At 35.5% G+C, this 144,179-nt stretch overlaps 1 protein-coding gene across 7 annotated transcripts; it reads left to right on the top strand.

Moving 5' to 3' along the window:
* The first annotated feature begins 27,690 nt into the window (after positions 1-27,690).
* Positions 27,691-116,715, top strand: LOC101894590 (mucin-5AC). 7 transcript variants are annotated; one of them, XM_011293413.3, is made up of 9 exons: positions 27,691-27,810; positions 39,140-39,841; positions 66,438-66,474; positions 96,985-97,073; positions 104,886-105,094; positions 105,157-105,610; positions 105,676-106,424; positions 110,619-111,533; positions 115,045-116,715. In XM_011293413.3, the coding sequence occupies exons 2-9, from the start codon at positions 39,637-39,639 to the stop codon at positions 115,930-115,932; spliced, it is 3,546 nt and encodes a 1,181-aa protein (XP_011291715.1). In that variant the 5' UTR covers positions 27,691-27,810; positions 39,140-39,636; the 3' UTR covers positions 115,933-116,715. The 7 variants fall into 7 exon arrangements, with proteins under 7 accessions (XP_011291715.1, XP_019891655.1, XP_019891654.1 ...); XM_020036093.2 differs by lacking the exons at positions 27,691-27,810; positions 39,140-39,841; positions 66,438-66,474 and adding exons at positions 81,465-81,659; positions 82,267-82,402; XM_059118335.1 differs by lacking the exons at positions 27,691-27,810; positions 39,140-39,841; positions 66,438-66,474 and adding exons at positions 81,465-81,721; positions 82,267-82,402.
* Positions 116,716-144,179: the final 27,464 nt, after the last annotated feature.

Here is a 144,179-nt window from a genome sequence, read left to right as displayed (position 1 = left end):
AAAAAAAAAAAAAAAGAAAAAAAGAAAATTTTATTGATTTTGCAGTCGCTATACGGATCACAATTAAAAATCAATCGACACAGAATTTTGACAAACTCTAATTGTATTACTTTTAAGTTTTCAAACAATTATTTCAGACTAAGTTTTACACTTATGTGCTGATTTCATTAAAGAAAGTCCTAAAGTCGGGCGGATCCGATTTTATGATACCCTACACCACTTTGCTAATTTAGTTGAGCTCCACTTAATAATTAAAAGTTTTTATGGGAGAATTCAATCATACACGCTATGATTATAATTATAATTTAAAATTCAAAGGACTAAATATGCCGAAGCATTTGTATCTTTTAAATTCTGACTTGTATTGCCCATTTGGTGCGAAATTAATTTGAAATCGGATAAAAATATATATGGGAACTATATCCAAATCTGAACCGATCTCGATAAAATTTGGCAAAGATATTTCTGAGCTGTATTTGATATATTTCCCTGAATATCGTTGTTACGGAGTGCATATTACGGCTGTAGGTAACAAATACAACAAATCGGATGAACAATATATATGGGAACTATAACTATATCTGAACCGATCTTCACCAAATTTGGCATATTACCTTCTAGACTAAATTCGGTCGTATGTGCCAAATTCCATCCCATTTGGACAAATATTAGACGTTTGGTGCACAATCAAAGGTAAATCGGACGAAGTTATATATGGGAGCTATATCTAAATCTGAACCGGTCTCGATAAAATTTAGCAAAGGTATTTCTGAGCTGCATTTGATATATTTCCCCAAATATTGTTGTTACAGAGTGCATATTACGGCTGCGGAGGACAAAAATAACAAATCGGATGAACACTATATATATGGGAGCTATAGCTATATCTGAACCGATTTCGATCAAATTTGGCACACTTATTTTCAGGCCTAATTTGGTTGTATGTGTAGCTATATCTAAATTTTTACCGATTATCTCCAATTTCAATAGGGTTCGTCCTTGGGCCAAACAAATGTTGTCTGCAAAATTTCATCTCAATCGGATAATAAATGCGACCTGCATTTTGTTCACAAAAATACATGGACAGACGGACTGACATGCATAAATCAACTCAGAAAGTGATTCTATGCAGATCATCAAAAGGAACTATGGGTCCATCTCGTTTCCTTTTGCCTGTTACAAACAAATGCACAAAGACATAATACCCTGACCACTTTGTGGTGTAGGGTATAAAAAATAAATAAATATATAAATAAATAAATAAATAAATAAAAGTCAAAAACGTGAAAAATCCTCGCCCAATTTTAATATACGATATCTCAAAGAAAGTAAAAATCAAATCGACACCTACTAAATTTTCAAAATTTCATTAATGCTTTAACTATATTTAATTTGTTTTCCCCCCTCTGTTTTCGTACCATTTCTATTGAAACATTTCTTCAAATTTAACTCAATTTTTTTAATTTCACACCAAAAAATAACTAACTTCAAAACATGAAAAATCCCCGCCCAATTTCAAGTGGTGTCCCATGTATGTGTAATTTTCCTGTGAAAAGGACAATTTATTAAAAGTTGTTCGTTCTATTTTTGTTTTTGCAATCCCTTCTTGGTCCCACCAATTCTCAAATGAAACAAGCATGAATGTATGTTGATTTTCATTGCGAAAATATATTCGAAATATATGCAAATGAATTTTCACAACATGGTCCCGTTGATGCCTGATGATAGAAAAAAATTCCAAATTCCCAACTAAACGTGTATGGAGCACAGTAACGGAAAACTAGACATAAAACACATTTGTCAGTTTCATCAGAACATGGAGAAATTTTAACAATGTAAAAAATGAAAAATTAGAGTGCTCACCATCCAACCAACCAACTGAACAACCGAATTATATTTCAGCATAAAATATGCGATTGCATGATTTTTTTATTAAATCCAAAAACCAGGCTTGGAAATTTTTAACACACACATGCTAACCGCCTTTATTGGTGCAAAAATTTCGATGAAAGCAGGTTTTAAGATTCGTTATTTTTTAATGGGGGCGGTTTTTTGTTCCAGTGGAAGAGTTGAGCTATATTGCGTGCTTATTTGAAAAGTTAGTTAATTGTTGTGATCGTAAATAAAAATGGCCAGAAAAATGTTAAAGTGCATTTTGAAATTTCGCAACTGCCTGCATGTGTTTGTATCCCAATTCCCATCCATTAGATTGAACATCTGCGTCCCAAATGAATTCCATCAACGTTATGTTTTTATTTTCCACGAATTTACACGAGAAAATCATATGTGCGTTCCAAGGATATATTTATTTATTATACCCTACAACACTATGTGTTGGGGGTATTATAAGTTTGATTGGGCCAGAATTTATGTAACACCTCGAAATATTGGTTTCCCATATAGGAAAGTATATATGGATCTTCCTAGCTCGCCGAGCTGAGTCGATCTAGCTATGTATGTCCGTCCGTCCGTCTGTCCGTCTGTCCATGTTAATTTGTAATCACTCTACAGGTCGCAATTATGGCCCGATCTTCACGAAATTTAGAATGTAGGTGGGGTTAAGGTCAGAATAGAACCCTATTTCTTTTGGAGATGATCGCATAATATTTAGGGGTTGAAATGGACCAAAAACTGAAAAAATTCCTGATTTTGCAGTTGCTCTACAGGTCGCAATTATAGACCAATCGACGCGGAATTGCGCATGTAGCTAGAGTTTAGGGCGGGGAAGAAGCCTACCAATTTGGGTGGTCATCGGATAATATTTAGTGGGTAAAATAGACCATATCTTTTATGTTAAAAAAATCAAAAATTTTCATTAAACCGCGAATATTTTAAATCCCGGCGAAATCAAAAGCCATGACAAGGTTACCTCTGATCTTTACATTGATGTTAACATCCGTCAAATCGGATATATAGCAAAATATGTGCGATATATATGTCTATCAAAGAAGATATGCTTGAAAGATCTCTTATATGTCGAGAACGGCTGAACTGATTTCGACAGTTCTCATTAATTCAGAATGGCCTCTTCGCAGGAAAGAAAAAACGCCAAAAAAATCGCATAAAAATATCTCTCTAAAGATGAAAATATTGATTTTGTAATATTTTCTCATATTTTTTCAATTTTGTCATATTTTTGGCATATTTTCATTTTGAATTAAACATTTGGTAATATTTCTACAGCTAACAAAACTAAGTAGTTAGGATATCAGGATATCATATACAGATCGCATTTATGGCCCGATCCTTATGAAATTTTGCATGGGGATAAGATGAGGGTCAGAATAGAAGCCTACTCTTTTTGGAGATAACCGCCATATATTTAGGGGTTGAAATGGACAAAAAAACTGCAAAATTTTCAGCAAGTCGTAATTATCGCCCGATCCTCACGCGCATTTGAATGGAGGTTACCGGACATTGCAAAAGCCAAATAGTTTTGGATGGCCATCCAAAAATATTCAATGTGTGAAATAGTTTGCCAACTTTTGTAGACAAAATACGAAAATGTCCATTTCAGTGAGTTTTTGGTGAATTCACAAATACAGGAAAGACGCACTTCTGACTATTTCGTTAAGGCTGATTTCGTTGAAGAATACAGTCAAATGTCTGTATCTCACATAGATGCGTTTAAGTCAAAAACCAATAGTAAATGTTAAACTTTTGCCACTTCTGAGAGATTATAGGTCTTTGGGAAATATTGGTTCCAGATCTAGGAAGACCATTTACGTGCAATATCTACCAATAAATTGGAAATGAGCAAATTAGTTTAAGTTGCTATTATTCGAAAATTAGAGAACGAAACCTGATGGTTTTCTTTTATTATTTGTCACAATATCTTGTGGAATTCTTTCGAGTATCTCGCTTATACAAACTGTATCGTTTATTATAGTGTTGTAGGGTATTCAACGGTCGGCCCCGCTCGACTGTAGCCTTTGCTTACTTGTTTTTTTACTGTATTTTTAGGGAATGATTGATAAGAGTATATACGTCTTGCAGAAGTGCGTCCAAGAGATATTAGGGAGGGTGTTTTTTATGTATGTTGAATATAAACAGCAAAGTTTGGGATATTTTGTATTTTTGCATACCGATCGGAACAAGGAGACAAACGCGAGCCTGAAGCATTTCATAAATCCATAGAGCCCATCTATGGAATACCTCGATTTATTTTAGACGAATAAGTTCATTTTTTATAATTGGGACCCCGGAAATGATTTTGACGAGCTCAGAAATTTTACATGGAATCAAAGCTAAGCCAGAATACAAACCTATATTTTATGAAGATGATGGTAAAATGGGGTACCCCCGGAACCAGACGGAGAAAACATAAAGGGAATAATCGGGTTCCATGAGAGAACTGCCCTGGGCCCATAGGAATTCATCATTCATTGTATACATCGCCTTCCAAACATTCATATAAGGACTCCCTCCTCTATAAAGACATGCGGTAGTCAAGCTATGGAGAATCAATTGCAGCACGTTCATATGGATTCTCTTTCAAACAACCCATTTTCATGGGCTCTCTGGCATTCACTTCGCCCGAGCATTTATCTACCTTTCTCGTTGGCATGAACTCCCTCACATTCAGCTGGTCTATATGGCCTCATTGACCTCCTGCTCGTCTATATGGACTCAACGACCTCCTGCTCGTTTGTATGGACTCCCTGGTCATCAGCCCGATTATTTGACCTACTTGGCATCCAACTCGCATATTTCAATTCCCTGACCTCCATGTCGTATGGATTCACTTATCTTCAGCATGTCTAACTGGACCCCCTTGCCGCGACCTCGTCTACATTGACTTACAGGCCTCCAGCTCATCTATACGCACAGCCTGGCTATCAGCTCGTCTATAAGGACTCCTTAAAACGCAGCTCATTTCTGGAGACTTGTCAATTGAGACCAGTTGGCCCCCAGCTGATCTAATGAGACTAGGTGGTCTGGAGACTTTCCAATTGAGACCAATAGGCCTCCAGTTGAAACCCGCTGACCATCAGCTCATCTCTGCAGACTTGTCAATTGAGACCAGCTGGTCTCCAGCTGATCTATTGATACCAGCTGGCCTCCAGCTGAATGTGGCTGACCATCAGCTCATCTCTGGAGACTTGTCTATTGAGACCAGCTGGCCTCCTGCTAGTCTATTGAGACCAGCTGGCCTCCAGCTCGTCTATTGAGACCAGCTGGCCTCCAGCTCGTCTATTGAGACCAGCTGGCCTCCAGCTCGTCTATTGAGACCAGCTGGCCTCCAGCTCGTCTATTGAGACCAGCTGGCCTCCAGCTCGTCTATTGAGACCAGCTGGCCTCCAGCTCGTCTATTGAGACCAGCTGGCCTCCATCTCGTCTATTGAGACCAGCTGGCCTCCAGCTGACCTATTGAGACCAGCTGGCCTCCAGCTCGTCTATTGAGACCAGCTGGCCTCCAGCTCGTCTATTGAGACCAGCTGGCCTCCAGCTCGTCTATTGAGACCAGCTGGCCTCCAGCTCGTCTATTGAGACCAGCTGGCCTCCAGCTCGTCTATTGAGACCAGCTGGCCTCCAGCTGACCTATTGAGACCAGCTGGCCTCCAGCTCGTCTATTGAGACCAGCTGGCCCTCCAGCTTGTCTATAGAGACCAGCTGGCCCTCTAGCTTGTCTATAGAGACCAGCTGGCCCTCTAGCTTGTCTATAGAGACCAGCTGGCCTCCAGCTCGTCTATTGAGACCAGCTGGCCTCCAGCTCGTCTATTGAGACCAGCTGGCCTCCAGCTCGTCTATTGAGACCAGCTGGCCTCCAGCTCGTCTATTGAGACCAGCTGGCCTCCAGCTCGTCTATTGAGACCAGCTGGCCTCTAGCTCGTCTATTGAGACCAGCTGGCCTCCAGCTCGTCTATTGAGACCAGCTGGCCTCCAGCTCGTCTATTGAGACCAGCTGGCCTCCAGCTGACCTATTGAGACCAGCTGGCCTCCAGCTCGTCTATTGAGACCAGCTGGCCTCCAGCTCGTCTATTGAGACCAGCTGGCCTCCAGCTCGTCTATTGAGACCAGCTGGCCTCCAGCTGACCTATTGAGACCAGCTGGCCTCCAGCTCGTCTATTGAGACCAGCTGGCCTCCAGCTCGTCTATTGAGACCAGCTGGCCTCCAGCTCGTCTATTGAGACCAGCTGGCCTCCAGCTGACCTATTGAGACCAGCTGGCCTCCAGCTCGTCTATTGAGACCAGCTGGCCTAAAGCTCGTCTATTGAGACCAGCTGGCCTCCAGCTCGTCTATTGAGACCAGCTGGCCTCCAGCTGACCTATTGCGACCAGCTGGCCCTCTAGCTTGTCTATAGAGACCAGCTGGCCCTCCAGCTCGTCTATAGAGACCAGCTGGCGTCCAGCTCGTCTATTGAGACCAGCTGGCGTCCAGCTCGTCTATAGAGACCAGCTGGCGTCCAGCTCGTCTATTGAGACCAGCTGGCCTCCAGCTGACCTATTGAGACCAGCTGGCCTCCAGCTCGTCTATTGAGACCAGCTGGCCTCTAGCTGATCTATTGAGACCAGCTGGCCTCCAGCTAGTCTATTGAGACCAGCTGGAGACCAGCTGGCCTCCAGCTAGTCTATTGAGACCAGCTGGCCTCCTGCTAGTCTATTGAGACCAGCTGGCCTCCAGCTCGTCTATTGAGACCAGCTGGCCTCCAGCTCGTCTATTGAGACCAGCTGGCCTCCAGCTCGTCTATTGAGACCAGCTGGCCTCCAGCTCGTCTATTGAGACCAGCTGGCCTCCAGCTCGTCTATTGAGACCAGCTGGCCTCCAGCTCGTCTATTGAGACCAGCTGGCCTCCAGCTGACCTATTGAGACCAGCTGGCCTCCAGCTCGTCTATTGAGACCAGCTGGCCCTCCAGCTTGTCTATAGAGACCAGCTGGCCCTCTAGCTTGTCTATATAGACCAGCTGGCCCTCTAGCTTGTCTATAGAGACCAGCTGGCCCTCCAGCTCGTCTATAGAGACCAGCTGGCGTCCAGCTCGTCTATTGAGACCAGCTGGCGTCCAGCTCGTCTATAGAGACCAGCTGGCGTCCAGCTCGTCTATTGAGACCAGCTGGCGTCCAGCTCGTCTATTGAGACCAGCTGGCGTCCAGCTCGTCTATTGAGACCAGCTGGCGTCCAGCTCGTCTATTGGGACCAGCTGGCGTCCAGCTCGTCTATTGAGACCAGCTGGCGTCCACCTCGTCTATTGAGACCAGCTGGCGTCCAGCTCATCTATTGAGACCAGCTGGCGTCCAGCTCATCTATTGAGACGAGCTGGCCTCCACCTGGTCTATTGAGACGAGCTGGCCTCCAGCTGTTCTATTGAGACAAGCTGGCCTCCAGCTGGTCTATTGAGACGAGCTGGCCTCCAGCTGGTCTATTGAGGCGAGCTGGCCTCCAGCTGGTCTATTGAGACCAGCTGGCCTCCAGCTGGTCTATTGAGACCAGCTGGCCTCCAGCTGGTTTGTAAAGACTCCCCGGCCATCAGCACATTTGTAGAGACTCCCAGGACTCCAGCTTGTCTCAGCAACGGAATGAAAAAATAATATGCTTCCATTTTTTTGGTAAAATAATAAAAACCAAAGCGTTTTTTTTTTCCAGGATCCAGCTGTGACACCTCAATATACATCAATTATTTTCGGTGGAAAACTTTCACCCATTTAAATAAATGTCGGCATTGATTTTTCCAACGAAACCTTATCAATCATCATTGAACGAACAAAAAAGAAGCAAAAAATCGCAAGAGTATACATATTTACTTTAATATTTGCAATTTTACTCAAAAATCACAGCATCCTTAAAGTCCTTGCCCTTTAAAGAAATTCACTGCTTCTCAGGTGAGTTTGTACGAATATCTCTACAATCAGTGAAATTAAATAAATACCATGATTTTATGGTTGTATTTTTTGCACTTATCCTTTGGCTTCCGTTCACCATTAGATTCCAGAATTTTTTCCATAATCTTATAGTTCTGCAAATGTATTTTTAGGTTGGGGGAGAGATGAACATATTTGCGAAACTTTTACAACAGCTTAAGAAGATGCAGTTGTGAACATAGATTGCGGTAAGTTCAAACATGGGGATGTATGTGTTTGTACTAAGGCAAGGAAGTTCCTGCTGTTTCACCCTAGCTTGACTTCGGTTAAATGGAACAGAGAAGGTGTGGTAATTTCGCTGCATGCCCTGTAGTTTATATATATCTTAGTCTAAGATCTGTATAATCTATCAGTCAAAGGCGTTTGGTATCCTTTTGAAGGGGATTTTTTTACAGCGGAATTTCCCACAAAAATGGATATCTTATACAATACCAAATCTAGTAGCTGTGCGTTCTACAATGCACTTTTGTGTGTGTTTGTATGTGTGTGCATGTTGTTGTCGATTTTTTCTATCCCTTCCTTTATCCCCATAAACACTTATGCTCTTGGTTATGTGTAAAGAATACATTTGGGGTTCGCATTAACGGGGTTATTTTTACCCTCTACTCTGCTACGTCTTCTTTTCTCTCTCTCTAATGCACTCAGTTGAGAGGTTATTCTGTTGTTTGCTGAGCAGAGCACAGCACAACAAGTGGCAATTTGATATACCAATCAAAATCGGTTGAAATCCCTTGACTTTTTCGGTTAAAGTAGTTGCATTGATTACACACCGAGTTAAGTAAACGAATCTGCAGTAAATGTATTTATATGTGAGAGCATGTATGAAGCCAAATGTAATTGTAAGCAATTTTCTTGAGAGTGTTTTCTATCGAATGTTGAAGGGCAAGTGCAGAGAGATATTCAATATCAAATTTAATAGAATTGCAAAACAATTGTGTGTGAGAAATGTTATATGGTGAGGAAATCTATATTTGTTTAAAAATAGTGGTGGCATTTTTAATATCAAACGCATTCTCCATAAAAAGGAGAGCATAATTATTTAGCTATTCGGCTTGCACCAACTAAAAATAATTATTTCAGACTCCACAACGCAAATACACATATACATATGTTCGAACTTGTATTATTCGGTGTTCGTAACTGTATATTCTTAAGCTGTTGTAAAAGTTTAGCAAATATCTTCATCTCCCCCAAAAATACAACTGCAAAACTTCAAGATTATGGAAACTATTCCGGAATCTAATGGCCAACGGAAGCCAAAGATAAGTACAAAAAATGCAACCATAAAATCATGGTATTTATTTCATTTCACTGATTGCCCTGATATTCGTTCAAACTTATCTGTTTGAAGGGGTAAGGACTTTAATGGATGTTATGATTGTAAATAATAAAGTCAATAGGTTATCGAGAGAAAATTATGTTTTATTTATTTGTTCATTGATGATTGATACGTTTACGGCTGGAACCTGGAATAAATTGCTGTATCTTGTTTGGAATTGGTTTTTAATATTTTATCAAAAGATGGAGGACACTTTAACTTTAAATGGTATATTTTAAACTATTTGGACACATAACTAGCCTGTTTTAAGAATCATTTCAAATTTAACTGTTCCATTCAGACTTTACTTTTTTATACCTCGAACTAAGATTTTCCAAAGACCAGCATTTCCATTTTTTTTAAAATTGCAGGAACACTCAAATAGTTAATGGAAGTTTTGGTAGCAATATGTGAAGCCTTTATTGGCGTTTGGTACCAACATTTTTTTTTTTGAAAAATTCTAGTTCAGATTCCTTCCACTGGTACTATTACTGGCTATATACAAACTGAGGACCAATGAGTCTCAATTGAAGTCTCTATAGACCAGCTGGAGGCCAGCGAGTCTCTATAGACTGGCTGGAGGCCAGCGAGTATCTATAGACTGGCTGGAGGCCAGCGAATCTCTATAGACTGGCTGGAGGCCAGCGAGTCTCTATAGACTGGCTGGAGGCCAGTGAGACTCAATAGACTGGCTGGAGGCCAGTGAGACTCAATAGACTGGCTGGAGGCCAGCGAGACTCTATAGACGAGCTCCAGACCAGCGAGTCTCTATAGAGTAGCTGGTGGCCACTAGCCTCTACAGACCAGATGGGGGCCAGCAGGCTTATTTCAGGCCATTTGGGCTTTATAGACCCAATTTTAACATGGGTGGGGGGTATTGAATTTTTGATTTTGTAACACCTAGAAATATTGGTCCCCGATCTTCCTATCTTGTCGAGCTGATTTAGTCTAGCTTTATGTATCCGTCGATCTGTCCATTTTTATTTGTAATCTCGCTACGGGTCACAATTATGGCCGATCCTCAATAAATTTCGCATGGATTTAGGGTAAGGGTCAGAGTAGAAACCTAGTGTTGTTGGAGATTATCTCAAAATAATAAGGGGTTGAAATGGTTTAAAAAAAGAAAAATTTCCTGATTTCGCAGGTCAGAAATAAAGACCAACCGACGCGGTGATTCGCATGAGGTTAGAGTGTTAGACATGGCAGAAGCAACTGTTTGGATATCCATCTGATACTATTTAGGGGGTGAAATGGCAAAAAATGTCCCTTCGTCTATCTTAAGATACTAACGAATTTTTGGTTGGCGGTTGAGTGAGGATGGAATAAGCCTATTATTTTCGAAGATGTTCGCCAAAAATCTAGAGGTGGAAATGTACCGAAAAAAATTAAAATTTTACTAACAGGGCTATTAAATATGGCTTTTACTATGGGTTCTTTAATCGGTGTCGAAACATTGTCCATATGGGTCCAAGATTTATATATAACATTCGATATTTTTCGCGGGGTTCTGAATTTTGTATTGAATAAAAAGCTTTCCTTGTAGCAGGAAATTGTTCCCCTTTTTGGTATGGCCCCTTTTCCACGGTTCCACCAACCTTATTTTCTTTTAAAACTACCTGCATTGTTCAAGCCATAACACCAGTAATTGCTGATTAAAGCGGAACAAATCCAGATACTATTATTTAAAAATGAGGCCAGCCTGTCTCTATAGACCAGCTGGAGGCCAGCGAGTCTCTGTAGATATGCTGGAGGCCAGTGAGTCTCTATAGACCAGCTGGAGGCCAGCGAGTCTCTATAAACCAGCTGGAGGCCAGCGAGTCTCTATAGACCAGCTGGAGGCCAGCGAGTCTCTATAGACTGGCTGGAGGCCAGCGAGTCTCTATAGACTGGCTGGAGGCCAGCGAGTCTCTATAGACCAGCTGGAGGCCAGCGAGTCTCTATAGACCAGCTGGAGGCCAGCGAGTCTCTATAGACCAGCTGGAGGCCAGCGAGTCTCTATAAGCCAGGTGGAGGCCAGCGAGTCTCTATAGACCAGCTGGAGGCCAGCGAGTCTCTATAGACCAGCTGGAGGCCAGCGAGTCTCTATAAACCAGCTGGAGGCCAGCGAGTCTCTATAGACCAGCTGGAGGCCAGCGAGTCTCTATAGACTGGCTGGAGGCCAGCGAGTCTCTATAGACTGGCTGGAGGCCAGCGAGTCTCTATAGACCAGCTGGAGGCCAGCGAGTCTCTATAGACCAGCTGGAGGCCAGCGAGTCTCTATAGACCAGCTGGAGGCCAGCGAGTCTTTATAGACCAGCTGGAGGCCAGCGAGTCTCTATAGACCAGCTGGAGGCCAGCGAGTCTCTATAGACCAGCTGGAGGCCAGCGAGTCTATATAAACCAGCTGGGGGCCAGCGAGTCTCTATAAACCAGCTGGAGGCCAGCGAGTCTCTATAGACCAGCTGGAGGCCCGCGAGTCTCTATAGACTGGCTGGAGGCCAGCGAGTCTCTACAGACATGCAGGAGGACAGCGAGTCTCTATGGAATAGCTGGAGGCAAGCGAGTCCCTACAGACTGGAATGAGGCCAGCCTGTCTCTATAGATCAGCTGGAGGCCAGCGAGTCTATATAGATATGCTGGAGGCCAGTGAGTCTCTATAGAGAAACTGGAGGCCAGCGAGTCTCTATAAACCAGCTGGAGGCCAGCGAGTCTCTATAGACCAGCTGGAGGCCAGCGAGTCTCTATAAACCAACTGGAGGCCAGCGAGTCTCTATAGACCAGCTGGAGGCCAGCGAGTCTCTATAAACCAGGTGGAGGCCGGCGAGTCTCTATAGACCAGCAGGAGGCCAGCGAGTCTCTATAGACCAGCTGAAGGCCAGCGAGTCTCTATAGACCAGCTGGAGGCCAGCGAGTCTCTATAGACCAGATGGAGGCCAGCGAGTCTCTATAGACCAGCTGCAGGCCAGCGAGTTTCTATAGACCAGATGGAGGCCAGCGAGTCTCTATAGACCAGCTGCAGGCCAGCGAGTCTCTATAGACCAGATGGAGGCCAGCGAGTCTCTATAGACCAGCTGCAGGCCAGCGAGTCTCTATAGACCAGCTGGAGGCCAGCGAGTCTATATAAACCAGCTGGGGGCCAGCGAGTCTCTATAAACCAGCTGGAGGCCAGCGAGTCTCTATAGACTGGCTGGAGGCCAGCGAGTCTCTATAGACTGGCTGGAGGCCAGCGAGTCTCTATAGACTGGCTGGAGGCCAGCGAGTCTCTATTGACCAGCTGGAGGCCAGCGAGTCTCTATAAACCAGCTGAAGGCCAGCGAGTCTCTATAGACCAGCTGAAGGCCAGCGAGTCTCTATAGACCAGCTGGAGGCCAGCGAGTCTCTATAGACCAGATGGAGGCCAGCGAGTCTCTATAAACCAGCTGGAGGCCAGCGAGTCTCTATAGACCAGCTGGAGGCCAGCGAGTCTCTATAGACTGACTGGAGGCCAGCGAGTCTCTATAGACCAGCTGGAGGCCAGCGAGTCTATATAAACCAGCTGGGGGCCAGCGAGTCTCTATAGACCAGCTGGAGGCCAGCGAGTCTCTATAGACCAGCTGGAGGCCAGCGAGTCTCTATAGGCCAGATGGAGGCCAGCGAGTCTCTATGGACCAGCTGCAGGCCAGCGAGTCTCTATAGACCAGATGGAGGCCAGCGAGTCTATATAAACCAGCTGGGGGCCAGCGAGTCTCTATAAACCAGCTGGAGGCCAGCGAGTCTCTATAGACTTGCTGGAGGCCAGCGAGTCTCTATAGACTGGCTGGAGGTCAGTGAGACTCAATAGACTGGCTGGAGGCCAGCGAGTCTTTATAGACCAATTTTAACATGGGTGGGGGGTATTGAATTTTTGATTTTGTAACACCTAGAAATATTGGTCCCCGATCTTCCTATCTTGTCGAGCTGATTTAGTCTAGCTTTATGTATCCGTCGATCTGTCCATTTTTATTTGTAATCTCGCTACGGGTCACAATTATGGCCGATCCTCAATAAATTTCGCATGGATGGAGGACCAGATGGAGGCCAGCGAGTCTATATAAACCAGCTGGGGGCCAGCGAGTCTCTATAAACCAGCTGGAGGCCAGCGAGTCTCTATAGACTTGCTGGAGGCCAGCGAGTCTCTATAGACTGGCTGGAGGTCAGTGAGACTCAATAGACTGGCTGGAGGCCAGCGAGTCTTTATAGACCAATTTTAACATGGGTGGGGGGTATTGAATTTTTGATTTTGTAACACCTAGAAATATTGGTCCCCGATCTTCCTATCTTGTCGAGCTGATTTAGTCTAGCTTTATGTATCCGTCGATCTGTCCATTTTTATTTGTAATCTCGCTACGGGTCACAATTATGGCCGATCCTCAATAAATTTCGCATGGATTTAGGGTAAGGGTCAGAGTAGAAACCTAGTGTTGTTGGAGATTGTCTCAAAATAATAAGGGGTTGAAATGGTTTAAAAAAAGAAAAGTTTCCTGATTTCGCAGGTCAGAAATAAAGACCAACCGACGCGGTGATTCGCATGAGGTTAGAGTGTTAGACATGGCAGAAGCAACTGTTTGGATGACCATCTGATACTATTTAGGGGGTGAAATGGCAAAAAATGTCCCTTCGTCTATCTTAAGATACTAACGAATTTTTGGTTGGCGGTTGAGTGAGGATGGAATAAGCCTATTATTTTCGAAAATGTTCGCCAAAAATCTAGAGGTGGAAATGTGCCGAAAAAAATTAAAATTTTACTAACAGGGCTATTAAATATGGCTTTTACTATGGGTTCTTTAATCGGTGTCGAAACATTGTCCATATGGGTCCAAGATTTATATATAACATTCGATATTTTTCGCGGGGTTCTGAATTTTGTATTGAATAAAAAGCTTTCCTTGTAGCAGGAAATTGTTCCCCTTTTTGGTATGGCCCCTTTACCACGGTTCCACCAACCTTATTTTCTTTTAAAACTACCTGCATTGTTCAAGCCATAACACCAGTAATTGCTGATTAAAGCGGAACAAATCCAGATACTATTATTTAAAAATATCGTAAGAAGGGTACGCGTTAGACATATAGTTCCTATTTTTGATCTCTACAAAAAGCCTTTTTACACCTGTCCTCTACCGTCTGTATATGTATTTCTGTAAGCAAAGAAATTTTTGGCTCAAAGACGAACCTTACTGATATTGGTGAAAATCGGGAAATTTTTTTTCATGACCCATCCCTAGTATCTTCTTTCGATTTTCGTTCGAATTTTGTGTACATTCTGCCCAAATAGGCCGAATTCTTGTTGTCCATGTTAACATTTTTTCACTTTCGAAATCGACCAGAAGTGCTCCCGCTGGTAAAAAATAAGCAAAGCAATAATAATATTGTTCTATGAGACTTCTTTTCAAATATAAGTAAAATCCGAATTTTTCTTTTTTTTAAGCAGTATTGACCAAAATAAAATGTCTTGAATTAAAATCGTGTGCGTTCGTTTCCTTTTTAAAGTTTAAAACTCAAATCGCAGTCATAATATTATTAATAAATAATACCAAAGTATGACCTCTTATTACTTTTACGTGTAAACATAATAAGTTTCATATTATTTTTCACCAGTTGCTTATTTTCTTGGCAACAAAACTTTTTCGTAGCTGAAAAGAAAACAGAAATTGAAAAACGAAAAAAGAAATCACCACTTGTAGCTTTCTTCGGCAAGCACAACTACAATTTGTATTGGCGCTGAAGTCTCTGTTAAGTTGTGCAAGTAATACTGATTTATTTGTGTATTAACAACAAATTTCACCCCAGATTCTCACCTCCCTTCCCCCCAACACCACTCCGCATCTAACAAACTTTTTGGTTGTAATTTCTCTTTACAATTTTTGGTGTTTTTGTTTTTTTTTTTTTTTTGCTTTGCTCTTTTCACAACCATAAATTCATGGTTGAATGCCATGTTCGGTTGCAATTTTAACGTGTTATTAAAACAACCGAAAAATGTTCGAAACAAACTACAATTATCAACAGGTGCTGCATGATTGGATGGCGTGTTGTGAAGTCATTTCCTGACACTATTGAGTGGTTTACAATTTATGAGATTTTTGTATTTGTTTGGTGGTAACAGAATGCCAATGAATGTTAAAAACGGCAGGGAAGTGTGATTTGTCGTTGGAGGGGAAGTCTGGGGTTGGAGGGAATTTTCGTATAAATTATCAAGAATTTTTATGATTTCTAAAGATTTCAAAGGCAGCCTTGGGGTGTGATATATATAAGATATGCTTTTAATGATTGAATTAAAAAAGGAATTAAAAAATAAAATACTTATAAAGCGGTATACCGAATCTCTACACAACTTATTTCTCCAAGTGGCATACTTAATTAAAAAACCAGTAAGGAAAGCTCAAAAGTCGGGCGGGGCCGACTATATGATACCCTACACCACTATGCATATTTAGTAGAGCTCTCGTAAAAAGGTCTATACGGGGCATTTCAGAGCTCTATGGGATATTTGGTACAAAATCAAAATCTATCTAATTCTATCGTGCATTTTACGAACTATAGCTATCTCTGAACCGGGTTTCTCCAAACTTGACGTATTAGCTTCTAGACCGAATTCGGTCTTATGTACGAAAATTCATGCCATTTTGGGCACAATTACCACGAAATCGGATGAAGATATATACGGGAGCTATAGCTATATCTGAACCGATTTTTACTAAAATTGGTGTACTTGCTTCTAAGCTGGTTTCGGTCCGATTTGCCAAAATTGATGCTATTACGGCAATTTGGTGGTAAATCACCCGATATCGGATGAAGATATATATGAGAGCTATATCCAAATCTGAACCGATTTCGGTAAAATTTAAAACAGCTATTCCTGTGCTCCATCTAATACCTGGAACCAAATATCACTGTTGTGGAGTGAATATTACGAATGTAAGGGACTAAAACACTAAATCGGATGAAACATATATATGGTTGCTATATCTATATCTGAACCGATTTTCACTAAATTTGATATACTTGCTTCTAGGCTGAATTTGGTCCGATGTACTAAAATTCAGTCCATTTGGACTTATATCGGCCATTTGGTGCACAATTAACCCCAAATCGGATGAAGGTATATATGGGAGCTATATCCAAATGTGAACCGATTTCGTGGAGTGCATTATTATTGTGGAGTGCATATTACGAATGTGAGAGGCTTAAACACCAAATCGGATAAAACATATATATGGGAGCTATAGCTGTTTCTGAACCGATTTTCTCCAAATTTGTTGTATTTGATTTAAGGCTAATCTCGATCACATGTGCCAATATTCGGGTCATTTGGGCTGATATTGGCCATTTGGTGGCCAATTAACCCGAAATCGGATGAAGATATATATGGAAGCTATATCCAAATCTGAACCGATTTCGATAAAATTTAAAACAGCTATTTCTGTGCTCCATCTAATACCTGGTACCAAATATCACTGTTGTGGCGTGCATAGTAGGAATGTGAGGGACTTAAAGATCAAATCGGATGAAAGATATATATGGGAGCTATAGCTATATCTGAACCGATTTTCTCCAAATTTGATATACTTGCTTCTAGGCCGAACTCGGTTGGGTGCCAAAATTCAGGTAATTTGGACTGATAGTGGACATTTGGTGCACATTTAACCCGAAATCGGATGAAGATATATATGGGAGCTATATCTAAATTTGATCCGATTCTCACCAATTTCAATAGGGTTCATCCTTGGGCCAAAAAATCATTGTTGGGAAAATTTCATCCCAATCGGATAATAAATGCGACCTGCATTTTGTTCACAAGAATACATGGACAGACGGACGGACGGACAGACGGACTGACATGCATAAATCGACTCAGAAAGTGATTCTATGAAGGTTCTCAAAAGTAACTATGGGTCTATCTCGTTTCCTTCTCCATGTTACAAACAAATGCACAAAGACATAATACCCTTACCACCATGTGGTGTAGGGTATAAATAGCAAATTATTAAGTGTTTTAAAATGAAGAGATACTTTCAAAACTACATATGTTTGGAACGAGTATTCGAAAATACCTAAAATCGGAAGTAACAGTTGTATAGGAGAATGTAACAAAAAGTAAACCCATTTCGTTGTTTTGGCAGGAATAGGATTTTCCAAACTAACAAAAATTTAATTATTCCTAAACAAAATAGCGTGAAAATCTGCATTTTGGGTACAAGGCTTCTTCCTCGTTATGGCTGACAAAAATACAAAATCAAGAATTTAGTCCTCCGGGCAAATCACACAAAGTCCTTTCTTGGTTCTTCATACCCATATGGCTACATAGGACATATATCATTTGATACAGCCAAAATGTGCCACATCAGTTTAAGACCCTAGGCCTCTTTGGGATCAAATCCGTTTCAAGACATTTGGAGTCGATGTCGTCCTTCTGTCCATCTGTCTGGCTGGCTGGTGCGAGCGAAAACTCTCGAGGGGAGCATCTGATTTTAATGAAACTTGGTTCATCGTAATATTATTATAAAATTAAGATCGAGTTCACCTTTGGCACGAATTTTGGACTTCAAACGGCCAATGAAACCGTCACACGCTGCCCGAATGTTGTTCTGCGGTATTTAGGACCATTCCCTGCGAAGCGTTTGCTTGAGGGGATCGACACTTTGGTATTTTTTAGTGCCAATCTTGCTTTCCAAAATACTCCAGACACAGACATATAGTCCAACAGATTGGTATCCGGAGATTTTGGTGGCCATTGTGCGATTGAAATGAATCGAGGAACCTCATTTTGTTACCATTCTTGGGTGGCGCGTGCTGAGTGCGGTGGTGCTGAGTTTAGTTTGAATGTCCAAGGTCTGCGGCGAAAATTTTTGCGTGCCTAAGGCTTTATACACCCTCCAGAATATTTTCGCGATAATATTCCATATTTATTCTGATTTCACGATCGAATAAAACGAGCGGAGAGCGACCATCGGCTGTTATAGCGGCCCACACTATCAACATGGCCGGCGCTTGAGTTCTTGTGGCCAACCGAAGGTGCACATTTTCAGCTGACCTCTTTGGCAAGTAAACACGATCATGTTTTCTCATAGGAGAAAACCAAATTCGGCAGTTCACCACTTTCGGCCAAGCGAAGCAACTCTTCAGCCCTTTTGAGTATATTTTCTTTCTGTTGCGGTGTAAGTTCTTGCCCTTTTTGGAATTTCAATGGCTTTACCCCAAGCTCATTTTTCAAGATTTGCCGAATAGAATATTGCGATGTGTTCAGCTCACGAGCCATTTTCCGGCCACTGCGACGCGGGCTTCGAGCAAGTAGCTTTTTTACTTTTCGAGCCATTTCTACTGATGTTGCTGTTTTCTTCCGTTCACTTTCTTGACCAGCATCACTATAACAAGCGATGTATACTAGACACAAAACATTTATTCACATTTAAATGCTGGAGTTGCCTAACGATTGCGACTTGTGATTTTCCAGCCAAATATAAAGTAATCACACTATCACGCTTGAATTCCATCACGAATAACTTTTTTTGTGCTTGTAAACAATATAATGAGCTGTAAATATTCTTAATTTTAACAGCAATCGGACGAGTGATTTAAAAATGACAGCAGTCTGAAGCAGTTGCAGTTTTTTTCTCACCCTTTGTATACTCATAATATTGCAAAAATTTCATAGTAAAGATTTTCAATTGAAGGAAATCAAAAAGTCAAATAACTGGAAGGTGGAAGGTCCAGGCTGTGATCTACATTAAATGGTTTTGGTTATTAAAAAATAGTAATTTCGAAGAAGTTTTTGCCTTAGTGTTTTTAAGTAAAAAAAATATTTATCTCTGTAAATATAATCAATGCCGGTAGTTAACTTTTTTAATTTTTTCATGAATAAAAAATTTATTTAAGTAATGTTCAATATTTAAAAATTCCCACGGCGAGGAGAACTCTTCGGTTCCTACTAACACCGTTGTTTAAAAATACATTTATATTCACCACTGCGTACAAAAATGATCTCTGTAGCAAAATTCAAAATCAATTGCTTTCATATTCAAAAAGCAAAGCATACTCTTAGGCTGAATAAAGAAATACATTACATACGAAATAAGTGAACGTATACGTGTTAAGGCCGTTGAATGATAGTTGACATATGTTACTCATACGTCACATATTCAACAAATATAACTTGTCATATAATAATAATAGTAATTAAAACAAGTAAAAAACATTAAGTTCGGCCGGGCCAAACTTTTAATACCCTCCACCTTAGGGTAAAATAAACATTAGAAGAAATGTGGCAAAAACCATTAAAATGCCGATTATGGGGAGGTACCGTAATATGGGGGCTACACCAAAACTTTGACCTATAATTACAATGTTTCGCCACACGAACTAGGACCCATTATGGCCCACAAATACCAATTTTTAGACAAATCAGTGAAAAAATGTGGCAAAAACTATCAAAATACCGAATATCGGGAGGTACCTTTATATGGGGGCTATATCAAATAATGGACCCATGCATCCAATGTTTCGCCACCGAAGCTGGAACCAATTATGACCAACAAATACCAAATTTCTGACAAATTCGTGAAAAAAATGTGGCAAAAACCATCAAAATACCGAATATCGTGAGGTACCGTTATATGAGGGCTATACCAAATCATGGACCCATACATGCAATGTTTCGCCACCGGAGCTGGAAACCATTATGACCAACAAATACCGATTTTCAGACAAATCCGTGAAAAAATGTTGCAAAAATCATCAAATTACCGAATATCTGGAGGTACCGTTATATGGGGGCTATACCAAATTTTGGACCCATACATGCAATGTTTTGCCACACGCTCAGGGACCTGCTATGACCTATAAATACCAATTTTAAGACAAATCCGTGAAAAAACGTGGCATAAATCTTAAAAATACCGAATATCGGGAGGTACCGTTATATGGGGACTATACCAGAACGTGGACCGATATATCTCATTTTCAATACCAACCATCCTAGACACAATGCAAATAGCTCTGCTAAATTTTGGAGCTCTACGTCAAATAATGTGGGCTGTATCGTGATTTCAACAGACAGACAGACAGACAGACGGACATCGTTAAATCGACTTAGAATTTTATGCTGATTATGAATATAGGGTAAGTGTACCAGTAGTCGGCACTTTTAGGATTTCCGCGTTTTTAACCGCTCACCATTCTGAGTGGAACATTTCAATTATTACAAAGTTAATTTATTAAGATTCGAAATTTTGTATAGTTTTTGCAATAATAAATAAAGTTGTAAAAACTTTTTTTATATTTCATAAATTTGTAGTTTTATTAAAACAATGTTTTTTTGCCGGTAGTCGGCACCACTTGCCAATTGTCGGTATGGCAGGTTCCAACAGTCGGCATACCAATGTTTTTGTAAGAATAATTAATAATAATAATAAATTATTTCATTAAAATATAATATTTTTGTTTAGTTAAACTGATTCGACGTCTTTATTGTACTTTTCTTAAGAATATGAATTGTTGAGGACCTTCACAGACAAAAATTTTAATTTTTATTAGAATAAATCATCTTTTCTTAGCAAAATTGTGCACAAAGATAGCTGAAGTAAACAAAATACATTTCAATATAATAGTTTCATTTATTTGGGCTTAAAAATAAAAAGTGCCGACTACTGGGACATGCCGAACTTAGGCACACTTACCCTATACTTTATGGAGTCTAAGACGAATATTTAAGGATGTTACAAACGGAATGACAAAGTTAATATACCCTCCTTTCCAAGGTGGAGGGTATAAAAACAATAAATACACATTTATATAAAATTGTAGTTAGAAAATGGAACATTTATAAAAGGTGGTTAATACATTTATCCATAAATTTATAAGCTTATTTTAAAAACTTATTATTAAACATAAAAAACCCCTTTGCACTTATATACATAATATAATAAAAGGTTGTGACATTTCTTTCTAAAAAAAATCGTTGAGTCCATCATCATCTAAAATTAGTATCATCGACCTTTGCATTTTTACACCACAATCTGTCCTGCAATCTTTTTATACCACAGATTAAACATACGTTCATTATTTTTAACATTCATTTAATCTTCAATGGCTTTGCTTTGGCGAAGATTTGCCAAAGATTGATATTAATAAATCCTTACTTCAGACATGTCTCATACATTATCTTGACTTTCATACGTTTACGTAACCACCACAAAGAAAACTGTTTTTTCTCGAATGCATCATAAAGCAAAATGAAAATCAATGATTTTTTTCCTGCATCTGCAACGTTCAATGATTTTTCAGAGAAAATCTTGGCGCTTTTCTTTTTTCTCTTCTTTTTCTGCTTCTTGCCATCATCATAGATAATCCTTTCAACATGTATCTTTAACAGGGGTCCAGAAGGAAGAGAGGGGCAAAAGCAACGCAAAACATTGCATTCCACTCAGGGTCGTCGACGATGATGAGCTGCAATGCCAACCAACTAGCCATCTAGCCGACGAACCAACGACCATCCAGCTAGTTTGCTTGAATGACGCCGATATACAAGATTTGATATATTGATGGTGGATCGATTCTACACATGTGCCTTGTTGATGTGTTAATTACACGCCAACGATAGACTTGTCCATTACGAGCGGGGGGCTGTTGGGTGTCCATTTTGCAATGACAGTGAAGACTTGTTGTTGTTGTTTTGTTGCAAAAATCTGAAAAATGAAATAATGGGTTGTAATGGATTCATATGTTCTATGAATGATATATTTTAGAAGAAATTTAACAAGCAATAATGTTACTTAAAAAATGGTCTTTTTAATAGAGGACCAGAAGATAGTCTTCTTCGTAGAAAACCAGTAGCTGATCTTCTTCATAGAAGACAATAAGGTGGTCTTCTTCATAGAAGAAAAGAAGGTGGTCTTTTTCATAGAAGACCTGAAGGCAGTCTTCCACATAGAAGTCCCGCAGGTGATCTTCTTCATAGAAGGTCAGACGGTGGTCTTCTTCATAGAAGGCCAGACCGTGATCTTCTTCATAGAAGGCCAGACCATGGTCTTCTTCATAGAAGACCACATGGTGGTCTTCTTTATAGAAGACAAGAAGGCGATCTTCTCCATAGAACACTAGAAGGTGGTCTTCTCTAAAGAAAACCAGAAGGTGTTCTCCTTCAAAGAAGACCACGTTGATGGTCTCCTCCAGAAAAGTCCAGGGTGGTAGCCAAAAGCTGGTCTAAGGTCTTCTTCCTAGAAGAACAGATGCTGATCTACTTCATAGAAGACCAGAAGCTGGTCTTCTGCATAGAAGATCAGCAGGTGGTCTTCTTCATAGAAGACAAGAAGGTGGTCTTCTAAATAGAAGACCAGAAGGTATTCTTTTTCATAGAAGATCAGCAGGTGGTCTTCTTCATAGGAGACCGGAGGCTGGTTTTCTTCATTGAAGACCAGAGGCTGGTCTTCTTCATAGAAGACCTGTAGGTGATCTTCTTCATAAAAGACTTGAAGGTGGTCTTCTTCATAGAAGACCAGAAGGTGGTCTTCTTCATAGAAGACCAGAAGGAGGTCTTCTTCATAGAAGACTAGAAGGAGGTCTTCTTCATAGAAGACTAGAAGCTGGTCTTCTTCATAGAAGACCAGAATGTGATCTTCTTCATAGAAGACCAGAAGATGGTCTTCTTCTTTGAAGACCAGAAGGTGGTCTTCTTCATAGAAGACCACAAGGTGGTCTTCTTCATAGGAGACCAGAAGGTGGTCTTCTACCTAGAAGAACAGAAGCTGATCTTTTTCATAGAAGACCAGAAGGTGGTCTTCTTCATAGAAGATCAGCAGGTGGTCTTCTTCATAGAAGACAAGAAGGTGGTCTTCTAAATAGAAGACCAGAAGGTATTCTTTTTCATAGAAGACTAGAAGGTTGCCTTTTCAACAACTAGAAGGTTGCCTTTTGTCTACTACGTAGAAGACCACAAAGTGGTCTTCTTCATAGAAGATCAGGTTGATAGTCTTCTTCATAAATGCCATGGTTGTGGTCTTTTTTATAGAAGACAGAAGAAGACTCCCTTCTTCTTTCTTCATAGAAGACCAGAATATGCTAGTCTTCTTCATAGAGTACCAGAAGATTCTGATCTTCTTCATAAAAGACCAGATGATGCTTCTTCTTATTTATAGAAGACAGTGGGGGTCTTCTTCTTTCTTCATAGAAGACCGGAAGAAGCTGGTCTTCTTCATAGAAGACCAGACGATGCTGGTCATCTTCTTAGAATACCAGAAGGTGCTTGTCTTCTTCATGGAAGATCAGAAGGTGCTGGTCTTCTTCATTGAAGAGCAGAAGGTGGTGGGCTTCTTCATTGAAGAGCAGAAAGTACTAGTCTTCTCTATGGAAGACCAGAACGATGGTCTCCTCCATAGAAGACCAGGACGATGGTCTTCTCCATGGAAGACCAGAAGAGAAGATCAGAAAATGCTGGTCATCTTCATAGAATACCAGAAGATGCTGGTCATCTTCATAGAATACCAGGGAAGACCAGAAGGTGATGGTCTTCTTCATTGAAGGCCAGAAGGTGCTGGGATTCTGACTGAAGGCCAGAAGGTGCTGGGATTCTGCATTGAAGGCCAGAAGGTGCTGGGCTTCTTCATTGAAGAGCAGTCTTCTTTATGGAAGACCAGGACGATGGTTTTCTCCATAGAAGACCAGGACGATGGTCTTCTCCATGGAAGACCAGGGCTATGATCTTTTCCATGGAAGACCAGGACGATGATCTTCTCCATGGTATTCTCCATAGGAATCCAGGGCTTCTTCATTGAAGAGCAGTCTTCTTTATGGAAGACCAGGACGATGGTTTTCTCCATAGAAGGCCAGGACGATGGTCTTCTCCATGGAAGACCAGGGCTATGATCTTTTCCATGGAAGACCAGGACGATGATCTTCTCCATGGTATTCTCCATAGGAATCCAGGACAATGGTCTTTCCCATTGAAGACCAGGACGATGGTCTTCTCCATGGTACACAATGGTGAAGATTTTCTCCATGACAGACCGGGACGATGATTTTCACCATGGAAGATCAATACGATGGTATTTCCCATAGAAGTCCAGGACGATGGTCTTCTCCATAGAAGACCAGGACGATGGTCTTTCCCATAGAAGACCAGGACGATGGTCTTTCCCATAGAAGACCAGGACGATGGTCTTCTCCATAGAAGACCGGCAGGATTGTCTTCTCTATAGGAGACCAGGACGATGGCCTTCATGGAATTCGTTCATGCATTCTCTGCCCTGAAGTTCCTTGTAAAGGTGTTAAAATTACGAAGAAGAACTTGTTTAAACCCTAAATGCAAATTACATTGCCTATGATTAATGTTCCTCCCCTTCCTTAATTCATCAAACGCATAAAGCTGTATGGTCATTAATTAGCAAGTTAATTACAATCATCGGCGCTCACCTCTACTCGTGAGCTATTACGTTTTTTTCGCGGACTTCATTCCTGCCCGAAATTTCGCCTGTAATCAAGAAAAGTGTGAAGGGGGGTAGAAGACAAAAGAAGCTCATCAATAAAATCGATGATGCATTCATTCATTACAAGAGAGTGTATGTGATGCCAAAAAGGAAATTCTCAGTATATGTGCGTGTGTGTGTGAGAATTTTCTACACACTCTTCCGTGCCATCATCACCCACATCATTTGCATGGCATATAAGAAGAGCAGAGCCATAAAGACCGCATAACTCAATTATCTATTTTCGAGGTTATTTACAAGCGTCGTATCAATGCGTTACGATGAGATAGATACACACGCAGATACTGCATCGCACACACACACACATATTTATGGAATCTTTTATCCAGCAATGTTGAATACACTACATATCTCTGTGGATAGAATGCAAAACCAAAGCCATTGTAATTTTACATTGTAAACCCAAGCGTTCGCCTCTTCCACTGGGTAAAAGAAAAAAAAAAAATTGATGATGAACAGACAAAAAGATGGATAGACAGGCAAACCGACATATACTGTCATCCAATATAACACTAAACAGCCAAACGAGCCCTTCCAAATGTTTAAAATTCCAAGAAGAAAGCGCCAACACCATACTAACTGGAATACTTAATGCAACAAAGTAAAGGCAAGAAGCCAAAACGATAAAAGTACTAAAGACCGGGGCAGTAGAGAAATGAATAAAAAGATGAGCAGAAAAAAAAAATACTTTTCTCTGTTACGTTGAGAATAAAAATTCTGATGTAAACTGACTCTCCATGGTTATCGATGGATGGATGGATGTAAGTGATTATCGGGTTAGGCACTAGACGCCGACGTATAAAAAAGATAACACGAATGCCACAACAACAACAAAGTCGATGCATTGTCATATGTAGTGTTATACGAGGGAAGGTATATGTACATAAGTTACCGTACAGATAGAGTTGTTAATTTAATAATGTACAGGGTGAGATAAAAAAGCTGCAAAAAAATCAAACACCATAATTTTTACATTTTTATTTTAAATTTTATTGAATGAGAGCAAAAAATGTCGGAAATAGCATCAAATTTTAGAAGATGTTTAGTTTTGTTCGAATTTGTCACCTTTGGCAAGAATTATGGACTTCATGTCTTCTTATAGTAGGCCAGAAGTTCTTCTCATCGAAGGCCAGAAGGTCTTCTCATCGAAGGCCAGAAGTTCTTTTCATAGAAGGCCAGAAGGTCTTCTTATAGAAGGCCAGCAGGTCTTCTCACAGAAGGTCGCCCTCCCATATATTCTTTCCATCCGATTTGATATTTATTACAATGATATTCATTAAACAAGTTGTTCTCATAGAAGGCCAGAAGGTCTTCTCAAAGAAGGCCAGAAGGTCTTCTCACGGAAGGCCAGAAGGTCGGCCCTTCAATGCTGGAATATACACTACATTACCATGATATTCATTCAACAAGTTCTCCTCATACTCATAGAAGGCCAGCAGGCCTTCTCATCGAAGGTCAGAAGGTCTTCTCATAGAGGGCCAGAAGGTCTTTTCGTCGAAGGCCAGAAGGTCTTCTCATAGAAAGCCAGAAAGTCTTCTCAGAGAAGGCCAGAAGGTCTTCTCATAGAAGGCCAGAAGGTCTTCTCATAGAAGATCGGAAGGTCTTCTCATAGAAGATCGGAAGGTCTTCTCATAGAAGATCGGAAGGTCTTCTCATAGAAGATCGGAAGGTCTTCTCATAGAAGATCGGAAGGTCTTCTCATCGAAGGCCAGAAGGTCTTCTCATCGAAGGCCGGAAGGTCTTCTCCTCGAAGGCCAGAAGGTCTTCTCATAGAAGGCCAGAAGGTCTGCTCATAGAAGGCCAGAAGGTCTGCTCATAGAAGGCCAGAAGGACTTCTCATAGAAGGTCAGAAGGTCTTCTCATAGAAGATCGGAAGATCTTCTCATAGAAGATCGGAAGATCTTCTCATAGAAGATCGGAAGATCTTCTCATAGAAGATCGGAAGATCTTCTCATAGAAGATCGGAAGATCTTCTCATAGAAGATCGGAAGATCTTCTCATAGAAGATCGGAAGATCTTCTCATAGAAGATCGGATGATCTTCTCATAGAAGATCGGAAAATCTTCTCATAGAAGATCGGAAGATCTTCTCATAGAAGATCGGAAGATCTTCTCATAGAAGATCGGAAGGTCTTCTCATAGAAGATCGGAAGGTCTTCTCATAGATGATCGGAAGGTCTTCTCATAGAAGATCGGAAGGTCTTCTCATAGAAGGATAGAAGGTCATCTCATAGAAGGCCATAAGATCTTCTCATAGAAGGCTAGAAAATCTTCTCATAGAAGACTAGAAAGCCTTCTCATAGAAGGCCAGATAGTCTTCAAGTTTTTTCAATAGCTTTGATCGACTTTTTTCCAATTTCTTTAACCTCCCCTCATAAATATAATTGGTGTGCCAGCGACAGATATAAAACACATGGACAGATTGAGGCCCATAAGACAAAACTGCATCCACATTGTCTATCCGCCTGTCTGTCCGTCTTTCGGTTCGTTCGTCCATCTATGTGTGTCTGTATTGGTGTGGGTGCGTTAACTATGTGTGATAGTGTTTGTTTATTTGTATACAATCGGAGATTGTTTAGTTTAAGTGATGGCGATGGTGATGACGACGACAGTATGTGTGTGTGTTAGTGACAGCAAAGTCTCAAGTAAACATTTATGCATGCGTGTGTGTGTGTGCGTGTGCAACTGCAACTCATTGTTGATATTTATGCCTCGATGTGTGTTTGGGCTTTTTTCTTTTTTGCTGGCCAACTGAGTGCAGTATTAGATGCAGGGTAATTTCGACTCGGGCCAACAAGAGTCCATCACCATCCTCATCATCTGCATATGAATAATATTACGGCCAGCAGTGGTTTGCTCAGCTGTTTAAAGTTATTTGCCTGCATCCATTCAGTGGGACAAGTTGTTTATAAAGCGTTCGTTTTATCGAAAAAAGAGAGAGAACAAAAAAGAATCGAACTCTAAGTGAGTTGCTGGAACGTGTTGTTTTTGTTGTTTTACGCCAGAAAATTTTAAACGGATTTTTTCTATTTTTTTTTTTGTCTCGTTTTTGATAAAGTTCTTTTGTTTTTGTTCTATTGCTGGCTTGTGTGATACTGTTGTTGCTGTTGTCGTCGTAGTTGGTTTTGTCATCTGTGGTTGCCGCCACAGTTTTCTCATTATCATGTGAGTGGTGTAGTAGTATTTTCCAGAGTACCGATTAACACGATTATATCGATGAAGGGTGTGACACAGTGCTGCTGCTGCCTGCGTTAGTGTTGTTGTTGCTGTTGCTATTAGTGTTCGTTGCATTAAAACGCGCCGTTACGGAAGTGCAAAATTGTTCCAAGAGACAAACAAATTCAATGAATGTAACGCCAACGCCAATTTTGGATTTTCTGTTCTGAATGGAAAATTCAAATGAATAGAGTTTTCCAAGCGGCTTATGTGACAAGTAAAGGAAAAAAATAAAAATAATGAATAAATAAAACACCAAAAACACAACGAGCAAGTGGAAATTTTTTCATTAAATTTCAAATAGCAAAAAAAAAATAAAATATATAAATAAAAGGATTCGATATATAATCGTGAATTAAAAACAGAAAACAAAATATCGATTTATAGAAAAATTCCATGGCTTGAGAAAATATTAAATTGCAATTTGTGTATAAAAATAAAAAAAAAATATTTTTAAATATCTTGAAAAGTTTAGAGTGATAAAGTGATTCTAAAAAACCAATTTTTTTTTGCAATGAAATGTACAAATATTGAATTTTATATTATAAAAATAAATAAAAAATCGAGAAAAAGTGTTCAAGGAATGTTACAATGATTTAAACGTAAAAAACACAAAAAGAATAGTTTTTGTGTGATACAGAAAAAATGTATTATTTTTTTAAATTAAAAACAAAACGAATTTTAACCTTTCATATAATAAAACTCAGTGGCTTGAGAAAATATTATTGTGGATAAAAATGAGGAAAAATATCTTTAAAACTCCTTAAAAATAAAGGATTGATAAAGTCATCTTACAATGGTTTTAATTTCGTGATTCTGAAAAAATCGATTTTTTTTAAATTGAAAAAACAAATTTATTATGCATTTTCCAATAAAAAAAAAAATAAAATTAAATTAAATCAATTAAAAAATTTTTCTATGGAAACTTATATCGATTTAAGCCCTAAAATAATAAACAAAGAGTATGAAAAAGTCAAAAGTCGGGCGGGGCCGGTTATATGATATCCTACACCACCATGCGTATTTAGTAGAGCTTAAGTAACAACAAAGTTTATATTGGTATTTTATGTCAAGTAGATCATACCAACTCTGAACCAAATAACGTTGCTTTATAGTGCATAACTTCGATAAGGATTATTTTAAAAATATTTATTGGAGCAACATATATCCCGGATGAAGTTTCAGCAAATGGTAAAATTCGGTTGAATATGAAAAAAATCTATTCAATTTGGGCATATATTACATATATGATGACCAATAACCTTAAAATCGGATGAAGATGTATATCGAAGCCACATAAGAATCTGAACCGATCTGGATAAAATTTGGCAGAAGTATTTCCGAGCAGTATCTAATGCCCGGTATCAAAAATCATTATTGTGTAGTGCATATTACTCATGTAAGGGACTTCGACACCAAATCGGATATATATGGAAGCCATAGTTATATCTGAACCGATTTTCACCAAATTTGAAATAATTGTTTGTAGACTGAATTCCGTCAGAAATGCCAAGTAGATGCACAAAAAACCTGAAATCTTAACCGATCTTGACAAAATTTAAAACACTTATTTCTGAGCTGTATCCGATAAGTGGTACCAAATATCATTTTTGTGGAGTGCATTTTTTACAATCCCAAATCGGATAAAACATATAAACATAGGAGCTATAGCTATATCTGAACCGATTTTCACCAAATTTGATATACTTGCTTCTAGACTGAATTCAGTCAAAAGTACCAAAATTCCGTCCATTTGGACTGATATTTGGCATTTGGTGCACAATAAACCTGATATCGCATAAAGATATATGTGGGAGCTATATTCAAATCTGATCCGATGTCGATAAAATTTAACAGAAGTATTTTTGAGCTCCATAAGTTATTTGATATCAACGATTATTGCTGTGGAGGCTATGTTACGCATGTGAGAGACTTAAAACCCCAAATCAGATGAAACATATACATGGGACCAATAGCTATAACCGAACCGATTTTCTCCAAATCTGAAGTACTTGTTTCTAGGATTAATTCCATCGGAATTGCCAAAATTTAGTCCATTTCGACCATATTAGCCATTTGGTGCACAAAAAATCTGAAATCAGATAAAGATATATGGGAGTTATATCCTAATCTGATCCGATTTCGATAAAATTTGACAGAGGTATATTTGAGCTCCATAAATTATCTGGTACCAAATATCATTCTTGTAGAGTGCATATTACGCCGATTTTCACCAAATTTTAAGAACTTCTATCTAGAATGAGTTCAGTCGGAGTTGCCAAAATGCAGTCGATTTGGACTGATATTGGTAATTAGGTACACAATAAACCTAATATCGGTTACAGATTTATGTATGGGAACTATAGCTATATCCGATCCGATCTCGATAAAATTTAACAGAGGTATTTTTGAGCTCGATAAGTTATCTGGTACCAAATATCAATTTCGTGAAGTGTATATTACGCATGTGAGGGACTTAAAACCCCAAATCGGATGAAACATATATAGGGGAGCTATAGCTATATCTGAACCGATTTTCTCTAAATTTAATGTACTTGCTTCCACATTGAATTTGGTCGGATGTGCCAATATTTAAGTAATTTGGACTGATATTGGCCATTTGGTGCACAATTAACACGAAATCGGTTGAAGACATATATGGTAGCTATATCTAAATTTTGAACCGGTTTTCACCAATTTCATTAGGGTTCGTTCTTGGGCCAGACAAATATTGTTTGGAAAATTTCATCTCAATCGGATAATAAACGCGACCTGCATTTTGTTCACAAGAATAGATGGAATACATAAACAATTATAATTAACATAGATGAGGAGTTTGTGAAAGAATGGACCAGTTTTTAAAATTTATTCTATTTGATAAAAAGGAATTTCCTCTTTTACAATAAAAATACCCATACAAATTCCTTAAGAATTTTTAAACGATTTAATTGCCAAAAACAAAAAAAAAAAACATATTTTATATAAACAACAATAAAGAAAAATGTTTATCACTTCCGGTGTAATTAATATGAAATAAATAAATTTCTTTCAAGTGATTTTATAAATATTTGTTGAAGCTCTTGAACAATAATCAAGTTTGTAATTAATATGTTCCTTTTAACAAAATGGTTTAAAATTTTGAATTTAAAAAAATATAGTAATAATAATAATAATAATAATAATAATAATAATAATAATAATAATAATAATAATAATAATAATAATAATAATAATAATAATAATAATAATAATAATAATAATAATAATAGTAATAATAATAATAATATAATAATAACAATAATAAATGTAATAATAATAATAATAATAATAATAATAATAATAATAATAATAATAATAATAATAATAATAATAATAATAATAATAATAATAATAATAATAATAATAATAATAATAATAATAATAATAATAATAATAATAATAATAATAATAATAATAATAATAATAATAATAATAGCAATTGTAATAATAATAGTAAAAATAAAATAAAAAATATTTTTTATTTAATTTAAATTCAAATAGTTATAAAATTAAAATTTAAAATAGTTTACTTTTTTGGAATATAACAATTAAATTAAACCAAATTAAAACCAAAATAATGTGACATCCACCATCAACCCAAACACTTTTACATGTCATAAAAAGAAATCCACTTCATACCACACTTTTTTTTCGTTTTATCTACTTCTGTGGTCAGTGAACGAGAGAACGCACCCATCATCATCATCATCAACATTCACAACCTCATCATGAAACGAAAGTGTTGAAAGTGCAAATAAAACAACAACAACGAAAAAAGCCCACATAAACAAGAAAATAATATTAAAAGCAAAAGTATTTAAAACATATACAAGAAAAATAACAAAAAAAAAAAAAACGAAAAGAACAACGTCAACAGAATACCTGGCCGGCCAGACAAAGCCGTCTAAATGAGCGGTAACGCAAGTGTGTTATTGTTTTAGGTGACTCTATTGGCGATGACATGTCTGTTGAAAATTATAGCAAAACAAGTTGATGTTGACGTCGACATGAAATTTACAAAGCTTAAGTGATTAATTGGAAATTCATTGAAAGAGAGAGAGAAAATAGAATTGGTATTTGTGTAGGCCATAGTGCGCATGCCTAGAAACATAACAATAATCTGGAAAATAATAGAATGAATGCCTGAAACTTTACATCCTACAAAGCTCAAAAATAAATCAAAGGATAAATTTTCATATAAACCATCTAAGGAGATAACGATTTTAAAGGAGTATAAATCTGTAAATGACATCCAACACCTTAAGTTGTAGCAAACAACAAACATAACAACATCGATATCAAAATTCCCAATTTCGATTGTAGATCTTCTTTGGAGTATCCTAAATTTCAAGATATCAATAGAATTAAGATTAGAATTATGAAAAAAATGTGGATCAAATCAAAATCTCTTTAAAAGTCTTAAAATATAGGCCGAAGCTGTCAGAGTTGCTATATCCTATTTGTACAGATTTCGTGTGTAGAGGTACTCATGATGATATTTGATTTGTAACATTTCCTCTTTAGACACTATTCCCAAATATGAAGAGCTTTGTCGTTTTTAACACAGTTTCAAAACAATTTAAATTATGGCTCATAATAATGGAGTTTTTGGACGTTTTAGAAGAAAATGAACTAAAAAGCCTTTTGATGACTGGGTTGAGCGTTATTTTTACGAAAGCATTCCCTCAATGTTTGACAGTAATTTTACCAAAGGTACGGTATCCCTGAAATGCACGCCTTCCAAGGATTCTAAGCTCAAAAATTTAACAAATTGTAAAAATTAGGGGAGCATTTGTGGTTACCTATCCTGGCTCACTCCTGATGTAAACTTTCAAAATATTGATCCACGAGTCTCGGATTTTTAATTGAACTTTCACAATCTTTACGGGCGGGGAAGACTATAAAATACCCTAAACCACAGCTCAAAATAAGCTAACATACCTGTTACAAATATACAATTATATCGAGAATTTGTGAGAAGGAAATCCAAATGCGTACGGCGGTCATAGAAAGGTTGAACTTTAAATCGGATGGATTTTAACCACGTTTTCCAATGAAATTGGCTTACAATCTACATAAGGAGTTCTTTCTGAGTACTTAACCCCCTAAAAGAGACTTGTCTATATAGGTCCTCGACATTGTATGTCCTCCATATAACTGTACCTCCCGATATTCCGTGATTTTATGATTTTAGTCACATTTTTCAATGACATTGTCTGAAATTCTACACAAGGAGTTATCTGTAAGTAATGTTATTATCAAACTTAAATCGAGTTCGAAGATTCGACCTTTTGGTATATACTTCACAAAAGGTCGAATTGGAAAAAAATGTATACTGCACAGAAAGAGAATGGATAATCCGATTTTTCTCCAATTTTGCAAATCCCAATATTTCCACCAGTGCAAGGTCAGGTGCGGACAATATCGGTCCACTACATCAAATACCTCCCCTACAAAGGGTCAACATTTTGAATAATTACAACTCTTATAACATGTGATTAGGAGTCCGATCGTCTTTAAATTACACACATCACAATACTTCTAGTTATCCAAGGTCTGGTGTGAAGATGAAATGTATCTGTCCACACCTTCTGGTACTTCTCCCACAGGGGTCAATCCATAAAGCTCATAAGACTCGAAATTGTCATCCGATTCATTTCAGATTTGGCACATCTCAATATTTCTATCAACACAAGATCTTTTAACAAAACGGTAGGGATTGTGCAATTCCTCTTGGTACCTCTCCCACAAATGGTCTAAGTTTTGAATAACAAAAACGAGCATAAAATACGACATAAGCTTCCTGTTCTCTTCATATTTCACACAGCCAATTTTTATACCCTCCACCATACTATGGAGGGTATATTAACTTTGTCATTCCGTTTGTAACTCCTCGAAATACTCATGTCAGACCCAACAAATTATATATATTCTTGATCAGCGTAAAATTCTAAGAAGATTTAGCCATGTCCGTCTGTCTGTCTGTCTGTTGTAATCACGCTATCTTTCGAACAAATTGAGACAGAAGGCTAAAATTTTGCACTCATGTATATTTTGCCAGTAGGCAGGTTAAGTTCGTAAATGGGCCATGTAGGTCCAAGTTATCATATAGCCCCCATATAACGGTACCTCCCGATATTCGGTATTTTGATGATTTTAACTACATTATTCACCGGAATAGTTTAGAATTTGGCATTTGAAGTTCGCAATTGATACTACAGCCTAAGACAGAAAATTATATGTGCAGGTTAACGTCTTCGTATAGCCCCCATATAACGGTACCCCCCGATATTCGGTATTTTGATGATTTTAGCGACATTATTTACCGGTATCATTTCAAATTTGGTATTTGAAGTTCGTAATAGATACTGCAGCATAAAACAGAAAATGGGCCATGTAGGTCCACGTCTTCGTATAGCCCCCATATTCCGTACCACCCGATATTCGATATTTTGATGATTTTATCGACATTATTTACCGGGATTGTTTCAAATTTCGCTTGTGAAGTTCGTAATGGATACTTCAGCCCATGCCAGAAAATTGTCTGTGCAGGTCCACGTCTTCGTATAGCCCCCATATACCGTACCACCCGATATTCGATATTTTGATGATTTTAGCTACATTATAAACAGATTTTTCTTCAAGTTTCGCATTTAAATATTGTAATAAATTATGACAAAATTGCCTATGCAGGTCCACGTCGTCGTATAGGCATTCGGTATTTTTAAGATTTTTACAGAATTTTTAACGGATTTTATCATTTTTATTTTTATTTATTTATTTATTTTTATTTTTTTTTTTTTTTTTTTTTTTTTGGAAATTGCCAAATTTGTACCAAATGGTGGAGGGTATTAAAAGTTCGGCCCGGTCGAACTTACAGCTTTTTACTTGTTTCTACTAAAACAAGATCTACTGTGAAGATGGGATATATCGGTAGATTGACGTATCATAACGCCTAGCACCATATCTTTGCTATTTTAGGAACATCTTGCCAATAGCGAATTTCCTCTTTCACCCGAAAGTCGACAAAATTAGCATTAATTAGTATTATTTCGGTCTATTAAGCTTTCCTGTAGTCTTGTGTTCACAGTTTAAATCAATGACGTAGAGATCGGAGAAACGTCTAAATAATTTGCAAATTTACACATTCGAATATATGCAGACTAACGCTGCTGTTAAATGAACAATTTTTCTCCAGGGAATAATGTGGTTGTTGTTGTTGCTATTGCAAATAAAGAAAAACATTTTCAATTATCTACGCCAGAATAAATACGTGATTCTATATTTACGCCTAACTATACTACTTTGTCCTAAATGCGAAAAGGGGGGCAATAAAGAATTTTTAAATGTTCCTTCCAACGAAATATGTTATTTTAAGAAATGTTTCAGATTTGTATATTTGTAGTCACCGGCAGGTTATTGATTTATTAATTGCCCCGAACGGAAATCCTCTTTTAATAAATCGAACAAAGTTTGGGAAAAAAAGGTCAATGGGGTCTGTTACCTTTTTTTCTCTTTGTGAATATATTTCAAAATTTTTTATTTGAAAATCGCAAAAAATAACAACTGCAACCGCAAATAAAAATAGAAAAAAACAAGCTAAAAGGCAACAAAGTCTATTTTACTTTGAAAGATAGAAGAGACCAGTTATTTCTATGGGGTTTTCATTCGGTTTGGTTTATTTGCAAAATATCAACCAAAACAGTGCAACACACTTTAACACTGAGGCGAAGCCCGAATGGGAGTACTACGCATTGTGCACATGAAAAAGCTTAACAATTTTTGTATCCCAATTCCCAATGGAATTGAGTGGGTTTTTTTTTTCTTTTTTGTGCGAATTCAGACAAACTAGACTATTGAACTAACTAACCAACTAACGCTAGTTCGTTGAAAGACCTATTGGAAATTAGACTAGAGGCAAGTGAATAACAAGAACAAAAAGAACGAAGACAAAACGAAAAAAAAGTATATATTCTTGTTAATTCTGTCTGCCTACATAGACCAATAATTGAAATAGCGGAAAACATACCGGAGAGAAATAAAACAAACAGTGAAAACTCGTAGAAATAGTACAAAGCAAAGCAATTCAGAAGTGAAGAAGTCATTTTAGGTTGAACTAATATTGTCGTTAAAATAAATGAAAATAAAAAAACAATTTTTAAACAATATTAAATGAAGATTTATTAGTATAGTAAACAAGTAAAACAGCTGTAAGTTCGGTGGGGCCAAACTGTGAATACTCTCCACCATTTGGTACAAATTTGGCAAATTTCAAAAAAATAAAATTCGTTCAAAATTCTGTTAAAATCTTAAAAATACCGATTGTAGCCATATATTAGGGTCTATACGGCGACGTGGATCTGCGTAGGCAATTTTTGTCATAAGCTATTACAATATTCAAATGCGAAACTTGAAAAATAATCTGTTAATAATGTAGCTAAAATCATCAAAATACCGAATATAGGGAGGTACCATGGAGGTCATAAAACGTGGACCTGCACAGACAATTTTCTGGCATAGGCGTTAGTATTCATTACGAACTTCAAATAACAAATTTGAAACAATTCAGGTAAATAATGTCGCTAAAATCATCAAAATACCGAATATCGGGAGGTACCTTTATATGGGGGCTATACGAAGACGTGGACCTGGACAGACAATTTTATGTCTTAGGCTGTAGTATCCATTACGAACTTCAAATAGGAAATTTGAAAGAATTGCGATGAATATTGTCGCACAAATCATCAACGTACCGAATATCGGGGGTACCTTTATATGGGAGCTATACCAAAAAACGTGGACCTACATGGCCCATTTTCAATACCAAAAGTCCAGCAGACAATATACATTTGAGTAAAATTGTATCAATCTATTTCATTTCTTTCGGAAGCTAGAATGATTTCCACAGACGGGCGGATACTATGATGGAGGGTATAAAAATTTAAAAATTATTGCGTTTGACCTTTTGCAGTTTTATACCCTCAGCCATATGGCTACAGAGGGTATATATCATTTGATACGGTCAAAACCTGACTAGTCGAAATAACGGGTCCTACGATCTAACCCTAGGTCTCTTTGGACCAAATCCGTTTCAGAACATTTAGAGTCGATCTAGCGATGTCCGTCCGTCCGTCCGTCCGTCCGTCCGTCTGTCAGTCTGGCTGGTTCACACGATAACTCTCGAAGGGAGTATTCGATTTTGCTCCAACTTCGCAAATCATAATATTTGTGTCAGTGCTAGGTCAAGTGTGAAAATGGACAATATCGGTCCACTCTACCAAATACCTAGCCCACAAATGGTCAAAATTTGGAATAATTACAACTCTCATAAAATGTGATGTAAGAGTCCGATTGTCTTCAAGTTTCACACATCCATATATTTATATTAACCCAAGATCTGGTGTTAAGATGGAATATATCGATCCACTCCTTCTAGTATCTCCCCCACAAATGATCGGCATTTTCAAAAAAAATATATTTTTCTGCAGAAAAAAAAAATAATCCGATTTTGCTCCAACTTTGCAAATCCTAATATTTGTGTCAGTTCTAGTTCAGGTGCGAAAATGAATAATATCGGTCCTCTCCATCAAGTCCTTCGGGTACCTCCCCCACCAAGGGTCAAATTTTTGAATAACCAAAACGTTTATAAAATCCGAAATAATCATCAGGTTCTCTTTATATTTCACACATTCCATTATTTTCACTAACAAAAGATCTGTTGTGAAGATGGGATATATCGGTCCACTCCTTCTGGTACCTCCCCCACAAAGGCTCAAAGAAAGATAAATAAGCCTCCAACTCTCCTCAAATTTGCCAAATACAAACTTTATGCTTAATATAATATCTGTTGTGCAGATGATATATATCTATGAACCTCTTCTGGTACCTCATTCACAAAGGGTCACAATTTTCAATACCTCATTCACAAAGGGTCACAATTTTCAATACAATTCAGCGATTATTTACAACTTTCCATATCTAAATATATCTCTCTTTGACAGAAACCTGAGATGAATATGGAATTTATGATTTTACATAAATTGAATATACATGTTCGATTTTCTTCTAATTTAACCCATACCAATATTTTTATCTGTATTGGATGAAGTATGTAAATTGAATACTTCTGTCGACTATATCTGGTAGCACACGCACGTTAACATTTTCTAAAAATTATCATATATGTCATATAAAGTGAAGGAAGTTACCAATATAGTCCAAATCTGGCACGTCGCAATATTTATATTATATTATATTATTTAGGTCCGATATGAAATGGCCAATATTGGCCCATTATTCCAGAACCTACTCAATTAGGGGTTATACATTTGAATAAACCGGACAGATACTCTTTAACTTGTTTGAATCGTTTAAAAGCATTATCCAAGCGGTTTCGTAGTTTAAAGTGGAACACGATTGAATTCAAATTATTTTATATAAGAATCTTTCTTTAACCAATGTTTGAGGGTATTAAAAGTTCGACCCGACCGAACTTATTGTTTTTTTAATTTTTTTTTTTAATTTTGGTCAAGTGGATATCTTACTAAAGATTACCCTGCTGTTAAGATCAAATTACTTTTTTTTCAGAACTTGTGTTAGTTTTTCGTCGTTGGATTTTTTTCCGTAAGTCCCGCAGATTTTTTATCTTCGAGTTTTACACAAAATGAAAGTAGAGTTTAGAACATTTTGAATGGTTATCTGATAATATTAGGGTTCATTAGTTTTTGTGTGAAGTCAGATTAAAAATCTCCACTGTGGAAAAATATAAAAAAATCGGCATTTTTGCATCATGTAGTAGTATCATTTTCAATCAATGAAATGACGTCTAGTCATATTCACATGTTTTGTTCTAAAAAAATAGTTCATAATTCAGAATGTAAACAATTCATATTTATACAAGCAAATTTATCAAAAATCGACATCATCAACAGCGGCAGCAAAACTTGTGGCTCCCTGTGTGATGGTGTGTGTGTGTGACTTTTTTTTTCTATTTGTTGTTTTTACCCAAGTTTCACTGTAACGCTTGTGTTTTTTCTTATTTCTGTACAAAATACAAATCGATCGATAGGAATTATCGAAATCGTTCGCAATGTTGTTTTTTCCATGTTTTATTTTGTGTTACTACTGCTGCTGTTGTTGCTAGTACTTTTGTTGTTGTCGTTGTTGTTGTTATTCTTATTCTAGATGGTTTATTTGAGAAATTGATTTTTTTCACCCTGTTTGTATTTCAATGAGGCAGTGTGCCGTTGAAAGCAAAACATCATCTTTCAGTTTGTTATGGCGCATGAAAACGCGTAAAATAATACAAGAAAATCGCTCGGCTTAAAAATCAAATACAACCGAGAAAATAAAAAAAAACAACAACAAGAAAAATAAAGTGTAGTGGAAAAAAATAACATACGCTTGTTAAAAAATGTGATTAACAGCAAAGAAAAATCAATATCATTCCAAATAAAAAAAGGAGAAGAAATCAAAAAAAAATGACAAAGGAAATTTCTGTTTTTCTGTGTATCAATCAAATGAAATTATTTTGGAATTAAACAAAGAAAGAAATAAAAATCAATTCAAATAAAAATAAAATTCAAATCAAAGCCAATTATTGACAAGCCATTTGTTGGCTGACAAAAATGTGTGTATCTGTGTGCCATTGTCTAATTGTACGGTTTACCTAGCTTCTTTCGGGGCTGAAGTGTTTTTCTTCAAAAATTTTCTTCAACTGCAACAAAATACCATGTCATGTATTGGATGGATGGCTTTACATTTGACGACAATCTAATCAATAATTCATTTTTGAGCGGCGACAGCAATGGCGAATTAAGTGACAATAATCATCGTCTTTCACGCACAGCATCGACCAGCAGCGGAGCCAGAAATCGTTTTAGATCTTCGTCCAATCGCAAATCTCAACATTTAAGAGGATTAGCAGCAACATCGAAAGCAAGTAAGTTTTCTTAATGGCATATATATTTTAGGGAGACAGGGAGAGAGAGAGAGAGAGGTAGAGTGAAAGAGAGAAGGAGAAAGAAACCGAAAAGGAAATATTTACTGGACTGTTGAACTGCAATACACCTTGTTTTTATTTATTTTGCTGCAAAACGCGGATGTTAATGGCGCGCCGGAAAGGAGCCAAAGAGAAAATCTAAGAAAAAAAATTAAAAAAATGAAAATCTAAGAAATCTAAGTAAAAGGAAATTTGGGAAATTGGAAACATAATTAACATTGAAAGGTAAACACCACCCTTGATCATGAAGGCTGAACATTTTATATGGAATATTTCAAGCATTTGCTCTCTTTCAGAAGCTACTGTGTTCTAAAAATATTATTACGATATCCAAGTTTTTTGAACAAGTTGGAAAACTTGGAGACTCCTGCATATTCTGGAACAGAGCTCCACTATAGATATGAATAGCTACAAACATTCGCTTCCAATCTCGAACCAATTTCCGACTTTATTCATCCATATGCCGATCAGTAGTATTTTTCCAAAAATTGTTATACCCTACACTAAATAGTGGTAAGGATATTATGTCTGTGCGCATTTGTTTCTAACATGGATAAGGATGCGGGATAGACCCACTGTTAAATTTTAGGATCTTCATAGAATCACTTTCTAAGTCAATTTATGCATGTCAGTCCGTCAGTCATGTATTTTTGTGAACAAAATACATGTCGCATTCATTATCCTATAGAGATGAAATTTTCTAAACAATATTTGTTTGGCCCAAGGACGACCCCCTATTGAAATTATTGAGAATCGGTTCAGTTTTGAATATAGCTCCCATATATATCTTCAAGAGATTTCCGGTTAATTCTGCACCAAATGGCCTATGAAATGAATTTTGGCACATTCGACCGAATTCAGTCTAGAAGCAAGTACGTAAAATTTCGAGAAAATCGTTTCAGATATAGCTATAGCTCCTATATATAAGTTTCATCCAATTAGAGGTTTTAAGTCCCTTACATGCGGAACATGCACTCAACAAAAATTATATTTGGTACCAAATAACTTATGGACCTCGAAAATATCTCCGTCAAATTTTATCGAGATCGGTCCAGATTAGGATATAGCTCGCATATAATATCTGTATCCGATATGAAGTTTATTGTGCGCCAAGTGGCAAATATCAGCCCAAATGACTTTAATCTTGGCAATTCCGACTGAATTGAGTCTAGAAAAAATTTAGATATAGCTCCCATATAATTGTGCCTGACCTGAAAATGACCTGAATTTTGGCACGTTATTAGGTACCAAATAACTTATGGACCTCGAAATATCTCCCTCAATTTTTATCGAGATCGTACCAGATTAGGATATAGCACGAATATATATATCTTTATCCGATATGAAGTTTATTGTGCGCCAAATGGCTAATATCAGCCCAAATTACCTAAACCTTAGCAATTCCGACTGAATTAAGTCTAGAAAAAAGTGCATCAAATTTTGTGAAAATCGGTTAAGATACAGATATAGCTCCCATAACCATGTTTCGTTCGACTTGGGATTCTAAATCCCTCACATGCGTAATATGTACCCCACAACAATAATCTTTGGTACCAGATACACCTCTGAAATAAGTGTTTAAATTTTTGTCAATATCAATTCAGATTTGGATATAGCTCCCATATATCGATTATCCAATTTCAGGTTTTTTGTGCACCAAATGGCTAATATCTGCCGAAATTGACTGAATGATAGATCTTCCGACGGAATTCAGCCTAAAAGCAAGTGCTTCACATTTTGGTGAAAATCGGTTCGGATATAGCTATAGCTCCCACATATATGTATATATCATCCGATTTGGTGTTTGGTGTTAAAGTCAATGACATTTGATAACAGCCATCAGATACAGCACGGAAATATCTCTGTCAAATTTTATCGAGATCGGTTCAAGTTTTTATATATCATCGATATACATCATCAGCCCAAATATAACTTTTAGACCCCACAAAGAATATATGTTCTTGATCAGCATAAAATTCTATGTCGATTTAGCGAATTCCGTCCGTCTGTTTTGGTATTGAGAGTGGGCTATGTAGTTCTACGTTTTGGTATAGCCCCCATGTACCGGTGCCCCGATATTCGTTATTTTGATGATTTTTCTCTATTTTTTTTTTTTTACGTTATTCACCGAAAATATTTCAAATTTGGAATTTTAAATTCGTAATGGATACTAAAGATTATGACGGAAAATTGTCCGTGCAGGTCCACGTCTTCGTATAGCCCCCATATAAAGGTAGCCCCCAATATTCGGTATTTTGATAATTTTAGCTACATTATTCACCGGAATTGTTTCAAGTTTGGTGTTTGAAGTTCGTAATAGATACAACAGCCTATGACAGAAAATTGTCTGTGCAGGTCCACGTTTCGGTGTAGCCCCTATATTCGGTATTTTGATGATGATGATGAAGTTTCACATTTTAATATTGTAGTGGCGTATGACAAAACTTGCATATGCAGGTCCACGTCGTCATATAGAACGACGGATTTTATTTTATTTTTTTTATTATTATTTTTTTGAAAAATTCGTTTCAAATGGTGAAGGTTATTAAAATTTCGGCCCGGCCGAACTTAACGTTTTCTTTTTAATTTAATAGTATCCTTGTCGAAGTCATACCATGCACTATACAGCAATGTTATTCGGTTCATGGTTGGTATGACCTACTTCACATTAATTCCCAAAATTAACTTTATTTGTAACATATAGTCGGTCCCGCCCGATTTTTGACCTTTCCTTACTTGATTCTTTTATAATATCGGAAAAAAATGCAAAACTACAGGGTTGCCCATATTCGACGGACCCATCTGGCAACGCCATAACATTTGACAGAGATGTCACATCGCTTAATGACATACCGCGTTTGAAGCGTCAGTTCAAGCAGATTTTTACCATGAACCAATACACGCCACGCGAGCGCTCTGAAATAGTTGAAATTTACAAGAAGTCAATTGTGAAACCTCAACGTGCTTTTAAAACATTAAAAAAATGTGAGAAGTGCGCCTTCTAAGAACACCATTAAGCGTTTATACGAAAAATTTTCGACTGGTAAGGCTCTTTCTAATCCGAAGAGGCCATATAAAAGTCGACCAAGGTGATCGGCCGAGAATATCGCTGCCGTACTAGCCAGTGTTTAGAGGTCCCCAAGAACATCCCAAAAACGCCGTTCTCAGCAGTTGGGCATGGCTCGGTCCACTTTACAACGGATTATTCGCAGTGATTTGAATTTGTTCCCGTACAAAATTCAATCGACGCAAAGAACGTTGCCTGCGGACAAGCCTCGTCGATTGGAATGGGCCCGAAGGGCCCAAAGGTCCGTCGAGTATGGGCAACCCTGTAGTAAATTCCTGAAGATTTTGGAACAGAACGTTTGCCATCATAGATTCCCATAGCTTTATACAATCGCTTCTAATTTCAAACTATTCCAATGTTATTCGTCCATATGTTAGTCAATAGCGTTGTTCTCTCTTTTTTATTTTTATTTATTTTTTTTTTTTTTTTTGTATATTTCCTTTAATGTTTAGCTTTATTACCCCAAATTTTACACTATTATTGATCGATCAATATGTTCGGCCAATACATTCGCACATATCGCAGTGGCTACTTTTCATTATTGTTTACATCTGTCGAGACGTAATAAAATGAAATATTTGCATTAAATTTCGTTTGCATAAACATGGCGAGTTTTTATTGATCTATTAAATAGTTACAGCCGCTTACAATCACCCATAAAATTTGGGGTAAATATTAAAGGGGGAACAGTGGTGAATCGAATGAATTAAGATATGTGAAGAATTTTATATTCCTGTAGAATTTTATAGTAATTATATTGAGTTTATTGAAAAGTTTTAATTATAGGTATCTTAAATTTGTCATTTAGTATGCAATGCCTCGAAATATTCTTCCTGTCTTTCTGATGAAATCTCGATGGAGAAAAATATAAAGCTTGGAATTTAAACTTAAAATTTTTCGTAGATTATTTTGTGCTAAAAATTGAACATGTCGATTCACGCTTAGCTCGTATAGCTCTCATGCAACAGTTGACGCTGATTTTCGATACTTTGCAGGTTTCTGTTCCAATTTCCAATAAAATAAGATGTAGTTTTTTTCAAAATGTTTTCATTTTTATTATTACGTTTTACATAGCCTCCATATAACATTCGGTAAGTAGTGGTTGATAAATTTTTACTCAGATGTGGTTTAGGTCTGTAAAATTTTACTATTGAAATATTGAAATAACTGTACCGGCAGAATTAAGGTCCTTTGACGGTCCTTGTCAAGATATATTAACTCGAATTTTCTGTAAATTGGCAGTTTGTGTTCCCAGCTTGTAGAAAACATCATTGCATAGGACTATCCAAGCTGCGTAGGTTCAAGTTTTGGCATAGTCCCATATTACTGTACCTCCAGATATTCAATATTTCGGTGATATAAGCTGCATTTTTCAATACAAATATCACAAAGGCCAAGATCATTTGTTGACTATTTGGTTTTTTTAGTCTCCCCTAAAATATTTTCAATATAGGTACAACCCCCATATAGCATCCAAATCTTAAAGATTTTTGCAATAAGCCAAGTTTCTGAATGGAGGAGGGTATAAAAAGTTGGGCCTGACTTATGACCATATGGCTAGACAGAGTATATATCACTTGATACGTGCCTCATCGAAATAATGGTTTAAGTCTCTTTGGACATCCCCCACAAAAAGTCAACATTTTCAAAAAAATATTTTATTGCACAGAAAGAGAAAGGATAATCCAATTTTCCTCAAATTTGCGAATCCTAATATCTGCCGCAGTGCTATGTCAGGTGAAAAGTATCGCTCCACTCCATCAAGTACCTCCCACACAAAGGGTGAACATTTTCAATAATTATAACTCCTATAAATGGTGATGTAAGAGTCCGATTGCCTTCAAATTATACACATTGGAATATTTTTATTAACCCAAGGTCTGGTGTGAAGATGGAATATATCGGTCCACTTCCACTGGTTCCTTACCCACAAAGGGTTAAAATTTTGAATATCCAAGAAGCTCATAAGACGCGAAATTAACATCCGAAACCATTTAGACTTGGCATATTTCCATCAACACAAGATTTGCCATAAAGATGGTAGAGATCAGATCAAATTCCTCTTGGTACCTCCCCCACAAAGGGTTAGAGTTTTGAATAACCAAAACCAAAAAAAAAAAATCGAAATAATCATCCGCTTCTCTTCATATTTCACACATTCCATTACCTTCTGGTACCTCCCCGACAAATTGTCAAAATTTTGAATATCCAAGAAGTTCAAAAGACGCCAAAATAACCTCCGAAACCATTCAGACTTGGCATATTTCCATATTTTCTTTAACACACGATTTGTCATAAAGATGGTAGAGATCGGACAATTTCTTCTGGTACCTCCCCAAATAGGGATCAAGATTTCACGGCAATTTTCTGTCATAGGCTTAAGTACCCCTTTATGAACTGCCAATACAAGTATGAAAAATTCCGGTGAATAATGTCGCTAAAATCATCAAAATACCGAATATAAGGCGGATCTGTTATATGGGGGCTATACGAAGACGTGGGCCTGCGCAGACAATTTTCTATCATAGGCTGTAATATCCATTTCGAACTTCAAATACCGAATTTGAAACAATTCCGGTAAATAATGTCGCTAAGATCATCAAACTACCGAATATCAGAAGGTACAGTTATATGGGGGCTATACGAAAACGTGGACCTTTATAGTCCATTTTCTGTCTTAGGCTGTAGTATCCATTGCGAACTTCAAATACCAAATGTGAAACAATTCTGGTAAATAATATCGCTAAAATCATAAAAATACCGAATATCGGGAGGTACCGATGTATAGGGGTTATACGAAGGCGTGGAAGGCGAAGGCGAAGGCGAAAATCGGGAGGTATCGTTATATGGGGGCTATACGAAGACGTGGACCTGCACACACAATTTTCTGTCATAGGCTATAGTATCCATTACGAATCTCAAATACCAATTTTTAAGCAATTCCGGTGAATAGTGTCGCTAAATCATCAAAATACCGCATATCGGGAGGTATCGTTATATGGGGGCTATACGAAGACGTGGGTCTACATGGCCCATTTTCAATACCAAAAGTTCTGCAGACATAATACACATTTAAGGAAATTTTTAACTTCAACTTACTTTATTGCTTTCGGAAGCTAGAGTGATTTTCACAGACGGATAGGCGGACAGACGTATAGACGGACGGACGGACATTGCAAAATCGACATAGAATTTTATGCTGATCAAGAATATATACACTTTGTGGTGTCCAAAATATATGTTAGAAGGTGTTACAAACGGAATGCCTCCATACTATGGTGTAGGGTATAAAAAATCGGCAAATTTCTGCCATAGACTGAAGTATCCGTTACGAACTGTCAAAATGAAATATGAAACAATTCCGGTGAATAATATCGCAAAAATCATCAAAATACCGATTGTAGGGAGGTGCCGATATATGAAGCCCATACCAAGACGTGGTATAGCATGCCGAATTTTCTGTCACAGGCTGTACGAACTTACATTACGAAATTAAACTTTTCTTCCGGCGAATAATGTGGCTAAATACCTCAAAATACCGAATTTTTGGGAGGTATGTTTCGGCACCGGAGCTGGACCCAATTACGAACTTCAACTAAAATTTTTAAGACAAATCTCTAAAAAAATGTTGCGAAAATCATCAAAGCACCGAATATGGGGAGGTACCGTTATATGAGGGCTATATGAAGTACCGATATATCGTACCATGCATGTTTTCTGATTACAAAAAATGTCAACATAGGTCCGCTATATGGCGAATCTCTCAAAGGATTTTTAGTATTTGAAAGGTCTCTGTGTCAACTTCCTAAAATTCTAAAATTTACTACTTCTGATTTAATCTCTACTTGCAATCTTCACCACAGCACGATCTCCCAAATCAACCCGCAATCATCAACGATAGTAATTCCCTGCGAAATCTGCAATCATATTCATTCATGAAAAATATACACATCATAAATGTTATTAAATGGATTTTATATCAGTCAATATAACACAATTCGCTGATGCGAATTCAACAGTTTCCGACATTTAAATGATCGCATGGCAGCATCAACACTTGTTCCCCCCAATGACGGCCGGTATCAAACTGTGAAATATTTCTGAATGCCTTTAATCGAGTTATTGCTAAAAATATCAGCGAAAAAAAAACCACATTGAAAAATGTAATGTAATTAAATGGATTATTAACCTGCAGCTATTATGAATCACCAACATCATCGTAATCTTCATGACACACACATGTACATATAGACTTGTGTGTGCATGCTGTGTACTAATTGCTTGTATCGTGTTAGTTCGTTGGTGGGCTCTCCGATGGTTGGATTCAAACTATTAATATTCACTATATACAAAAATAATAGGACGCACAAACATATTTATATTAATAATAATAATAATAACAATAATAAAAACAAATGCAGGCAGTTCAACAGTACAAGTAATATTTATATAAGCTATGATTAATTAAACAAATATCCTGTTTTGCTTGAAACCAAATAACAACAGAGCAGAGAGAAAAAAAAAACGAAAAAAAACACGATCTGTACAAATGTTATGAAAATTCATAGAATTGATGAAAAATTAAATGTGTTGTTGCTGTTTTCGACACAAATACCATTGAAAAATGTCACTAATGGTGTTATATTAAATAATTTATTAAATTGAAATATTTATACCATTTTTTGTTTAATTGTAGCTTTTTTAATTGAAGCGAGAAAAAATTGAAATAGATGGAAAGTGTTATTGACACATACAAGGCTCGCGTATAGTTTGCGAGAAGTAATGAAAAAAGTTGAAAAGGTCAAACGTATGATACGCTACATTTACTCAGGTGTCGCACTATAAAACCAGTAAAGAAAGGTCAAAAGTCGGGCTGGGCCGGCTGTATGATACCCTACATCACTATGGTAATTTAGTAGAGCTCCCGTAACAAAATAATTTATGTGAAGTAAATAATGCCACCTATCAACTAGGTTTCAGAGGGAACTAATATAGGCATATACAATTCTGAATCGATTTTCACTTAATTTGACGAAGACATTTTTATCTTTCATACCAAATAACATTGCTATAGAGTGCATGTATCACTTCGAGAAGGTTTATATCAAAACAAATAAAAAACCTGTAAGTGCAGACAGGCCGTACTTTGAATACCTTCCACCACTTGGAACGAATTTAAGAATTTTCAAAAAATGAAAAACCTTTAAAAATTCTGGTAAAATCCTAAAAATACCGAATATATCCTTTGAATTGGGATCTATACGAGGACGTGGACCTACATAACCAAATTTTGTAATAAGCCATTACAACATTCAAATACGAAACTTGAAACGGATCCGGTAAATAATGTAGCTAAAGTCATCAAAATACCGAATATAGGGAGGTACTAAAATGTGGGGCCTATACGAAGACCTGGACCTGTATAGACAATTTTCTGTCATAAACTGTAGTTCCCATTACGAAATCTGAAAAAAAATCGATGAATAATGTCGTCAAAATATCGAATATTGTTGTATGTGTGCCATACGATATCGTGGACCAATATGGACATTTCCCTTCAAAGGGGTAAAGTACTCCGAAGGAAGTTCTTCTGTTCAGACAGTTTCATTTAAAAAAATTGGATACAATCATCTAAATACCGAATATCAGGGCGTACCATAATATGGGGGCAATACGATATCGTGGACCTATATTGGCCAGCTTGACCAGCCTATAGACTAAAAACTGATCTGTTCAAATTTTTAGCTTCCTATCTTTATGGACAGGCTAAATCATCTTAGAATTTTACACTGATCAAGAATATATATACTTTGTTATGTCTAAAATTATCATTTCGGAACCAAATGGAAACGTACCTACCGAAATTCACTTCATTTGAGCTAATATTAAGCATTATTTGCACAATATGCCTGGAAACGGATTAAGGATATATATGGGATCTGTATCCAAATCTGAGCCGTTCTCGATAATATTTGGCAGAACCGCTGACTTGTTTTGCAAGATATAAAAGATAAAACTAGTAAAGAAAGTCTTAAAAGTCGGGCGGGGCCGAATTTATGATACCCTACACCACTTTGCTAATTTAGTTGAGCTCCGCATAACAATTAAAAGTTTTTATGGGAGAATTCAATCATACACGCTATGATTATAATTATAATTTCAAATTCAAAGGACAAAATATGCCGAAGCATTTGTATCTTTTAAATTCGGACATGTATTGCCCATTTGGTGCACAATTAATTTGAAATCGGATAAAAATATATATGGGAGCTATATCCAAATCGGAACCGATCTCGATAAAAGTTGGCAAAGATATTTCTGAGCTGTATTTGATATATTTCCCTGAATATCGTTGTTACGGAGTGCATATTACGGCTGTGGATAACAAATATGACAAATCAGATGAACAGTATATATGGGAGCTATAGCTATATCTGAACCGATCTTCACCAAATTTGACATACTAGCTTCAAGACTCAATTCGGTCGTAAGTGCCAAATTTCATCCCATTTGGGCGAGATACGTTTGGTGCACAATCAAAGGTAAATCGGACAAAGTTACATATGGGAGCTATATCCAAATCTGAACCGATCTCGATAAAATTTAGCAAATGTATTTCTGAGCTGTATTTGATATATTTCCCCAAATATTGTTGTTACAGAGTGCATATTACGGCTGCGGAAGACAAAACTAACAAATCAATATATATGGGAGCTATAGCTATATCTGAACCGATTTCGATCAAATGTGGCATACTTATTTTCAGGTCCAATCTGATTGTATGTGCAAAATTCCACACTATTCCGACTGATATTACACGTTTGGTGCACAATAAAAAGCAAACCGGACGAAGAAATATATGGGAGCTATATCTAAATTTTGACCGATTATCTCCAATTTCAATAGGGTTCGTCATTGGGCCAAACAAATGATTTGTGAAAAATTTCATTTGGATAGGGCAATAAATGCGTTTACAAAAATACATGGACAGACGGGCGGACGGACGGACAGACGGCCGGACGGACATGCATAAATCGACTCAGAATGTGATTCTATGCAGATCATCAAAAGGAACTATGGGTCTATCTCGTTTTCTTTTCCCTGTTACAAACAAATGCACAAAGACATAATACCCTGACCACCTTGTGGTGTAGGGTATAAATACTGAAAATTGTGACACTTTCTGGGATTGAAGAGAATTGGATGCTAATTTCGCTTTCTTTTACCGTTTTGTTTTTCAAAATTATGAGCCATTCGTGGAGGAGGTAGCAGACGAAATGTTCCAATCCCTACCATCTTTACAACAGATCTTGTGTTGATAGAATTATTCAGATATGAAAATTCTGAATGGAACTGGATGTACTTTTTCGCGTTTTATGAGCTTCATGAATACTTAAAATTTTGACATTTTTTGGGAGGAGGTATCAGAAGGAGTAGATTAATATATTCCATCTTCACAGCAGGTCTTGTGTTAATAGAAATAATTGGATGTGTGAAATATAAAGATAACCGGATGCGGATTTTGGTTATTTAAAACTTTGATCCTTTATGGAGAAGGTACCAGAAGGAATGGATCGATCTCTTCCACCTTTATAACAGCTCTTGTTTTGATAGAAATATTGAGATGTGCCAAGTCTGAATGGAATCGGATAGCAATTTTACGTTTTATGTCCGACAAAAGTCATCAGTCCCTGGGTGAATAAAAGTAATGGAATGTGTAAAATATAAAGAGAACTGGATGCTTATTGCTGATTTCGTTATCGTTTTTGGTTATTCAAAATTTTGACACATTGTGGAGGAGATACCAGAAGAAATGGTTCGATATCTACCATCCATTTAAAATATCTTTTATTGATAGGAATATTGAGATGGGGCAAGTCTGAATGGAATCTTAATTATATCCGATTAAAGAATATGTTAGATGAAGTAAAGGGAGTTGTGGGATATTATCGTACTATTTCCTATATTATAATCGTTTTTTTTATTCAAAACAGTGACCCTTTGTGGGAGAGGTATCAAAAGGAATGCTCCGATCTCTATCATCTTCAGATCTAGTGTTAACAGAAATGTCGTGCCAATCTGAATGGAATCGGATGTTAATTTCGTGTTTCATGAGCTTCATGGATATTCAATGGATAATGTTGACCCTTTTGTGGGGGAGATACCAGAAGGTGTGGACCGACATAATCCATCTCCACACCAGACTTTGGGTTAATAAAAATATTGTCATGTGTCTAATCGGAATTTTATATTACATTTTATAGGAGTTATAATTATTAAAAATATTTACCCTTTGTGTGTGAGTTACTTGATGGAGTGGCCCGATATTGTCCATTTTCGCACTTGACCTACCACTGATGCAAATATTAGGATTTGCAAAGTTCGAGCAAAATCGGATTATTCTTTCTTCTCAGTGCAGTAAATTTTTTTGTAAATTTCGACCTTTTGAGGGAGCCTTACCATCAATGTAAGACACATCACATATTCGACTCCAATTCACATTATTTCCGCGATTTACATAATTTTGATTAACAAAATGTTAATCTTGTTATTGACGTAATTTAACGGACAAAAAAGTAAATTACCGTTTAATTAATACCAAGTGTTTCCATTAAATAAATTTCATATTAAATTAAACTCATACGCACACACACACATACACATGTTTATGTGCATTAATATTTATGTACGTAATTGTAGCAATGATTAAAGATGAAAAACAAAAAAATGAAACAATTCAAACCCCAAACTAATTGACAAAACATTATGTGGCCAATTGAGATGCGAATTAAAAAACAAAAAAAAAAAAAACAAAAAAAATTCACCAAAGGCAAAAATTAATTTCAATTACCAGATATTTCAATTGCGGCGGCAGCGGCAATATGGCCAAGTTAAATGAGATATATTTATGTGTGTGTCCATTGGTCTTTTTTATCTTAACTAATGATAAAAATTACATTTTAATTGAGATTTTTTGGAATGATAGAAAGTGAAACAATGTAAGGCATGCAATAACGAACTAAATTCAAAAAGATGAACGACAAGACAGTGCACCACGAGAAATAATTATAAAAAAAACCTTAGAAGATTATGAAAGACAACCTTTCTTCAAAACTCTTCTGAATTCGCCACGTCGATTTTTTATGTTTTAGTTATACTTTTCAATTAATTTCGCCGAATTTCGGTATCTTGAGCTCTTAATATACAAAAATAAAAAATTAAACACAATCAGTCGGTATTGCCGACAAATGCACTCCCTCAGCCAATGTTCGGTTATGATTGTTTAAATTGTTGTCCCTTCATAGAAGACCTTCCGAGGGAGTGGCCCAGCTTCACACCAAATCTTATCTTGTTTGTGTAGGAATATTAGAATTGCCGAATTTGAAAAGAATCGAATGCTCACTTCGTGTTTTATGAGCCTAAAGGCTATTCCAAATTTGAACCCTTTGTGGGGGAGGTATCAGAAGGGGTGGTCGTATACGTACCACATTCACAACAGATCTTGTGTTATTGAAGACTTTAGAATGTATCAAATTCGAAAACAAGAGGATTCCTATTTAAAATTTTATTAAAAATATAGTTATGAATATTTTGACCCGTTTTCGGGAGGTACCAAAAGGAGTGGTTCTATACAGGATTAGATGAAAAAACTGTAAAAAATCTAACGCAATAACTTTGACCTTTTTTTATTTATTTATTTATTTATTTATTTATTTATTATTATTTTTTTTTTTTTTTTGAACTATAAGTATAGTAATTAGTTTAGATTTGTTCGAATTGGTCACCTTTGGCATGAATTATGGCCTTCAAACGGCCAATGAAACCGTCACACGCTGCCCGAATGTTGCTCTGCCTTGGCCCATCCCGGCGAAGCGCTTGCTTTAAGAAACTATCGAAGGGAGCATCCGATTTGGTTCAAACTTGGTACATCGTAATATCTCTATCAAACTTAGATCGCTTTCGGAGATGGGCAATATCGGTTCACTCCTTCTGGTACCTCCTCCAGAAAAGATCGAATTTTAATATATATATATATATATATATATATTTTCTGCACAGAAAGAGGAACGACAAACCAATTTTGTTCAAACTTTGCAAATGCTAATATTTTCGTCAGTCAAAGGTCAGGTTCGAAAATGGACAATATCGGTCCACTCCATCAAGTACCTCCCCCACAAAGGTTCGAAATTTTGAATAATTACAATTCTTATAAAATGTTATGTAAGAATCCGATTACCCTAAAATTTCATACATCCCAATAATTGCATTAAGCAAAGGTCTGGTGTTAAGATAGTATCTCCCCCATTAAAGGTCGAAATTGTCAAAAAATGTTTTTTGCACAGAACGAGAAACGATAATCCAATTTTGCTCCAACTATTCAAATCCTAATATTTGCGTCAGAGCTAGGTCAGGTGCAAAAATGAACAATATCGGTCCACTCCAATTAATACCTCCCCCTCATAGGGTCAACATTTTGAATAATTACAATGTTTTCAATCCCAATATTCACACATCCCAATAATTGTATTAACCAAAGGTCTGGTGTTAAGATGGAATACATCGGTCCACTCCTTCTGGTACCTCCCTCACAAAGTGTTACAATTTTGAATGTTCACGAAGCTCATAGAACATGATGCTAACATCCGATTTCATTCAGACTTGACACATCTGAATATTTCTATCAACATAAGATATGTTATAAAGATGGGAGAGATTGGACCATTCCTCCTTGTACCTCCCCAACAAAGGGTCAAATGATTGAAAATAATCATAGAAGCCGAAATAAGCTTCCGGTTCTCTTCAAAGTACATACTTCACAATACTTGTATTTACTCAAGATCTGGTGTGAAATTTGCATATATCGGTCCACTCCTTCTGGTACCTCCCACACAAAGGGTACACATTTTGAGTATCCGTCAAGCTCATAAAACGCGTAATTATCATCCGATTCCATTCAGACTTCGTACATGTCCATATTTCTGTTAACACAAGGTCTGTTGCAATACCAATATTTTTATCCGTATTAGATGAAGTAAGAAAATGGAATACATCGGTATGGTACTTGCCTCCTCTGCTTTGGTTATTTTGCGGTGAAGACATTATTTTTTTAATATCATAACCCACTATATTTTCCCTGTCAATTGAAAAAAAAATAAAATGAGTCCTACAATGTGCTTGAAGTACATCAACTTTTAGTTACCATTGTCAAATTTATAATATTATCCCTCACAAAGAATTTATTTAAATTACTACTTCAAAAAGGAAAACTAACTAAGAATAGACCTGTCGAATACGCTAATTAATTTTTAAATTAGAGCAGACATACACTGACAGTTCTATTTTATGACATTTAAATTAATTTTTATTTTTTTTTAAAGAATGCTTAACATATTTTTTTGTCACCGTGGGACACATTGTGCGACCATAAAACAGGATGACTGATAAAACAAAATCTATTTGGTGTGAATGATTTTTATGGTTTGGCACACGCCCCTCTTTGTAGAATATATATACTCTAGTCTTGCTGAAAAAAAAAATATGATGCGTTGAAAGAATAATTAGATTAACAAATGTAGGGAAATTATTCACAAAACAAAAAGTAGGTTTCAATGAACTGTGATTTCTGCTATGGTGGGAAAGAGGGGAAGGGAGGGAAGACCACAGATAAGAATTTTTCAAAAAAAAAAAAAAAACAAAATTTACTGCACAGAAAAGGATAGGATAATCCTTTGGACTTTGCTCGAACTTTGCAAATACTACTATTTCTATCAATGCTAGCACATGTGAGAAAATGGACGATATCGGTCCACTCCATCAAGTACCTCCCCACCAAGGGTCAACATTTTGAATAATTATAATTCCTATAAAAGAGTCCGATTGTCTTTAAATTCCACACATCACAATAGTTCTATTAACCCATGGTCTGGTGTGAAGATGGAAAATATCGATCCACTCCTTCTGGTACCTACCACACAAAGGATCAAAATTTTGAATACCTATGAGGCTCATAAAACGCGAAATTAACATCCGATTCCATTCAGACCTGGCACATCTCCATAGTTCTATTAACGCAAAGCCTCTTACAAAGATGGTAGATATCGGACCATTTCTTTTGGTACCTAACCCACAAAGAGTCAACATTTTGAATAACTAAAACGATTATAAAATCCGAAGTAAGCATTCGGTTCTCTTCACATTCCACATATTCCATTATTTCTAGTAACACAAGATCTGCCGTGAAGATGGGATATATAGGTCCACTCTTCTGGTACCTCCCCTACAAAGGGTAACATTTTTAAACACCCACCAAGCTCATAAGATGCGAAATTAACATTGGATTTCATTCAAACTTAGTACATCTCAATACGAAATCTGTTGTAAAGATGATGGAGATTGGACCGTTTCTTCCGGTATCTCCCCCACAAACATTTTTCAAACCAAAACGATTTTAAAATCCGTAATTAACATCCGGTGCTCTTCATATTTTACACATCTCATTATTTCTACTAACACAAGATCTGCTGTGTCTTCGTCCGATTTGCTTTTTATTGTGCACCAAACGTGTAATATCAGCCCAAATAGTATGGAATTTTGCACATACAACCAAATTAGACCTGAAAATAAGTATGCCAAATTTGATCGAAATCGGTTCAGATATAGCTATAGCTCCCATATATATTGTTCATCCGATTTGTTATTTTTGTCCTCCGCAGCCGTAATATGCACTCTGTAACAACAATATTTGGGGAAATATATAAAATGCAGCTCATAAATACCTTTGCTAAATTTTATCAAGATCGGTTCAGATTTGGATATAGCTCCCACATATAAGTTCGTCCGATTTACCTTTCACTGTGCACCAAACGTCTAATATTTGCCCAAATGCGATGGAATTTGGCACATACGATCAAATTGAGTCTAGAAGGTAGTATGCCAAATTTGGTGAAGATCGGTTCAGATATAGCTATAGCTCCCATATATATTGTTCATCCGATTTATTGTATTTGTTACCCACCACCATAATATGCACTCCGTAACAACGATATTCAGGGAAATATATCAAATACAGCTCAGAAATATATTTGCCAAATTTTATCGAGATCGGTTCAGATTTGGATATAGCTCCCATATATATCTTTATCTGATTTAGAATTAATTTTGCACCAAATGGGCAATACAATTCCGAATTTAAAAGATACAAATGCTTCGGCAAATTTAGTCCTTTGAACTTTAAAATATAATTATAATCATAGCGTGTATGATTGAATTCTCCCATTAAAACTTTTAATTGTTATGTGGAGCTCTACTAAATTAGCAAAGTGGTGTAGGGTATCATAAGGTCGACCCCGCCCGACTTTAGGACTTTCTTTACTGGTTTTATTATTAATTTTATATCCATGAAGTTCATAAAACGCGAAATTGAAATCTGATATCATTCAGACTTGGCACTTCTCACTATTTCCATCAACACAAGATCTATCATAAAGATGAGAGGGATCGGACCACTTCTTCTGGTACCTCCCCCACATAGAGTGCAAAATTTTGAAATACAAAACGCTCAGAGACAGCGAAATAGACGTCCAACTCTATTCATATTTCACACCGGAAGTGAAGGAAGCATTTAATATAGTCCAAACCTAACACGTCGTAATATTTATATCATATTTATTTAGGTCTGAGACGAAATCGACAATATTGGTCCATTCCTTCGTAACCTACTCCATAGAGGGTCAACAATTTTAATAATCGAATTGAATGAATATATTTAAATCATCGAACATTGGTTTGGGGTGTACCAACTTGTAATTTGTTTCCTTTAAGAATAAATATTGACAATATAGTAAATTTACATATACAATTAAAATACTTCTATCCGACATACGTCCCGTCTACACCATAGACAAAACTGAATTAAGGATAGGTTTTCATTTTCCAATAATATATTACCAAGAAATGAAAACACACAATAATACCACGTTTTTATAATTTTCGGCATTTTCTTTTGTGTATTTTAATTCCTAAATCATTTATTTAGTAATCGATGGTTTGTTTTCACAGATTGTCCTCACATTTATATGTTCTTTATAGAAAATACACCCACGGCCACATCATCCACACTTTCTCTAAATGTAATTTAAAAGTTTATATCAAAAAGCAATTTTTTTTATAAATTTAATCAAAAACATATCGTGTCATCGTTTATTCTTCTTGATTTTGTTTTTGATGTTTTTTTAGTTTTGGGGAGTTTATTTTCTTTTCATGTTATTTATGTTTTTTTTTTTTTTTTTTTAAAATCTGGCGGTCACAGACATTAAAAGTGTTTTTTTGTTTTTCAAACACACTCGCCGACCATAATTTGTTTGGGAGAAAAAAAGTGAAAAGTACACTTTTCTTTTTTTGACACTTCAATATGACCAGTCAGTCAAACAAATGGGCGCAAAAAAATCTGACACTCTCTTAAACAAGAAAAATTATTAATTCAGCATCATGTTTAGTTTGAAGTGGATTTCGATGGTTTTGATGGATATTTTTTAAGTGGCCAAATGATGAGGGGTTAGGTACACTGTAAAAAATTACGGGCAGGGGTGAAATTAATAAGACAAAAAAAGTGTTTCAGATCCTGCAATATGGTACTATATTGCACTAGTTTTACAATAACTTACTTGAATTGCATTCATGTACACGAAAAACCTAGTAAAACTTGGTGGCAAAATAAAGAGGGCACACAAAGATATGGCTTTGCCCCGGATCCTATTTTTAAGAAAATTTTGGAATATGTTCGATTCTTGTGGAAAATCCCTAAAAGGAACCGTCTCAAAGCTATTGTACTTATACAAGGCTTTGTAGAGTTTTTATATTATTTATCATACTGTGGCGAGTATCATTATTTTGTCATTCTGCTTGTAATTCCTTGAAATACTCTACAAAGAATACATATTTTAAATCAGCGTTTTTGAACACCTGTGCATTTCATCAGTAGCCAGATTTACTTTGAAAATATCGGCCACGTTGTTGTATAGCCCCTATATAACTGTACTTTTCCGATAATCGGTATTTGGACGATCTAAATCACAATTAACAATGGAATAGAGTTCGTAAATGGTTCTACTTCCTGTGACAGAGCGTTGCCTATATTGATATTCTTTTTCTCAGCCCTCATATAACAATACCTCCCTTTATTCGATATTTTAGGCATTTAGGCTCAGTTTTAAATGGAATTGTTTTAAATTTGATATATAGAATACTTAATCGGTTTGTTTTCTATATAGGTCAACATTTTCCTATAAGCCCACATATAATGCCATCCTATATAAAGCCCACTTATTCGGTATTCTGATAGTTTTGTTTCAAAATTCAGTATGCAGAGTTTGTAATGGAATATATTTCTAGTAGGTTGAACGAATAAGTACATTTTCATATATCCACCAACAAAATTCAACAAAATTGTTTTGAATTTGGTATTAGAATCCCGCTGTACAAGGTTAGATAAAAAAACTGCAACAAATTCCAACGCCATAATCTTATTTTTTTTTTTTTTTTTGTAATTTTATTCAATGAAAGCCAAAAATGTCGGAAATAGCCTAAAATTTTAGAATAAGTTTAGTTTTGTTCGAATTGGTCACCTTTGGCACGAATTATGGCCTTCAAACGGCCAATATAACCGTCACACGCTGAATATAGCTTGGATGATCCTTGAAAAAATATTCTTAAAAAATCCATGAATATAGCTTGGATGATCCTTGAAAAAATATTCTTTAAAAATCCACATTCATATCCTTGATGATCCTTGAAAAAATATTCTTTAAAAAATCCACGCGTATAACTTGGATGACCCTTGAAAAAATATTCTTTAAAAATCCACATTCATATCCTTGATGATCCTTGAAAAAATATTCTTTAAAAAATCCAAGCGTATAACTTGGATGACCCTTGAAAAAATATTCTTTAAAAATCCACATTCATATCCTTGATGATCCTTGAAAAAATCTTCTTAAAAAAATCCATGAATATAGCTTGGATGATCCTTGAAAAAATATTCTTAAAAAAATCCATGAATATAGCTTGGATGATCCTTGAAAAAATATTCTTTAAAAATCCACATTCATATCCTTGATGATATTTGAAAAAATATTCTTTAAAAAATCCAAGCCTATAGCCTGGATGATCCTTGAAAAAATATTCTTTAAAAATCCACATTTATATCCTTGATGATACTTGAAAAAATACTCTTAAAAATCCACGCCTATAGCTTGGATGATGCTTGAAAAAATATTCTTAAAAAATTCACGCCTATAGCTTGGATGATCCTTGAAAAAATATTCTTTGAAAAATCCACGCCCATAGCTTGGATGATCCTTGAAAAAATATTCCTAAAAATCCACGCCTATAGCTTGAATAATGCTTGAAAAAATATTCTTAAAAAATGCACGTCTATAGCTTGGATGATCCTTGAAAAAATATTCTTTGAAAAATCCACGCCCATAGCTTGGATGATCCATGAAAAAAATATTCTTAAAAAAATCCACGCCTATAGCTTGGATGATGCTTGAAAAAATATTCTTAAAAAATCCACGCCTATAGCTTGGATGATCCTTGAAAAAATATTCTTTGAAAAATCCACGCCCATAGCTTGGATGATCCTTGAAAAAATATTCTTAAAAATCCACGCCTATAGCTTGGATGATGCTTGAAAAAATATTCTTTGAAAAATCCACGCCCATAGCTTGGATGATCCTTGAAAAAATATTCTTAAAAATCCACGCCTATAGCTTGGATGATCCTTGAAAAAATATTCTTTGAAAAATCCACGCCCATAGCTTGGATGATCCTTGAAAAAATATTCTTAAAAATCCACGCCTATAGCTTGGATGATGCTTGAAAAAATATTCTTTGAAAAATCCACGCCCATAGCTTGGATGATCCTTGAAAAAATATTCTTAAAAATCCACGCCTATAGCTTGGATGATCCTTGAAAAAATATTCTTTGAAAAATCCACGCCCATAGCTTGGATGATCCTTGAAAAAATATTCTTAAAAATCCACGCCTATAGCTTGGATGATCCTTGAAAAAATATTCTTTGAAAAATCCACGCCCATAGCTTGGATGATCCTTGAAAAATATTCTTAGAAATCCACGCCTATAGCTTGGATGATGCTTGAAAAAATATTCTTAAAAAATCCACGCCTATAGCTTGGATGATCCTTGAATAAATATTCTTTGAAAAATCCACGCCCATATCTTGGATGATCCTTGAAAAAATATTCTTTAAAAAATCCACGCCTATAGCTTGGATGATCCTTGAAAGAATCCACGCCTATAGCTGGAATGATCCTTGAAAAACTATTCTTTAAAAAATCCATGTCTATGGTGGTCCTTGAAAAAATATTTTTGTAAAATAATAAAAATATTCTTTATAAAATCCACGCATATGGCCTTTTTTTAGAAAAAAATGAAGTATTGAATTCAAACCCCAACACCTGTGTTCATAAGGTATTTTTTATTTCACCTCCCAGCGGTCATTAATAGCCATTACCATCCTTCCCACGTATTTCCACCGGAATGAATTAAAACTTAGTTTTTTTTTTTACTGGCCATGGCACAGTACCAATCCCTTAGTTTTCAGGACAGTAAGTTAGGTGATTGCAGAATAATTTAAGTAATTTCTGAGCTTGTTTTGCATGGCCCGTATATGGATTGCCACCAATTTTCTTAGTATATATATGACTTCCATGATACCTTACAACCGATTTGCCTATATATAAATGTTGGGGGTACAATTATGAACATTGGTTAAATAATTTTTTTAACAGAATCGTCTGTAATTTTGTATTTTGAGTGCCCAGTTGGCTCTCTTGCAGTGAGAATCGGTGCAAATACAGATATAGCTCTCATATATATCTTGAACCGATTTCGGGTTAATTGTGCACCACATGGCCAATATCAGTCTAAATGACCTGTATGACCATCCCACCGAATGCAGTCTAGAAGCAAGTACATCAAATTTGGAGAAAATCAGTTCAGATGTAGCTACAACTCCAATATAAATGTTTCATCCGATTTGGTTTTAAAGTCCGTCACATGCGTGATATGCACTCCACAACAAGGGTATTTCATACCGGACATCAGATACAGCTCGAAAATACCTCTGCTACATTTTATCAAGATCGGTTGAGATTTGGATATACATACATGTCTCCCATACATGTCTCCAAGCGATTTCGAGTAAATTGTGCACCCAGTGGCCATTATCAGTCCAAAAGTCCTGAATTTAGGTAGATCCTACCGAATTCAGGCTAGAATTTGGAGAAAATCGGTTTAGGTATAGCTATAGCCCCCATGTATATGTTCCATTCGATTTGGTGTTTAAGTATCTCACATTTGTAATATGCATTCGACAACAATGATATTTGGTGTCAAATATCTTATAGAGCTCGGAAATACCTTTGCCAAATTTTATCAAGAACGGCTAAGATTTAGATATAGCTCCCATATATATCTTTATCCGACTTTAGGTTTATTGTGCAAATAACGGCTAATATTAGCCCAAATGGAGTGAATTTCGGGACAAACTATAACTGCTCTAAAGCCAAATGATGATAGGTGGTATGATCTACTTAAAATATTTTTTTTTTTTTTGTTACGGGAGCACTACTAAGTATCCGATTTCTTGTTTATTGTACACCAAATAGCTGATATCAGCTTAAATTAAGTGAATTTTTGGCACGTAAAACCTAATTTAGATTCATATTTGCTTAAAATCGGTTCAGATATTTTCATCCTATCCAGGTGTAAGCAATAAGTTTTTTTTTTTTCGTTTTCTTCCCTCTTTTTAAAGAAATTTGAAATTGATAAGCTTCTAGTTTTTACTGATCTTAACTGTCTGGGAATCTCATTGGGTAGCTCTAATGTACTTTTAGCTTTGGAATTTATTATCCCATTGGGTCCCTTTAACTTTGGTTCCAAATTTTTTGAATAAAACACTTTGTGACTTTTACTACATGAGTTGAGGCACCCTATTATATTATCATTTGTATATCAACACCACCCCAACCGGTACGTATGCAAACAACAATTGTTTGGTCTCTCTCCATCAATGAAACAAACGAACACACTCACACAAACAGAATTAAAGACGTATGATCTACGTATTTAATTATATACGAGTGTGTGTGTGTGTGTTGGTATCCATATAAATTAGTTGTTGTTATAACAACAACAAATTGTTACGCACACATTTCTGGCTGGCAATTTTTGTCTAAACATATTGTTTTATTGTTGACTTTAAATTTTTCTAGAGCAAATTATAAACGTATTTCTTCCTGTGTGTTCGCTTTGCAGTCAGTCGTCAGTCGGCAAAGATTGGCGTTTAGTTTGGTTCGTTGGTCAACAAAATCTCGTGTGTTATACGCATAGCACATTTTTTGGCAGCAGAAGCATCGTCACGGTAGCATAGCTGAATATTGCGTTACCCCAAAGAAAACGGCACCAAAAAAAAAAAAAATATGCTGCATTGTTGTTGTTAGCCCGTGCATGTGTGTGTGTGTGTGCTATGCGTTTTTCCATGCTTTACAAGAGATTTGTTTAAACATTTTTCTAAACGAGGAGAAGGAATAAAAGAAACGGAAAAAAATAACAAGATACGCATATATATGTGTGTATGGGTGCGTTTGCCGAAACGACTGTCTGAAATGTATATTTTCGTAATTACAGACATATTTTACAAAACCAAAATAAAAAAACAAACAACAACGAAATAGGCAAAATTAAATCCGCCTAAAACGACAAACAATCCAACAGCTACAACAACAACAAAACGCATGCCGAAAGTTGCAAGGCGCATCATAGATGAATTTCAGAATAGCCCGACTAATGGCCAGTATTTGGTCGCGTGCGTGTTAAATTGGAACTATTGCTGTTTGGCTCCCATTAGAATCGAATACCCAACAACAAGTAAACGACGAAACGGAAAATCGAAAATTTTCAAATTTAGTGGCATTTTGTGATGAAAATGGCCGTTAGTATTTATTTAAATTCACTTAAAATCAGTAAACAACTTAATTAAATGGTGTTTTAATTTCCACAAATTACCTTTTGGAAAATAAAAATAGATTCAGTATTTATTTAAAAACCATAACTAAATCGAAAAATTATGTGAATTTTGTGTACCGAATTTAAAAAAAAAAAAAAACCAAAATTAATGTGATGTGTTCAGTTCAAATTTTTTGTTCTTCCTCGATAGAACAAATAAAAATATAGAAAAATACAAACAAGAAATATTTTAAGAACTAAAATATTCCTAAGATTTTTGTAACCAGCCATTTCCTTATGAGTTCATTTTACGATTCTGAGTAAGTCCATATTTTAGTTATTGAGTTACATTTAAAAACAAAAATATATTGCAACAACTTTGTAAGGACTTCTCCATAAAATAAGTGGGTCGAAATGAATTTTGAGTTTATTTTCTAAAATATCTGGAATTTTTGGCCATAAAAATATTTATTATTTTTGCAGAAATAATTTATTACACCTGCAATATCAAACATGTGTAAAGTGGTGGTTTATTTGAAAACAGAAACTGAAAATATTTAGACGAGAATGTATCAGAATAGTGTGCAAAATACAATGAAGAACATAAGAAATAAACGAAAAGTGCCTACACTGCAGATGCTCACCCTTGTACAGTGGCTTCCAAAGCAATAAATTTTGTTTTTGAAAACAGTAAATAAATGTTAAGAAAAACAAGTTAAAAAGCAGTAAGATCGACTAAGTGTGAAAAACCTCCATCATTTCGAATGAATTTGGAAATTCTCAAAGAAAAAAAAAATAATTATAATAAAATAAATAAATAATAATAATAATAATAATAATAATAATAATAATAATAATAATAATAATAATAATAATAATAATAATAATAATAATAATAATAATAATAATAATAATAATAATAATAATAATAATAATAATAATAATAATATAATAATAATAATAATAATTATAATTATAATTATAATAATAATAATAATAATAATAAAAATAAAATTAATAATAATAATTATAATAATAATAATAATACTAAATAATAATAATATAATAATAATAATAATAATAATAATAATAATAATAATAATAATAATAATAATAATAATAGTAATAGTAATAATAATAATAATAATAATAATAATAATAATAATAATAATAATAATAATAATAATAATAATAATAATAATAATAATAATAATAATAATAATAATAATAGTAATAATAAAATAATAACAATAATAAAAATAATAATAATAATAAAATAATAATAATAATAATAATAATAATAATAATAATAATAATAATAATAATAATAATAATAATAATAATAATAATAATAATAATAATAATAATAATAATAATAATAATAATAATAATAATAATAATAGTAATAATAAAAATAATAACAATAAAAAAAATAAATAATAATAATAAAAATAATAATAATAATAATAATAATAATAATAATAATAATAATAATAATAATAATAATAATAATAATAATAATAATAATACCGTTATAGGGGGCTATACGAAGACGTGAACCTGCACAGACAATCTCCTGTCATATGTTGTAGTATCCATTACGAACTTTAAATACCAAATTTGAAACAATTCCGGTAAATAATATCGCTAAAATCATACCGAATATCGGGGGTACCGTTATATGCTGGCTATACGAAGACGTGGATCTGCATGGCTCATTTTGTGTCTCAGGCTTTAGTATCCATTACGAACGTCAAATATCAAATTTGAAACAATTCGGGTAAATAATGTCGCAAAAATCATCAAAATACCGAATATAGGAGGGTATCGTTATATGGGGGCTATACGAAGACGTAGGCCCACATGGCTCATTTATTCACATTTGAGTAATTTTTTATCAACTTACTTCAATTCGTTCGGAAGCTACAGTGATTTCCACAGACGGACAGACGGATAGACTGACAGATGGACGGACATTGATAAATCGACAAAGAATTTTATGCTTATCAAGAATACATATACTTTGTGGGGTCTAAAATGTATATTTCGAGGTGTTACAAACGGAATGACAAACTTAATATACCCTCCATACTTTGGTGGAGGGTATAAAAAGAATGAGCTAGAATTCTGAAATACAGAATAAGAATCACTCATGGAGTTCAGGATAGATGTACCAAAGGGTTTTCGGAAATTCGAACTTAAAGGTTACGAAAAGTTCTAAAATGGTACTAAAGTTATAAAATGGTACCATTTGGTATTATGTGAACTGACTTGAAATTTGGTATTAGAATCAATGTAGGAAATTAATTTTGATATATGAGGGTGGTTTTGGAAATGCACCAAGTGTGGAAACCGCACTAAACGGTAATAAATTTAAAACAGTTCGGTGGTAGGTTTGTCTCAAAGAGGTTGTTTTAGAAATGCGTATTACAAGTGCACAAAAAAAAAACTAAATAGTACTAAAATTCGGTACAAAAAGTGTACGAAAAGTTCTTAAATCGTACTTAACTTCTAAAATGGTACCATTTGGCATTATATGAACAGATAGAGCCTAATGAAGTTTGGTATTTGCGAATAAAGATTGAAAAGTAACTATGACGATTGAGGGTATTATATATATTGAGTGAATTTTATAAATATGACGATTTCCTACGCACCAACAACATTTGTTCTACAAAATAAAATATCACATTTGATTTTCATCACCTATGAATTTTGTTTCTCAATGCTTACATGCATTGAAAAATCTGTTCGCAATTGGTCGTCATCGTCACCGTCCCCTATTTCAAAAACAAACAAATCGGCATTAATCACCAGTTAAGATGTTGTGAAAATAAGTGTCAGTGAAATGTTTTGATGACTTGAAGGCAAAACATGATATTTGAAATATAACAAATGAAAATGAAAACAAATCACAAAATTTAAAACAAACAAACGTACAAACATACATAGAGATCACCTCGTCAAAGTATCCACCACTCTCTCTCTCCCTCGCTCTCAAAAAAAAAAAAAAAAGAACAAAAAAGAAGACAAAATATAAACAAAACATAAACCAATAGTCATAATAAACTTACACGTTCAAAAAATTAATTCAACTAACAAATGGAAATGTGTTTTCTTCTATTTCTTGTTCTACTTTTCTCCACACTGTTTTCCTTTCTCTTTTGATTTTAAAAATATTATAATTCTCTTGAATTGATTTTTTTTTCACTTTTCTCTTAAAATCTCTTAAATTTGAAATCATATTTCATTTAATTTCCCTAATTTTTTGAATGTATTTTTTTGTTTTGTTTTTGAAATACTTCTCCTCCCTTTTATTTCTTTTTTTTTTGGCAATCGATTTCGTTATTTTGATTTTCATTTTCTTTTTTCCCCCCATTATTGGTCTCTCTTTATAATTTCATACTATGGGAAATGATAATGCACGACAATGCTTCGAGAACGGAGACGGCATGCCAACTTCAAGCTAAACAACAGGTAAATAGAAATGAATATAATTTATAAATACGTATATCTCGACCATATTAAACATTTTCCCTCCCAAATTATTATTAATGTAGTGAACATGTAGTGTGTGTTTATATTTAGAGTATGTTTTAATAAGACAAAGAAGCAACATGTGTGAACGAAGCCATTAACCCTTTGCTAGCAAATAAAAATAGTGTTTGAACAATATTTTTTGTTATTTTGCTTTGATAACAAAAATTGGGATCATTAGATGTGAAAAAAAGAATTTTGTGAACATTGAAGAGAATCGTGGAATGATACCGAAAATTCGACTCTTTGTGGGCTCTTTGAGGTACCAAATGGGGTAGACCGACACTAATTACACATTTTATGACAGTCATTGGCGTCACAACATTTGTACTTTTAGGGAAATGAACGGGAAAAAATTGACCCATATTTTCCATGCTGGTTCCTTACCCAAGTTTGATATAAATGTAACCATGTTTGGATTATATTAGGTAAAAGTTTGTTTTATACCCTGCACCATAGTATGGAGGGTATATTAAGTTTGTCATTCCGTTTGTAAAATCTCGAAATATACATTTTAGACCCCATAAAGTATATACATTCTTGATCAGTATAACATTCTATGTCGATTTATCAATGTTCGTCCGTCTGTGGAAATCACTCTAGCTTCCGAACGAAATGAAGTAGGTTGATAAAATTTTACTTAAATGTGTATTATGTCTGCAGGACTTTTGGTATTGAAAATGGACCATGTAGGTCCACGTCTTCGTATAGCCCCCATATAACGGTACCTCCCGACATGCGGTATTTTGATGATTTTAGCGACACTATTTACCGGAATTGTTTCAAATTTCGCATTTGAAGTTCGTGATGGATACTACAGCCTATTACAAAAAATTGTCTGGGCAGGTCCATTTATAACCCCCATGATGATTTTAGCTACACTATAAACAGATTTTTTTCAAGTTTCGCATTTGAATATTGTAATAGCATGTGACAAAATTTGTCTATGCAGGTCCACGTCGTCTTATAGATCCTAATATCCGGCTACATTCGGTTTTTTTAAGAATTTAACAGAATTTTTAACGGATTTTATTTAATTGAAAATTGCCAAATTTTTACCAAATGGTGGAGGGTATTCAAAGTTCGGCCCGACCGAACTTACAGCTTTTTACTTGTTATGAGATATATGTTTTATTTTTTCGGAGCTCGAAATATTGGTCCCCGTCCTAGGAAACAACGTATGGATCTTGCTATCTCGCCAAGCGGGATCGATCTAGGTATTTATGTCCGTCTGTCCATGTTAAATTGTAATAACGCTAAAGGTCGCAATTGGTTGACCCGATCCTCACGAAATTGAAATTAAAGGTGGGGTTAGGTTCAGGATAGAAGCCTATTGTTTTTGGAGATTTCCGCAAAATATTTAGAGCTTAAAATGGAGCGAATATTATTTAACCCGGCCAAGTGACAAATACATTAAAAGGTCACTTCTGAGCGGAATTTTGCCAGAGGAGAGCATTAAGGACAGGCAATAAGTCGAGCATATTGAATGACCATTGGATTATATTTAGCTGTAAAATGGACCACAACTTTCGTGAGAAATTGTTTTGAATTGGCTAAGTGCCCCCGGTCAAAAAGCCAAGGGTAATGTCCGGGCAGTTCTCTACGACATCATTTTAGAAACGAAATCTTCCAAAATTGCAATGGCCTTGGTTTGTACATATTTCACAACACCTATTACCCTCATACCAAATTTTAGATTTCATTCTCTCTCCAAATAAATTATTTTCTAACATTTAGAACTTTTTAGACGTATTTCCAAAAACCATATCCAAATCGCAATCCTGTGCAGTGACTCCAAATTAAAGTACCTTTAGTACAATTATAGTAAACATTTCCAAAACCACTTCCATCTCTTAAATCCAGATACCAACAGAAACCTCCACATCAAATGCGAGGATTCCAGCTTTATCCCTTCACCCAATACCAAAAGCATCCCCATATCTTAATTCCTGACACCAGCAAAGACCTCAGTATTAAAGTTGAGGAATTCTGCCATATCCCTTTACCCAATACCAAATTTAGTACCATTTAATATCATTTGTAGTACACATTTCCGAAACTACTTAAACATGTCCAAACTACAAATACCAAAATGTCAGAATTCAAGCACTATATGTTCACACAATACCAAAAAATCCAAAACCACCACCAATCCTCACGAAATTTAGAACGGAGGTTGAGCTAGGGCCAGAATAGAAGCCTATTGCTTTTGGAGATGATCGCATAATATTTAGAGGTTGAAATATACCAAAAACTAAAAAATTTTCTGATTTTGCAGTTGCTCTACAGGTCGCGATTGTAAATCAATCGACGCAGAAGTGGTCATCGGGTAATATTTAGTGGGTGAAATATACCATAACATTTGTGCTAAATAAAAGTCAAATTTTCCATTAAACCGCAAATGTATTTAATCCCCGCAGGATCACAAATAAACAAACGGGTCAATTCTGACCGTTACATAGATGCCAATAGTAAGAATATCGGATATATATAGCGAAATATATAGAATATGTATATATAAAGGAATGGCTGGACCGATTTTGATAAATTTGTCAATTCAGAATGCCCTCTTGGCATAAAAGAATAAGATCTAAAAAAATCACATAAACAGATGCCAATAGTGATGTTACTGTAGATTTTGTAGTAATTTGTGACATTTATTATGCGATCATCTCCAAAAGCAATGGGCTTCTATTTATAAAGATCTTCCACATATAGAAGTTCTTTCAAAGTTCTCCTTTAACATAAGACTTCTAAAAGGTATTTTAGGTAATAAATCTTTAAAAGGTATTCTATATACAAAATACCTTTAAAATTATGATCTTCGCAAAAATTACCTTTAACAGATATTCAAATAACAGAAGAGCATTCATAGGCCCACTCTATTGGCTTACTCTCTAGGCTCTGTTGGAGTTTTTCTAAGAATAGGCCGCAGTTCACACATAAAATATTTTTTTTAATCTTCTATAGCTTTATATACATTTATCGATGTCTTTTCATTTTTTTGGCCTATCATTTATACATTTTTCAAATCACAGGAATTAATAAATAATACATTTCGAAATTCCAAACAAAATTCTATAAATATTTCGAAATGCAAATATTTCAAACATCCCACACACAATAAACATGCATGTTTCTTGAATGATATGCACGTGCTTAATCGATTTTTTCGTCGAATAATTTCTTTTCAAAAGAAAACATTTGGATTATCACAAAAGACCATCTTATAAATATTACTTGAACTAAAATTATTAAAAATGACATTGGTCGGATGACATGTAGTTTTAATAGACCGAAATGGAATAAATATTTTGAGTTAAATATATATAAAGCAAAACAAGTAAGCAAAGGCTACAATCGAGCGGGGCCGACCGTTGAATACCCTACAACACTATAATAAATGATACAGTTTATATAGGCGAGATACTCGAAAGAATTCCACAAGATATTGCGCCAAATAATAAAGAAAACCATCAGGTTTCGTTCTCTAATTTTCGAATAATAGCAACTTAAACTAATTTGGCTTTTGCAATGTCCGGTAACCCCCATTCAAATGTGCGTGAGGATCGGTTGATAATTACGACCTGCTGACAATTTTGCAGTTTTTTGGTCCATTTCAACCCCTAAATATATGGCGATCATCTCCAAAAAGAATAGGCTTCTATTCTGACCCTCATCTTATCCCCATGCAAAATTTCGTAAGGATCGGGCCATAAATGAGATCTGTATATGATATCCTGATATCCTAACTACTTAGTTTTGTTAGCTGTAGAAATATTACCAAATGTTTAATTCAAAATGAAAATATGCCAAAAATATGACAAAATTGAAAAAATATGAGAAAATTTTAAAAAATCAATATTTTCATCTTCATGGAGATATTTTTATGCGATTTTTTAGACGTTTTTTCTTTCCTGCCAAGAGGCCATTCTGAATTAATGAGAACTGTCGAAATCAGTTCAGCCGTTCTCGACATATAAGAGATCTTTCAAGCATATCTTCTTTGATAGACATATATATCGCACATATTTCGCTATATATCCGATTTGTTGGATGTTAACATCAATGTAAAGGTCAGAAGTAACCTTGTCATGGCTTTGTGGTTTCGCCGGTATTTAAAATATTCGCGGTTTAATGAAAAATTTTGAATTTTTTCAACACAAAAAATATGGTATATTTTACCCGCTAAATATTATCCGATGACCACCCAAATTGCTAGGCTTCTTCCCCGCCCTAAACTCTAGCTACATGAGAAATTCCGCGTCGATTGGTCTATAATTGCGACCTGTATAGCTACTGCAAAATCCGACATTTTTTCAGTATTTGGTCCATTTCAACCCCTAAATATTATGCGATCATCTCCAAAAGAAATAGGGTTCTATTCTGACCTAAGACCCACCTCCATTCTAAATTTCGTGAAGATCGGGCCATAATTGCGACCTGTAGAGTGATTACAAATTAACATGGACAGACGGACAGACGGACGGACGGACGGACGGACATACATAGCTAGATCGACTCACCTAGGCGAGCTAGGAAGATCCATATATACTTTCCTATAAGGGAAACCAATATTTCGAGGTGTTACATAAATTCTGGCCCAATCAAACTTATAATACCCCCAACACATAGTGTTGTAGGGTATAAAAACTCATTCAATTCAACCGACGTGAACATTTGCCAACTTCCACAATTTAGTACGAAAATGTAGATCTATATTTGTAAAGAAAGTTTTTTTTTAATTGTTGAGTATTGGTACAACATTATCCTCCCTTTCTAACTATAAACTGTATTAAAGAAGATGAAGTATTAACTTTCAGAATTTGAATTGTTCAGATGTTTAACGCAACGTTTTGTTTACGATTCTTAAATATAAGAGCGCATGTATTTGAATTAGTTAGATTTCATGAAATAATTGTTCCGCCTAAAAGTCGGCAATGCAATTCGTTGTATCATACCACGTATAGTTGTTAGGATTGCCAATGTTTTCTTGATTTTTAATTTTATTTTGGAAAATGTTGTAAGAACAAGATAGAGGCTTTCAATTGCAATCACGCTACAGGGCGCAGTTATGGCCCGATATTCACGAAATTTGGCTTGGAGTTGATTTTAGGGTCAGAATAGAAGCCCCTGTGAAAAAACAAATGTACGAAAAGGGAAATTATGACCGTTACAGCCTATGTGTAGAAGAAAAAAGAAAAGAAAACTCAAGAACGGGTGAACTGATTTTGACAATTATCACCAAATAAAAATGACCCTTTGGCAGAAAAGAATAAAATAGAAAAAAATTTCACTAAAATATCCCGAAGGAAATGTAAACATATTTTGTTACTTTTTGAGATGTTTTTTTATTTTTTGTCATATTTTGTATTGCATTTTTTACAATTTTGACTTTTAATATTGAATTGTAATTTTTTACAGCCTACAACACTATGTGTTTGGAGTATTATATACTTGTCGCAATTATCGTCCGATTTTCACGAAATTTTGCATGAGAGTTTGGGTAGTGCCAGAATAGAAGTTTATTGTTATACCCTACACCACATAGTGGTAAGGGTATTATGTCTTTGTGCATTTGTTTGTAACATGCAGAAGGAAGCGAGATAGGCCCATAGTTAATTTTGAGGATCTTCATAGAATCACTCTTTGAGTCGATTTGTGCAAGTGAGTCCGTCTATCCGTCCGTCCGTCCATGCATTCTTTTGAACAAAATGCAGGTTTCATTTATTATCCGATTGAAATTAATTTTTGAAAACAATATTTGTTTAGCCAAAGGACGAACCCTTTTGAAATTTGTTAGAATTGGTTTGAATTTAGATATAGCTCCCATATATATCTTCAACCGATTTCGGCTTTTGACAATTCCGACTGAATTCATCTTAGAAACAAGTACTTCAAATTGGGTGAAAATCGGTTCATAGCTCCCATATATATGTTTCATCCGATTTGGAATTTTAAGTCCCTCACAAGCATAATATGCCCTCCACAACAATAATCTTTGGTAAAAGCTATCAGAACATCCCAGAAATAGGTGTTTAAAATTTTGTCAAAATCGGTTCAGATATAGCCATAGGCACCATATATATCTTTATCCGACTTCAGATTTTTCCAATTTGTATTAAGACCCTCACATGCGTAATATGAACTCCACAACAATGATAGTTGGTAACAGATAAGTGACGTTGCTCAAAAACACCTCTATGAAATTTTATAGAGATCAGATCAGATTTGGATACAGCTCCCATAAATATCCGATAACAAGTTTATTGTGCACCAAATGGCTAATATCAGCCCAAATGGTCTGAATTTTGACACTTCCGACCGAATTCAGCCTAGAAGCAAGTATTTCAAATTTTAGTGAATATCGTTTCAGATATAGCTATAGCTCCCATATTATGCTTCATCCGATTTGGTGTTAAAGTCCCTCACAGGCCTAATATGCACTCCACAACAATAATTGTAGGCAACAGATATCAGATACAGCTCAGAAATAGGTGTTTAAAATTTTGTCAAAATCGGTTCAGATATAGTCATAGCTACCATATATACGCTTCATTCGATTTGGTGTTAAAGTCCCTCACATGCGTAATATGCACTCCAAAACAATGATGTTTGATACTGGACATCAAATACAGCTCGAAAATACCTCTGCCGAATTTTATCAAGATCGGTTCAGATTTTTATATAGCTTCGAAATAAATCTTCATCCGATTTTACGGTTATTGTCCATCATATATGTAATATCCGAACAAAATTAAATAGATGATTTTCATATTCAACCGAATTTTACCACTTGGAGAGATTAGGTCTGGTATATCTACTGCTCCAATCAATATTTTGAATATAAATCCTGTCGAAGTCATATCATGCACTATATAGCAATGTTATTTGGTTCATAGTTGTTGTGATCTACTTCACATAGATTCCCAATATATTTATACGGGTGCTCTACTAAATACGCATAGTGTTGAAGAGCATAAAATACTCTGCCCGCCCGATTTTTGACCTATCTTTATCTGGTTGTATAATGTATACTTTTTTAAATGACTGGTTTTGACCGATGCTTGAGATTTTCTCCTTTGTATAAAATTTTGAGATTTTGCAGTTACCAATTTAAAATTGTTATACTGCCATTTATATAGGTTTCGTGGTGCTACAGGAGTGGCTGATCCAAGTATAGCAAATATTTGAATTATTTATCTACCATCAAATTCCAACAATTTTTTTTTTGCAAAATTGTCATGTAATTGTATTGTTGTTTTTATAAAAACAACGTTTGTTTGTTAGTGGAGAACGATCCCAGACAAAAAACCAGGGAACTGATGAGGATTGGTGGCTCTTTCCGAAACCTAGGTATTTCCTGCCTTACCCCCTGGTAAACATTACCATCGTTCTCCACTAATAAACTAACGTTGTTTTTATAAAAACAACAATAAAGGGATTAAGCCAGACTATTTTGCAACAACAAAATACTATGGTAGGCCGAACAAACAAGCCAACACTGTTCAAAAAATTATTTTTTTAATACCAAGATCACACATTGTACTTCCTTTGCATTCGGTCTCTAGATCCGTCGTTTTATTTTTCATTCGAAAAAATGCTGCTATGGGTCGTCGAAGTTGATCCTAAAGATTTTTTTCTCTAAAAAATTGGCTCAGATGCTTTTTTTGTAAATTAAAAAAATCGGTCCTGAAGCCCAATAATTTTTTTTCTATTGAAACATATTTTTTCTGTAATTTACTACGATTTATATTTTTTAGAAAAATATCTGCCCCAATGTCTGACAATGTTTTTTCTATTTAAAGAATCGCTGCTATTGCCCGACAAAATTTACTTATTTTTTCTATTTGCGTGCCAAAGAGAGTAGTGCCTTTCGCATTTGGCTATGCCGAACAAAAACTCTTTTTTGTTGTCATCCTTCCAAAGCTGTCACTGCCTACGCACATTTATTTTCATTCAGCTCAGCCCAACTAATGCCAACATGACATTTCAAATGGTTCATCGCTAATTTTTGCTAACATTAAAAAAACGACACTCTGTTTCTATATATTTCATAGACAACATTAATTTTATTTACTATCATCAGATTTTATACTTTTTCCAAACGGGATGGATGACGTTTCTTGCGAAGGCATAGGAAATCCATAAATAATAATCCCCAAAAAAATCCAAGAGACCAACACAAAACACCACTAATCAAATGATACACAGCTGTCTGCGTCATGTATTAAAACCAAAAAATAAAAATAAAGAAAAAGAAAAAATAAATAAATCTTCATTAAATTGAACCATAATACTGTAATGCCACTGCCACCGGTCAGCTACTTGTCCGAAACGACAAGTATTTGCCTCACATTATGGCTGACCGCCAGAGGTAAAGGAAAATTGCGAGGAAAAACAAAAAATAAACACAACGAAATTGAAAAATTCTTAATTTATTTTCAAAAAAAAGTTCTTCTCTCCATTTTGGGGTTTGTTTTCTTCTCCCCGTTCTTTATTGCCAACGGAAGATTCATTTTTATTGATTTTTTACTTGTGGCGTTTTTATGAGCCATGGACAATTGACACAGGGTATTAATAACATGGCCGGAATTCGAATACTTGTTGAATGACAGGCCGAATTGCCAAAGAAAAACAAATAAGAAAAATGCCAAAAAAAGAAAACACCTCCAAATGAATGAGTTTCGTATGGTTCACATAAAGATTTACGAGCTGATAATGTTGTTGTTGCTTAAAATAAATATTTACAATCAGGTGGCCAGCTGAGTTACAGCGTGGTACTCTGAGGTGATGAGGAGAGAGAAATAACCCATTTTTAAAATCATTATTGAAAATCGGGGAATTGTAGGACAGGATGAGGGCCCGACGATTTTTTTGCTATTTTTGCTATGATCCTCAGGACCCTATTTTTTCTAAAGCCACAGGAACCATTTTTTCTATAGATAAAAATCGGTCCTGTGGCCCGACGAACTTTTTTATAGAAAAAAAAAAACGGATCCTGTGGCCCGACGAATTTTTTTATGGAAAAAAATCGGTCCTATGGCCCGACGAATTTTTTGTATAGAAAAAAATCGGTTCTGTGGCCCGACGAATTTTTTCTATGGAAAAAATTGGTCCTGAGGACCAGCGAGTTTTTTTCTATGAAAAAATTGGTCCTGAGGACCAACGAATTTTTTTCTATGGAAAAAATTGGTCCTGAGGACCAACGAATTTTTTTTATTGGAAACAAATTGGTCCTGAGGACCAACGAATTTTTTTCTATGGAAAAACATTGGTCCTGAGGACCAACGAATTTTTTTCTATGGAAAAAAATTGGCCCTGAGGACCAACGAATTTTTTTCTATGGAAAAAAATTGGTCCTGAGGACCAACGAATTTTTTCTATGGAAAAAAATTGGTCCTGAGGACCAACGATTTTTTTTTTATGGAAAAAAATTGGTCCTGAGGACCAACGAATTTTTTTCTATGGAAAAAAAATGGTCCTGAGGACCAACGAATTTTTTTCTATGGAAAAAAAGTGGTCCTGAGGACCAACGAATTTTTTTCTATGGAAAAAAATTGGTCCTGAGGACCAACGAATTTTTTTCTATGGAAAAAAATTTGTCCTGAGGACCAACGAATTTTTTTCTATGGAAAAAAATTGGTCCTGAGGACCAACGAATTTTTTTCTATGGAAAAAAATTGGTCCTGAGGACCAACGAATTTTTTTCTATGGAAAAAAATTGGTCCTGAGGACCAACGAATTTTTTTCTATGGAAAAAAATTGGTCCTAAGGACCAACGAATTTTTTTCTATGGAAAAAAATTGGTCCTGAGGACCAACGAATTTTTTTCTATAGAAAAAAATGGGTCCTGATGACCCACGAATTTTTTTCTATAGAAAAAAATGGGTCCTGATGACCCACGAATTTTTTTCTATAGAAAAAAATGGGTCCTGATGACCCACGAATTTTTTTCTATAGAAAAAAATGGGTCCTGAAGACCCACGAATTTTTTTCTATAGAAAAAAATGGGTACTGAAGACCCACGAATTTTTTTCTATAGAAAAAAAATGGGTCCTGATGACCCACGAATTTTTTTCTATAGAAAAAAAAATGGGTCCTGATGACCCACGAATTTTTTTCTATAGAAAAAAATGGGTCCTGATGACCCACGAATTTTTTTCTATAGAAAAAAAAATGGGTCCTGATGACCCACGAATTTTTTTCTATAGAAAAAAAATGGGTCCTGATGACCCACGAATTTTTTTCTATAGAAAAAAAATGGGTCCTGATGACCCACGAATTTTTTTCTATAGAAAAAAAATGGGTCCTGATGACCCACGAATTTTTTTCTATAGAAAAAAAAATGGGTCCTGATGACACACGAATTTTTTTCTATAGAAAAAAAAATGGGTCCTGATGACCCACGAATTTTTTTCTATAGAAAAAAATGGGTCCTGATGACCCACGAATTTTTTTCTATAGAAAAAAATGGGTCCTGAAGACCCACGAATTTTTTTCTATAGAAAAAAATGGGTCCTGAAGACCCACGAATTTTTTTCTATAGAAAAAAATGGGTCCTGATGACCCACGAATTTTTTTCTATAGAAAAAAATGGGTCCTGATGACCCACGAATTTTTTTCTATAGAAAAAAAACGGTCCTGAGGCCCGACTAAATTTTTTCTATAAAAAAATCAGTTCTGATTACCTACGAAACTTTTTCTATAGAAAAAATCGGTCCTGAGGCCCTACGAAATTTTCTTATAAAAAAAATCGGTCCTGAGGTCTAATGAATTTTTTTCTAATGGCATTTTTCCTATCGAAGGAAATTGGTCCTGATGAATGAATCGGTTCTGAAATCCGAGAGAAAAAATTGGCATTCCCATGATTTTTTTCCTATAGAATATTCAATATTTCATCTCTGCGATCCATCCCTTCTTACAAATGTGGTGAATCATTAATTTCTCATAAACTAAATATCACTAACCAAAACAAACTATATTTTAAGCAATGTTTATATTTTGCTTTAAACTTTGTATTATTTTTGGCGCCCAAAAGTGTTGTCGTTTAGTGTCACAATTCATCAATACATTGCATACTTTCCATTTGGGTCATACAAACAAATCGGCTTTATTTCGCCAGAATGTGTACGGCAGAGAATACAGCAAGCATTTTTTGTTTGGAATATGAAATATATTCAGAAATGTCTCTCGTTGCTGTAAAAATGTCTAAAGCAACAGTCAGCCAGAAAAGTTCATTTAAAATTTCGACAATTCAAACGTTAGCTGTCTTTTTGTTTGTTTTGGCCTTTTGCGCGATCTGTGCGAGCGACATAGACCAACCAACCAACTAACATTACTCCCCAGCGTTTGTTGAGTACATTCACAAAAACGATGGATGATTTGTTTGCCAGAAGCTTTCTCATGGAAATCATTATTTCAGCGGTAATACGGCCGCCAATGTTGTTGTTGTTGATTTTGTTCTTGCTGTTAGTTTTTGCCATGTCGATAAATAGAGCGCGCGCCCATCAAACGCTGTTGATGCCTTATGGCACATTAGTGAAATATTCGGGCGTTCGTTTTGCGTTTGCCAAATTATAATACACTGAGAGAAATGGTGTAAAGGAAAGGATGGTTTGATCATTCTGGCAACCCCAATTATCAAAATGTGTAGCAACAACCGAATATTTTGTAAGCCTTAAATGTAATCAAAATCGCAAAACATATTTTTTTCCTAAAAACGAAGGAATTTCTCCAAGAAAGTCCTTAAAAAATTATAAAAATATGAAAAATTTCGGGATTTTTTATAAGAAATCCATAGGAAATCATATATTTTTGTCAGCAAGACATCAAAAAATTAAAAAAAAAAAAAACACTTTTTTTTGTAATGTTCAAAATATTCGCCAGTAGATTCTCAGTCGAAGGATCCTTAAATATCTGCTTTTTATATTTACGGTATATGGTTGGAAGATAAGAAACATTTTTAAAAACCACCTTCTTTGTTCAGGAGAACTCTGGTTGCTATAGAGTGCATAATATAACTTCGAGAAGGGTTTAAGTAAAAAACGTATATAAGAGAAGCATATATATGTGAACCGAGTTTCACGAAATGTCGTATTTGCTTCCAGGAAAAATCGGTTGAATGTGCCAAATTCCTCTCAATTTTGACCACACATTTGGTACACAATAACATTAAGTAGTATAAAGATATATGTGGGACCTATACCCAAATCTAAACCGATCTAAACTTTGGGAAAGGTATTTCTGGGCTGTATCTGCTTTCTGGAACCAAATATAATTGTTATGGAGTGCATTTTACGCATCTGAGGCAATTAAACACCAAACCGGATGAAACATACATATTACGGCTGTATCTATGTTCCAACCGATTCTCACCAAATTCTAAGTACTTGCTTCTTGGCTTGGCTTGGCCGGATCGATCGGATAGTAAATAAGACCTGTACTATGTTTACAAAAATACATGGACGATAAATACAGGGTTTTCCATATTCGACGGACCCATCTGGCAACGCCATAACTTTTGACAGAGATGTCACATCGCTTAATGACATACCGCGTTTGAAGCGTTAGTCCAAGCAGATTTTTACCATGATTCAATACACGCCACGCGAGCGCTCTGAAATAGTTGAAATTTACAAGAAGTCAATTGTGAAAACTCAACGTGCTTTTAAAACATTAAAAAATGTGAGAAGTGCGCCTTCTAAGAACACCATTAAGAGTTTATACGAAAAATTTTCGACTGGTAAGGCTCTTTCTAATCCGAAGAGGCCATATAAAAGTCGACCAAGGCGATCGGCCGAGAATATCGCTGACATCCCAAAAACGCCGTTCTCAGCTGTTGGGCATGGCTCGGTCCACTTTACAACGGATTATTCGCATTGATTTGCATTTGTTCCCTGCGGACAAGCCTCGTCGATTGGAATGGGCCCAAAGAGTAATCGAAATGGCCGAAATAAAACATGGGTCCGTCGAATATGGGCAAACCTGTACAATACATAGACATAGAATGCAAATAATGAAAAGGAACTGTGGACCTATCGCACTTCCATATCCATGAGAAATTCAAGATTTTTGGTCAATATGTCTTTTTAATAAAAATCAACTTTTTTTGTCAGGATGCCCTTAGGAAGCCCTTAAAGACGATTTCAGGTCAGAATATCCATAAATACTTTTTTGTATATATTCACGAATTTTAAACATATTACCAAAAAAAAAGTAAAAAAAGCATAAGTTCTGCCGGGCCGAACTTTAAATACCCTCCACCATTTGAATTTGGAAATTTTCAATAAAACAAAAAAAAATTCTGTTCAAATCTCAAAAATACCGAATATAGCCGTTATATTGGGGTCTATACGAAGGCGTGGACCTGCATAGGCATAAGCCATTACAATATTGAAATACAAAACTTAAAAAAAAAATCCGTGAATACCGTAGCTAAAATCATCAAATTCCAAAGGGTAAAGTACTCAGAAAGAACTCCTTGTTTGGATTTTCAGACAATTCCATTGGAAAATGTGTCTGAAATCATCAAAATACCGAATATCGGGGGTACCGCTGGATGGGAGCTATATGATATCGTAGACCTTTATAAACAATTATCTTTCAGAGGATAAAGTAATCAGAAAGAACATCTTGTGTGGATTTTCATGTTCCAAGTACCGAACATCGCGGGGTACCGTGGACCTATATTTGGATTTCAGATAATTCAATTGGAGAATGTGGCTAAAATCGTAAAAAAAACCCGAATATCGGGGGGTACCTTTGTATGGCTATACGATATGATGTAACTAAATAGATAATTCTCTTTCAGGGGGTAAAGTATTCACGAAGAACTCCTTTTGTAGAATTTCAAACATTAACATTCAAAAATGTGACTAAAATCATCAAAAAACCGAATATCGTTAGGTATCGCTATATGGGATATACGATATGGTGGACCGATAAAGCCCATCTTTGAACTTGAACTGCCTGCAGACAAAGGACGATTTTACGTGATTACAACAGACTAACAGGCGCATGGACGGAAGCACAGTTATTAATCATCTTTGAATTTTACGCTTATCAAAAATAGACATACTTTGTTGGGTCTAAAATTATTATTTCAATGAGTTTCAACGCAATGACGAACCTTATGTACCCTCCACATTATGTATGGTAGAGGGTATAATAAACCGAAAAAATTCAAAAATATATATTTTTTTTTAAATGATAGCGAAGTTCTGGAAAATTATGTTTAAAAGTCCGTTATTCCTAGCAGGGAAGTCCTTAAAAACCGTTTTAAAAAACCAAAAAGCCCTTAAGCAAATTTAGAAAAAAGTCGGTGGTCCCCAGTCCATGAAAAGAAGTTCGTGAACAGCGTGAAATTCCAAGCTGATTTGCCATGTTTGTCTGCCTTTCAGTCTGTGGAAATCACATTAATTTTTTAAAGGATTATGAGCAAAATCATATTTTGAATGCAAGTTTTTAGGGGATTGAAAATTTAGTCGACATTCGACATTCTTATATAGCCCCATATAATCTTACTAATCGATTTTACTCTTTACAAAAATTTAGAAATTTTCCTACGTTTTGGTATAGTCCACAATCCCACAGCATGATTCAGGTCCAAGTTTTGACAAAGCTCCGATTTAATTGTTCCGCCCTATCAGATATATAGAAGTTGAATTTCTAAATGAGTACGTTTTTGTAATCAGTACCCCCAGACTACAGATATTTTTGAGAATATTTGCGAACAAAAATCAATTTTTTCTAAGTGTGCCAGGAAAACAGCACCTCAACGATCTCTTCTTCTCTATTCACAATAGAGAATTTTGAATATGTTTTTGTTAAATATTTTTTTTGCTGGTGTTCAAATCGAGAATTTTTGATAATTTTTTGCTACGGGTGCTGGTGCTGTTGTTGTTATTGTTGATGTTTTTTCAGTCTCCCATCAGTTCGATGCCACTTTAGTAGTCCCGTCAGACGCGATGATGATGGTAGTTGTGTAGCAGCCAGACCGTGTGGCAATGAAAATAACGGCCACCACCACCATCATCATCAGCATCAGCATCCCCATCACTGCCGTCAGTGTTCTCGCGAACAACAACAGAACGCTTTACAGAATAATGTACTTATGTCTGTCGGTCAGTTGAACATTATTTCGTCAAGCGTTTAGTCTCTCGGTGCTATGGCTAGAGTGTAACATGTAAACTGACTGCAAAAACAAGAACAAGAACAACAACAACTTCGATTAACACAAATTCTGCCCTGGAATAGTTGGAAAGGCAAAGAGAATTCCTGAAAGAATTCTGATCGGATATTACAAAAAAATATATCGTATCGGCAAATCTGTTCAAATAATAAACAAATTGTCCTCCGCACGGTATTGGAATTCGTGGAATTTGTTGCAAATTTTTCGGACTTAATTACATTGTGAAGTGAATAATAATTGAAAACGAGCGAAGCGATTGAACGTTATCCGATATTCGAGTGAAAAATGTGACAAATTTTGTGGAAGTTAATAAATAAAATTTGATTATAAATCCTCCATTCAATAGAATTTGGATTTGAATGTTTTTGAATGCGAATGTTGTCGCATAATAAATTAATTTATAATATCGAATAAAAATTCCCCCTGAATCATTCTCTCACACAGAGATATAGCGAATTAATTAAGGCGAATTAAAAAAAATATATATGACATAAAATAATATATTTTATATTTATTTAAGTTTTTTTGTGTATTCCCAGTGAGACCTGTGCTGTTGTTTTTTGTGTTTTTAGTTAACTCCTTATTCATTCAGTGCATTTATTAAATGAAAAGTTCAAAACATACCCGCCAACAATATGGAAATTCCGATCGTAAACGTTCCGAAAAAGCCAACAAGTATGTCTTCTATCTCCATGAATTTCTCATTTTTCCTAACAAAAATTTGAAGTGTATTATTTATTTGCCATGAATTATGATTTCATCACTTAGCCATTGTAATTTGTGTGAATAGCGTTTGAATAGATCAAAAAGGCAATTTATATTTTGGAATTATAATGAATGAATTTTGTTTTTTTGGTGAATATTTTATACCTAACATTTAAAAATTTGAAGAGGAAATATATATAAAAGAAAATAATTTATAATTACTCCGGGTATTAACACATGGCCCATCTCGGCTGCCAAAAATAAATCATCAACAAATCAAATGTGGCCACATTAAGATGGGTAACCAAAATTCGTCAAGTTTGTGGATATTTTACTCGTATTGGGGAAAACTTCAATGACGGAAAAATGTTAGTAGAAAGAATAACTCTCTATGTAGTTCAGTTTATATAGAAATGTTAATTGGACCAAAAGAATCCTACTAAACCAATAGATATAATGAGTGGAATTAGAAAATACTTTGTTCCAATACCTACCTAATTTTATGTCTAATTTAGGAGCTAAATGGACATTGACTAACTGTTCTGCATAGGAAAAATTATTTTCTGAATGCGATTAATACTCTGGGGATATAGTTCGTTCCTTTTTCGGAAAGAGTAGTAGGAAAATGTTAAACTTTTACACCAACAATTAATTTTGAAGTTTACTATTGCTCACATCCAGAACTATTTCAAAGTCCCCATATGTAAACCCTAGAAACCAACAGTAACTTTAATATGATATATTTGGATTTGAGCTCTGTAATTTCCCCCATTACCAAATTTAGTACCATTAATTACAATTACAGTACGCATGCCCAAAGCCAGCTTCTTCTCTCAAACACAGACACCAACAGGATTTCAGAATTCCAGCTCCATCCCTTCACCCAAATACAACAACAACAACAGTGATCCAAAATATATACCATTTCGAACAATAGTAGTTCGTGTTTGCCAAACCACATCTCAATCCCTGATACCAACATAGGCCTCAATATCACATTTCGAGACTCCAGCTCTGTACCTTTACTCAATATCAAATTTTTGTACTTTTCGACCAAATATAGAATGCATTTCCAAAACAATCTCCATAACTTAACCTCAGACAGCAACAGTAACCTTAATATAAATTTTCGGGATCGCAGCTATATCCCCCCAATCAATACCAAATTTGGTAACATTTAGTGCGTATCTACATCTACATCACTCCATCCTAGACACCAACAGTGATCCAAAATAAGTGCCATTTAGTACTTTACAACAATTATAGTACACATTTCCAAAACTACCCCCATATCTCAATCCCATATAACAACAGAGACCTCAATATAAAATTCCAGCCATATTCCTTCAATCATAACCAAATCTAGTACACCTTAGTACTTTTTGTACAATTATAGTACGCTTTTCTAAAACCACTTCCATATCTTAATCACAGACACCATCTAGTGACATCTTTGTCAAATTTCGTTATTCCAGCTCTATTCCTTCGCCCAATACCAAAGTTGGTAGCATTTTGTACTTTTCGTATGAATTTAGAACGCATTTCCAAACCACCCTCAAATCTCAAACATATATATCATCAGTAATCTAATTTCAGAATTTTATTTGTATCGCTTTACTCAATACCAAATGTAGAAGTATTCAGTACATTCATATGTTTATTGTACACATTTCCGAAACCACCTCCATATGTGCAGGCTATACACGAATATAGTGACCCTAATGGTATTTTTTTTTATAAAATTGTTGTTCATTTCCCCAGCTAAATGTTATCCGATCACCATCCAAAATGATAGGCAAGAGCGCTTTCTTCTGATCCTAACCCTACCTCCATGCAAAATGTCCTGAAAATCTTAGTATATTTTCGACCTAAATATAACACGCACAAAAGGTCGAAATTTGGAATAACCAAAACGATCATAAAATCCGAAATAAGCATCCGGTTTTCTTCAAATTACATACATCACAATATTTTCATTATCCCATGGTCTGTCACAAAGGATCAACATTTTGAATATCCATGAAGCTCATGAAACGCGAAATTAACATCCGATTGCATTCAGACTTGGTATATCTAAATATTTCCATCAACACAAGATCTGTTATAAAATGGGAGGGATCGGACCGTTTCTTTTGGTACCACACCCATATAGGGTTTAAGATTTTGAATAAGCATCCAACTCTCTTCAAATTTCACACACAAAAATTTTTGCAAACACAAGATCTGTTGCGAAGATGAATTATAAAAGCGAACCCCTTCTGGTATCTCACCCACAACAGGGGTCACAATTTTCAATACTTTTATCTATCATAACTTCTGAAATAAGTCAGCGATTCTTTACAACTTGCTATATCTAAATATTTCTCTCAACCATATTTATTTAGATCCTATACGAAATGGACAATATTGGTCCATTCCTTCGGAACCTACTCCATAGAGAGTCAACAAGTGAATAATCAGACCAGAAGACCAAACATATTTAAATAATCGTATATTTGCTGAGGGTATACATCTATCGGCAGTGATATTTTCTAACTTAATTTTGTATCCCCAATAGAACATAAGTATAATTGTACTAGGCTAATATCTTTAAGTATCTGCATACACATTCAGTGTATATTCTATACACAAATTGTATGGCATGCTGAATGGTAATGTCCAATTGGTCAGCAACCGCAAATAAAAATTAAAAGAATATTTTTGGCCAAGATTAAATTGTATTTGGCTAGGAGAAGAGAGCAACAATTTTTCAAGTGCTAATGCACTTGACACACTTATTCCAAAATTAATATTAAATATGCAAACATAAGTGCAGGATAGGTTTTGAACAACTTGGAATAAAAACTAGTAAAATATCAGATAAGTTCGGCCTTTGCCATATGGAAGGAACATGTAAAATTTCAATACATTTCGAAAAATAAAGTTTCAATGATAAGCTTTCTACGGGGGCTATGCGAAGACGAGGACTTGCATACGTGGTTTTTTGCTACAGTCCAATACCCATTTAGATCTTCAAATACGAAATTTGAAACAATTCCGGTGAATAATGTCGCTAAAACCATCAAAATACTGAATAAAGGTAGTTACCGTTATATGAGCTTACCCTGCCTACTGGCAAAATACACATTTGTGCAAAATTTTTGCCTTCTAGTTCAATTCGTTTGAAACATAGCGTAATTGCAACAGACACACAGATAGCTATAGCTAAATTGTCTTAGAATCATGAATATTTCGACGAATTACAAACGGAATGACAAAGCTAATATTCCCTATGATGCTACCGCACGATTATGACGATTCGGACGTGAATTCGCAAGAAAAACACACCTCGTCGCATATTTTTATACCCTCCACCATACCATAGAGGGCATATTAATTTTGTCATTCCGTTTGTAACTCCTCGAAATACTCATGTCAGACCCTACAAAGTATATATATTCTTGATCAGCGTGAAATTCTAAGATGATTTAGCCATGTCCGTCTGTCTATCTATCTGTTGTAATCACTTTTTCATGAAAGATGAGATAGAAGGCTAAAATTTTGCACACATGTATATTTTGCCAGTAGGTAGGTCTATGCAGGTCTACGTCTTCGTATAGCCCCTATATAACGGTGCCTCCCTATATTCGGTGTTTTGATGATTTTAGCGATATTATTCACCGGAATTGTTTTAAATTTGGTGGTTAAAGTTCGTAATGAATACTACAGCCTAAGGCAAAAAATTGTCTATGCAGGTCCACGTCTTCGTATAGCCCCCATATAACGGTAACTCCCGATATACCGATTATCGGATTATTTGATGACTGTAACTACATTATTCACCGATTTTTTTTCTAAGTTGCGCATTTGAATATTGTAATGGCTTATGAAAAAAATTACCTATGCAGGTCCATGTCGTCGTATTGACCTACATTCGGTATTTCTAAGATTTTAACGAATTCTATTGTTTCTGAGAATTGCCAAATTCGTTCCAAATGGTGGAGGGTATTCAAAGTTCGGCCCGGCCGAACTTAAGGCTTTTTTATTTGTTTAAATTTTTATTTTTGTTCAATAAAAAACTTACCTGGAATTGTTTTTATACCCTCCAACTTGAAAAGGAGGGCATATTAGGGTATAATATCATACCGTTTGTAACATCTCTAAATATCGGTGGTAGACCCCATTAAGTTATATATTCATGATAAACATAAAATTCTAAGTCGATTTAACGATGTCTTTCTATCTGCCTGTCGGTCGGTCTGTCAGTCTGTCTGCCCGTCTTTTTATCCGTCTTTTGAAATCACGATACATCCCACATTATTTGACGTAGAGCTTTAAAATTTGGCAGAACAATGTTTATTGTATCTTGGATGGTTGCTATTGAAAATAAGATATATGGGCTCACTTTTCGGTGTAGCTGTCATGATTTGATGATTTTTGGCACATTTTTTCATGGATTTGTCTAAAAATGTATATTTGTAAGTCATAATGGGTTCTAGCTTCGGTGGCGAAAAATTGTGTGTATAGGTCCACGTTTTTGTATAACCCCCATATAACGGTACCTCCCGATATTCCGTATTTTGATGATTTCTGCCACATTTTCCCATGGATTTGTCTAAAAATTGGTATTTCTAGTTCGTAATGGGTTTTAGCTCAGGTGACAGAACTTTTAGCTCTACGTTTTCATATAGCGCACATAAAACGATATCCACCGATATTCGGTATTTTATAATCCTAGTCACATTTACCCATGGAATTCCTTCAAATTTCGTATTTAAGAAGATTTGGTAGATGTCAATTCTTGAGCATAAAACTGTCTATAGAGGTTCCCGTTTTGGTAGGGCCCCCATAAAACGGCCTCACCCACATATTTTTTTGAGAAGTTTAACAGCATTGTCCAAACGGAATTACTGGTATTTGTAGTTCGAATTCAAATACTCGTATATGAAAATGTTTTCTTTACCCAAAGGTGAAGGGTATTAAAAGTTTGGCCCGACTGAATGTTTTTTCACTTCTTTGTTTTTGAGATTTCTTTTGTATCTTTATAAAGAAATAGAACATAAGATTAAAAATTGTATGTCTCATATAATGCCATGGTCCGAATAAGATGACCAGCATATTAATTTTCGAACTTCACCCAAGTTTCATAATAGTATTTTGATGCACATAGATGACTCTCGCTCACTCTAACTAAATCTGAAGCCTTAAGGGGCATTAAAACCCTAATTAGTACACCTCGCAATTAAAAACAGTTTTGAATAATATAATCAAAAAATGATATAACTACTTTTTCCAAATGGGAAAATTCAATTCGATTGTTGAATTCTTATTGGATTGACCTTCAACTCCATAATGCGCAATATCTTCGACTTGCATTGACCTATGCCATATAATCTCCATCTCAGCGGTACTACTAGTTATTCGGAAATAAAATTAATTTTCTCCCCGAAAATTCAATCTAATTTCATTGAAAACATTCTCTTCTTGCGAACATCACCGCTAAATAAACAACAATCAATAACTTGTGGCATGGTGTTTTCACATTAATTTATGCGAAACATTTCCGTTAAACTAATCATTTACGTGAAATAAAATAAAAGAAAAAACAACAACAACAACACAAATCTGTGGCTACTTCTTCTAGCTGTTGGTGTTAAATTTAAATGTAAATATATCACGTTTTAGCAGATGTTCTATATTTTTACACTAAACAATGCGAAAGGCCATGAACTTTTGTATTATTTTTTGTTGTATTTTGTTTTTGCTTCTTTTTTTTTTATAACATAATAACAAAACGTGAAGCTGTAACGAAGAAGAAACCTTGCCACTGCTAACAAATATCACATTTCTTGCTAATGACTTTGCTATCATTTTGGAATTTAGCGAGCAATGAAGCGTAAAGAATCTTGAAGGCAGGGAAAATCCTTGAAGAAAATGTTGGAGAATTGTGTGATGCTTCGGCTTCCACGTTTGTGCACATGTTCCGGCGCAAGCTAAAAAAATGTCACGAATTTTATCAATAAACATTGCTTAAAAATACACGTAAAAATATCTGTACGTGCTGTAGTTTTGGCATTTAAAATCATAAACAAAACAAACAACAAAACACTGAGCATTGGGAACTTTGATATCTGCCAGCCAGAATAGCGGCAATGCCAACAGCGGGCGCTCTATATTGAGCGTAAGAGTGAAAGAGTGTGTGTGTATGTGTACGTTCTAATATGTTTTATAGTGTTCAGGGTTATTAGAGAAATATGACATTTTATTGGTGGGCATTTTATGCGACACATTATAGTTTTCTCACATAGTTCGATGGGGTGCTTGTTTGTTTTAGTGTGTGTGAGTGCGGTTGAATGCTGATCACTTGCGCTGAATGTCGATTAAAAATATTTATTATCATTATGAAAATACTCTCGGAGAAAAATGTTGATTATGAATCAAAGACGATAGCTTTGACAAGTCTTGAAAACATTTGAAAAATCAAAGATTTTTGCCTTGAAATTTCTTGAAAAAAATTCCTAAGCAAATCTGTAAATCCATAATTATTGCAGCCGGTGTTTTGACAGCATCAGCCAAATATTCCTGCAGCATTTATATTTTATTATAATTTTTTAGACCTGGAAAAAATTTCGAATTTTATGAAAGTTAAAACTATTAGAATTTTTATCCTTCATGGAAAGGTACCACTAACAGTAAACCGATAAATCATATATCCGTGAGAGATCTAACGCTGCCTTTTTGGATTGTACAAAATTCGAAGAAAATTGAAAATTGATTTAAAATTTTGAGTTGTTGTTCAAAATTAATTTTTTGTGAGGCAATAAGAGAAGAAGTGAGCCAATATTCTCCAAGTTCACTTCGACCTATATAAATATTGCCACCGACTAAGCTAAGACTATATCGTGTGTCCTGTTCGAACGAAGTTAATTAGGTTCACTAAATTGTACTAGGATGTGTTTTAGGTCTGCAGGACTTTTGGTATTGAAAATGAGCTATATAGGTCCACGGTTTGGTATAGCCACCATATACAACTTCAGACTGCTGTCATTTCTAAGCCACTGTGTTATTCCCGTGACAGTTCATAATATTGTTTACAAGCGGACAAAAGCATTTTAGTGAGAATTTACCAGAAAAAAAATTATTCGTGATGAAATTCAAGCGTGATAGTATGATTTCTTTATATTTGGCTGGAAAACCACAAGTGGCTACCGTCAGAGCACTCCAGCATTTAAATGTGAATAAATCTTTTGTGTCTCGTACCATCGCTCGTTACCGTGATACTGGTAGCGTAGCCGACGTCAAAGAAATGGGCGGAAGAAAACAGCAACATCAGAAGAAATGGTTCGAAAAGTAAGGAAGCGACTTGATCGTACCAGCGTCGCAGTGGCGGAAAATTGGGTCGCGAGCTAAAGATATCGCAATATTCCATTCGGCAAATATTGAACCAGTAAAGAAAGGCCTAAAGTCGGGCGGGGCCGACTTTTGAATAACCTACAACACTTTGCTAATTTAGTAGAGCTCCACATAACAATTAAAAGTTTGTATGGGAGAATTTAATCATACACGCCATGATTATAATTATAGTTCAAAGGACTAAATGTGCCGAAGCATTTGTATCTTTTAAATTCGGACTTGTATTGCCCATTTGGTGCACAATTAATTTTAAATCGGATAAAAATATATATGGGAGCTATATCCAAATCTGAACCGATCTCGATAAAATTTAGCAAATGTATTTCTGAGCTGTATTTGATATATTTCCCCAAATATTGTTGTTACGGAGTGCATATTACGGCTGCGGAGGACAAAAATAAACAAATCGGATGAACAATATATATGGGTGCTATAGCTATATCTGATTTGGCATACTTATTTTCAGGTCCAATCTGATCGTACGTGCAAAATTCCATACTATTCGGACTGATATCACACGTTTGGTGCACAAGAAAAGCCAAATCGGACGAAGATATATATGGGAGCTATATCTAAAATTTTACCGATTATCTCCAATTTCAATAGGGTTCGTCCTTGGGCCAAACAAATGATTTGTGCAAAATTTCATCTGGATAGGGCAATAAATGCGAACTGTACTTTTTTTACAAAAATACATGGACAGACGATCGGACGAACATGCATAAATCGACTCAGAATGTGATTCTATGCAGATCATCAAAAGGAACTATGGGTCTATCTCGTTTCCTTTTGTCTGTTACAAACAAATGCACAAAGACATAATACCCTGACCACCTTGTGGTGTAGGGTATAAAAATGAGCTCGGGGTAAAGCCATTGAAATTCCAAAAAGTGCAAGAACTTGCACCGCAACTGAAAGAAAATAGACTCAGAAGATCTAAAGAGGTGCTTCGCTTTGCCGAAAGTGGTGAACTGCCGAATTTGGTTTTCTCCGATGAGAAAACATCCGTTGTCCAGCATATGGTAAACAAAAAAAAAATGATTGTGTTTACTTGCCAAAGAGGTCAGCTGAAATTGTGCACCTTCGGTTGGTCACCAGAACTCAAAGGCCACCAGAACTCAAGCGCCGGCATGTTGATGGTATGGGCAGCCATAACAGCCGATGGTTCCTCTCCGTTCGTATTAATCAACCGAGGCATCCGAATAAATGCCGATTATTATCGCGAAAATATTCTGGAGGTTGTATTAAGGCACTGGGCAGGCAAACATTTTGGCCGCAGACCTTGGATATTCTAAAAGGATTCAGCACCATCGCACCAGCACGTGCCATCCAATAATGATTACAAAATGAGGTTCCTCGCTTCATTTCCAGCGAACAATTGCCACCAAAATCTGTGTATACCAATCCGTTGGTCTATTGCGTTTCGAGTATTTTGAAAAGCAAGGTTGGCACTAAAAAATACCAAAGTGTTGATCACCTCAAGCAAGCGCTTCGCCGGAAATGGGCTAAAATACCGCAGAGGAACATTCGGGAAGCGTGTGACGGTTTCATTGGCTGTTTGAAGGCCATAATTCGTGTCAAAGGTGATGATTATCTCACACTGCATTTTCAGCAATATCTTGAAAGTTTACGATTTAAAAAATCTTCGGTTCTGATATTTTTTTCCGCTAATTATAGAGCCCACTTTCAGTCAAAGAGATATTCTGGTGAATGGGCTATTGATATATATATATTGTGGAAATATAAATAGGGTGGATAAGCCAAATTGGGTCAATAGAAAGAGTACCGGATAAACCAATATTTAATATAATATCCGTATATCAATGAATGCATGGGAAAGTCTGACCAAATATTTTAACCATTCTAGTCTTGTGCCATCGCCTTCAAAATTGATTCCTAAAAATCTGGCTCCAAATTTATTTTTACAATTTGACCGAACATTTTTCTCTGAGGGTGTTCACACCAAACCCTCATATAAACACTATACGCTACACGTCTTAGGCACCGCAATGTGTATATATATTCCACACATGTATACAATGTGAAAATTGTTTGGTCATTAAACGACTGGCGGTGTTTCATTCAATTTTTCACTATTTCATTATTTTTCGTTTTCTTTTTCTGGAATTTGTTGCTTCTTTTTCTTCACACCTGGAAAATGTTTTAATAAACGTTGTTTAATTTTTCATTATAGACCATAATTATGTTAGTTTTTTTTTTTTTGTTTATTTTTTTAAATATCAATTATGTTGCTTTTTATTATTATTGCGGCCACTAAAACATTTTGTTGCGGACGAATGGGTTCCTTTTGTTTGCATTAGCGGAAAACCCGTACATCTTTTGTTCAATATTATTAATATAGGATATTAATCTTAATATGTAATATTTATTATTTTAATAACAATTATTATTCGATCATAATTTGGTCCATTGTGATGATGTATGGATTTTCAGAAGAATTATTCTGTGTGATGAATTATACGCCCCATGGGATATTGACTTTGTAATTATGTCTGTATATGGGTGTGTGTTTGTGAGAGGAGCGGACTGGCTGGTCCAATGCCCAATTATTAATATCTGCTTTGTGGCGAAATTTCTACAAAATGTATATATTTAATGCCATAAATTACATGGTGTGTAATTAATTATAATTTTTAAAAATCGCCAACTGTGTTAAGCAAATTGTTTCGTTAACCCTAGCTGTTTTACAGCGGCAATTTGTTTTCCGACAGGAAAACAATAAAAATAGCAACGGATTTAAGATATTGAGATATATTTTTTTTAATTGTGAAGGGTGTAATTTCATGTTACTTAGGGGGGAAGATGAATATATGCGATACTGTCGGGTCAACGATTTTAAGATTTTGAAAATACATTATTCTAATATTTTGTAAAGTTGTCTGGAGACTCTACGGCTGTCATATCCAATGTCCAAATAGATTTGTTTACATCAATTTTTGAATATGATATCTCTCAAATGGTCGCCTCTGGCGTTGATGACGTATTGTGCCCTTTTTGCTGCATTTTCCATCGTTTTTGCCAACATTTCGGCCGGAATAGCGGCTATTTCTTCACGAATGTTGTCCTTGAGCTCTTCTACGGTCCTTGGTTTGTTAAAGTAAACCTTTGACTTCAAATATCCCCACAAGAAGAAGTCAGGCGGTGTCAAATCGGACGAACGCGGTGGCCAGTCCAAATCACCACTTTTCGACATCAAACGGCCCGGAAACAAATTCTTCAGAAAATCAATTGTTATGCGACTTGTATGCGGTTGAGCGCCGTCTTGTTGAAACCAGAACTGCCTCATACGCTTTCAACGAATAATGGGCATCACAAAATTGGTCATCATGTCGCGATAACGCTCTTGATTGATGGTAACAGCATAGCCATTTTCATTTTGGAAGAAAAACAGCCCAATGACCGTTTTCGCACTAACGCCGCACCAAACTGTGACTTTTTCGTCATGAAGAGGCTCCTCTTGGATCTCCTTATGATTATCAGTGGCGTAAAAACGCAATTTTTCTTATTTACGGTCCCATTCAATGTGAAATGGGCTTCATCGGACATGATAATTTTGTTCCAAAATTGCTTGTCATCTTCGGCCATTTCGATGACTCTATGGGCCCACTCCAATCGACGAGGCTTGTCCGCAGGCAACATCCTTTGCGTCAATTGAATTTTGTACGGGAACAAATGCAAATCAATGCGAATAATCCGTTGTAAAGTGGACCGAGCCATGTCCAACTGCTGAGAACGGCGTTTTTGGGATGTTCGATGTCGACTTTTATATGGCCTCTTCGGATTAGAAAGAGCCTTACCAGTCGAAAATTTTTCGCATAAACGCTTAATGGTGTTCTTAGAAGGCGCACTTCTCACATTTTTTAATGCTTTAAAAGCACGTTTAGTTTTGACAATTGACTTCTTGTAAATTTCAACTATTTCAGAGCGCTCGCGTGCCGTGTATTGGTTCATGGTAAAAATCAGCTTGGACTGACGCTTCAAACGCAGTATGTCATTAAGCGATGTGACATCTATGTCAAAAGTTATGGCGTTGCCAGATGGGTCCGTCGAATATGGGCAACCCTATATTGAAACCTGCAAAATGTAAAGAAAATCGAATATTTATTTTCAATTTTATGCGAATAATTTTAAACCAAACTTTTATCTTTTTGTGGGGGGGAGAAGGTATCAGAGGGATTGGGCAGAAAAATTCATCCAAACCATATCTCTTATTGAGGGAAATATTAAGATATACCAGGTTTGAATGGAATCGCTGACTTTTTTCGCAATTTATGAGAGATTTAAGTATTTAAAATTGTGATCGTTTGTGGGGGAGGCCGACATCTGTCATCCTCTCACCAGATCTTGTGTTTATAAAAATATTGGGATGTATGAAATTTTAAGAGAGACGGATGCTTATTTCACATTTTATGATAGTTACAATTATTTAAAATTCTGAACCGTTGTGGGGGAGTTACCAGAAGATAATGTCCGATCTCTACCAGCTTTATAAAAAATCTTGTGTTGTTGGTAATATTGAGATGGAATCGGATATTGATTTCGCTTTTTATGAGCTTTATGGATATTCAAAATTTTGACCCTTTGTGGGGGAGGAATCAGAAAGAGTGGACCGATATATACCATCTTCACAGCAGATCATATGGTAGTTGAAATAATGGAATGTGTGAAATATGAATAAAACCGGATGCTTATTTCGGTTTTTGTAATAGTATATATTCTTGATCAGCAGAAAATTCTATATCCGTCCATCTGTGGAAATCACTCTAGCTTCCGAACGAATTGAAGTAGATTGATACAATTTTACTCAAATGTATGTTATGTCTGCCAGACTTTTGGTATTGAAATTGGGCCATGTAGGTTCCCGTTTTTGTATAGCCCCCATATATGAAGATACCTTCCGATATTCGGTATTTTGATGATTTTAATGAATGAATGAATGCTACAGCCTATGACAGGAGATTGTCTGTGCAGGTCCACGTCTCCTATAGCAACCATATAACGGTACCTCCCGATATTCGGTAGTGTGATCATTTTAGTGACATTATTCACCGGAGTTGTTTCAAATATGGTATTTGAAGTTCGTAATTGCTGCTACAGCCTATGACAGGAGATTGTCTGTGCAGCTCCACGTCTTCGTAGAGCCCTCGAGTACGTATAGCGCATATATAATGATACCCACCGATATGGGGTATTTTGATATCCAAGTCACATTAATCCAAGAAATTGTTTCAAATTTTGGTATTTAAGAAGATTTGGTAGATGACAATCCTTGAAATATAAAATTGTTTGTAGAGGTTCCCGTTTTTGTTTCAGATTTAAACTTTTGATTTATTCTAGGACCTATGGTACATTTTGATGACCAATAAATCTGTATATTATTTTGGTTCCTACAATCCCGTTTAAAAGGATTTTTTTACTTATTTTGAAAAAGGAATGAAAAGTACCCTTGTGTTGACACACTTGAAGATTAAAATTTCCAACCAAAGTAGTCATCGTATTTTGTCAGCAATATGGCAGTATATACCTAAAATTAACGAAATCCTAATCCAAGAATTGAAAAAAAAATTGAATGTTGAGGAACCTGCCCCCTCTATTTACGCTACTTTGTAATATAAATTTTTAAAACGCGGATAAACGTATGTCATTTTATTATTGCTCCAGAAATTATTGAATATAATTGCATTTTGTCGCATAGTGTAATCATAGGTTTCAGAAAAAGCTAAGATATTCCTCATATTTGCTTACACTTCTAATATTTGATACATTACATAGACGCAATATTTTTGTACGTCCCCTCAAAAAGGGGTCTACATAGTCTAGTCATTAAACTCAGAGGATATATGTCTATCGGAACACCGTCTGATACTTTCTAATTTGGTCCAAATGAATTTGGTACAATGTGATATTAATGCCGATTGGAAAAAAATGATCATTGAAAAAATATTAATAATTTCCAATGGATCGTTTTCCTAACCAAAATTCCTAAAAAAATACATTTTTATGAGTCTTTGTTGCCAAACATTTATATCTCTGCATGTATCAAAAATGTATGAAGCTTTATCAATTAGGCAAGGGTACATGACCTTTTTATAAATAGAGTCGAATAAATAAAACATTTAAAAAGAGTAAACAGCTGATATTATTTTCTAATCCTAATTTATGAGTTCCAAAAAAAAGCTGACATTTGACACCTGAAAAAATAAATTTTCCATTCCATGCAATAAAAGGCGGCTGTCATTTCGGAATTTTAATTCATAAGTGTATAACCAACCATTCATACACTAGCGGTGTTGTCAACTTTAGTTTTGTGTTTCCAACACAAAATTTATGACACGTTCTTATTAAGTAGTGAACCAAAACAATATTTGTATTTTACAAAAACAAATTTCAAATGCTAGTTTAAAATCCAATAAAAAACGTAAATTTCGTCTACACCTCTGTCATGGCATTTCGACATTTTCTGAATATATACATACATATTTTAAAATGGATTTGGTCGGAAATTAATTTTTATTTTTTTTTCTTCTGGGATGTTTTTTTGTAAACAAAAAACAACTCTAGCATTGCCTTATTAAAAAAAACAAAAAACACCCGGGCTTTCGATGTCGGTGTGTCAGAGGAAAAGAAATGAAATGTTTAAACAAAAAAAAAAAATAAACTAATTTTCATTTAAAGCATTAAAAAATTGACGACGAAGACGAGACGGAAATTCACAACCTTTAATTTATTGGAATTGTTAAAAGAGCAAAGCAAGAAAAAAATAAAATAAAACATAACAAAATAGCTACACTCAGGCCAGTGACGTTCCGTTTAGTATGAAACCAAAGAAAACACTTTTTTGTACATCGATCAGTAAGTTGGCAAATTAGTTTATTTACAACACTCCTGCCACTAAGAAGGAAGCAAAAGATTTTTTTTTCAATTTTATTTACGATTTTGTTATAATTTTGAAGAATATTTTTTTTATTGTTGTATTAATTAATTAATAAAAAAATATGTTGTCGTATGGCAGACCTTGGAACCCGTGTAAATGGAGAAGGCAAATAAACATAATTTAATATTATATTTTTTTATACATGTTATTAAATTATATATAAATACTATAATGGATTTTTTTTATGTTTTTTTTATTGTTTCAGATTGGATCGAAAGTCATCACGTGGCATGGTCTATGAGAATGAAGAACTAAGATTACGTACCATCAACATAAATGCTGAAGTTGAAAGAGGTGAGTTGAAGTATATAAATCAGAATGTCGCTATAAAATTATAAGTTACTTAAATCTCAAATTAAAGTTGCTATATAATAATCAAATATGTTAAGACCGACTACAATGAATTCGAACTTAAATCGGGTCATCCAATTGCACAATTTGGCATATCTTGTAAAAACTCTTCATGTTTTTTAAATTTTTTAAGTAAGGCGCTTTGAAAACTATAAAATTAAGTCTCACAATACGTGTATTAGAAAATTTCGACCAGCATTAAATTTTAAACCGACTTCGACTTCCACCATACTATGGAGGCTATATTAATTTTGTCATTCCGTTTGTAGCTCCTCGAAATACTCATGTCAGACCAAACAAAATATATATTTTCTTGACCAGCGTAAAATTCTAAGTCGATTTAGCGATGTCTGTCCGTCCGTCTGTCTGTTGTAATCACGCTATCCTTCGAACGAATTGAGATAGAAGGCTAAAATTTTGCACACATGTTTATCTTCCCAGTAGGCAGGTTAAGTTCGTTAATGGGCCATGTAGGTCCACGTTTTCATATAGCCCCCATATAACGGTACCTCCCTATATTCGGTATTTTGATTATTTTATCGACATTATTTACTGGAATTGTTTCAAATTTTAGCATTTGAAGTTCGAAATGGATACTACAGCCTGAGACAGAAAATTGTCTTTGCAGGTCCACGTTTTCATATAGCCCCCATATAACGGTATCTCCCGAAATTCGGTATTTTGACGATTTTAGCGACATTATTTACCGGATATCTCAAATTTGGCATTTGAAGTTCGTAATAGATACTACAGCATTAAACCAAAGCCATGTAGGTCCACTTCTACGTATAGTCCCCATATAACGATACCTCCCGATATTCGGTATTTTGACGAATTTGGAGACATTATTTACTGGAAATATTTAAAATTTGGTATTTGTATTTTATAATGAATACTACAGCCTATGACAGAAAATTGTCTATGCAGTTCGAGATCTTCGTATAGGCTCCATATATCAGTACCTCCCTATATTCGGTATTTTGACGATTTTATGTACAATACTGACCGAAATAGCTTGAGATGTCGTATTTGAAGTTGGTAATCGATGCCTGTGACAGAAAATTGTCCAAGCAGGTCCAGATCTTCCTATAGCTCCAATATAACTGTACCTCCCTATGTACGATATTTTGATGATTTTAGCTACATTATTCACCGTTTATTTCAAGTTTTGAATTTGAATGTAGTAATGCCTTGTGACAAATAATTCTTATGTAAGTGCACGTCGTACAGACCCTAATATAACGGCTATATTCGGTATTTTAAAATGTTAGAAGAATTTTTGGCGAATGTTATCTTTTTCGAAAATTTCCAAATTCGTACTAATTGGTGGAGGGTATTCAAAGTTCGGCACGGCCGAACTTATAGAAGGATCTTTAAAGCTTCATTCAATTATTATTAAAGCCTAACTTTTCTGTATTGTAATGGCCCCAGAACAGCTTTCGAACTTTGTATTCAACGACAATTTTAGATTCAATCCCAAGATTATTAGATTTATTACATCAGAAGATATTTGTTTCATTAATAGAAGGCATTTTTATACCCTCAGCTATGTTACAGATGGTATTTCTCATTTGGAACGACCAAAACGTGCCTCATGCCATGCCAGGTCTCTCTGGTCCAAGTTCGTTTCAGGATATTTGGAGTCGATCTAGGGATGTCCGTCCGTCCATTCTAAAGGGAGTAATTGATTTGGTCCAAACTTGGTACCTCGTAATATTATTATCAAACATAGATGGAGTTCGGATATGAGAAATATCGGTCCACTCTTTCTGGTACCTCCCCCAAAAAAGGTAGAAATTTTCATAAAATTTTACGTCACAGAAGGAGAAACGATAATGCTGTTCACGCCATTAAGTACCACCCCAGCGAAGGGTAAAAATATTGAAAAATTATAACTCCTATAAAATGTGATTTAAGAGTCCGTTGTCCTTTAGATTATACTTTTATAAAGCCAAGATCTGGTGTTAAGATGCAATATATCGATCTACTCCCTCTGGTACCTCCCCCACAAAATGTCAATATTTTCAAGGAAAATAATTTACTGCACATTAAGAGAAAGGATACTCCAGTTTTGCTTCAACTTTGCGAATCCCTAATATTTGCATCAGTGCTAGGTCAGGTGCGAAAATGGTCCACTCCATCAATTGCCTCCCCCTCAAAGGATCAAAATTTTGAATAATTACAACTCTTATAAAATGTTATGTAAGAGTCCGATTGTCTGTTAATTACACACATCACAATATTTTTATAAACACAAGGTCTGGTGTTAAGTTGAAATATATCGATCCACTCCTTCTGGTACCTCCTCCCAAAGGGTCAACATTTTTAATATCCATGAAGCTCGTAAAACTCGAAATCAGCATTAAATTTCATACAGACTCCGTACATCTGATGGTAGAGATCGGGGCCTTCCTTCTAGTACCTTCCCCACAAAGGATCAAAGTTTTAAATAACCAAAACGATCATAAAATCTGAAATAAGCATCCGGTTCAATTCATATTTCACACACTCTATTATTTCAACTAAACAGGATATCCTGTGAAGATGGGATATATCGGTACCTCCCCCAGAAAGGGTCACATTTTTATACCCTACACCACAAGGTGGTCAGGGTATAATGTCTTTGTGCATTTGTTTGTATCAGGCAAAAGGAAACGAGATAGACCCATAGTTCCTTTTGATGATCTACATAGAATCACTTTCTGTGTTGACTTATGCATGTCAGTCCGTCTCTCCGTCCGTCTGTCCATTTATTCTTGTGAACAAAATGTAGGTCGCATTTATTATCCGATTGAGATGAAATGTTCCAAACAACATTTGTTTGGCCCAAGGACGAACCCTATTGAAATTGGAGATAATCGGTAAAAATTTAGATATAGCTCCCATATATATCTTCCTCCGATTTGCCTCTTTTTGTGCACCAAACGTGTAATATCAGTCCGAATAGTATGGAATTTTGCACATACAACCAAATTAGGCCTGAAAATAAGTATGTCAAGTTTGAAATCGGTATAGATATAGCTATAGCTCCCATATATATTGTTCATCCGATTTGTTATTTTTGTCCTTCGCAGCCGTACATATGCACTCCGTAACAACGATTTCGGGGAAATATATCAAATACAGCTCAGAAATATCTATGCCAAATTTTATCGAAATCGGTTCAGATTTGGATATAGCTTCCATATATATATTTATCTGATTTCAAATTAATTTTGCACCAAATGGGTAATGCATGTCCGAATTTAAAAGATACAAATGCTTCGGTATATTTAGTCCTTTGAATTTTAAATTTTAATTATAAACATAGGGCGTATGATTGAATTCTCGAATAAAAACTTTTAATTGTTATGTAGATCTCAACTAAATTAGCAAAGTGGTGTAGGATATCATAAAATCGGCCCAGCCCGACTTTAGGACTTTCTTAACTGGTTTAATAACCAAGAAGCTCATAAAATGCGAAATTGATATCCGATTCTTTTTAAACTGGACACATCTTTATATTTTCACCCACGCAAGATCTGGCATGAAGATAAAATATATTGGATCACTCCTTTTGGTAACTCACGCCCCCCCCCCCCCCCCCCATTCAGACTTGGTACATCTCAATATTTCCAAAATATAAGATTTGTTGTAAAGATGGTAGAGATCGCACCATTTCTTCTGGTACATCCCCCAAATAGGGTTCAAGATACCCGAAATAAATCATCCAAATCATCATATCGCGTAATAATCATCCAAATCCCTTCAAATATCACACATGCTAACATGTTTGCCAACACAAGATCTGTTGTGAAGATGATATATATCTTCGAATCCCTGATCAACAAAGAGTCACAATTTTCCATATTTTTATTAATGGAGACAGTCAGACATTTAACATTTTCTAAAAATTATCACATATCTCATATAAAGTGAAGGAAGTAACCAATATAGCCCAAACCTGCCACGTTTCAATATTTATATCATATTTATTAAGGTTCGATATAAAATGGAAAATATAGGTCCATTTCTCCGGAACATATTCCATAGGGGATAAAACATTTAAATAATCATAACGGAAGTCAAAATATGCTAAAATAATCGGACGTGGTCTGAGGGTATACATCTGTCGGCAAAACCTACTGACACGTTTTAACTGATACTGAATATAGCAAAAGTAATCAAAACGACATTATGAATTACTGAAAATACTCGCTCGTGTCATAGCCGCCACTAACGGTGACTCACGAATACAAAATTTCAGTATTCCAGCTCCAAAAGTAGCTACTTTTACAGAAATTGGGAATTTTTAATAACTGAACTTTCAGATACTCACTCTAGAGTACCATCAGAAGCTTTATAGTACGATTTTTGTTCAAACTCTAAGTACAGGATTCAGGATCCTAAAACGCAGTTATCTTTCTTCCACAACCACAATTAAACTCTTGGAAAGCAAATATTTGTTCGAGATTGAGATCAAGGACATATATAGAGAAATCAATTCACGCCTCCTGTTCAATTTTTTTTAAAAATCGTAGCTTTCCTGAAATGCGAATAGATTTTCAATTTTTATAAAACTTTGCACATTCCAATATATATCTGTAATATCAGATCTAGTTTAAAATGGGACGTCTATTCAAAACGGAAAAGGATACCAGGCTCGTTCGTTTATTTTCTTAAAATTTTTGTTGATTTTATGTGGAAAAGTTCATAATTTTCCAGCTGTGGCCCCAACATGTTTTTTCCATTTCAACACGTTTTTTCCTTCATTTTTCCTCCTCCATAATCGCCTGTTTTATAGAATTTAAAATCATATTTAAGTTTGTGTTCCATATTACGTATTATGTTCTCCCATGCATATTCGATTTCCTTGTTTTCGTTTTCAATTTATTGTTCTTCTTCTTCCAACTTCAACGGTACTCCACGACAAATTCAAAGAACTGAGAGGTATTTTTCTAAGTTCTCTTTAACAAATTATAAGAAGATTTGAAAAAGACAAAAACTTTTTTTTTTGAAATAAAAGTGTGTTCACATACTAGTGAAGGGCATTGTAGTGCGTTTCATCATGGACAGTCGCTTGTAAATAGCAGTCCTTTCATTTTTTCCTATAAATTTCCCATGAACATGCTGTCGTCATTGTTATTCTGTTATGCTGTTTTTTTATAATAACAAATAATGCTGCTGCTTAAATGTTTCAAGGATTTTCATTATGCTATTGAAATGTTTACATGGCAATATATCAGAAGTGGAAGTCGGTGTAGTAGTTGGAGAACACATTAAAAAGGGAAGAGATTTGATGGGAGTAGACAATCAATGGAATGAAATAAACAAATAATAAAAAAATTGAGATTGTTTTTGTGTTTGATAATAAATATTTCGAAGAAAAACAAGGTGAAACGAGAAGAGAAAAGTAATCAGTTAGAATAAAGGGAGAGAGGTGTGAGGTGATAATAGGTAACTGGTATATAGATTAGACCTCAGCGGCCACTGCTGTAAATCTAGTATTCCATAATATCACGACAATGGTGTGGTCTGGTCTGGTCTCAGAGAATATTACTTTAGAGAAGCTGCAATAGAGAAATTGTCATCAAAGGCAACCGTTATGGGATTACTGGCCTCGGAGTTCAGTGTTTAAGAGAAACTTTCATTTAACTGCTGGAGCAGTTCGTATCAAAACCGGGCTTGGTAAAATATTAGCTTGCCTCAAAAAACCACTGATATGGTCTCAAAGGACCCTGCTAAAGGAAACCTGGTCGCCGAGATCACTATTTTAGAGAACTTTGCTGGCCTCAGAGTTACCAGCTGTTAATAAGATGTCCTCAGACGCCCTCGCTTGAATAAGTTGACCTCAAATTACATGGAAGCGGGGTAGCTGGACTCAAGGGTCTCTGCTGTAGGAAAGTTGGCTCCAAATACCATGGCTGTGGAGTAGTTATCCTCAGAGACCCCAGCAGTAAGGTAGCTGTTTAAAAAGTCCCAACTGTAGGCTAGCTGTCTTTAAGGGCCTAAGATGTGGAAACCAGCTGTAAAGTTGCTGACATTAGAGGTTCCAGCTGGATGGCCTCTGGTGTCTCAGCTTTGTAGTAGCTAACCTCACAAACCCCGTCGGTAGGGCAACTGGCCGACTAACTGGCCGAGTAGCTACTCCCAATGGCCTCACCTATAGATTCTGCCGTCAGAAGCCCAATATGTGGTGTTTTTGGTCTCAGAGAATACTGCTGTAGGGTATCTAAAGCCTTGGAGGCCCAAGCTGTTTAGTAGCTGGCCTCAGAGGTCTCAGCTTAAAAGTACCTGGTCTCAGGGGCACCAGCTGCACACAAAAGCCGCATCTGTTAAGCAACTGGCTTCAGATGCCACACTTGTAGAGTAGGTTACAGAGGCCTCACTTGTAGAAGCTGGCCTCCGAAGCCCCATATGTAGAGTAGTTGGTCTCAGATTTCCCTGCTGTAAAGTAGTTGGCCTCAGAGTCTCCAGCTGTTAAGTAACTGCCCTCAGGGGCACCAGCTGTACAGTTACAAGCCGCAGAAGCCCCGTCTGTATAGCAACTGGCCTCAGAGGCCACGCTTGTAGAGTAGGTCACAGAGGCCTCAATTGTAAAGCTGACCTCAGAAGCCCCAAATCTGGTCTCAGTAGTTGGTCTCAGATTTCCTTGGACCTAAGGACCTCAGAGATCCCAGCCTTAGAGTAGCTGGTCCAGAAACCTCTACCATAGAGTAACTGCTCTGGATAAATTGACTTTGGAGAAATTGACTTTGGAGAGTCACCGCTCTAGAGTAGGTGGCTTCGCAAAGTCACTGCACTAGAGCAGTTTACTTCGGAGAGCCGCTGCTGTAGAATAGCTGACTAAGGAAAGTCATTACTGTAGAGTAGGTGACTTCGGAGAGCCATTGCTCTAGAGGAGGTGACTTCAGAGAGCCAATGCTCTAAATATTTGGCCTCTGAGAACCAATAATTTAGAAAAGCTGTCTTCAAGAGGCACTGTTTTAGAGTAGTTTACTTCGTAGAGTTAATGTTGTAGAGTAAATGGCCTCTGAGAGCCTCTGCTCTAGAGTAGCTTCGTTCAGAGAGTCACTGCTCTTGAGTAGCTGACTTCGGAGTATTTGAAGTCTGAAAACCTAAACTATGTAGTATCTAGACTTAAGGTCCCTCGATCTACATGAAAATACTCAATGTCTTCTGAGATATACAGAGACCCTCTATCTTACACAGAAGAACTCGGAGACTTTCTGACCTCCACAAAAGACCTCAGAGGCCTTTTGAACTCAACTAGAATTTTTCGAAGGATTCTTCATACCAAAGACCTTAGAGGCGGTCTGTCCTATATAGAAGACCATAGAGTCCTTCTACAGAAGTTGACTTGGGAGGCGATACAGAGGTACTGTTCGATACAGAGGTACTCATATGTTTTTCACCTTATATTAAACATTTCTCAAACCTTCTCTTCTATATTGAAGACCCTCGGTGGAATTTTGTCTTGAAAGTGCTCAAAAATCTTCTGTTCTATTATAAAGACCTTAGATACCTTCTGTTTCCTATAGAAGACCAATGAGGCCTATAAAGAAAAACTCAGAGGACTTCTGTTCTGTATTATTTCTTCTTGTTTCTGTATTTGCTTCTTATGAAGACCAAAAATACGTATAAAGAAGAACTTCGAGGACTTTTGTCCAATCTAAAATTTTGCAGTTCTTTTTTTCAATTACAGGCCCTCCGTAGGATATCCCTGTTTGTTATGACCGTTAACTCCATTTAATTCTATTATTATTTATATTTCAGGACAATCGGATATCAAACGTTTACGCAAAGAGAATGATCACCTGCGTCGTGAAATCTGGTCCTTGCGCGATGAATATGATCGCCTCAACAAGAGATTTAAAAATAAATTCATTGAAGCGGAGCAGGCGGCGCGATGCAGTCAAGCAGGTTGCTCCTGCCAATGCATTGAGGGCGGATGTGATATTGTCCACTCGAAATGCAATAGCGAGGTAATAAAAAAAAAACATTTTAAAAATTTAGAGAATTACATTTTTTATGAAAATTTTTGCAGGACTCCGACTCCTGTGACTCATGCTCGTGTCAGGAAACGGACGAAATTGTCTGTAACGGTGAATGTTGCAGTGAAAAGAAAATCATGGCTGCAAATGAAGCCGCCGAAGATCCCTCACCTACGGATAGTACAAAACTAACAGTCATTGATGGTATGCCTGTGACACCACCCCAATCGGCTATGCCAAGTATTCTAACCGGTATTGATCATTTGTCGGTAGTATCGGAGGAGACTCTGAGCAATAGTGATGTGGCGAATGTGAATCCTGGAAATCTCTTGGGCTACACACCCAGTATAAGTGGGTCACAGACAACACTGCCGAGTTTGGTGGGACCCCTGACACCGCTGACACCCATCGAATTGGTGGCCAATGAATTGAATGACATACAGGCCAAAGTTCCGCCATTGTCTTACTTTGAGAATGTTCTGCAGCAGCATATGAATACCAATTTGAGTGAGTGGAATGAGGAGAAAATGATTTTAATTTTTAATTTAAAATTTTCAATTATTTCCTTATAGCCAGCAGTTCAGGAACCTCCTCCTCGAAAAGTGGCAGAACAGTCATACGCCACACCAATGGCTGGGATTATAATTTGGAATCGCCATTTTTGCAGAAGCATTATCCCGTCAATTCGGTATCACCGCTTTTGCAAAAACGTTCAACGGCACAAACACTGACCACCTTTGTACCTACCACGACCCTGACACCACCCCCACCACCACCACCAGCTCCCCCCACGCTGGTAATAGACAATGGTAAGTCGATCACATCGAATCCAACATTGAAAAGTTCCGGTGAGATGCCAGTGATAGAGACAGTTCCCATAACCACAATGTCGGTCAATGGTCCATGTGTGGCAGTGCCAGCCACTGGCAATGCCAGCTGCCTCAATAGCAATTCCAGTAGCAACCAAAACATTACCAGCAGTACTAGCACCAGCATCAATGGCCAAGAGAAACCAGCAAAACATTTCTTTGCACCCATCAAACCTAAATTAAAATTGAACACCGCCTTGGCTAATCAAAGGCGGCAGCCACCTCCTCCTCCACCAGCAGCAGCAGCAGTGGCTCCACAAGCACCCCAAGTGCTGGCCAAGCCATCCTCATTCACAAATGCTGCCACCACCACCGGTCAACAACTAAAATGTGAGCCACCTGACATTTACGTGACCAATGGCCTGGCAACACCCTACAAACATCCACTGAAGCCAAGCGTACAACCGCCACCGGTACCGCAGCGTATTACATCCATGGCCACATCAGCACAAGTAAGTTTGTCACCGCCACGACAAAGGCGTAAATCAAGGCAATGTCAATCTAATCTACAAGAACAACAACAGCATCACTACCACCATCACCACTACCAGCAGCATCCGCATACGCATCCGCACCACCACCTCCACCAACACATGCCTCAGTATCAGCAGCATCAGTTTCATGGTTGGCAGGACCATGAGGCCAATGCTAATAATGAAGTCTGTGTTGTTGATCCTGCCACCAGAATAGCAATAACAACAGCAACTAACCAAACTACTTCCGCTTCAACTAAGATGGAAGACGCCTCTAACACCACTACCACCTCCTCTGCCTCCACGTTCTGTTTATTTGCTCCGGCAAGTTTGAGAACAACGCTAACAAATGCTCTCCTAGCCACTAACATTCTATGCAATTCATTAAAAGTAACAATCAGCGCCTCCGCCTCTGTCGCATTGCCCTCACCAACGGCAATGGTAAATGTCTCGCCCAGCTCCGCCAAATGTCTGACAACAACAACGGTAGCGGAACCTGTAACATGCCTGCCAGCCGCATTGGCCTCTTTTAGATTTATAAATCCAAATATTACCGTGATCAAACCCAATGGCCCAGTTTATGCAATCGCACAAAATGTTTGTCATAACTTAATAATTGCTCCCGCTGTGCGGCAACCTTTGATGTCATCCATTGTTAAATGTTGTCCGTCAACAATTACAACACCCAAAAAGCTGATGTCACCGGAGCCAGCAACAGCAACAAGAACAACATCGCCATCACCACCATCATCGCCATTGGAAGCAATGGCAATAGCAACAGTCAGGTCAATGAGAGCAACAAAAACTGCTGCACTACCAACAACACTGCCCCCATCATCCGCCTGTGTTGTTGTGCCGCCTAGCAGCAGCACCAGCAACATTCGCAGTAGTGGCAACATATCGTGCTGTGCATCATCAACTGTTAGCACTTTTTCAAAATCAACAGATTCCACACGGATAACCACATCAGTGAATTGCTTTGTTGTGGACTCTGTGTGCCAGGTGAGGTTTACAAATATGCGTGTCAGCGCCCTGGACAGGACAAAACATTGTTGACACACATCCCGGCGACAATTCATAGGAGGGGGGTGGGGGAGAGACTCGATTATTAAATTCGTAATTGTTGTGCGTTGTAAAAATGTATTGGCAATGCTGCGAAAAATATTCGCTCTTGAAAATTTAATTCCGAAATGAATTTCATTTAAATCGTGAAAAATTTAAGAGGTTGGAAGGGAAAACGGTTTTGAGATTGACAATGAAAATAGTTCATAAAGACGTTTTGGCCAAGTTTTTAGAACCAGCGCCTAACCTATAGCACTATGTGTTGGAAGTTTTAAACCGTGTACCGTTTCATAATCCCCTGAAAGTAGCGGACATAATACCAATAATAATTGAGTAGGAAGGTTAGAGGGGGAAATACCCGGTTATTCTACCCGAAAGTTCGGATAAAAAATACGGGTTTTAGACGGTTCTACAAAACACATATAGAAGCTAATGCATCATTTAAAAGCTAATGGAATTACCTATTCAATAGCGGTCATATGATAGGATTGTTTGAACATGTTTTGGAGCAATACAAGAAAATTATTTAAAAAATCCACGATTATTTTTTTTAATTTATTATTTTTATTATTTATTTAATAATTTATTAAATTATTTAAAAAAATCCACGTTTATTGTTTTTTTTTATCCTTGAAAAAAAATTATTTAAAAAAATCCAAGTTTATTGCCTTTTTTGTCCTTGAAAAAAGATTATTTAAAAAATCCAGGTTTTTTGGTCTTTTGGTCCTTGAAAAACAAAGAATATTTAAAAATTAACGTTTATTTGTCTTTTGGTCCTTTTAAAAAATATTTAAAGATATACGCTTATTGGTGTTTTGGTCCTCGAATCAAATTATTTTAAAAATTCAAGATTATTTGTGTTTTGGTCCTTGAAAAAATGTTTAAAAAATCCAAGTTTATTGGTGTTTTGGTCCTTGAAAAGAACTATTTAAAAAATTAAAATTTAATGTTATTTTGGTCCTTGAAAAAATGCTTTAAAAAATGCACGTTTATTTGTGATTGTCCATGAAAAAAATATTTAAAACATCCATGTTTATTGGTGTTTTGGTTCTTAAAAAAAATTATTAAAAAAATCCATGTTTATTGGGGTGTTGGTCCTTAAAAAAATATTTAAAAATCCATGTTTGTTGGCGTTTTTGTCCTTTAAAAAAATTATTTAAAAAATCCACATTTATTTGTCTTTTGGTCTTTGGAAAAAAATATTTTAAAAATCCACGTTTTTTTTTTGTCTTTTGGTCCTTGAAAAAAAATATTTAAAAATCCACGTTTTTTTTTGTCTTTTGGTCATTGAAAAAAATTATTTAAAAATCCAAGTTTTTTTTGTCTTTTGGTCCTTGAAAAAAATTATTTAAAAAATACACGTTTATTTGTTCTTTGGTCCATGAAAGAGATTATTAAAAATCCACGATTATTTGTGTTTTGGTCCTTAAAATTATTTTTTAAAAAATCCATGTTCAATAGTGTTTTGGTCCTTGAAAAAAAAAATATTTAAAACATTCATGTTGATTGGTGTTTTGGTCCTTGAAAAAAAAAAATATTTAAAAAATCCAGATTCATGGGTGTTTTGGTCATTGAAAAAAAAATATTTAAAAAATCCACGTATATTGGTGTTTTGGTCCTTGAAAAAAAATATTTAAAAAATCTATGTCTACTGGTGTTTTGGTCCTTAAAAAAAAATTATTTAAAAATCCAATTTTATTGGTGTTTTTAGGTCCTTAAAAAAATATTTAAAAAATCCAAGTTTATTGGTGTTTTGGTCCTTGAAAAAAAAAAATTATTTAAAAAATCCAAGTTTATTGGTCTTTTGATCCTTGAAAAAAAAAATTATTTAAAAAAATGTTATATTTTTACTTGAGAAAACCACCGTTAAGTATCCGAAGTATGGTAAGGTAAATTTCTGCAAAAAAAATTCTTAAAAAATTCAGATATATTGGTGATTTGGTGCTTGAAAAATTATTTGAAAAATGCCCTTGCAAAAATTATTTAAAAAATCAAGGAGTATTGGTGATTTGACCCTCTTCTTGTCCATGAAAAAATTATTTAAAAAATCCACGATTATTGGTCCGTTGGTACTCGTAAGTTATTTAAAAAGTCCATGTTTATTTGTCTTATGGTCCTTAAAAAAAAATTGTGTAAAAAAATGTTATATTTTTATTTGAGAAAACCACCGTTAAGTATCCGAAGTATGATAAGGTAAATTTCTGAAAAAAAAAGGAGAAAGAGCAGAGTTTTATGGCCATCTCCTAAAAACTTGTAGGGGCTGATTTGACTTTTCAAGAAGATTCCTGAAAGAAGAATTCCAAAACGGACTTAGACATTTGAGGAAGATTTTGAATATTGGGTGTTCAACCGAGGAATAGTTCTGACCTTTTTGTGACCAACGGTTCGAACGGCGGAGTTTCTAAAAAGGGTTTTAAAAATAAGGTTTCAAGATTTCTTTATTTTGTTATTTTTTTAAGATTTGTGATTCGAGGTTTTCCTTCCGATTTGAAAGTTTTTTTTAAAGTTTCCAATAACATTTTCTTTATTGAATAACTTATAAGAAAAAAACTTAAATAAAAATAATTTTTATCGGTGTTTAACCTCGGAACTATACCAAAAAGTGGGTCGATTGTGACTTTTAATGTCTAAGTGCATCTTGACTCGTTACGGTCGAATTTAGGGAGATTTGTTAAACATATATTTTGGTGAGTCACCCGAAGGTCAATTTTTCTATCTAAAAATCTTCGGATTGTTGTCCATAATACTGTCGAAGACACCATATACCTAAAAGAAGCGGATTCCAAGAAATCTGAATTCGAAGATTAAAAAAAGTGGAAGATTTCCCCATTATAGTGAATATACTTTACGATGTCAACTTTCAAAACTCCGATACAGGTATATTCTCTTCTAAGTTCTACTTTCATTGTCTACTGAATGGCTTATACAGTGAAGGTCACAGACAATTTTAAATTTTTCTTCCCACCGCTTCTACTAACAACCATTATTCTCACATAACTACTAACTAATGCTAAACTAAAACCACCAAAAAATAAATTTTTCTAATTTCCACAACTCCATAACTAATACCTCTATGTTTAATTTAATTTTTCAATTTTTTTTTCCTTTCAGACCGATTCAGCAAATCTGGAATCGATTCTGAATGACATTGAGGCCATATCGGAAGACATCTTAGCGATACAATTGGAGAAAACTCGATCACGAGATAATCTTGAAACACGCTCCACAGAAAATGTTTGCCGGACAACAGTCTCACAAATGCAGCAAGGCAATAAAAATTCCAAACCCTACAGATCCGAAATGAATCTTTTGCTTAGCTATGATGGTGATAATCCCACCATTCGCCCAGCAGTACCAAATTCCAGTAGCAATACAACAGAAAATGCCACAGACAATACAGGTACGACAAGGAGGACACGGTCACTGGAAAGGGAACACACGGACAGTCCATCACCAAGAATACCCGATCCCATGCAACCCTTCCCGGATAATCGTAAATACATTGGATTTGAACGTTTGAACAATGCAGCCATTGTGGGGCCACCTTCGGCAGCAACATCAACAGTGACGGTTACAACAACGCTAACACCCCGGTTGGCAGTGACGGGGACCCAAACCTCCCCCACCATGGCCACGCCCATGGGTCACAGAACGCATTTACCGCTGTCCCCTTTGGTAACAAATGTCAATATGCCATCACTGGCAAATGCCGGAGCTAAACCAGCACCACCCACAAGACAATATCCCACACCGCTGAATATTAAATGTGCCGGCATTCAACGCAGTTCATCGGTTTCCTATAAAACTAATGCAATGCATTCACCAACCGGTGGTTCACCCATTTTGGGTGGTGTTCATCCAAATAAAAGTCAATTATTTTCGGCAATAGCAAATGCTGCAGTTGCCCGCAGGGCTCAATTTAGATCTCAACCGACACACATGACAAGATCCCTGGATACGGATTGTCTCTTGGAGAGTCCCAATGAGGGCGCCGGCGATGTGATCAACAATGTGGAGGAAAAGGAGGTAGGTCAAAAATTTTGTATTGATAATAAAGGAGGGAGACATGATAGTTGAAGGTTTTAGGAAAAATTCTAGAAGGAGGGAATCTTAGGATAATAGGTGAGGAATGTTGGAAAGATAGCTGGGATAAAAGAGGTCAAATTCTAATAAGCTTGAAATTTTTGAGAAGATTTTTGAATTGGAATTCGCTCTGGAAACGGTTTGTTTTTTGGGAAGATTAGTGAAAATCGATCGTTAGTGTTATGAAAGTCATAGATATGTGAGAGCAGAGATCCATTCGATTTTGGAAGATTAACATAACATACCAATCTAAAAAATGCAGAGCTTTTAGGAAGGTCTTTGCAAGATAGGTTCTTCTATGTTTCGGGTTCTCAAAATCCATGATAAAATAATTAAAAAATCCACGTTCGTGGCTCTCAAAATCCTTAACAAATATTAAAAAAATTAAGTTTATAGCTTTAAAAATCCTTGAAAAAATATTAAAAAATCCACGTGGTCCTTACAAACAATTATTTAAAAAATCTTTGTTAATGGCTCTGAAAATCTTAAAAAATGTATTTATCTATAAATCTATAAATATCCTTAAAAATACTTAAAAAATCAATGTAAGGGCTCTGAAAATCTTAAAAAAAATTTAAAAAAATCCACGTTAATGGCTTTGAGAATTTAAAAAAATAATTAAAAGATTCAGATTTTGGGTCATGTGGTCCTTAAGAAAATATTTAAAAAATTCACGATTATTGGTGTTTTCCTCCTTAAAAAATATTTCAAATGTACAAGATTAATTGAATTAATTGATTAATTAATTGATCAAGATTAATTGATTAATTAATTGAAAAAAAAATATTTAAAAAATCCATTTTAATGGCTCTGAAAATTTAAAAAAAAAATTAAAAGATTCACGATTTTGGATCATGTGGTCCTTAAGAAAATATTTAAAAAATTCACGATTATTGGTGTTTTCCTCCTTAAAAAATATTTAAAATATACGCGATTATTGGTCTTTTGGTCCTTGAAAAAAATTATTTAAAAAATTCTCGTTTAATAAAAAATTTTCTTTAAAATAGCACGATTATTGGTCTTTTGGTCCTTGAAAAAATTATTTAAAAAAAACCAACTTTATTGGTCTTTTGGTCCTTGAAAATTTTTTTTTAAAAAAATCCACTGTTATTGGTTTTTTGGTCCTTGAAAAAAATTATTTAAAAATTCACGTTTATTGGTTTTTTGGTCTCTGAAAAAAAATATTTAAAAAATCCACGTTTATTGGTCTTTGATCCTTGAAAAAAATTATTTAAAAAATCCAAGTTTTTTGGTCTTTTGGTTCTTGAAAACAATTATATTGAAAAATTCACGTTTTTTGGTCCTTGAAAAAAACAAATTATTTAAAAAATCCACTTTTGTTGGCCCCTGACAAAAAAAAAATTATATAAAAATCCACGTCCACCAAACGACCGGTCCTTGAAAAAAAATTATTTAAAAAATTCACGTTTACTGGTCATTTGGTCCTTAAAAAAAATTATTATAAAAAATCCAAGTTTATTGTTCTTTCGGTCCTTAAAAAAATTATTATAAAAAATCCAAGTTTATTGTTCTTTTGGTTCTTGAAAAATATTCTTTAAAAAATCCAAGTTTATTGTTCTTTTGGTCTTTGAAAAAAAAAAAAAATATTTTAAAAGACCACGTTTATTGGTCTTTTAGTCCTTAAAAAAATTATTAAAAAAATCAAAATTTATTTGCCTTTTGGTCCTAAAAAATATTTAAAAAATCCTTGTTTATTGATGTATTGGTCCCAGAAAAAAATATTTTGAAAAAAATATTCTTTAAAAAATCCACGTTAATTGGTCTTTTGGTCCTTGAAAAATATTCTTTAAAAACCTACGTTTATTGCTCTTTTGGTCTTTGAAAAATATTCTTTAAAAACCCACGTTTATTGGTCTTTTGGTCCTTGAAAAATATTCTTTAAAAAATCCACGTTTATTGGTCTTTTGGTCCTTGAAAAATATTATTCAAAAATCTACGTTCATTGGTCTTTTCCACGTTTATTGGTGTTTTGGTCCTTAAAAAAATTATTTAAAAAATCGACGTTCATTGGTCTTTTGGTCCTTGAAAAATATTCTTTAAAAATCCACGTTCATTGGTCTTTTCCACGTTTATTGGTCTTTTGGTCCTTAAAAAATTATTTAAAAAATCGACGTTCATTGGTCTTTTGGTCCTTGAAAAATATTCCTTAAAAAAATCCAAGTTCATTGCTTTTTTGGTCCTTAAAAAATTATTTAAAAAATCGACGTTCATTGGTCTTCTGGTCCTTGAAAAATATTCCTTAAAAAATCCAGATTCATTGGTTTTTTGGTCCTTGAAAAATATTCTTTAAAAAATCCAGGTTCATTGGTTTTTTTGTTTTTTTTTTTTTTTCAAGTACGTTGGTCTTTTTGTCCTTGAAAAAAATTATTTTGAAAAATCCACGTTTATTGGTCTTTTGGTCCTTGAAAAAGTTATTTAAAAAACCCGCGTTTATTGTTTTTTTGGTACTTGAAAGAAATATTCTTTGAAAGATCCACGTTTATTGGTCTGTTGGTCCTTGATAAATATTCTTTAAAAAATTCACGTTTATTGGACTTTTGGTCCTTGAAAAGTACTCTTTAAAAAATCCACGTTTATTGGTCCTTTGGTCCTTAAAAAGTATTCTTTAAAAAATCCATTTATTGGTCTTTTGGTCCTTGAAAAATTTTATTTAAAAAATCCACTTTTATTGTTTTTTTTTGTCCTTGAAAAATTTTATTTAAAAAATCCACTTTTATTGTTTTTTTTGTCCTTCAGAAAAATTATTTAACAAATCCACATTTGTTGGCCCCTGACAACAAAAAATTATATAAAAATCCACGTTTGGTCCTTGAAAAAAAATTATTTTAAAAATCCACGTTTACTGGTCATTTGGTCCTTAAAAAAATTATTTTAAAAAATCCAAGTTTATTGTTCTTTTGGTTCTTGATTAGTGTTTCGATCCTTCAAAATAATTATTTAGTAAATCCGCGTTTCATACTCTGAAAATCCATGTAAATTCCAAGGTTGTTGGTATTTGGGTCCTTAAAAAATTCTTTAAAAAATTTTAGGGAAGTTTCGAAAGAGCATAGTATGAAAAGAAAGTAAACAAGAGGTATTCCAAAAGGGACTTTGACTTTTGAGGAAGACTTCTGAATGTTGGGTGTTCAACCGAGGAATAATTCTGAACTTTGTTAGCCGAAGAGAGGGGGTTCCAAGGGTGGCGTTTGTAAAAAGAGGTTGAAATATTAGATTTTTTTATGATTATTATTATTATTAGCATTTTTTGGATGTATATTTTTAGGATACTAGTCGATATCCTAAAAACGTACATCCATCTCCGTGATTTAGAAAAATAAATCAAAAATTTTAGCAAATTTAGAATTTTCCAGTAACTTCCCAAACAAATAAAAATAATCTAAATTTCTTTAAAAATATTTAACATATTTTCCTATTTTCCTTATTATTCTCACAGATTATCGAAACAACAAAACGAAAACCACGTCGAGTCTCTATAGTTTGTGGTGAAACAACGGCCGAGACGCCCGGTACACCAGGTGAAAAACCCACACCAACTGTACGCACCATACAGACACAGAACTCTTCGACGACATCAACATCGGGCAGCTGTTCCGATCTGCCCACTGTCATGCCAAATCCTGCTTTAAGAAATTTCAAACAAACCAGTCATAGTACACCAAATTCGCCACATTCCTCTCGCAAACATGAGGGTTCGCCCTTCAGTACCCCGACCCAGCCGCCCACAATTTCAATAACACCCACCAGCCCTTTGCACCAGCAACACGGGCGTTCGGTTTCCACGCACGGCAATGGATCACCACATCATCATCAGCTGCAGCAGCAGCAGCATTCGCACAGCAATAGTTATCCCAATGCGGTGGCAACAATGCATAATCCACAACAACAACAACTGCGAAAAAATAGTCAGGATACCATAAAGGCAAGTGCCGCCGAAATTGCATGCGCCGCTGCCAATGTGGTGCGTTCGAAATGTTCGCGACGTCACTCGGAGGGCACCGTCTCGCATTCGAATCAGCGCAGCAGTGGCACCAGCGGAGGCACTAATGGCGGCCATCATCACGGCCATCATAATCATCATCACCACCAGCATAGTTCATCAATCGTTAGCACCGGCCACCCGCACCACAGTCGTCATTCGCATCAGGACAGTAATCATGAGACGGTGGGCTCATGTTCGGATCGTAATTCAAACAGTTTAGCCTCCTCGCGCGAGTCGTCAGCCAGCTTCAGTATGCGCTCGACTAGGCGGAAGTTGTCGGTTAGTTCCAATACGGGTGGTAAAATACCTTGGTGTGGTTGCTGGGGCAACGGATGTTTGTGAAAACTGTGGATGTTGGCCGTGTGATGGGGTGGGGGGTAATGATGGTGCTGGCGCTGGTGCTGGTACTGGTGTTTGCGTTGGCGGATTCAACAAGGCTTAGCTCCTACACCGTTGTAATTTTCAAATTGAAAGGAAGTCATTGCCGTTGTTGCGTCGTGATGCATCCATTCATTCATTCAATTGCAGCTTAGCATTTTTCTGCAAATTTCTTGTGAATGGATTTCAAAGAACCCAACAACCAGCCATCGAACCAACTAAACATCCAGCCAACCAGCCATCCAACGAGGCAACCGAACAGGCAAACAAACAAATAAACAAATGAGTTTCAATACCAGTGTATTATGTATTTGTGTTTGTAAATACATCAATAAGATTTCTATGTAGTTAGTAAATATATGTACTCGTTAAACACCACATACATGCGTATGTACGTGTGTATGTGGATATATTTATGTTTGTCTTCTTATCTGCTTAGTAAAGAATAATTGCAGCAATTGGATTTATTCTCTCCTCTAATTTTACAAAATTTAGTTAAGCCAAATTACGTATACGAAAAACAAAATTCAATTAGAATCAATTAAAGTAAAAAATAAAAGGGAAAAAAAGTGAACAACAAAATTTTGTTAACGTTAGGAAATTCCAGAATTTTAAGAGTTTTAAATTTGTTTTCTTGTAATTAAATAAATATTATTATAATTATGTTCTAAATGCTAGTTATCATTATCGTATATTAATTTTTTTGCAATACATACTCAACCTATGTAAATTTATATATAATTTGTTTGAAGAAAAAAAATTAAGGAAAATACATAAATAAACTAACAGAGTTTAAAATATTTAAAACATAAAGTGGGTTTTTTTGGAAATTAAAATTAACAAATAAAAAAGCAGTAAGTTCGGCCGGGCCAAACTTTTAATACCCTCCAAACTTTTAATGGAAACACTAGAACCAATTATGACCCAAAAATACCAATTTTTAGACATATGTGGCAAAAAACATCAAGACGCCGAATATCGGGAGGTACCGCTATATAGGGCTATACAACATCGTCGACCTATACATACAACGTTTCGCACACGAAGCTAGAACCTGATATGACCAACTTATTCCAATTTTTAGACAAATCCGTGAAAAAAAATGTGACAAAAACCATCAAAATACCGAATATCGGGAGATACCGTTATATGGGGGCTATACCAAAGCGTGGACCTATACATACAATGTTTCGCCACACGAACTAGGACCCATTATGACCTACAAATACCAATTCTCAGACAAATCCTTGAAAAAATGTGGCAAAAATCGATAAAATGCCGAATATCGTGAAGTACCGCATTATGGGGGCTATACCAAAACATGGACTTATACATACAATGTTTCGCCACACGAACTAGGACCCATTATGACCTACAAATACCAAATACAAATACCAATTCTCAGACAAATTCGTGAAAAAATGTGTCAAAAATCAATAAAATGCCGAATATCGTGAGGTACCGCTATATGGCGGCTACACCAAAACGTGGACTTATACATGCAATGTTTCGTCACCGGAGCTAGCACCCATTATGACCAACAAATACCAATTTTTAGACAAATCCATAAAAAAATGTGGCAAAAATCATCAAAATACCGAATATCGGGAGGTACCGTTATATGGGGGCTATACCAAAACGTGGATCGACATATGTCAAATGTTTCGCCACCGCAGCTAGAACCCACTATGACCAAAAATTATCAATTTTTAGACAAATCCATGAAAAAATGCAGCAAAAATCATTAAATACCTTATATCGGGAGGTACCGTTATATGGGGACTATACCAAAACCGACATATGTCATTTTCAATACCAACCATCCTAGAAACAATACAAATTATTCTGCTAAATTTTGACGCTCTACGCCAAATAATGTGGCCTGTATCGTGATTTCAACAGAGAGACGGACAGACAAACGGACATCGTTAAAACGACTTAGAATTTTATGCTAATTATGAATATACATACATAATAGACTCGACGTCGAATATGTAGTCATATTTCAAACGGAATGACAAAGTTAATATACCCTCCTTTCCAAGGTGGAGGGTATAAAAATGAAAATGATAAGGGGTTTATGCGGTGGCAACAATGCATAATCCACAACAACGGCGAAAAAATTGTTAAGATACGATAAAGGCAAATGCCGCGTAAAGGGGTTTCCAGTTAGAGGTATTATTTTAATATTCAAAGAAAATATCTAAATATTCAATATTATTTCATAATAAAGAACAAAGTTTGCTTCTTTTATGAAAAAATGCAAGTAAAAAGCAATAAGTTCGACCGGACCGAACATTGAATACCCTCCACCATTTGGAAATTTTCAAAAAACAAAAGTAAATAAAAATACTGTTATAAATATTGTAAATATATATTATAAATATAGGGAGCCATCGTTATATTAAGGTCTATATGAACATGGGGATCTGCATAGGCAAATTTTGTCATAGACCATTTCAATACCCAAAGTTGAAAAAATTCCCTATTAAAATTCCGAATAGAGGGAAGTACCGTTACATGGAGCCCATACCGATGCCTGACCATTTATATGCAGTTTTCTGTAGTAATCATTACGAATTGCAAACACGAAATTTAAAACAATTCCAGTGATAAATGATCAAAGTACGGAATATAGGAAGATACAGCTATATGGGGGCTATACGAAGGCGTGAACCTGCACAGTAAATTTTCTGTGATAGGTTGTAGTATCAGATACGAACTGCTAATAACTGATAGGTTGAAGCAAAAAAAAAAAAAAAACAATTTACTTAACGACGAACATCGATAAATCGACTTAGAATTTTACGCTAATGCAGAATATACATACTTTGTGGCGTCTATCATGAATATTTCGAGGAGTTACATACAGAGAATCAACAATTAATATATTGTCCATAGAATGGTGGAATGACAAGGCTGCCTATATGATACCTACACCTCCATTCCTACAATTATGTAGGAGGAATTTCTAAGCTTAGACCAAGGGCCATTGAACTTTATTCAAATGGCCATTCGAAGTTGTAGAGATATTTTTTTGAGGAATATATTCTGCATAGATAGTGAACCGTAAATGTCAATCAGAATTCCATAGGAATTGTGGCTAGGAGCATGTACTTATGCAGCCCATTTTCAACACCAACATCGTAGACAAAATATAATTTTTTTTCATAGTTTAAAGCTTTATATTAATATAAATTTAGCTAAATCGACGAAATATTGAATGCAATACTTTTATGGCACCTCCCAAAAATTTGTTTTTATGCACAAACCTTTTGGTATTCTGTTGGAGGCCGATTTTTTCTTTAATCGCAATCAATGTAATGTGATGTATTTAAGATCAATTTTTTTGGGACTAATATTCTATACTCTTGGAACCCGAATCTTTAAATTTAACATAAAGGTCATACAAAATCAACACCAGATATTGATAGAGTTCTCAACATTAAATTTGAGGATTCACCCAGTACCAAATTAAGAATAATTTAGTAGTTTTCTTACAAATATAGGACTTATTTCTAAAACCATCTCCATATATTAACTGCTAACACCAAAAGATACGTAAATATCAAATTTCTGTATTCCAGTTTTTTTACTTCATCCAATACCAAATTTAGTACCACTGAGTAGTTTTCATACATATTTAGTACGTATTCCTCAACATAAAATTTGAGGAAAATGATAGTATTCATTTCCAAAACCATCTCCATATCTCACCACTGACATCTTAAAAAAATCCCTGGATTTCAGTTCTATTATTTCACTCAATCCCAAATTTAGTACACTTCGTGTACTAAATTATAGTACACATTTCCAAAACCACCAATATAAAATTTCGTGATTCCAGCTCTATCGCTTTAAACAAGACCCAATTTAGTGCCACTTAGTATTTTTCATACAAATTAATATGTATTTGCAAATCAATCACCAGATATCAACACTGGATACCAGCAGAGACCTCCATATAGAATTTGGGGATTCCAGTCATATCCCTTCACTCAATAACAAATTTAGTATAATTTTGTAGTTTTGATCAATATTGTCAATTATGTATCTGACCTCATCTGATATAAATATTACAAGGTACCAGATTTGAACATGCCAGGTATAGCTGACCGTGTGAAAAGCAAAAACACGAAGACTTTCTAATTGAGGTTTATTTACTGTCAAATCAAGCGTGCAGGACACTGCATTCCTTTAAAGTTTACCGGCATTTCTATTGAGTTAATTTATAGAAGCTATATCCAAATCTGAACCGTTTTCAATATTCTCTCACTGATTTTGATTTTAATTATAATTTGAGATACATAGCATGGTGCATCAAATACACGACATCTGCCGAAAATCACCGATTTCTTATGAAATTTGTCATATTTATTTTTGTTCCAAATTCCGGCACTCAATACTCAAAGAAAAATTATTATTTTTCAAAATTATTATTTTTCTTCAGATCAAAGTTTCTGTCTCTAATACAGAAGGTCTTTTTTATTTGTTGTGCATAGATTCAGTTAGAGTTCAACCTTCATATTATAGGGAAATAACGGAGTTTCAATTTACCTTCAAAACGTGCAACGTGAACGTCCGTTTCATTATTATACCCTCCACCATAGTATGAAGGGTATATTAAGTTTGTCATTCCGTTTGTAACACCTCGAAACACATTTAGACCCCACAAAGTATATATATTCTTGATCAGCATAAACTTTTATGTAGATTTAGCAATGTCCGTCCGTCTGTGGGAGATAACTCTAGCTTACGAACGAAATGAAGTAAGTTGATAAAAATTTACTCAAATGTATATTGTGTCTGGAGGACTTTTGGTATTGAAAATGGGTCATGTAGGTCCACGTCTTCGTATAGCCCTCGTATAACGGTACCCCCGATATTCGGTAGTTTGATGATTTTAGCGACATTATTTATCGGAATTATTTTAAATTTGGTATTTGAAGTTCGAAAAGGATACTACAGCCTATGCCAGAAAATTGTCTGTACAGGTCCACGTTTTCTACCCCCATGGTACATTCCTATATTCCTGTATTTTGATGATTTTAGCTACATTAAAAACAGATTATTTTTCAAGTTGCGCATTTGAATATACAATATTAGCTTATGGCAAAAGTTGCCTATGGACGTCCACGTCCACGTCCACGTCGTCGCATAGACGCTAATATATGGCTACATTCGGTATTTTTACTGTTTTAACAGAATTTTTTTACGGATTTTTTTTTTTTTTGAAAATTTCCAAATTTTTACCAAATGGTGGAGGGTATTCAAAGTTCAGCCCGGCCGAACTTACAGTTTTTTTACTTTTTTATATAAAAACACTACTGTTTGCCTTTTGTAGTTTTTTGTTGAATTCAAATAACAAGTCCTTAATTGAGACTTAAAGCAATAGTCCAAGAAGATTTGTCTAAATTTTTAAAATTTCTCCTTTAATCATTATCAAATTTCGGGTCATTTGTCGTAAAAAGTGAAATTTTAAGGACTAACATTAAAAACCTATTTCGGTTTCTACGAACTTTCGCCTTTACAAAGAAATCACTATCAAATAATTTAATGTTATTTTATCTTCTGCCCATTAACAATCATCTCAATGTGATGCGCAATAAAATGTTCTTAAAATAATCATACTTCAATTAAATTTGAGAATTGAAATTTGTTATGTGATCCTTTAGGTTTATTTTAATTTTATACTTCCTTATACAAATGTTATTGTACTCTTTAGCATAGTATCGTGTTACAGTGGTAACCTCAAAACGAGAAGGGAAAGAGAGGTCAAATGTCCGTGGAGAAGTGGATATAAATTTTTTTTCTCTTCTTCGAATTCTGTTGTTTTATTTCATCAACAAAAAACAAATGCTTTAAAGCAGTAGTAAGGGTTGTAGCGAGTTAAAATGGTTTCACACTGTAATGCTTTGGACATTTTTCTGGGGTTTTGCTATGAAAACAAATACACACACTCTCCCCCACCCTCCCTCCGCACCCTGTAATAAAAATAACAAACTTTGGGTTATTAAAACAAAGCTGAACAAAAAAAAGAGAAACGAATTAAAAAGAAACAATTTACAGAAATAAACAAGGAAAACATAGTATAGAACTTTTTAATGAGTTTGTAATTATGACGCTTAGCTGTAACGCAAATTATGAGCATTTGCTGGAATTGATGCCTTTTATTTATGGCGTAAATCTTTTTGATTCCACATCACCATGGCTTTGCTAGTATTTCGCGGTATTTTAATGAATGCGTATAGATGAATGTAGAAAACATTTTTGTGCTATTCTGGACAAAAGAAGTGTGAGAGAAGTTGAGGTTTTATTTACAACAGTATAAAGGTGATTAAAATCTCATAATCTACATAATAGGAAAATAGATAGAAGATGGCATTTTATGAGAAATTTAAATGGAAGTGGCGAATTCTTATCACACTACATCAATTGAACGCATTAAATCCAAAAAAGAAAAAACGTTAATATTCTAGAAGTCTTTGCAAAATTATGGAACTGTTTTTTTATACCCTACACCACATAAAAAAGAAGAAAGCTATATATACCCATAGTTATTTTTGAGGACATTCATATAATAACTTTCTGAGTGTGAAAAAAATGCAGTTTGCACTTATTATCCGATTAAGATAAAATTTTGCAAAGAATATTTGTTTGGCCCAAAGACGAATCTTTTGTTTTGGGGTAATTGTGCATCAAATGGCTAACCTAAGTCCAAAAGACCCGAATTTTAGTACATTCAACCGAATTCTATCTGGAAGCAAATTTGGAGAAAATCGGTTGAGATATAGCTATAGCTCCCATATATATGTTTCATCCGATTTGGGGTTTTAAGTCCCTCACATGCGTAATATTCACTCCAGAAGAATGATATTTGGTACCGGACATCAGCTATTGCTCGAAAAAACTCCTCTCAATTTTTTTGGAGATCGGTTTAGATTAGGATATATCTCCCACATATATATCTCTTTCCGATGTCAGGTTTATTGTGCACCAAATGGCTAATATCAGCCCAAATGGACTGAATTTTGGCACTAACGACTCAATTCATTCTATAACCCAGTACTTTAAATTTGGAGAAATCGGTTGAGACATAGCTATAGCTCCCCTGAAACCGCAACAAAGTCAAATACCCTAAAGTTTGCATTTTTTTTTTTAATTTTATTGAATGAAAGCAAAAAATGTCGGAAATAGCATCAAATTTTAGAATAAATTTAGATTAGTTCGAATTGGTTAGCTTTGGCAAGAATTATGGCCTTCAAACGGCCAAAGAAACCGTCATATGCTGTACGAATGTTGCTCTGCGGAATTTTGGCCCATTCCTGGCGAAGCGCTTGCTTAAGGTGATATTTTTTAGTGCCAACCTTGCTTTCCAAAATACTCCAGACACAATAGTCCAACGGATTGGTATCCTGAGATTTTGGTGGCCATTGTGCGCTTGAAAGGAGGAACCTCATTTTGTAACCATTCTAAGGTGGAGCGTACTGAGTTCGATGGTGCTGAGTCCTGCTGCAATGTCCAAGGTCTGCGGCCAAAATATTTGCGTGCCCAAGGCTATAATACACCCTCCAGAATATTTTCGCGAAAATATTCGACATTACAAGCGGAATATTCGATTAATACGTGCGGAGAGCAACCATCGGCTGTTATGGAGGCCCACTCCATCACCATGGCCGGTCCTTGAGTTCTGGTGGCCAACAGAAGATGAACATTCATTTTGTCATTTCATTTTGTTTGTTTAGAAACTGCTGGACATCGAATGTTTTCTCATCGGAGAAAACCAAATTCTGCAGTTTACCACTTTCGGCCAAGCGAAGCAACTCTTTAGCTCTTTTGAGTCTTTTCTCCTTCTCTTGCGCTTTGGGAATTTCAATGGCTCATTTTTCAATATTTGCCGAATGGAATGTTGCGATATGTTCAGCTCACGAGCCAATTTTCGGCCACTGCGACGCGGGTTTCTATCGGGAGTCGCCTCTTTACTTTTCGAACCATTTCTGCGGATGTTGCTGTTTTCTTCCGTCCACTCCTTGAAGTCGGGCTACGCTGCAAGTATCACGGTAACGAGCGATGGTACGAGACACAAAAGATTTATTCACATTTAAATGCTGGAGTGCTCTAACGACAGTCACTTGTGGTTTTCCAGCCAAATATAAAGAAATCACACTATCACGCTTGAATTCCATCACGACTAACTCATTTTCTGCAAAATTCTCACCAAAATGCTTTTGTACACTTGTAAACAATGTAATGAGCTGTCACTGGGATAATTTTAACAGCTTTCGGACGAGTGGCTTAGAAATGACTCCAGTCTGAAGTGGGTTGCAGTTTTTTCATCTAACCCTATGTATAAGTTGCATCTGATTTGGGGTTTAATTCCCTCACATGCGTAGTATTCACTACAGAAGAATGATATTTGCTACCGGACATCAGCTATAGCTCCCCAGCTCAGATATAGCTTCCATACATGTTCCCATATACATGTTTCAATCGATTTGGTGTTTAAGTCCCTCATATTCGTATATGCCTTCGACAACAATGATATTTGGTAGCAGATATCGTATAAAGCTCGGAAATACCTTTCCCGAACTTTATCGAGAACGGCTAAGATTTGGATATAGCTCCCATATATAACCTTAATCGGATTTCAGATTTATTGTACAAATAATGGCTAATATCAGCCCAAATGGAGTGAATTTCGGGACATACGTTTCCATTTTGTGCAACTGGGCTCCGATATATATTTTATATGTATAAAGATTATATTATCCTTCTCCAAGTGCACTCTATTGCAAACTATAACTGCTCTAGAGCCAAATGTTAAGTTTTGGTATGATCTATTTGGAATAAATTCTTTTGTTACGGAAGCTCTACTAAATATTTGCAGTGGGGTAGGGTATCATATAGTCGGCCCCGCCCGACTTTTGACTTTTCCTTACTGGTTCTCTTTTTCTCCAAAAAAAAAAAAAAAAAAAAAAAAAAAAAAAAAAAAAAAAAACATATTGTTCAATATGTCATAAGTTTGATAAATTTATATATTTTTCAATATCTTCAATTCCCTACAAATGAAATGAGGCAAATAATATGCCCCCCCCCCCCAGTTTGTAGCAGACCATAAAAATATTCAAAGAAATTTCATGGTGGCACAATTTGTTATAATTACATATCCTGCAGCATATTTTTTCCCCAGAATTAACAGTATAGACTTAAAAATTTGTTTATTTGAATACCATTTATTTTTAGGACCCGAGGGAATAATTGAAATAATGAATAATTTATGGGAATATCCTTAATACTTGTTTCGTTTTTTCTTTTTAAGTTAAACATGAACAATCAAATATTTTCGTTTACACTTCAATGAGAGCCAACGGTTTGCATAATATTATTGAAAATTAATTTTTTGCCGATAAAATTTAAAATAAGTGGAAAAGGCTTAACATAGAACTGAAGAAATCCATATTAATAAAACTTAAGTCTGATTGCATGATATAGACTGTTGGTTGGGCTAGAATTTTGAATGGTTAATTATCGACCTCAGGTGAAATAAGGACGGATTTTGGGAAGGTAGTAATTTAAGGACCTCAAAAGTACAAGAAGGTTCAAGATGGTACATCTTCGTCAACCAATATATTTTGCTGTTTAGTGAATTTTATGGATACACATGTTAATTTTTTTCAAATTTAGAACATAAAAAATATAAAAAAAAAAAAACAGTAAGGAAAGTCAAAAGTCGCGGGGCCGACGAAGAGCTCCTGCAGCAAAAAAATTTATGTTGGGAATTTATGTGAAATAGATCATAACAACTATGAACCTTATTTGATTTTAGAGAAGTCACAATTTGGGAACTACCTACAACTAAGTATCGATTTTCAAAAAAAATATAAAATAAAATGTTCAAGGCTCTTGTAACTCTAGCTCCAAATAACATTGCTTTATATGACAACGATAAAAATTATATTAAAAAAATATTTATTGGAGCAATATATAAACGGAGCCGAGTTTCACCAAGTGGAAAATTTCGGTTGAATATGAAAAAATCTAACCAATTTGGCTGATATTACATATATGGTGAATAATAAGCGTAAAATCGGAGGAGGAAAAATATAAGAACATGATCCGATTTTGATAAAATTTGGCAGAAATATTTTCGAGCTGTATCAAATATCATTGTTGTGTAATGCTAGTTAAGCATGTGAGGGACTTAAATCTGAGCCGATTTTCACCAAAATTTGAAGTACTTGTTTTTAGGCTGAATTGCGTTGGAAGTGCAAAAATTCAATCCATTTGGGCTGATATTAGCTATTTGGTGCATTATAAACCTAATATCTGATAAGATATGTATGGAAGCTATATCCAAGTCGGATTCTATCTCGATATAATTTGACTGAATTCCTTCGGATATGCTTAAACCCAACCTATTTGGACGAATATTACACATTTGGCGTACAATAAAATTGAAATTGGACGAATATATATCTATCTAAATTTGGACCGTTTTATCACCAATTTCAATAAGGTCCTCGGACTGATTTGTGGAAAGTTTTATTTCAATCATACAATAAATGCTTACTGTATTTTGTTTACAAAAATACATAGAAAAACGGACGGACGGACATGCATAAATGGACTCAGAATGCTATCCTGTGCAGATCATCAAAATGAACTGTGGGTCTATCTCTCTTCCTACTCTATGTTACAAACAAATGCACAGAGACAATACCCCAATCACAGTTCAATGTTATTGAAGCTTTTCCATTTTAGGCAAACAATTTGGATATCATCTCATCGTAGCGCTCATCTTTGCAAAAGTACGGTCCAATGTAGCCACAATCGCTTCAAATTGTGATTTTTATATCCTCAGCAATATGGGTAGAGAGGGTATACATCATTTGATACCGCCAAAATGTGCCTCTTCAACGTTTTTAAATTCTAGGTCTGATTGGACAAAACCCGTTTCAGGACATTTGGGGTCGTGGTGCGGCTGGGACGCATGATAACTTTCGAAGGGAGTAAACGTTTCGGTCCAAACTTGGTACATCGAATTATTATTATTAAATTTAGATCGAGTTCAGAGATGTGAAATATGGGTCCACACCTTCTGGTACCGTTCCCACTAAACGTCGAAATTTAAAAAAAAAAAAAAAATACATTTAACTGCAGAGAAGGAGAAAGGATAATTCTATTTTGCTTCAACTCTAAGGGAGTGTATACATCATTTGATACGGCCAAAATGTGCCTCAATGAAATAACGATTTTAGGCACTAGGTCTCATTGGACCAAATCCGTTTCAGGACATTTGGAGTCTATCTAGCAATGCCCGTCCGTCTGTCTGTTTGACTGGCTGGTGCATATGATAATTCTCAAAGGGAGCAACTGTGTTTGTCCAAATTAGGTACATCGTAATATTATAATTACACTTAAATCGAGTTCGGAGATAGACGATATCGGTTCACAAAACGTCGAAATTTTCAAAAAAAAAAAAAAAAAAAAAAAAATATATATATATATATATATTTTACTGCACAGAAAGAGAAATTATAATCCGATCTTGCTCCACCTTTGCAAAGCCTAACATTTTCATCAGTGCTAGGTCAGGTGTACAATATCGGTTTACTCCATCAAGTACCTTTCCCACAAAGGGTCCAAATTTCGAATAATTATAATTTTTATAAAATGAGGCAAGAGACTGGTTGTCCACAAATTACACACATCACAATATTTTTATTAACCCAAGGTCTGATAATATATCGGTCTGCTCCTTCTGGTATCTCTCCCAAAAAGGGTCAAATTTTTCAATAATCATGAATCTCATAAAATGCGAAATTAACATCCGATTCCATTCAGACTTGGCACATCTTAATATTTTCATACACACAAGATCTGTTAAAAAGATGGTAGAGATCGGATAATTCCTTCTGGTACTTCCCCCACAAAGGGCCAGAGTTTTGAATAACCAATGCGATTATAAAATAATGAATATGCATCCGGTTCTCTTCATATTTCACCCATTCCATCATTTCTACTAACACAAGATCTGCTGTAAAGACGGAATATATCAGCAAACTACTTCTGGTACACAATCCCCCACCCCCACCCTCCCTCATATTTACTTACTTACTTCACATTTATTTAGGTCCGCTACGAAATGGACAATATTGGTCCATTCTTTCGGAACCTACTCCATAGAGGGTCAACAATTTTAATAATCATAACAGAAGTCGAAATATATTTAAATAATCGAACATTGGCTGAGGTTATACATCTTTCGGCAAAACCGACTGAAAGTTTTTACCTTGTACAAAGCATATTTAGGCCTATAGCAGGGCGAGTCGGAAAATCTAATGTATCAGCCTATTTTTTCTGGTACTTTCCCCAAAAAAGTTCAAAAATTTTGCAATAATAAATATCAAAATCTCATATTTAGCAAATCGAATACCCTCTGCAGCTAATCGTGGGAAATTGTAATATTTTGATAAGACTTAGTTCCTATTGCGGTCTCCAAAAAGTTTGGAATTATAATGACTCTCACAAAGGGTACAAATTTTGAAGTCCAAACTTTGCAAGATTTAGGTCTGAAGCAATTATTTCTGGTAATAACTTCCAAAAGGTCAATATATTGTCAGCTCCGTTATTTTTTGAAACTTCGGATGTCCCTAATTGACACAATAAAACCCACACCAAGATGTGGTTTTTCGGTTCCATCCTTCTGAAGCCTTCCTTTAAGGGAATAGAAATATACAGATTAGTTTATGTACCTGTCGGAATACCAATCGAATGGTTCTGGCTCTTTTTCTCTACAACAGAGAAGAACAACATTTACATTCCTGGCGGTAAGGAATACCCACTTCACAATCCCCCCTTCCATGTTTGCATGTACCCACCACCACCACCATAACACCCCCGACAGTACAACACATTAACATGTATGGGTTTTCACTTAAATTATGGTCACTAAATATCATTGCAATTCCTGTCGTTGACATTATGGTCTCTGTTGAGTATCCTTTCCATGCTTTGTGCATTAACGTTGCTCCTTAGCGTTCTAATGACACTCATAGGCGTACATACGCCAGTACACCACATACTATGTATATATATGACAATGTGTATGTGCGTGCGTGTGTGTGTGTGTGTGTGTGAGTGTTTGTGATTTTGGTACTTAGTCTATACCAAATGACGTTGTTGTTGTTCTTGTTGTCAGTTTAAGAATGCTGTTGTGGGTAGTGTTCCTGTGTTACTGTCATTCTCACACACAACAAAACAGTGTGTCATTATCATTAACATCCTGAGATACTACGCTGGTCCACACACACATACATATTGTGGATGGTTAACTGCTGCAGTTGTTGTAATACTCGTTTGCTTTTCTGCTGCTGCTGCTTCTTCTTCTTTATCATCAACAGCATCAACATGGTTAATGTGTTGTTGTTGTCTTTGCTGTTGAACTTTTAACATTATGTGAATTAATATGCACGCATCCATTCTCTCTCTCTGCCTCTCTCACTCGCTCTGACCGTTTTGTATGTGTCCGAGTTGGTCCAAGGTTATTGTGGGCAAGTTAAGTGCGAACACACTTTTCTCTATGAACACACAGACACACACGTTCACAAATAACAAAGCAAACATGGATATTTTTCATAGAAGGTAAAACAATTTATTTAGTTAAAAGTGGGACATTGATGTGGAGAATAAATAGAGCATTATATAAATTTTGCAGAACCTTTACAATAAAAGAATTCCCTGATTTGAGTAGCAGGAACTTATTGAACCTAAAATTAGCCACTATGAAAACTTTTGATAGTTTAAAAGCTTGGTATGCGATTTTTATACCCTCTGTTGTGTCAAAATTCTGTCATTTTTGACCACAATCCACTGTCTCTAGATGTCTATAATATTTAGATTTTTCATCATTCTCCCTTCTACACGCACACTCATTTACCCTAGACTGTAGTTCAAGTATTTTTTTTTTTTTTTTTTTTTTTTTGTTATTTGGTTCTGTTTCATTCTCCTCGGGTCCATTAAAGCCACATGATGCATCATTGTGTTTGTATGCAGTTTCATCATTATTACCTTATGGTTAAAACCATAAGCAATTAAGGGCTTAATTAGCTTGATTTTCTACTTAAGCTCTGTTATGCAGCATATATCCGTTTCGTTTGTTGTTGCTATATGTGTTGTTGTTGTGAGCAAGTTTTGTTTGTTGTGCTGCTACCAATGTTTGTATAGTTAAAAGAGGATTGCTTTTAAATTGTTTTCACAACACTGCTTGTCACTATACAGACATACTCACACACACATTTATATCCCTTAATATTATGAAAGCTAATTACGATATTTCAGAAAATAAAGACTCGAATTTGGCTTTGTTACACATGGCGCCCAAATGATATCCTGATCATCCTGCATTTATAGTAAACAGTTATTTACATCTGCGGAATGGTTGGCTGGCATAAAGGGATCCTTAAATAACATTAAGTGTAACATATAAATGTTACACAGAGTAAACTATATAATGATTAAGAACAATTATAGACAAGTGGCGAAATATAGAAAAATAGGTTTCTCTTGACCTCTACCCAAATATGGCATATGACATTTTAAAATTTCCAACATCTTTTTAATTTGTATATCCTATGCTTATCATCAATGCTATAATAAATCAGTTACATCATTATATTAGGCTATAGTCGCGTGGGGCCGACCATGTGATACCCTACAACACTACAATATATTCGAAGCCCCCTTATGTCCAAATCCATGGGAATCAATGGTCATCTAAAATGCAAGAATTCTTCACTGTCCTTACATCTCTTCTCAGGCGTGTCGATTGGCTTCAATTGTGTGATCAGGATATTTTTTTCTGTTTTTGGTTAATTTGAACCCATAAATATTTTGCGATCTTCTCCAAAAGCAATAGGCCCCTCTTAATGTCCAAATGTAAGCTCATCTATATGATTAGCTTGTTTAGGATATTTGGCTTTCGTCTGCAAAATCAGGAAAATTCTTAGTTGTTGGTCAATTTCCACCCCTAAATATATTGCGGACATCTTTGAAAACAATAGGCCAGCCCTTCTATGCCTAACCATACCCTTGTTAAACTTTTCGTGAGGATCGGACGATAATTGCAATCTGTAAATAATAACTCCAAGCTGTGTTGTAAGGTGAAAAAATATTACTAAATGTACACTTCAATATTTTAAGTCAAATTGAAAAAATCGGATACGATAAAAAATATAAAAAAAAATTGTCACAAAATAATACAAAATTTATATTAGATCATTATTGGCATCTTTTTATGCAATTTTTTAGATTTTATACTTTTATGCCAAGAGGGCATTCTGAATTGACAAAATTTGTCAACATCGGTCCAGCCATTCTTGAGATATAAGCATTTTAGCTAACATCCCCTTCCTTTGTATATACACATTGTCTATATTTCGCAATATATCCGATATATTAACTATCGGCATCTACGTAACGGTCGGAATTGACCTTTTCGTCTAACTGTGATTTCGCCAGGATTAAGAATATACGTGGTTTAATGGAAAATTTTATTTTTATTTAACACAAAGGATATTGTCTGTTTCACCCACTAAATATTACCCGATGACCACCAAAATTGGAAGATTTCTGCCCACACCTAAGCGTCGATTATTTTATAACTGCGAACTGTAGAGAAACTTCAAAATCAGAAAATTTTTCAGTTTTTGGTCCATTTCAAACCCTAAATGTTATGCGATCATTTCCTAAAGCAATAGACTTCTATTCTGGCTCTAGCCCCACCTCCATTCTAAATTTCGGACCATAAGTGCGACCTGTAGAATGATTACAAATTAACATGGACAGACGGACGGATGAATATACATAGTTAGGAATCTTCGTAAACCTAAAGTTGGAATTTTCAAAGACAATTTGGTATATCTGTTCCGCACTCTATCACTGACTTTCATTTCAAATTTCAAAGTTCCAGCTCATTCCGTTTGTCTAATACAAAAGTATTAAATTTTTGTACATTTTTGTACCTTTCGTGTCTTTTTAGTACGATTTTCAAAAAAGACATTCACGACTGATTCTAGCGTTGATTCTCAGTCAGTCACTCAGTTATTTCACTACTCTTTATACCACACTGAGTTTTGTAATAGACAAAAAGAAAAAGGATAAACCAATACTTCCTTTTCATGATCGTAATAGGCCTACCAAATTCTATCGAGATCGGTTCAGATTTGAATATAGCTCTCACATATACATTTTTCCGATTGCAGGTTTATTGTGCGCCAAATAGTTAATGTCAGCCCAAATAGAGTGAACTTTGCCACATATAGCTATAGATCCCATATATATCTTCGTTCGACTTCAAGCATATTGTTCACCAAATGCTTAATTTTAGCCAAAAAAAGAGAGTCAATATAAAGGTAGTATTTAATGGCACTCTCTTCTTCTATGACAGGGTCCTTTTTTTTCTTCTTTTCTTTAATAGCAAGTAAGCAAAGGCTATAGTCGAACGATGCCAATCATGTGTTGAACTACAAAAAAATTATATACTGGAAAATCCCCATAGATCCAAAACCATTTTGGTCGGTTATTTTAAATAATTCCATAAAGTCCTGCAAAAATGCATTCGTTTTGACCGGTTACATTTATTCAATATTTTCGACATCTGCCGAGCTGATATGTATTAAAAAATGCACACAAAAATTGTGGTCCATTTTTCTCACTAAATATTATACGATTGGCATATATAATAACTTGTGGGCCGAATCAAAATCATAAAACCCCCAACATATAGTGTTGTAGGGTATAAAAATTTATCCGGATTAACTACTCAGCATAAAACACTCAATTGAAATCCGGTTACCAACCCATTATATTAACAAGGGTATGTAGCATTTCGGACATCTTGATAAGTAACGCGATTTATAATGAGTTGGTTTGCTGGGTAGTATTGACGCTTCAGTTTTTCATGACGTAAGATATTGTCTTATTTCCATATTACATTTCCTCAAAATAATATTAATTAATTTTATACCTGTTTTGAAGATATATAAACAACTTTTTGGGTACCTACCGTCGTATAATTAATATTAATTTTCTTATAATTATTTATCATACGCCAACACAACTTCAAGTAAGGTTCTTCAAGAAGCGTTAGGAAGACGATATAGGGTAAGTGTACCAGTAGTCGGCACTTTTAGGGGTTTCGCGATTTTAATCGCTCACCATTCTGAGTGGAACTTTTCAATTTTTACAAAGTTAATTTATTCAGATTCGAAATTTTGTATAGTTTTTGAAATAATAAATAAAGTTTTTATATCTTTTTATTAAATTTCATAAATTTGTAGTGTTATTAAAACAATGCCTTTTTGCCAGTAGTCGGCACCACTTGCCAATTGTCGGTATGGCATGTTCCAACAGTCGGCATACCAATTTTTTTGTAAGAATAATTAATAATAATAACAAATTAATTCATTAAAATATAATATTTTTGTTTAGTTAAACTGATTCGACGTCTTTATTGTATTTTCTTAAGAATATGAATTGTTGAGGACCTTCACAGACAAAAATTTAATTTTTATTAGAATAATTCATCTTTTTTTAGCGAAATTGTGCACAAAGATAGCTGACAAAATATTTGAAGTAAACAAAATACATTTAGTTATAATAGTTTCATTTATTTGGGCTAAAAATATAAAGTGCCGACTACTGGGACATGCCGAACTTATGCACACTTACCCTACCCAAGAAAGAAACATATTTTTGTGCTTTTTTGTTAAACTCTTTATATGAAATCAATGGAAATTTTCGATGAATATCTTCTATAAAATTATAAATTATCAATGTACACATGGAAGGAAATATATTTTATGCAAATACCACTTTTTAACTTTTGTAATATTTTGAAGGAATGGAAAAATAATAAATTTATTTTGATGAAATTTTTTGGAGACAATAATAAAGGCATTTCATGAGTAGCATAACTTTATGAACTCTACACTTGCTCCACGCATTCAGGAAAATTCTGTGTTTACAATTTACACAATTTCCTCTTAACAAATACATAAAAAACGACAGCTTTTCCTCAATTTCCCAAAAATATCCACCATAAATCTCTGATTGATGTTTTTCCCCGTACATTATTTATTTGAATATGAACTTTCAATATCTTATCCATTACTGTCATATCCATTAGTAAATTTCCTAACTGCACTGCATGGGGAATACATTAAATGCTTACACTTTCAATCAATGATCGTCGTCGTAGTACACAGAAGTCAATAAAATTGAAATGAATGTTTAAAATACATAAGGGACTGATTTATAGAGGAACGAGAGAGAGAGGGAAAGAGAGATAGAGAGACAACAAGGATGAACTGTGAATGTGTTTTGCTTGGCTGTATTTCACAGAGCTATCAACATATTTTAAGTGATGACGCACGTACGCATACACACACACACACACCCTGTGATATACATATATATGAACACCAACAGTGCAGCAGGTCAAAAGCAGCAGTATTCAATCATTCCAAGAATATAGATTTAAAGGCAATAATTTCGGTGACATGTTCTAATTGAAAGGTTGAAGGCATATTTAAAAGGGGCCTTGGATGACAAATTACTCTAAGGGAGAATGTTTTAATCCCTACAACCTTGGTGCAAATATTTGAAAAGGAGAGAACTCAAGCTGAAAGAAAAAACTATTTATGTTATTGAAATTGTTTAAAAAATTCTATTATTGAAATATGATATCCAGTATATGGCTTTGTTTCAGATATATTTAAAAGCTATACGCACAGACGTAGCCAGAAATAACCTTTGAAATAATTTCGAGGCCCAAGTGAGAAAAAGGGACAAAAAAGCAAAATATTTTGAAAAAATGTTAAAAATGTATAATTTTGGAGGCTATCATAAGTATGTATGGATATGGACTCTTCTTTCTTCAGTTATAACTTTTTTTTAATTTTCAGTTTCCAATTTCCCAGTAGCACATCATTAAAAGCTATAAATAAATTTTCAATAAAACTATAAAACATTTTTAATTTTTTTCTTTCTTGATAAAACGAACTTCAACCAATCCCAGGCTCCACACTGTCTCCAATACGCCTGCCTGCCACACAACACACACACACACGCTCAGCAACAATTAACCCAACAATTGTGGCATTGGTAATGGTAATGATGGCAAATATCTGCTCATGTCTCGATGAGCTGAATTATTTGTATTGTATTGTCATTAAATTCGTCATTGCGGGTTAAACAAATAAAATTGTTCCCCAGATAATGTGAAAAATTGACAACGAAATGACAACGAGAGTCAGACGCTGGCAAATAAATTATGGATGGAAGTTTAAGTAGGCCGTATTTATTGCGGCGATTGGCTGGGGCAAAATAAGCATACTCAAGACAATTGATAAATAGCTAGATGAGAGCGAGAAAAATGAAAACAAGAAGCAAATTTTGAAAAATAAGAAGTCAGATTAAAGAAAAGGTCAATGTTTTGCTAAAGATGAGGAAAACAAAATTTTCACACAGTAGGGGCTCCAAAAAATTAGAAGTGCAGACTCTCTTTTGCAAGAAAAGCAGCCTCTATTTTACGAAGAGCAGCCTCACTTCTACGAGAAAAGCAGCCTCTCTTCTGAGAGGAAAGCGAGAGGAGCCTCTTTTCGCTGAGAATATCAGCTTCTCTCCTATATTAAGATCAGCCTATCTTATATATGAAGAGCATCCTCTCTTCGTCGAGAAGAGCAGTCTCTCTACTGAGAGAAGTACAGTCTCTCTTCTACCTCTTCGAGAGGAGTATCTTCTCTTCGACGAGAAGAACAGCCTCTCTTCTACTAGAAGATCAGCCTCTGCTTTACGAGGATAAGAGCAGCCTTTCTAAAACGAGTAGAAGAGCAGCTTATGCGAGAAAAACAGCATCTCCTCGACGAGAAGAGCGTCTTCTCTTTGACCAGAAGAGCAGTCTCTCTTCTATAAGAAGATCAGGGTCTCTTCTACGAATAGATCAGTATCACTTCTACTAAAAAAGCGGTGTCTCTTATACGAGAAGAGGAGTCTCTCTTCGACAAGAAGAGCAGTCTTTCTTCTACGCAGCCTCTTTTCGAAGATCAGCCTCTTTTCGACGAGAATATCAGTTTCTGTCCTACGAGAAAAGCTGTCCCTTTTCTACAAGAAGTTCAGCCTCTCTCCGACGAGAAGGGCAGCTTCTCTTCTAGGAGAAGAGCAGTCTCTCTTCGACGAGAAGAGCAGCCTTTCTTCTACGCGAAGAGCAGCCTCTCTTCGACGAGAATATCAGTTTCTTTCCTACGAGAAGAGCAGTTCCTCTTCTACAAGAAGTTCGGGTTCTCTTCTAGGAGAAGAGCAGTCTCTCTTCGACGAGAAGAGCAGCCTTTCTTCTACGCGAAGAGCAGCCTCTCTTCGACGAGAATATCAGTTTTTTTCTTACGAGAAGAGTATCCTCTCTTCTACAAAAAGAGCAGTCTCTCTTCTCCGAGCATCTTGTCTTCCAAGAGAAAAATACCTTCTCTTCTATGATCTACGAGAAGAACACCTTTAGAGGAAGGGTGCCTTCTCTTCCACGAGAACAGTACCCTCTCGTTTACGTGCCTCTTTTTAGAGAAGAACAGCTTCTTCTTATTTCTTTCCCGAAAAAACTGTGAGTAAAAAACAATGAGTAAAATAGCTCTATGAGAAGAACACCTGGTATATATAAGAATACCATCCGGTCCTCAAATAGAAGACGTTGTCTTTTGTGAGATGACGATTCTTCTTCGAAAAGACTTCCAGTTTCTTATAAGAAGACCTCCTCCTAGTAGGAGACCATGAGATTTTTTTAGTCAACGGAGAGAGACCTCTTGGTCTTCGATGAAAATTCCTCCTAATATTGGATGAAAATTTCGGTTAGTCTTACATTTGAAGACTTCCATGTTTTCTATGAGAAGATCAGAAAGTTTCCTATATGTAGACCTTCAACGCTGTTATGCCTTTAATGAGAAGGCGTCCGGGGTTTAGGTGAAATATTTTCTGAATAATCTTGGTCTGCAATAAAACAACCTACTGGTCGGCAAAGAGGAGACCTATCCTATAGTTAGAGCACATATCCTATAGGTAGAGCACCAGATGACCCAAAGTTACTTAAGGATTTCATCGAAAAGACCGCCAGATCTTGTTCTTTCGTTAGTAGGCTGCTAGAGACCCTGTACGTCTTCTATGAGATGACCACAACGTCGTGAATGATAACACCACCAGGTCTTCTATAAAATTCCACAAATCCTTTTAGGAGAATACCATAAGATCAACAATGATATGAGCAATAGTTTGTTTTCGAAGACCCATCAATTTTTTTAACAACTGAAAATGTTCTCCTGCTAATGGAGAAGGTCTATTGATCTTCAGCGAAAAGACCTATTAATCTTTCGGGAGAAAATCTACTATTCAAGAGACTTTCTGGTCTCTGGGTTTCTACAAGTCTTCCAACATGAAAACAAAATTTTGTGTGTGTGTGTGTGTGTGTATGTGAACATAAATTCCTCTCTCATTTATGTATATCCTCTGAAGTTAATTGATTGTCATTGACATTTTCAACATTTGAGCGGCCGTCACCAAATACCCATTGGAATACTTTATTAAATTTTTAATCAGAAAGGCATAAAAACACACACACAAATAATACCCGCAAAACCCAACAATGACAGCAGTCATTGCGCACATCGGCCATCAAAAATTCGTTCGGCCAATTACAAATATGGATTTAATGACATAAAAATGTCATTGACATTTTCAACACATGGTCGGGCGGGGCATCATGCAGTCTTAAAACTGTAAATGTGCACTTAATACTCCAATGTTCGTTTTTTGTTGTTGTTTTTGCATTTTAATTCAAACCCATGGTTGTTGGTGTTGCAACGAACTGTTTTTTTTTTTTTTTTTTTGCCAACATTGGAGCAATTAAAACTTTACTATCTCGCATTCACAATTTTATAACTTAAGCTAAGGGAATTTTTATGGTTGTAATTGATTAACAATAAAAAAATACAAAATGTAGTCAAAATGTCAGTCACAAAAATGCTCGTTGGACGGGTGAAAATAAGTGAGTGAGTGGGTGAGTGAGTGTTTGAATGAATGGTTGATTGGTATTAAAATGCTTGGTGCGTTGTTGCCAGGCCATTGCCAAAAACAAAAAAATGCGAAGTGGAAAATGGGAACAAGAAAACAACACTAAACGACCTAACAAAATACAATGACATTCATCAGCAGTCGGTCGCAGAAGCTGCAGTGGCAGCGAGAGCAGCAAAAGAAAGACAAGAGTCCAATTTTGTTATTTGTTGTAATTGCTTATTCATTTATTCAAAATACTTTGCTTTATTGCCTCTTGTTTTATGGCCACTAACAACGGGGAAAATGTTCAGTGTATGTGTGTGTATGTGTATGTATGTATGTAGGGACGGATGTTTGTGCATCAAAGTCATCATTTAGCTCAAGAGCTACAATTTGTCTAGTAATCTGTTTCGCCTCCAGGGAGTCCACACACCCAGCAGCCGGCAGTGGAGGCAACAGCCAGCCAATGAATGTGACAGTGTAATGTGTCAAATGTTTCCTTTTTGCTGCTACTGCTGCTGCTGCTTTTGCTGTTGTTGTTGACAATGTCACTCTCTGTGTCTTTTCCTTCCTTTTTTTTTTTGGTTAATCTGTTTGTTTTTGGTGCGATTCGTTTATTTTTTCTTCTTTTCCTTTGCCATTGTTTAAATGATTATTTTATGCAATGTTCCCACTGATCCGATGCTGAGTACTGTAAGTTCACCATTAAGTTTGTGGACTTTTTGGTATTTCAAGTAAATGGATTAAATTTGCATGCCATTTTTTTTGCGAGACTAAAATACAAAGTTTGAATTCACAAGCCTTAGTATAATCTTAATATCTAAATGGTATGTATAAAGAAACAAGTCAAAAATTTCAGACAGATATATATCCGCAATATTCGACCACCATTTCTAGAGGACGTTCCTAAAAATTAGACCAATATATTCCTACCTTACAATGATGATGTGATGTCTAATATTAAAACTGGGGAAAGAGTTCAATATTTTTGAACTTTTTTTAGGAGATACAAAAGAGAGTAGACCGATATATTCCATATTCCATTTTTTCTATAATCTAACCAAATCCATTAGGACGTTCGAATTGTGAAAAAAGTTAGTCACTAATATAATATTTTATTGATTTGATTTTACATTTTTATACCCTACACCACATAGTGGTAAGGGTATTATTAGGCTTATAAATGTCTATTCAAAATGTTCACAAATACATAGAAGTATAAAGATGGGACAAGACAGAACCAAGCGATTTAAACTGCTTAGGCAATATGTAATTTATTGGGAAAGTCTATGGAATAGAATTTTTAAATCCTATTTTTGGATTTTTATACCCTACACCACATAGTGGTAAGGGCATTATGTCTTTGTGCATTTGTTTGTAACATGGAGAAGGAAACGAGATAGACTCATAGTTACTTTTGAGAACCTTCATAGAATCACTTTCTGAGTCGAATTAATGCATGTCCGTCCGTCTGTCCATGTATTCTTGTGAACAAAATGCAGGTCGCATTTATTATCCGATTGAGATGAAATTTTCCAAACAATATTTTTTTGGCCCAAGGACGAACCCTATTGAAATTGGTGAGAATCGGATCAAATTTAGATATAGCTCCCATATATATCTTCATCCGATTTCGGGTTAAATGTGAACCAAATGTCCACTATCAGTCCAAATTACCTGAATTTTGGCACACCCAACCGAGTTCGGCCTAGAAGCAAGTATATCAAATTTGGATAAAATCGGTTCAGATATAGCTATAGCTCCCATATATATCTTTCATCCGATTTGATCTTTAAGTCCCTCACATTCCTACTATGCACTCCACAACCGTGATATTTGGTACCAGGTATTAGATGGAGCACAGAAATAGCTGTTTTAAATTTTATCGAAATCGGTTCAGATTTGGATATAGCTTCCATATATATCTTCATCCGATTTCGGGTTAATTGGCCACCAAATGGCCAATATCAGCCCAAATGGCCCGAATTTTGGCACATGTGACCGAGATTAGCCTTAAAGCAAATACAACAAATTTGGAGAAAATCGGTTCAGAAACAGCTATAGCTCCCATATATATGTTTTATCCGATTTGGTGTTTAAGCCTCTCACATTCGTAATATGCACTCCACAAGAATGATATTTGGTACCAGATAAAAGATACAGCCCAGAAATAGCTGTTTGTAATTTTATCGAAATCGGTTCAGATTTGGCTATAGCTCTCATATATATATATCTTCATCCGATTTCGGGTTAATTGTGCACCAAACGGCCGATATAAGTCCAAATGGACTGAATTTTAGTACATCGGACCAAATTCAGCCTAGAAGCAAGTATATCAAATTTAGTGAAAACCGGTTCAGATATAGATATAGCAACCATATATATGTTTCATCTGATTTAGTGTTTTAGTCCCTTACATTCGTAATATTCACTCCACAACCGTGATATTTGGTACCAGGTATTAGATGGAGCACAGGAATAGCTGTTTTAAATTTTACCGAAATCGGTTCAGATTTGGATATAGCTCCCATATATATCTTCATCCGATTTAGCATCAATTTTGGCAAATCCGACCGAAACCAGCTTAGAAGCAAGTACACCAATTTTAGTAAAAATAGGTTCAGACATAGCTATAGCTCCCATATATATCTTCATCCCATTTCGTGTTAATTGTGCATCAAATTGAATTTTCAAATGAATTTTCGTACATAAGACCGAATTCAGTCTAGAAGCTAATACGTCAAATTTGGAGAAACCCGGTTCAGAGATAGCTATAGTTCGTAAAATGCACGATAGAATTAGATAGATTTTGATTTTGTACCAAATATCTCATAGAGCTCTGAAATGACCTGTATAAATCTTTTTACGAGAGCTCTACTAAATATGCATAGTGGTGTAGGGTATCATATAGTCGGCCCCGTCCGACTTTTGAGCTTTCCTTACTGGTTTAAACTTCTATTTGTACTTTTTTTCTATAAATGTGGTTTTTATATTAACATGGTCCTGTCATGACCTGTTATTCTAGATAGTATAGACACAAACCATCTGATCAGAATGCATTTTGTCTAATCTTTACCATTTTAGGTCTTTGATGTTCACTTGTTGGTGCATAAGTGCACCGATATTAAATATTTATAATAAATTTTTGAAACTGCTCTAATTTGACGAAAAGTATAAAGATTTTTGAAATGAGATAAAAGAATATGTGTCACTCATATAATATTGTACGAAAGGTCTTAGTATTCAAAATGTTGGCCTTTTGAATGTGAGGTACGAAAATAGTGATCCAAATTTTAAATATATTGAAAAGTTATATATTAAAAAAAAGGTTTTTTGTGAGAACAGTACTGGATGGAATAGACAGACATTGGAGATCGATATCTTCAAACTCAATTGTTAAACACATTACTATGTACCAGTTGGTACCAAATAGAATACTATATTGGATAGAATAATATTAGGATTTTCGAATTATGAAAAAGTTATTAATAAAATATTATACGACAGTTCTTATTGGTCAAAATGTGGACCCCTTCTATGGGAGGTACAAAAAAGTGATTCAAATTCAAAATATAATCAAATATATTATATATTTAGAAAAAAACAAGTAAGCAAAGGCTATAGTCGTGCGGGGCCGACCATGTGATACCCTACACCACTACAATATGTTCGAAGTCCCTTTAAATCCATTTTGGAAGATTTCGTTTTTGAAATAATGCCAAAGAGCCCTGCCCAGAGGTTACCCTTAGGTTTTTGACCCGGAGAATTTGGTCAATATTTACGCACTCCGTGAATTGTGAAGTATTCAAAACAATTGCACACGAAAGTTGTGGTCCATTTTACAGCAAAATATAATCTCTCTGTCTCTGTCCTTAACTCTCTTCCGATTCGAAATTCCGTGTCGATTAGCTTACAATTGTGGCCTATAGAACGACTACAAAATTAGAAAAATTTATTTTTTTTAGCCATTTAGGTTTCTGTCCAGTCCCAAACTCTAACTCCATGTAAATTTTCGCGTCGATTGGTTCATAATTGTGACCTATAGAGCAACTGTAAAATCAGGAAAATTTTCTGTTTTTGGTCCATTTCAACCCCTTAATATCGTGCGATAATCTCCAAAAACAATAGGGTTCTATTCTGACCCAAACTCCACCTCCATTTTCAATTTCGAGAGGATCGGTTCATAATTGCGACCTGTAGCTTGATTACAAATTAACATGGACAGACGGACAGACGGACGGACATACATAGCTAGATCGGTTTAGCTCGGCGAGCTAGGAAGATCCATATATACTTTCCTATGTGGGAAACCAATATTTCGAGGTGTTACATAATTTTTGGCCCAATCAAACTTATAATACCCCCAATACATGGTGTTGTAGGGTATAATAACGTTTGTGGGGATGGCACCAGAAGGAGTTTGCAGATATTGCCCATCTCCGAAATCGAATCGAATATTACTATATACCATTTGAGAGTTATCATGAGTACAGACAGATTGTAGAATGAACGGATAGAGGGAAATGACAAGATGAAGTCCGTCAACCTAAAACAGAATAAAGAAAGTCGTGCGGAGCCTATAAAAATATGAAAATTATTCGCGGTTTAGTGGAAATTGCTGTATGGTTTTACATAAAAGTTATGGTCTATTTTATCAGCTTAATATTTTTCGATGACCAAACAAAATGGGAGTATTCTGTCCAGCCCTACACATTACCCTCATGCTAAATTCCGCGTCCGTGAATAGCCTTGAAGAGCAATTTTAAAATCAAGAAAATGTTCTGTTTTTGGTCCATTTCAACCCTATTTATTTTGCGATCTTTTCCAAACCAATAGTCCTCTATTCTGATTCTAACCCCACCTTCAATTAAATTTTAAAAATTAACATGGACGAATGGACATACTTAGCTAGATCGACTCAGCTCGGAAAATAGAAGGATCCATATATAGTTTCCTATGTGTGGGACCATAATCTAATACTCAGCAAGCTCAAAATACCATGAGAAATGTTTAAAAGAAAACTCAAAATAACCTAAGACGAACTGGAGGACAGCTGATCTTTATAAGCAAACAGGACTAGACGGGCTGGTCTTTATAGACGATATATAGATATATATAGACGACGTTGTATTTATTAACGAGCTAGAGGCCAGCCGGTCTCTAATTCTATATAGGAGGCCAGCTGGTCCAAATAGACGAGCTGGAGGTCTATAAACAGACTAGGGGCCAGCTCGGTATCTATAAACGGGTTAGAAACCAGCTTGGTCTCTATAGACGAGCTGGTACCCAAGTGGGACTCTATAGACAAACTGGTGCCCAGCTAGGTCTCTATAAACGAGCTGCAGCCCAGCTCTGTCTCTATAGGTGAGCTGGTGCTCAACTGGGTCTCCTAGACGAGTTGGTGGCCTATATAGATGAACCGGTGGCCAGCTGGTGTCTGAGAACAAATTGAAGCTTTAGAATATGTTCAAAAAACTACGCTCGGTAAGCTCAAAGTATCTATATATCATTAAAAAACACGCTGCCCTCAATATTATTCTTTAAATGCCCCGACGCTCAGTGAACTCAAAATATCACTTAAAGCATTCCTAAAAGTGCTACCATGTGTAGACTCAAAATATCCCCTAAATAATTCTAAAACAAATAACATAGAAGCTAAGTTCAGACTGGCCGAATTTTTATTACCCTCCACCATTTGGAAAGAATCCCTTGAAAAATACCCATCAAATGAAACTGTTGCATGGGAACTGTACGAACACTTAGGCCTGAATAAGAAATTTTCCGCCGTAGCCTGTTGTACCGATTCCGAACTTCAAATACAAAATTTGAAGCAATTCCGGTGAATAATGTCGATAAAAAAAATAATGTCAAAAAAAATATTGAATATCGGGAGGTATTGCTATATGCTGGCTATACTAAAACGTGGACTATTTTCTCATTATAAACATCAAAAACGAAATTTGAAACAATTCTTGTTTATAATATTGAAAAAATCATCAGAATGCTGAATATCGGGAGGTATTAGTATATGCTGGCCATATTAAAATGTGGACCGATGTATTTTATTTTTAATACCAACCATACTAGGCACAACACAAAATATTGTGTCAAATTTT

The sequence above is a fragment of the Musca domestica genome, unplaced genomic scaffold (genome assembly GCF_030504385.1).
Source record: "Musca domestica strain aabys unplaced genomic scaffold, Musca_domestica.polishedcontigs.V.1.1 12, whole genome shotgun sequence".
In the NCBI taxonomy this organism is placed as follows: Eukaryota; Metazoa; Arthropoda; class Insecta; order Diptera; family Muscidae; genus Musca; species Musca domestica.
The sequence above is the reverse complement of the archived record's forward strand: the minus strand, read 5'-3'. Positions and strand labels throughout refer to the sequence as shown.

Excerpts from the sequence above, each read along its gene's own strand:
- LOC101894590 (XM_011293413.3), top strand. The coding sequence starts at position 39,637 with ATGTATTGGATGGATGGCTTTACATTTGACGACAATCTAATCAATAAT. Across the intron at positions 97,074-104,885 it reads AAATGCTGAAGTTGAAAGAG|GACAATCGGATATCAAACGT; the intron begins GTGAGTTGAAGT and ends TTTATATTTCAG. Across the intron at positions 106,425-110,618 it reads CCATGGCCACATCAGCACAA|ACCGATTCAGCAAATCTGGA; the intron begins GTAAGTTTGTCA and ends TTTTCCTTTCAG.